Source organism: Sminthopsis crassicaudata, chromosome 2, assembly GCF_048593235.1.
Source record: "Sminthopsis crassicaudata isolate SCR6 chromosome 2, ASM4859323v1, whole genome shotgun sequence".
NCBI lineage: Eukaryota > Metazoa > Chordata > Mammalia > Dasyuromorphia > Dasyuridae > Sminthopsis > Sminthopsis crassicaudata.
In genome coordinates, this window is record NC_133618.1 from 270,580,022 (window position 1) to 270,724,200 (window position 144,179).

General features: G+C 34.3%; 2 protein-coding genes and 1 non-coding gene across 6 annotated transcripts in view; 2 read left to right on the top strand and 1 right to left on the bottom strand.

Annotated features, from left to right (window-relative positions):
* Window positions 1–10,476: 10,476 nt before the first annotated feature.
* On the bottom strand, window positions 10,477–10,558 carry TRNAS-GCU (transfer RNA serine (anticodon GCU)). Its single transcript has one exon. It is a non-coding gene; the product is annotated as a tRNA-Ser (tRNA).
* Window positions 10,559–10,718: 160 nt separating this feature from the next.
* KNL1 (kinetochore scaffold 1) lies at window positions 10,719–104,243 on the top strand. Of its 4 annotated transcripts, none has more exons than XM_074289294.1 (26): window positions 10,719–10,878; window positions 24,155–24,222; window positions 25,450–25,480; window positions 26,274–26,333; window positions 27,217–27,278; window positions 48,410–48,462; window positions 48,671–48,704; window positions 51,071–51,108; window positions 58,914–58,966; window positions 61,453–68,799; window positions 69,907–70,045; window positions 81,767–81,834; window positions 83,194–83,292; window positions 84,257–84,372; window positions 87,433–87,523; window positions 88,503–88,619; window positions 89,202–89,289; window positions 90,956–91,030; window positions 92,092–92,131; window positions 92,757–92,858; window positions 94,531–94,631; window positions 97,744–97,812; window positions 98,219–98,328; window positions 98,517–98,635; window positions 101,507–101,629; window positions 102,527–104,243. In XM_074289294.1, the coding sequence occupies exons 2-26, from the start codon at window positions 24,188–24,190 to the stop codon at window positions 102,639–102,641; spliced, it is 9,285 nt and encodes a 3,094-aa protein (XP_074145395.1). In that variant the 5' UTR covers window positions 10,719–10,878; window positions 24,155–24,187; the 3' UTR covers window positions 102,642–104,243. The 4 variants fall into 4 exon arrangements, 3 of the variants coding, with proteins under 3 accessions (XP_074145395.1, XP_074145394.1, XP_074145396.1); XM_074289293.1 differs by lacking the exon at window positions 10,719–10,878 and adding an exon at window positions 10,953–11,110; XM_074289295.1 differs by lacking the exons at window positions 10,719–10,878; window positions 24,155–24,222; window positions 25,450–25,480; ... (2 more) ...; window positions 48,410–48,462; window positions 51,071–51,108 and having other exon boundaries at window positions 48,679–48,704.
* Window positions 104,244–121,932: 17,689 nt separating this feature from the next.
* Window positions 121,933–144,179, top strand: part of RAD51 (RAD51 recombinase) — a 37,228-nt gene continuing 14,981 nt past the window's right edge. Inside the window, exons 1-5 of the mRNA XM_074289304.1 lie at window positions 121,933–122,206; window positions 130,513–130,617; window positions 133,866–134,003; window positions 137,604–137,721; window positions 139,031–139,122. Of these exons, the coding sequence (XP_074145405.1) occupies window positions 130,531–130,617; window positions 133,866–134,003; window positions 137,604–137,721; window positions 139,031–139,122 (435 nt within the window). The 5' untranslated portion in view covers window positions 121,933–122,206; window positions 130,513–130,530. The remainder of the gene's footprint in view (window positions 122,207–130,512; window positions 130,618–133,865; window positions 134,004–137,603; window positions 137,722–139,030; window positions 139,123–144,179) is intronic.

Below are 144,179 nucleotides of genomic sequence, written 5' to 3' on the forward strand. Positions count from 1 at the left end.
TTGTGATTTTGAAAGCATTGTGCAAGATACAAAAGACAAAATAATCATGTAAATAACAGCATCTGTATAGGTAAAGATAACATATATTATAATTTTTTTTTTGGGGGGGGGAGCAGCAATCCATGTGGAGATTGCACCTATGCTAAGTCTTGAAGGAAGTTAGATTCGCACAAACAGTAGGAGATAATATGATGTTTGAGAACATTAAGTCTAATGTGGGACCTAGTGAGTGAAAAGGAATAATGTGAAACTTGAAAAGTTAGCCTAAAGTCAGATTGTGGGATGGTTCAGTGTGTAAAAGTAAGGAATTTCCATTTCTTCCTAGAATCTGGGAAACCACAAGGAGTAATAGGGTCAGGCATGTGCTTTACAAAGATTGGCAGTTGTGAAGAAATTTAATTTGGAGAGAAAAGATTGGAAACAAGTAGTTCAGTATGGAAAACCAAAGAGTCTCCTGGCCTAATTCTTTCTCCCCTCTCATCTATTCCCATGTAGCCCCCAAAGTGATTTTCCTAAAGTAAAGGTCCAACCATATCATCTCCCCAGTCAATAAACTCCAATGGCTTCCTGATGTCCCCTGGGTCAAATACAAACTGCTTGATATTCAGAACCTTTCTTTACCTAGCTCTCTCTTAATTTTCCCATCTTATACTTTAGAGCCCAACCTATACTCCAGTCTAGCCACCAGCCATTTCACAAACAAAGAAACTTCATCTTTCAATTTGAGGCATTCTCAATGGGAATTCTCTCTCTGTTCTATTGATCTCCTTGGCTTCCTTTTAAATCCCAACTAAAACCTACCTTATACTGAAAGACTTGCAACTCTTACTTCTAGTACTCTATTAATTATCTTCTATTTATCCTGTATATAGATTGCTTTGTCCATACATATATATTTTAGGTTGTTTACCAAATTATAAATTCTTTGAAGGACAGAACTGCTTTTTGCTTCTTTTTGTATCCTCAGCACTTTAGCACCTTGCCTTTCACACAGTAAGCACTTTACAAAATATTGATAAATAGCAATTGAATGATCCAAGGCAATTCCAATAAACTTTGGATGGAAAATGCCATTCAAATTCAAAGAGAAAATTTGGAGACTGAATGCAGATCAAAGCATAATGTATTCACTTATTTAAAAAAAAAAATGTTTTTTTTTTTAAATATTGATTGATTGAGGCCTTTGTAGTAATACAAGTGAGGTGCCAAGGGCCTAAAACAGATGGAACTTGGGTGACTAGAGAAAACAGGTACAAGTAACCTTGAAGAACAGGATGGACACATCTTGAAAGCTGGTTGTAAGGGGTGCACTGGGATAAGTGACATCGATAAAGAAGGAGAGTGTAGAGTTGAAAATGACTCCAAGTTTCCTGGGTGACAGATAAGTGCACTAAATACTAAACTTCCCATTGATCCCCGATTTTCTGAGGCTCTCTTCAAAATTATATATTTACTTTCCTTAAAATTTTGTATTTATCTGTGTATCCTTCCTGTCCTGCTTTACAATGTAAGCTTGATGTCAGGAAATGTTTTGTTGTTGTTGCTTTTCTTTATAGATATCTAAGAATATATTAAGCAGTTGAAAGGCTCAGTGAATGGAGTGCTGGGGATGAAGTCAGGAAGACCTGAGTTCATATCCAGCCTCAGATACAAGCTGTGTGACCCTGGAAAAGTCATTTAACCTCTATTTACCTTAATCCACTGGAAAAAGAAGTGGCAAACCACTCTACTATCTTTGCCTAGAAAATCTCATGGACAGCATTGGTGTGACCATGGAGTCACAGAGAGTTAGACTTAACGATAACAACAAAGTATGCAATTGCATTTGGTATCCAATTGGATTGTCATCTGTTAAGCACCTATTGGGTGCTAGCACAAAACTTTGTGCTAGGTTGCAAAATAAAAATGAGTTTCTGACACAAAGAAGCTTAATTCAACTGAAAGGATATGTCTGCATGATCTCAGTAATGTATCTGAGATTCAATTTCTTCATCTGTCAAATGAGAGGTTTGGACTTGATATATTCTGAGGCTCCTTTCAACTCTCAATCCTAGGTATACAAATATAGAAATAGAATCATGGAATTTAGAGCTAGGAGGGACCTTGAATATCATTTTATAAAAACCACCTCATTAATTTACAGATATAGAAACTGAGGGCCAGGGTGGTACATGGTTATTTGAGGAGGGGTTCTGACAGCTAATAATTCAGTATAATCTTCCTTGGGAGGTAGCACATAAGCTAAATCCCGAAGGAATCAGGGAAGGACCTTAACAAAGATGCTGAGGGAGGGATTAGACTATTGGGTTCCAAGAACATCAAGAAGGCCTGTCTGGCTCCAGTGGGAAGTAAATGGAGGGACATAAATGTGGAATAAAGCTGGCAAGGTAAACTGGAAGCAATATCATGATGGGCTTTAAATGCCAACCTGAAAAGTTTACATATTTTTCTCTCAGAGGGACTGAAGAGATTTAGTAAGAAATGGACTCATCCCCATTTGTACTTTAGAAACAGATTTGATAGCTGGGTCAAAGATGATTTTTGAGCAGGGCTTCTTAGACTTTTTTCATTCATGAATCCTTTTGAGAAATTTTTATGCAACTCTGAGAATATAGGTCTATAAAACAAATCAAACATTGTAATGATAATAAACCATAAGTTCATAAACACTACATTCAGTTACATTGACCCCATATGGGGTCATGACCCATAATTTTAAAAGTTTTGAATTAGAAAAAGGGAGATGCTGGAAGCCAGCCAACTAGAAAGCTATTCTGATAATCCAAGATTGAGATGATGAGATCCTGGATTAGAGATGGTGGCCATGTGAGTAGAGAGAAAGGGAGAGAGGTGATATATTTTGGAGGTAGAACTGAAAGAACTTGGCAACTGATTGTACATAGGGCATGAGATGGAGTGAAGAATCATGGAATATAGGGCAATCAGTGTAAGTAATAGCACCTGAGCTAAATCTTGAAGAAAGAGGAAGCTAGTTGGCACAGTGAACCCTAGAGTCAGGAGATTTGAATCAAAAGAAAACATCAAATTCTACAAAGTAGAAGCTAGGAAAGTAAGAATGTTTGAGGAGAGGGCGCTTTCAACTAGCAAAATTGGGAATTCCTGTTCTGGGGATACAGATTTCTTTAAACACCAAATAACACGTGCATTTCCATATTCAAAGTAGGACAGAGAAAGGATTTGACATGAAACCAACAATCTTTCAAGGATTGTTTGCTTTTCCTTGTAAATATAAAAAGCCTTGAATGTAGTAAGCAGAACCAGGAAAATATTATACACCACAAAAAGATTGTTGATGATCAACTATAATAGACTCAGTTCTCAGCAATTCAGTGATCTAAGGCAATCCCAATAAACTTTGGATGGAAAACATCATCTGCATCCAGAGAAAGGCCTTTGGAGACGATCATTACATACTATTTTCGCCTTTTTTCCTTCTTTTTTTTTTTTTTTAACTCTCATGCTTTTTTCCTTTTGTCCTGATTTTTCTCTTCCAAGATGACTCATGGAAATATGTAAAAAATAAATGTGCATGTTTAACCTAAAAAATTAAAAAATGGCTTCAACATATCATTCTCTCCTTGTTTCCTTCTGTAATGGCTATCTCCTTTTTACTAACAATTTGGACCTTGAGAGTTCTGTATATAATGAATGCAAAAACAGCCATGGACCAAAGATATACCCCAAAACCTACTATTTTATAAGATGATAAATAAAAGATGTCAGTAGGATTCCAGCCCTTTATCTTAACTATTAAACTCTATATTCTCTATTTTACTTTTGGTTTGTATTATCTACATTTTCTTCCTAATTCAGTTCATTATGCATTTATTAAGCGATTAGTTTGCTCAGCACTATGATAGATTTCAGACAAAAAAAAAAAACAATAAAAGAAACCATTCCTCCCTCAAGAAATTTACACTTCTGTTTCATCCTCCTGTCAGCATTATTTGTAGTCCAATAGGTGCTGAGATCTTATCAGAATAGATGTTAAAGGCAATCTTGATTTTGCCATCTTGAGACAGAGGCACATATACTTAACAAGAGCTAAAAAACACCTTTGAGACTATTGAGTAAAATCCCCCCAACCACATCTCTATTTTGCAATTGAGAAATTGAGACCTACAGAGAAAAAGTGACTCTTAAGATCAAACAGCTGATCAGAAACAATGGTTAGTTTAGTTGCAGTCAAATTTCTTGAATCAAGGCCTACCTTCCCTGGAATCTTTTTCTGTTCTCAAGAAAGTTCTAAGTAAACATGAGTTACCTTTGGTTCTAAAGATCACAAGGAATCCCTTTGACCTTCGTATAAATATTTAGGAGATTTTGGGATGAATTGGATTTAATCTCAGTTGGAGTAGAGAGAACTGATTTTTTTTTTTTCAGTCCTCGTTTCCTTTGATCTCACTGCAACTTTTGATTTGACATAAATGGATGCAAATTAAGCAAATGTAAAGCCTTCCAATTGGCTTCAGAACTACAATATTGGGAAGGCATGCTTCAATGACTCAAAAAAAAAAAAATAATTGGGTTTTATGTGGCCCAGTGCATAGTGGATCAGTAACTAGCTGTGTGACTCTGGGTAAATCACTTAACCTTTATCTCAGTTTCCTCAACCATAAAATGGGAGTCAGAATAATGTTTTTCTCTCTGGGTTGTTATAAGGCTCAAGTGTTATATTTGTAAGGGATATAGTACAATGCCTGGCATGCAGTAGGAATTATGTAAATGCTTGTTTCCTTCCCCACTATATGAGTCAGCAGTATAAAGTAGCAATCAAAAGAGCTAATGTAATCTTGAACTATGTTAGGTAATGTATAGATTATAGGAATAAGGAGGTGAGGGTCCTATTATACTAGTCCGTATTTAGACTACATCTGGAATATTGTATTTGATTCTAGGTGTCATCCTTTAAGAATATTGATATGATGGAAGATTTTCAAAGCAGTCACTATGACAACAAAGAGCCTTAGATTCGTGTCATCTGAGGATCATTGTGGGAGAAAATGTTTAAGACATGTTATAGATCATTTAACAACAAAAATACCAGAGCACCCTAAAGAAACAATTGGATGGGATCATAGATCTAGAGGGAACTTGAGAGTTTATTGATTGTATCCAACAGTTAAAGTAGTACACAGATACTCTAAAGGTATCTCTTAAGAACTTTATAATCAATTGTATGACATGGGAGACACTGGCATCCAACATGGCATGTCATCAGAGAAAGTGCTGTGTTCTATGAGTCAAGCAGATTTGTATTAGCTCAGAAAAAACAGGAGATGCACAAAGTTAGAGAAGTCACCCCCAAAAGTTCATATAGACTATTTGTATCTAAACTGTGGCAGAGCATTCCAAACTCATATTGTTCTGATCAGCCATGGTTGAAAACACTGCAATTCAACTCTAACATAATGATGTCAGTCTGGTCTTCTTCAAGAACGAAGGACACAACCAAGCAATTGTGTCCCAAGTAAGTTAAACTCACGATCTCAAAGGTAATAGTAAGGCTAGAATTTGAATTCAGGCTCTATAAATTCTGTAATCCTGTAAACAAGATGCTTAGATAAGAAAAGACTTGGAGGAATATATTGTGTTCAAAAATTGTTATGTACATTTGTTCTATTTGGATCCAGAGGACAGAATCAGAAAGAAGGGGGAGACATCAAAGAAAGACAAACTTAGGATTTTTGTCAGGAGAAACCTCCAAACAATTGGAACTATCCAGAAGTGGAATGAGATACCTTTAGAGATGAGGGGTTTCTGCCATTGGAGAACTTTGGGCACAGACTATAGAAATACTTGTTAGTTATGGGGTAGTAGGGAATATTTGTCAAGTATAGGTTGGATTAAATGGCATATGAGACATCCAAATATAAATTCTGTGATTCCGTGATTTTCCTTGAGCCTCCTCTGGCTTTTCGAACACTCCTCTCTTGGTTCTCCTTATCTGACCATTCCTCTAACTTCTTGGGGGGGGGGGGGTGTGGATTATCCATTATCATGTCTCCATTAAACTTGGGAATTTCCTCAGGAAGAGAGACTTTTATGTCCACAATCTTCTTCAATAAACTCACCAATTCCCTTGGGTTCAATAATCTCTAAACAAATACTGTATAAATGTATGCAACAAATTCTTGGTAAATATTGGTCCCAGTGATTTGGTTCATGGGTCTAAGGGTTTGTAGGACTTGCTCTTTCTGGGAAAGTACTGGTTTGAGTCTTGACTGTTGCATGACAAGAACTGAACTAAGCCAGAAATCATTTGTGGTCCCATATCCCCTTCTCTCCCAGATTCCATTGCCTTTCATCTAACTTAACCTTCCATTTCTTCAGGATTAGAACAATACTGCTCACTTCCTCGGAGACGAATCAAAAGATTTCTTTTGCATTCCTGTCTATGCTACCCTGTTCTGAAGTGCATTAGCACCTTTCCTTCTCATGTGAGTGATCTATGGAAAAAAAGTAACTAGGGAAGTTACCTACCAGTTGTGGCAGAGTCCTGCTCATGTATGATCCTCTGTTTCTAGTTCCAAAGTCATTTACTCTATTTACTCTATACCGATATCAGAGATTTACTCTGATAAGAACCTAAAGGTCCTTTGGAGAAGTCTAGCCACAGTAGTTCCCCACCCCACACTCTAGTCTTTCTCTAGGACTCCCATTAAGGAGTTTTGTTTTATTTTTAATCCATTTTATAGTCCTTTTCACTAATTAAATCTCACTTGTCTTCTAGTCTTCTGTCCTTATCTCTTTTTCTAGTCTTCCTGATTGATTCTATTCAGTCTTATGATATTTATAAAACTATTTTATTTTCTGTTTGTGGCTATCTTCTACTTAGTCAATTTTGTGAGAGGAAGGAATTTTGACTTGTTCTACTCATGTTCTACATAATTTTGTAGTGGAAAAGTATTGTTGGTTTAAAAAAAAGATGTCTCAATTATTTATTAGCTTTGTAATGTTGAGCAAGACATATTTCTGAGGCTCAGTTGTCTCATTTGTAAAGTAATATTTCAAGTTCAGTGAGCATTCATTAAGTGCCAGTGTGGACAAGGTACTATTGAATTCAAATATGGATATGAATCTGGTTCTACTCTCAAGCTTGAATCTTTAGGGGGAAAGGACAAGTACACACACACACACACACACACACACACACACACACATCTATGATCTAAAAAAAAGAAAGGGAAAAATAAAGAGGGGGAAAAAGAACTAGAACAACAACAAAAAAATGTGCTGAGAAACAAAAGGTAGAAATCACTTCATCTGGAGGGAATCTTGGGAAGATTTATCTAAAGAACTAGTACTTGAAATAGACCTTGAATGAGTGAATGAAAAAGCATTTCAGTGCTTTGTATGTGCTAGACCCTGTGCTAAACAATGGAAATACTACTATTAATAATAATAAATATATTCGTTAACAGAGACAATTTGTCTCTATTATCTGATCTTTAAATTCTACAATTGCATTAATTAGATTGAGGGGGACCTAGAAACTCAATTGATCAGAGATATTCAGATTAACACTTGCTACACATGTTATTCTATTATTTAACTGAAAGATCAAAAGCAGGACTATGAGAGAACTAAGAAATATTCAGTTTGGTTATCTAATCACATTAAATTGTGAGCTCCTGGAGGCCAAAGATTGTTTTTTTTCTTCTTCTTCTTTTTTTGCATCCCAGAAGCTTAGCACAATGCCTTGCACATTGTAGGTACTTAATAAATGACTGACTGGTTGAAATGTAGACTATTTTGCTGTAGATTTGAAACTGGGAAGTTCCTCATCTAAGCCAATCTCTCATTTTATAAATGAAGAAACTGAGTCCAAAGACTATCAAGTGCTAAACATCAAACCTGAAGTCATTTAGATAGCTAGAATTCAAATCTTAGTGCTTTTACCTAAATCCCATTTTCTTTCCTGTGAGAGAGGAAATAGTATGAGATTATGTCAGTCTGTGAAGAAAAAAAAATGTGTATTGCCCATTTCATAGGATTGTTGCGAAGTCCAAAAGAGATAACATGTAATAAGTTAGAAAAATCTAAAAGAGCTAAATAAATGTAAGTTATATCATTTTTAACTGTGCCAGCATGTTCTTGCAAGGGGCATGACTCTGCTCTCGTACATTAGGGTTTTCTCCAGTCCTAATGGAAAGTTGCTTTTCAGCAGAGATGAGGGAGGATCATGTGTTGATTTGCTACTTAGAAGTTTTTGCCCTCTCCCCTTCATTCTATCCATTCAGGATGGTGTCCTTTTTCTTTTCTTTTTCTTTTCTTTTCTTTTTTTTTTTTTTCCTGAGGCTGGGGTTAAGTGACTTGCCCAGGGTCACACAGCTAGGAAGTGTTAAGTGTCTGAGATCAAATTTGAACTCTGGTCCTTCTGAATTCAGGGCTGGTGCTCTATCCACTGCGCCACCTAGCTGCCCCCTAATGTGCCCTTTTTCTTGGAATCAATGGAACCCTGCCCTCTGGAAAGAAAGCCTTTGGATTTCTAATATGCAGATTTCTAGCTCCTGGTTACAACTAGGGATGCTTCTGTTGTTTTCAGGTATTATGTTTAAAAGATTTTATTGAATAAATGTAAAAACAAACTGCTATTTCATCAATCAATATAGGTAACATGGAAGTTTAAATAAATCCCTTAGACAATGACATTTCTTTCTCCCCACCCAACTCCAACGTAAATAGGCAAAAATCACAAGTCAATTGACTATTATTATTTGATCAGGTTACCAAGGACAGGAAGGAAAGTATTTTTATTTTATATTTATTGAATTGGACATGATTGGAAATTTGGAATTTGTATTCATGCAGATTTCATTAATAAGATTGAATGGTATAAGTACAGATAATTGAAGCTGAGATTAAAAATCTTCAAATAAAAACTCTGAAGATATTTCATATAAAATCAAATTGTATTTGTCAAATTTTAGTCCTGGTTGTGACACTGCTTAACCATTTTATCCTAGACATTTAATTTAGTCAAGCATTTATTACTTAACTAGGTTCCAGGCCCTGTGTTAAGTGCTGGGAATACAAAGAAGAGGAAAAAGACTCCCTGTTTCCAAGGAGTCTGCATTCTAATCTGGAGAGAGACAGAGATTTCTACCTTATTATTATTTATGCTTATATATGGAATGTCATGTAAAATTTATCAAGCTGTTCTAATAATCATTCACTGAGGGTAAGAATTGTATCTCATCATTATACACTTCAACAATGATACTGTACGAGGATGTATGCTGATGGAAGTGGATTTCTTCAACATAGAGAAGAGCTAATCCAATTCCAATTGATCAATGATGGACAGAATCAGCTACACCCAGAGAAGGAACACTGGGAAATGAAGGTAACCTGTTAGCATTTTTTTGTTTTTCTCCCCAGATTATTTTTACCTTCCGAATCCAATCTTTCCTTTGCAACAACAACAACAAAATTCGGTTCTGCACATATATATTGTACCTAGGATATACTATAATATATTTATCAAATATTCTTAACTCAAATCACATGATCATAGAATCAATGGTGGAAGTGACTGCTAAGCATCAACTCCAGTGCCATTATACAGGTGAGGAAAGAGTCACACCGCTAGCTAGCAATTAGCAAATGTAGGATTTGAACTCGGACCTTTTCCCTTTGCAAATATTTTCAGTTTTTCCTCTCATGTTTCACCTAACATTGTTTCTACTTGCTTCATCAGGAAGGAAAGAACATCTGTATCAGTGGCTTGCCCACTCACTGCACTCAAAACTGGCAGATTGGAATTGGGAAGAAATCCTAATGACATGGAATATGAAGTTCCATCTTGTAAATTCCCAAGAGGTCTGGAAAATGATCTCGTTGACAGTGATGAAAACATTTTTATTTGTTACATAGTTTATTCCCTGCAAGAAAAAAAGGGGAAAGGGAGTGGAAGGAAAACTATGATTTTCTAATTTCTCGATTTAAACCTGGGTTTTAAGAAATATTCTAGAATTGTCATTATTTACTTATTATGTTCAAAAAAATTATTGAGCACTTACTATGTATATGACATTACTAATAGGAAGAATGTGAGATAAATTGATCGTTAAGGTAGAAAATGCTGTTGGGTAAGTTATCTCTAAGGTAGGATTAATTGTCTTTTGTAACTTTCCGTATTAAAGGTATTGCAAATGTTTTTATTGAGACGAAGCAAAACTGCAACTGATGTGAATGGAAGGCGAAATTTTTTAGCTTTCTATGTTAAAGATATATGCGAATTTTATTGAAATGTGGCAAAACTGGAACAGATGAGGATGAGAAGCGAAATTACCTTCTATATTATCTTTCTGTGTTAAAATATGGTAGATGCCTATTTTACTGAAACCTGGGCAAAACTGCAATAGTCATGGAGGGGAAGCTAAATTGTCTTAGCTTTCTGTGTGGGATTGCAAGTTGTGTCCCTGCCGAGGCTTTAGACAAAAGTGAAATCGACGAGGATGGGATTCGAACCCACGCGTGCAGAGCACAATGGATTAGCAGTCCATCGCCTTAACCACTCGGCCACCTCGTCACAGAAGTCTACGGCTTCCTGGCAGCTATAGGGAATATAACCATCTGTGCCGTGACGCACTGACGCGGAAGTCGCTATTCTGTACGATTGAATACTACGATGCTCCATACTTCGTTATAGCTAGCGCCCCCATTTAAAAAAAAAAAAAAACTGAACAAAGTGGCCGCCGCCATATTGTACGGACTGCTCCGTGAAGGAAAGAATGCCCCCTGGATAATCACAGTAGACGTAGAGAGAAAGGAGAAAGATAGATGAGGGGCGAAGGAAAGGAAGAATAATAAAACAGAGCCTCCTGATCCAAAATTAGACGGAAACTAGAGGTTGAGTTTGAAGCCGGGGGCTGGGGTGGGGTAAGGGAGACGGGTGGGCGGGGCTAAAGTTGCGTCTCTTCCCGGGCGCGCAGGCGTGGCGTTTGCGCCTGCGCGGCTCGAGGCGGTTACATTTGAACGGTCGCGCTAAAGAAGCCGCGGAGCTTATGGTAGCACCGATCCCGGCCGGAACTGAATCCCCGCCGCGAGCGGCCTGACGTTCCTCGCGACCCCTGGCCAACAGGTGGGCCTCGGCGGGTCGGGGGAAGGGTCTCTGAGTCCCCAGGAAGGGTTTCCTGGTCCTGTCTGAATGCCCCTTCCCGAGGAGGAGCGCGGGAGGCCGGCGCCGCCCGGGCCGCCTCCCTTCAGATAGGCCTCGGTCCGGCGCCACCAGAGTCCTTGGGGCCCGGTCACTTTATATTTACACAGTCTCCTTGAGTACCTGGGTGAGAGTGTACTTTCTTACAAGGAGCAGGAAAAAATCCCCAGTGTATCCCCAATGCTGGCAGAGTACCTCTCCTCCTTCCCACCCCACTGGCAGCTAATAAATACGTGCTGATCGATAATAGTGCAATCGAGCGGTGTGGTTCTTGCGCCTGGTCAGAGCCCTTGCGCAGTTGTGTTTCGGATCTGAGAGAAAGTGGAAAGTGAGTGACCCGCAGAGGCAGCCCCACATTGGGGAATGGCTCCCAGTCAGATACAAGGTGATGGTACGAAAGAAAGGGGCATGTTTAGCTTGGATAAGAAAAGCCTGGGGTGGGGGGTGACAGAAGGATTTGAGCTGAAAGAGTCATATGAACTAGCCTCTTTGGTAGGACGGATGGAAGTGGTCTAGAAGCTTGATTTAAGCTTAATCAAAGGAAAAAGACCATGACGGTTAGAAGTGACCAGAAGTGCAATGAGCCGCCTCCAGAAGTAGGATGATTCCCCAACACTGCGGGTATTCTGGTGAATATTTTGTTTTTCTGGCCCTTAGAGAACAAAACAAGAAGTAGCAGGTCAAAGATTTGGACATGGATGTTAGGGAAAACTTCCTAATGATTAGAGCAATCTAAAAATGGAATTGGCCTATCTCTGGACATGTGGAGATTTTTAAATGAACATTGAGCGAGCATTGGCTTCCACTTAATTGGAAGGGATTCTTGTTTGCAATATTGTTTAGTGTATACTGGATGTCAGTCCTTTCCAATACTGAAATCCATAAAGTGGGAACAGGCTACTTGGTAGAAATTGAGAACTAGAACAGTACTAGTCTTAGCCATCAAGTAGTATGGCATGTGTCCCTCTGACCCTGTAGATACTTGGAAAGTTTGGAAGTAGAATAACTTGGGGAAGCATGTAAATTAGCAATAAAGGAGGAAGAAATTGTGGTAATGTTGGTGGTAGTAGTAGTGGTATTTCTGGTTTATTGCTCAGCCTTAAAAGGACATTGGTGACCATGAAAAATTCAGATTACTTTATTGATTTTGACACAGTTAAGAGGACAGTAATAGTTGTACCACAATATAGCTTGGAATTTAGTAAGATTTAGTACTGTACTTTCTGATAATCCTATTACAGTAAGATATATTTTGAGGACCATATTTCTGTTAGGTGTGCATTGTCGATGGAAGTCGTACGTTCTAACAGTTGATCCAGTTTAAATTGTGGCATATTGTTGTTTTATCAGTTTATGTTGTTAAATATTGTTGTTGATCACTTTTGTTGGTAAAATTTATAGTGTTCATATTGAATACAGATAACAAATAGATCTTGGAAAACAGGAATATGATTTAAAATTACCTCAGAGGAAATAGATGTGTCTGGGAGAGTCAATAGAAATGGCCTCTACCCGAATTCAAGTTCTGCCTTAGTAAATACTTACTGGCAAATCTTTCAAACTCTTAGGATAACCTCCAAAGATTTTAAGTTGAAGAGTAGACTGGGGTCTGTTATAGTAGAGTTTTCCTTACCAGAAGTTCCCTATACCAATGAAAAACAACTAGCTAGAGATAGCTGCTGTTTTTAAGGGTGTGTATCTATTGTTGTACATGTTAATAGAAAAGAAATTTTTGATGGGCATATCTGAGGAATATTGTTCACTTTCTCCTTTTTAACCTCATTGTTTTAATTATGGTATCCAAAAGACATGACTTAAGCACCCAGGCTAGTGGTACTGTACCAGATGCCATGAAAAGTTAACACTGTTTGACACACTGTTTCTGACAGTAAATAATAAGGGGCGTGTGTGTGTGTGTGTGTGTGTGTGTGTGTGTGTGTGTGAGAGAGAGAGAGAGAGAGAGAGAGAGAGAAAGAGAGAGAGAGAGAAACAGAAAAGATGAAATTATTCAATCATGGTAGTAATGAAGAATCATGAGGCCATATATATCATTAATTTGATATGGGGAATATTAATGCCAGAGGCAGATCAGCAAAAAAAAAATTAAAGATTTAGGTCACAACTAGGTTTTCCATTCAACTGGTATTTGACTGTCTTGGATGGTATATATATTTTTAATAATACCTTTTTATTTTCAAAAAATATGCAAAGATAGTTTTCAACATTCACCCTTGCAAAACTTTGTGTTCCAAATTTTTCTCTCTTCTTCCCACTCACTTTCCTAGACAACTAATAATTGGATGCTATTTTATCACAGAAGTTTATTGTTTTTTATTGATATCCTCTTGTGGCTAGAGTAGGAGTTTTAGGATTTCTTTTTTCAGGTGTGGGGAGAGGGCCTTGTTAGTTTTTATTTTTTGAAAATCATGACTGTTGGGGATGATTGGCAAAGTTGAAAAGAATAAGTCACAACTAGTTGAGATTCATTTAGAAAATATAAATGAAAAATTATTGTATTTAAAAGCTAAATAATGAGAAGTATGGAAGAAAATTAATTCAACATAAAAATAGGTTGAATAATGGAAAATTTTGATCATTATGATTTAGACAGATTTAATTTAAGAAAGGTTGTTAAGTTAATTTGATAATGAGATATTCTGGAGGAGATGTCTTTTGATATAAAAAAAATCAAAATTGTGAATACTTTTAAAAACTAGAATACAACCATATTTTTAGTGAAAATAGGTTGTATTGAGTGGTGTTATGAAAGATATACACACATATGTGCATGTTTATGTGTGTATATATGAGGAGAGATTAGGTTTGTATATTAGAGGGAACGTGCTATGCTAAGAATTTGGCAGCAAGAGTATGATGTATTGCAAAGAACACTACTTATCAGAGGACCTGAGCCCTGTCTCAATGCTTATTATCTGTATAATTTAACCTCCATGGCCCTCAGTTTGACTGGAATGGAGAATGGGTGAAAGTGAGTAATATGAAATAAAACTGGAAAGAATAGGGGAGAGCCAGTTTATGGGAGGCTTGGAGATTTTGTGTTTTATCTCAAAGACAATAGAAAGGCACCAAAGATTTTTGACTTGAGAAATGATAAGGTTAAATTTATGATTTAGAAATATCAATTTCAGGCTCCTGAATCATGTGAGCAGCAAGATAGTAAGCTAGACCATTTTTTCCAATCCCTACAACCTCTTAGGCCTATCCAAAACAGAAGTTATGCACTAAAAACAAAGCAATTCCAGCTGTTTCCATGGTCTCAGACACCCAAAATCCAAAAGAAAGTAAAAAAAAAATCCCCCCAAAATCCAGAAACTGATGTTCACAAAACCCTGAGCTCACTCAGCATCCCTTTTCTTCCTTTCATGCTTTTGGAACCTAGGCTACATTAGTGAATCCAAGAATTTGATACCAGCTTACATAAAAACCCACCTTTGGGTCCCATCTCCCCTCTCTCTTTCCAGTGCTATAGAGACCCTTAGCTCCAAACTGAGTCTACTCAGGTTTTAATAGCCCACTTGACTGCAGTCCTTTAAGAGAAAAGCCTTCCACAGGCTGCAACCCAGAAGCACTGGTACTGGCCTAATGGGTACTGGCAGTTCCAAGGAAAGCAGGGTCTGAACTACTAAGCCATAGAATTGAGAAACAGAGAGAGTGGCATAGGTTACCAAGAGAGGATATCGTGCATATGGAGAAGTATGTGGCACTTCACCAAACCTAAGCGAAGAACCATCTGAGGCTGGTTCTGACTACCCAAAAGGAAAGTGGACAAAGACCTAGGCTGGTGAACCATATGTTCATCATAGAAGGAGAGTGAGACCTTTTGAGAGATAGTGCCCAAGGAAACTAAATTCAGAGAGGAATGAGTCAAGAAGTGTGGCAAGGAAATTAAAGAAAGAGTTGGGGGATGGAAGAGAGACTGAAATTACCAAAAGTTCTAGGAATAATAAAACTCAGAGACCTTGAACTTAAACAGATGGCCTCCAGATCTAGTAAACAAGTTAAGGCATTTATGAACAAATATTCTAAAACAAAGGGAAATGATCCAACATTTGATGGGACAGAAGCCAATGGAATTTGAGGAGACTATGAAACTACAGGAGTTCCTGAGTGATTTAAAAGAGAAATAAACATGTAGAATTTATGTCCTACAAAACCAAAAAAAAAAAAAAGAAAAGAAAAGAAAAACTTGAGTCTATAATGACAAGCCTCACCAAAGAAACAAACAAACAAAAGAAATTGGATTGAGAAAGTAAACATTGAGAAAGTAAACACTCAGAATTGAAGGACAATCCAGAGGAAAAAGAAGCCCCTCCAAAAAAAAATTTAAAGAAAATCTGCTCACTATGAAAGCAGAACATAATGAATTTGAATCTAGCATGTTGCAGAGACAGCCTATAGGTCTCCCAGAAAAACATGACAGGATTAAAAATCTTAACACCATAATGAAGGAAATAATAGAACTAACTAGAACTTCTAAATGTAAACCATTAAATTCCAATGAAAAAAAAACAAAACAAAACACTTTACCTCCAGAGAAAAATCAAAGGCAGCAAACTCTAAGACAATTAGTAGTTAAATTTAACATTAAATTCAGAAACAAGTTCTGCTAGCCATCAGGAGAAAGACCTTCAAATAGAAAGGAAAAGACATTCAAATAACATGACTATTCCATTCTCAACAGAAAAAGGAAGAAAATGGAATGTGTTCTATGGAACAATAGAGTTCTAGATGCAGCCTACGGTGACCTATCCTACAAATTGGAGCTTATACAAACACAGAAACACCCCCCCCCCCAAAAAAAAAAAAAAAAGGATATTTAATAATAAAGAAGACTTGAAACATTTTTAGAAAGAAAACCAAAACTGAAGAGATTATTTGCCTGTCAAACACCCTAAATCACAGAAATTCAGGAGGAATGGGCTTGTGCAGCAAAGACAGTAACAGTACTGAGTGACAATGAGAGATCAGAATTTATTTCTAAGTATCTACAAGAGACAGGTGAAGAACTCTGGTAGAGATGACAATGAAGAGGCAGAGAAAGGTAGTATTATGAGTAGAACTTGGCTACATTCTGCCTACAGGTAAATGCTTATTTTGTGGGACTACAAGATGGGAGGGTACATAAAAGAAAAGGTGCAGAAATAGGGGAATAGAGAGGAATCCGGCTGGCAAGGAGAAGAAAAGGATCTCTGTGGTCTCAGAAAGAGAAGAGCTTACAGGGCAGTGGTAAGGAAAAGGTTGAAAGGGAGAAGAGGTTGGAAGGAAACCTTTGGAGGTGAGAGGGATTCCTCCACGAATGATGAGAAAGGGATGGTGAAGGGAAATGATCTGATAAGTTCTGAGGGATTTTGAGCTTGAAATGCTACTTGTCTGGGGTGGAGTTGGAACTTCTTGGGACAGCTGGCACCTGGAGAAATAGGAGAGTAGGGGTGGACACAGGAAAAATATCTAGGCAAATGTGTGTGTGGGGGGAATGATTTACAAAAAGGTATAGATCTGGCTGCATAATGGCAGTGAAGGAAGACCCTACAAGACCAACATATCAAAAAGTTAAAAGTAAATATAACAAAATTTTAAAGATCAAATGGGATTGATAGGAAAAGATGCCCCAACCTACCCCTTCATGGAGGTAGGAAGTTCATATGTATTATACATTACACATGTTTTCGGATTTTTTCAATGTATTGATCAATTGTGCTGATTTTTTTCTTTTTCCTTTCCAAAATATACTATTTGTCATATGGGATGGTTCTCTGGATGGGAGAAAGGAAGGATACATGGGATACATGGTGATATAAGAAACAAAAAATATCAGCAAAAATTTACTTAAAAAAACAATTCGGCATTTCTGTCAAAGTATATTGGATTGAGCAGGGGCTTTTGAAGCAAAGGGATCGCTTAATTAGAAAGCTATTGGAATACTCTAAGTGAGAGATGATGAGAGAACTTCAATTCAGGTTGATGCCATATGAGTGAAAAGGGGACTAATTTTGAGAGTTGTTACAGGAGAATCAGTAAGACTTGGCAACTGACTATATAGGTGATAGAGAAGAGTAATGAGTTGAAGATAATTGAGAGGTTTCCAATCTGGGTAAGAAGGATGGTTATTCCCTCTACAGAAATAGGGAAGTTTAGAGAAAATGTTGGTTTGGTTTTTTTTGAGAGATAGGTGAGGAAATTGTATAATGAATTATATTTTGGACATGTTAATTTGAGATACCTGCGGGACATCCAGGTGGAGATGGTCTGTAAGGAGATGGTAATACAAGTCTGGAGATTATTTAGAAACAGAAAAAGTATTTCCTTGGGAAATAATCAAGTTTATTGGTTTGAAATAGGATGATAGTCTTCAAAAAAGTGACTGAGGAGAGGAGTTAGGCAGATAAGTAGGAAAGAGAAAGCAGAATGTCATAGAAGCCAAAGGAGGAAAGAGTGCTGGGGAGGTGTTAACAAGGTTGAAAACTGCAAAAAATGTAAAAGAGCATTTATACAACTCATAAAAAAAGCAATTAGAGTTAGCAGATAAAAGATTATTGTTAACTTTGGAGAGTTCGAGTCTAATGATATGCTTGGAAGACAAATTGCAAGGTATTGTGAAATGAGTGGGAGGTGAGGAAATGAAGGAAACTTAAAGAGTTTGACTGTGAAAGGGAGAAGAGTTACAGGATGGAGAGACAGGAATAGGTGAAAATTGTTTTAAGGATGAGGGAGATCCTGAAAATGAGAAGGAATGATCCACTTGTCTACCAGATGACATAAGGTTCAAGAGCTATCAATAGAGATAGCATGGAGATGACCCATTTCTCCATTAGAGATTGGGGGTAAAGGAAGAGAGATTGGGGTTGATAAAGATGTATTTTGAGGTTTGGAGTAGAGAAGAGTTTGCAAGCCATAGTCTCTGTTTATCAATAAAGTGGGAGATAAGATCCCCTGAAGGGATGCTAGAGTCAGTAAGTCAGAGAAGTCCTGAGGACTGAATATTTTTTTAAAAAACCATTGTGAAGAATGTGATGGAAATTAAATCAGGAAGGAAAAAAAGAATTATCATGGAACACTGAGGGCCTGGTTGATATTAAATAAGAAACTAATGGTAAATCCAGTTAATACAGTTGTGTTACTTTTTTCAGGAGTGTTCAGGAAAATGTAAGTAGGAACAAAGGCCAAATGGCAAGGATAACCTAGATTTGGGGATTGGCAAGGCAAGAGTGGCAATAGGACAAAAAGGCGAAGAATTCAAGCATAGCTAATAGTTTACAGTTGAATGGGTTCATTGAGAGTGTGGAGGGAGACAAGAGCTAAAAAATAAAAGTGGGAAACTAGATTGCCTCTGAGGTCCCTTACAGTTCTAAATCCAGGGGATGAGTTGTGGTGAAGACTAAGAATAGATTTAGAAAAGGAGGTAAGGCAAAAGAAGTTGAATGAGAGGTGTTTGTAGTCATAGAAAGGATTTTTAGAGTTCTGGGTCAGGAGGTATAGAGTGAAGATAGAGATCAGAAATTTGGGCATAAATTGACAAAAAAGAGATGCGTTCCAGTTAGGAATGACATGAATAAAGATACAGACAAAAGTAATCAATATATTGCATGGGTTGGCTTGATTAGAATAGGGTTTCTGTTTTGGAAAGTAGAAAAAAAAAAGAAATTAAATATAAGAAAGAATGATGGAGAATTTAGCTTTGATGCAATAGGGAGGCACATTTGGCAGTACAAATAACAGTGAAGACTTTGAAATGGACTGATCAGTGTGCATAGTATACATAAATCAGACTGTACTAGTCAGAGAAATTAGGAGACCTACTAACAAGCTGCTGAAAATTTTAATCTTTTCTACCACTGGCTTTCTAGACAGCTCCAAATGGAAATAAAGAGAAATGGGGCTAACCAAAGGGAAAAAGAAGAAATTTTAAATTGCTTTAATATTATGGGTCTTATGTGATACCATCAATAAAGGAGAATAAAATGAGTTTTAACTATAAGAGATTGCCCCATGTCTAAGTAGTAAGGAAATAGCCTTTCATGTACCAACCAATTAGTCCTTTTATGTGTGATGCTTTGAGCTCCCTGGATTCCCCAAAGCTAATGTTGCTACTAGATAATCTCTGATTTTATACACAATCCTTAGAAATCTCACCTTAGTTAAAAACAATGGAGAAATCTTTTTTTTTTTTTTTTTTTTTTTTTTTTCTTTTTTCAAAGATGTTTTACCATAGCTGTGGGCAGATTCCAAGTTAGGATACAGTGTACTTTCTTACCTCCAAACAAATTGCTTAAAATGTGTTTATCTTCTTTGTTTAATTCTTTATATTCATATCTTTGATAGCTAGTGTAGTACTTGGCACATAGTAGGCTCTTAAGTGCTTTTTTTATTGATAGAGTGATTCCCTTTTCCAGAACTGACAACCAGGAGAACAAATAGTTCCCATCCTTTTTTTCCTTCCTGGATGATAGAATAGATTGTTAAATTTTGATGGGCTTCCTTGATTTTTATGAGTCCCAAATTAGGGGCACCTAACTGAGCAGAGTAAGCAAGCTAAACTGTGAAATTAAAGTATTATAAATAAAAAAATCTTTGAAATTCAGATTCTTTTTTTTTTGCAATATATAAAATCCTCTTAATGGAGGTAACTGGGTTTTCAAAGGCTGAGCCAATAAAGCACAAGCTCTCAGCTGCCTCTAAGTTAGAAAATCTTCAGCAACACATTTCACATGCCTGTTGTCTGAGGAATAGCTTAACAGAACTGAGCAAACCTTATCATCAAAATCACTACAGGATTATGAATTTTTTTGTTCATAGCAACTATTGAAAACTGAAATGGGATTTGGTCTATCTCTGTTAGTGGAGGGGGCAATCCACCTCTGAAATGACAAATTGTAGGAGCAAGTTGTTGTTAGTTGTGGACCATCCACTTAGACACAGAAAAGGACCAAAAGAAAAGACCAAAATTATTAGTACGTGTTGTAATTGAAGCCAGGATTTCTGTGGAACTCCTCTAGAAAATGAATATAAGTGAAGAACATTAGAAAGCCAAGGACTGAACCTTAGATGATGTCCACAGTTAAAAGGTGGAGGAAAGAATGTGGCAAAGAATGGTTAAAAAATTATCCAAAAGGTGATTTTTCTAAACTTTTCACTCCAATCTAGAAGTTTATGGTAGCATGGGATTCTAAATGATTTGTGATTAAAATGGTGGGCTCAATAGAGGATTAGAGGAATGAAGGAATCAGGAATGCTAGGAAGATAATATTGTAAAAAAATTATCATAAAAATAAATGGTACTAAAATTGTAATAACAATAATACTTCAACTAACACAAACCAAACTAACTTTCCTGTTAATAAGGGCAAATCATAAGAAAACAATTTTTACTTTTTAAACTTCTATTTGCTTTTTAAAATTTACTTTTCAAAAATAAATACAATAGCTGAAGTATTCTTAGAATCAATACATTTTGAATCTATAATATTCTACACATCTGTAATGTACAGTGTTAATGGAGTTTTCTCCTTTTAAAAATTAGCTTCCACAAAAATAACTTTTTAGAAATAGCAATCATTGTACAATATATTTCTTCCAATGAGCCCTTAATTAAACCAAAGGAAAAATTTCAGCAAAACTCAGCCAACAAAAGTATCAAATTTCATAATATAAGCAGCATTTTATACCTGTATTCTCCTTCCTCTTTGAAAATGAATTTTAGATCTAAAATCCTAAATCTTTTTTTTTTTAATTTTATTTATAATTTTTTTGACAATATATATGCATGAGTAATTTTTTTTTTTAATAACATTATCCCTTGTATTCATTTTTCCAGATTATCCCCTCCTTCCCTCTACTCCCTCCCCTTGATGACAGGCAATCCCATACATTTTACATGTGTTACAATATAACCCAGATACAATATATGTGTGTAAATACCATTTTCTTGTTGCACATTAAGTATTAGATTCCAAAGGTATAAGTAACCTGGGTAGATAGACAGTAGTGCTAACAATTTACATTCACTTCCCAGTGTTCCTTCTCTGGGTGTAGTTGTTTCTGTCCATCATTGATCAACTGGAAGTGAGTTGGATCTTCTTTATGTTGAAGATATTCACTTCCATCAGAATACATCTTCATACAGCATTGAAGTGTACAGCGATCTTCTGGTTCTATTCATTTCACTCAGCATCAGTTGATGTAAGTCTCTCCAAGCCTCTCTGTATTCCTCCTGCTGGTCATTTCTTACAGAGCAATAATATTCCATAACCTTCATATACCATAATTTACCCAACCATTCTCCAATTGATGGACATCCATTCATCTTTCAGTTTCTAGCTACAACAAAAAGAGCTGCCACAAACATTTTGGCACATACAGGTCCCTTTCCACTCTTTAGTATTTCTTTGGGATATAAGCCCAATAACAGCAATGCTGGGTCAAAGGATATGCACAGTTTGATAACTTTTTGGGCATAGTTCCAAATTGCTCTCCAGAATAGCTGGATTCTTTTACAGCTCCACCAACAATGTATTAGTGTCCCAGTTTTCCCACATCCCCTCCAACATTCATCATTATTTGTTCCTGTCATCTTAGCCAATCTGACAGGTGTGTAGTGGTATCTCAGAGTTGTCTTAATTTGCATTTCTCTGATCAGTAGTGATTTGGAACACTCTTTCTAAAATCCTAAATCTTTTGAAAAAACTGAGATAGCATATATAGCAGGTCTGTGTGTTGTCAATTAAAGTTAATTTGGCTTATGGGGACCTTGGCTTATAGGGAATTTTTGACAGGCTGCTATAAGTCTTGGAACTCAACTTTATCTCTATATTTTTAAGGGTCCTATGAATCCCTGAATGCAGTTGGTGGGGGGGAGAATAATAGAATCTTGTTTATGCTTAGTAATTGCTGTCCATACTTATTTAATGAATGTGGTTAGGATAAAATGCATGTCAGTTGAACTATTAGTGCCATCCATCTGATTGTCAATATTTAATCATAGGAATAAACTTCCGAAATCTAACAGTGGATAATATGCTAGCAGTGAAAAATAATTGTTATATAGATGATATAAATTTTTTTCTCTAACAATTATAGATGTTAATTCAAGTTTTATCTAAAATTGAAAATAAAGACATTCAATTGTCTATAAACAACAAAAGCTAAAAAATGCTTTCATTTGGATTTTTCCCTGAATTATCTAAATAAATTACTCAATGTTTTGCTTTACTGTCAGAAAGATATTTTCTTATGTAGTATGTAATTATGTAGATAATATACATTAAGGAAGTTTTTTTCTCGTGCAACTTAATTGTACAATTTAAAAGAGAACTATATAAATCTAAAAAAGGAAGGAAAGAAAGAAGAGAGGGAAGGAAAAAGGAAGGAAGAGAAGGAGGAGGAAGGAAAGAAGGGAAGGAGGGAGAAAGATGAACAATACCACCTTCTAACCAAGACAAGGGAATTGCAGTCCTCCACTTTTTCCTGGCACTGAAACTGGTCATTGAATGAATTGATTTGCATAATTATGATGGAAATACTTAAAGATACCATATCACCAAGAAATTATGAAATAGTTATCACATAAAATTTTTTATTGTATTGAGTTTTTTTGTGTAAATATTTGTTTTCTGAGAAGTTTCTGGGAAGTAATATTTTCAATTTAATATATTTTTATATGTTACTGTCACAGTTTGAGTTTATATGCTACATTACCAACTAATTGAATCCACTGAAATGGAAATATGAAAATTAGCAGAATTCTATTCTAGTTTAGAGAGTGAGCTCTTTGTAAGGTTGCTTAGATTTGGTTTCTGATGTGTATGACGGTGACACTATATATAGTAATATATTTTTTGCCTGCATATTTTTCTTTTTGTTAACAAAAAGCAAAAACACCAGCTACTTGAAAGTTTTATTCAGTTTTAACCTATTGTTAGTGTAGATTAGAAAAAAGCTCTAGATATTATGTTGTTTTTAAGAAAATAAATGTCAAGATAATATTCTCCATTGAATTGTTATATAACCCACACAACTATATCCTTTATATTATGCCAAATTTTTCATTTAGAGCTAGTAAAGTTCATGTAATTTTAATTGGAACAATAATCAACTTTATTTGAAATATTTAAAAAATTGCCAAAGATATTAACTCATTGAGTAAAAATTTATAAAGGATGTATATTGCCCGGTGCTAATTACTGGGGATACAGACTTGAAGTATAATGTACTTGCCCTTAAAGAACTTACAATATATAATAAGATATCTTCATAGATAAATGTAGTACAGATTAGACTATGGTAAATTCTAAATGGTGTATAAAGTTTGGTAATAGAAAATTTCAGCTTTGGGTGGGGATGGGTAATCAATCTGTAAGGGTTTAATAGAAATAGTAACATTTGAATAGAAGCAAATTCTTGATCCTACCAACTCATCTGTTACCACTTTGAAATCATTCTTGCCTAGTTCTACTCTTATCTTGCCTAGTTCTACTCTTATCTTGCCTTATCTTTTTTTTTTTTTTAATTAAAGCATATGCATGGATAATTTTTCAACATTGAACCTTGCAAAATCTTGTGTTCCAAATTTCCTCCTCTTTCCGCTATCTGCTCTTTTGGATGGCAAGTAATCCAATACATGGATTAAAATCCATGTTAAAATATATACGTTAAATTCAATATATGCATCCATATTTATACAATTATCTTGCTGCATAAGAAAAATCAGATCAGAAAGGGGAAAAAATGAGAAAGAAATATCTTGCTCTATCTTAAAATATAGCATATGTTAAATTATTGATTCGTCAGAAGTTCTGTCAAAAGACACTTTGTTGTCCCTTAACATAGAAATTGTCTTTAGATTTTTCTTTTCTCACATTTCTTCCTTTATATATAACATTGAAATATAGATCATAGTTATGTTCTTAATGTGTTTTTGATATCTTTTCTTCCTTTCTGTTTATTTTTGTGCAGAGATGTTGTTACCTGAAAAGTAACTCTTCAAAGATGGATCGATTTTGCCCAGAGCCTAGTGAGGAAAAGTAAGTTTACTTAGTGCTTTCATCTGAAAATATAAAGATAGCTACTTTCACTATTTTCTCTTCTAGAGTTAAATGATTTTCTAATTAGTATGGACTGTTAGTTTTTAGTTAATCCCAGGGACAAGAAGTAAAAGTCATAAAATAACTTTTTTTTTTTTTTTTTGCTGTAGTGTTTTCTGTAAAGATTCCTTTGATCAAAAACCTAGTAGATTATGTTACATTACATTGCCTTGGAGAGCAGTAGGTATTTTATGAACTTGACCTCATAAATTTTTTTTAAAATTTTTATCTACTTTATTTGTTTATTTTTAACACACATTACTTTATCAATCATGTTGGGAGAGAAAAATCAGCAAAATGGAAACACCATTGGAGAGATTAAAAAAAAAAAAACATAAAAAGAAGGAACATAGCATATGTTAATTTACATTCAGTTTCCTTAGTTTTTTTTCTGGATACAGATAGCATTTTCTGTCCAATGTTTAATTGGTATTGCTTTAGATCACTGAACCAAGTCTTTCATAGTTGACCAACACCCATTCTTGCTGTTATTGTGTACAATGTATTCCTGGTTATGCTTGTTTCACTCAGCATCAGTTCATGTAAATCTTTCCAGGCCTCTGTAAAGTCAACTAGTTCATCATATTTTATAGAACAATAATATTCCATTATTTTCATATATTACAACTTGTCTAGCCATTCCCCAATTGATGGACATCTACTCATTTTCCAATTCTTTTTGCTACCACCAAAAAAAACTGCTACAAACATTTTTGCTCATGTGGATCCTTTTCCCTCTTTTATCTCATAAATTCTTGATATAAATCTTATAGGTAGAATGAAAGATTAGTGAAGTTCTAGTGTGTTGCCAAATGTAGTTAAGTTTTCTTAATTTTAAAGTAGTACTGGCCAATTTAGAAACATGCTATATGATAAATGTGGAACTATGTTTAGAAGAATTGCACATATTTAACCTGTATTGGATTATTTGTATCTTAGGGAAAAGGCAAGGTGGTGAGGGAGAGAGAAAAATATAGAACACAAGGTTTTGCAAGGGTGATTATTGAAAACTAACTTTGCATGTAAAAAATTATTATAATAAAATAAAATTTTTATTTACACAAGGAAAAAAACATGGTACAGATGCAGTGATATCAGTGTTGAAAACAGTCCCTTATTAAAAATATGCATTGAATATTTCCGTCTTTTTCCTCTCTTTCTTTCCAGTAACCAGACTGGCCGAAGGCGGCGTTCTTCAGTAAGTAAAGCCATTTTTAATTCTTTCCCTGGTTTTTCAACATTGTACATAACCTGTAGACTTTTTTAAAAAAATTAATCTTAGTTTTATTGATGGCATTTGTTTTTATACCACTTTTGTTTTTGAATATGTTCCTCTCTTATCTCCAACTCAGTGAATATTTCTTGTAACAAACACTTGAAAAGGAAAAGAAAAAGCACTTCACCAAAACTAAATACTGCATTGGATTCATCTGGTAGTATATGTAAATTTAATTCTCATAGATCATTACTTCTGCAATGCATGACAAAGATTTTGGGTTCTATTTTGAATATTGTAAAAGAATACTGAGTTTATAAATGTTTTTAGAGGAACTTTGGTAGCATAATATTTTGAGCTAGAATGATTTATTAAATTATATAAGCTACTCTTTTCTAAAGCTCAGAAGAATATTGAATGGTTTAAGATAGTAAAATGAACTATGTTTCAGAAATGTAAAGTATATTAACCCACTAATTTCTTAGGCTAAAGCTGCATATTTAATATGCCTTATTTATTTTAAGTAAGTCCTTTCTAATTCTTAAAATTTTTAATTAACTTCAGGTTTCACAACTGTGATAAATCAGATGGATTTGGATAATTATTGGATTTGTCATAGTTTATTTTTGGTTTTGTTTTTTAGCAGCACTGCCTGACTGTTCTTTAGATTGCTTTGGCTTCAAAGATCTCTCTACAATCCTATAATCCTTTAAAATGAATTGATTTCTAGTGGATATACTTGAATAACTTGAATAATTTTAAATATTTCCATTAGATTTTGAAACCCCCACGTAGTCCTCTTCAAGACATAAGAAGTGGAAATGAAATTAGTCAGGTGGGTCTTCAATGTTTATGCTTTTATAAATGACCATGCATCATCTTAATAATTGAAAAATGCCAAGTAACTTTAATAGGTGATATAGAAAGAGAACTTTGTAAGTTATTCTTTGTTGAACTGATATAAGAAAGTCAAAATATAAGTAATTTGAGGTCACTACTTGATCAGTCATGTAGCCTCCCAGATCACAGATTACAAGTCTATGCCATCACACAGGCTGAACCTTAGCCACATTATCAACCTCATTAATGTTGGACTCCATTGTATCTCTTATATAGCATGAGCAGTATAAATTTCTGAATGCAAAAAGGAGAATTTTTTTTGGTTCTCCAATGTAGAAAGGTTGTACCCTTCTATAAAGAAGAATCAGCCAGTAAACACACTCATGGATGTATTTTTGTGTGGGTAGTGATATTCTTATTAGGAAAGAGCCTGGGAAAAGATCTGGGTAGAATTTTTTAAGATCACATTCTTAGCTCTGTCTTGCACTGTTCTTATAGTAAAACACGTATTCATTGAAAAGAGGGTAAATTTCCTATTTTAATGTATCCTTGTGGTCCATATATGTTGACATTCTAATATTTTCCTCTCTACATGGGGATAAGATTCAAGCAAATTTAATGCTTTCACACATGGGATGTTTTGCAGGATAATTTTTTTTTTTTTTTTTTTTTAATTTTTGAACTTCAGTATGTGTCAGAATCCAGATCTTTCTGACTCTTAAAACTGGCTGGTTTTCTTCATATACATGCCAATTCTCTTGCAACATACTCTGTCAAATTAATTTTAAAATAAGACTTAGCTTATATATATATATAAAATGCCCTTGAGTTCTAGTTTATAACAGTAAGTATATAATGCCACTTATTTTTTGTCATAGGATTTCATCACTACAAGAAGTCGGAAAAGCTCTCGTCGGGTCAGCTTTGCAGAAACCATTAGGTAAGTTTAAAAAGGAGATGATTCATAAATTATACTACTAATGTGTTAAGCCCTATGGGATAATAGAAGAGGTAAACAGGATAGTCTCTTGTTGGATTAAATAAGCATTTGAAAGTTCTATTTTTGAAAAGTTTGTTTAAGCTTATGTAAAGATTGAGATGTATAGATATCTTGCAGAAAGGAAAACCTCTAGAGATAAAAATCCAATTTCAACAAATTAGATTGTACATTAAAACTATTATGATGTATCCAAACCTCATTAAAGTGGAAGCCCATTAAAGTAATATAAAACAGATTCAGTGTACATTATTTTCACAAGCAAAGACTTATGGTGAAGGAACTTGGGGCAAAATGGGGATGTTTAACTATTTTCAAAACACTGATACCCTAAAGGATTGGTACTACATTGTCTATCTTTCTGCTATATTTATATTTGAGTAAAAGATTACGTATTGTGTCAATGATTTTGTGAAGATACATAACTTTTGGTAATCTTATTTCTAGCCTGTAGTGTTTAAGTAAGCAATCAGCAGATAATAGGACATATGTGCTAGTGCCACCTGTAGATGCTATTCTAGAATAATCATATTTCTGATATGTAGTATATCTTAGATGATGTCAGGGGACATTGTGTTAAGCATATAATAGCTACTCAAATATTTGTAGATTGGATTGATTTGGTAATTTTTATAATTTTCCTGCCATTTCAACAAAAATTATGTTTCTTTACTTAAAAGGCACTGAATTAAATACTTAGTAGCAAAAGACAAAAATAAAATATTTGCCCTAAAAAAACTTTACCTTCTATCAGAGAGTATAACATATAAACATTTGTTTATATATAAACAGATAAACTTTGAGGTATCTTAGAAAGTATTGTGGATGAAGTACCTACTGAACTGAATGTTGAAAGAAAATAAAGACTTTAAAAGTTGGAGTGAGTACATTTTAGGCAGGAGAAATTGTGTAAAGGCATGGAGGTAGGAGATAGAATATTGAACTCAGAAAATAGTTATTAGACCTACTTATCTTGAAGACAGATTGCGTTAAGGGGAGTAATATGAAAGAAATCTGAAAAAGCAGGTTAAAGTCATATTGAGTAAGAACTTGAAATATAAGCTAGAGAGTTTATATTTTATTCTAATTGAAATAGTCACTAAATGTCTCTGAGCAGAGGAATAGTGTAGTCAAACCAATACCTTAAGAAGATCTTTTTGTCAGCTATAATAAACTGGAGAGAGGAGGAAGTATTAGAAGCAGAGAAAGCAATTAGAAAACTTTTCTAGTAGTCCCATCTGATTGGTGTTAAGAGCTAGTGTTAAAGGCTTTGAACTAGATTAGTGGCATTGTAAATGGAGAAGGCACAGTTATGAAAGATATGGGAATAGAATCAATAGAAATTGGCAACTGATTGGAAATAAAGGAAAAGTCATGATTCTTAGGTAATTAAACCTTTGAGAAAGTAGTGATTTTCTTGACAGAAATAAAAAAGTTTGGATGGATGGATGGAAGGAAGAATAAATATATATGATATCATATATATTCATGAACATTTATTAAACACTTAAACAATGCCAAATACCACTCAGAAACTTCTCCATTAAGCCGTATCATTTCCCAAAACTCCCTCTCTATCGAATACCTTCTGCTATTGCTAACTTCTGTTAGCTAAGACTGTTTGCACTAATAAAAAGGAATTATATGGCCAAAATCTGGAACTTCAGGATGTTTTCTTTTTTTAAGAATACATTTATTTTTTTAATAAGTGTTTTCTTTTTCCAAATGCATGCAAAGATAGTTTTCAGCATTCACCTTTGCAAAACCATGTGTTCTGGATTTTTCTCCCTCAGGATTCTTTCATTTCTTTTGCTATTGCAAGGGTGATAATCTGCTTGTTGGTGGGACTAAGGATTATAGCTATATAAGAATTAAAGGAAGGGCAGAGCCAAGATGAAAGAAGAGGCAGAGACTGGCCTGAGCTCTCCTCTAAATCTCTCCAAACAACTTTAAATAATTCCTCAAACCCCACAACATAGCATTTCCATTCTTTTTGGTATTGTTTGCTTGCATTTTTGTTTTCCTTCTCAGGTTTTTTTACTTTCTTTCTAGATCTGATTTTTCTTGTGCAGCAAGATAACTGTATAATATGTATACATATATTGTATTTAACATATACTTTAATATATTTAACACGTATTAGACTACCTGCCATCTAGGGGAGGGGTTGGAGGGAAGGAGGGGAAAAGTTGGAACAGAAGGTTTTGCAAGGGTCAATGTTGAAAAATTACCCATGCATATGTTTTGTAAATAAAAAGATACAATAAAAGTAAAATAAAATAAAATAATAAATAAACGGATGGATGAATGAATGAACAAATAAATAAATAATTCTCCAAAACAAATTCTAAAATGACTGAATCCACAAAAGCACCAGGCAAAACAATTTTCAGCTCAAGACAACTCAAGAAAGTTGACAAAAAAGGTCTTTTGAACAAGATGAGAGTAGAATATAGGCCGTGCTCCAGCAAACCAGCAGTAGGCCTTGGGGGGGTGACTGAGTCATTGGTGTTTTCTAAATCTCTCAGCCCATAGGCAATGAGGGGGCCACACAGCTAGTCATTTGCAGATCAGAGCACAGACCAGGAGAGTAGTTAACACTTCTTCCTAAATTATACCACCTTGGAAGAATTGAAACCTTATGGAACCCCCTCCCCCGAATCATTTCAGAAAACTTTGCACAAAAAACCTCTTCCCTTCAGAAGCAGAGCCCCAATTTAGCATAAGAGTTAAAAGTCAAGAAATAAGCTATTAAAATGGGCAGAGATCCTGACTATAGAATGTTACTGTAGTGACAGGGAATATTAAAAGATGAATTAGAAGAAGATAAAGTCAAAATTGCGGTATCCAAAGTCTCAGAAAAACATGAATTGGTCCCAGACCATGGAAGAGCTCAGAAAGGATTTTTTTATTTTATTTTATTTTATTATTTTTTTTTATTTAGAATTTTTTTTCCCATAGTATATACGCATGAGCAATTTTTTAAAATAACATTATCCCTTGTATTCATTTTTTCCAAATTATCCCCCCCTCCCTTTACTCCCTCCCCCCGATGACAGGCAATCCCATACATTTTACATGTATTACAATATAACCTAGATACAATATATGTGTGTAAATACCATTTTCTTGTTGCACATTAAGTATTAGATTCCAAAGGTATAAGTAACCTGGGTAGATAGATAGTAGTGCTAACAATTTACATTCACTTCCCAGTGTTCCTTCTCTGGGTGTAGTTGTTTCTGTCCATCATTGATCAACTGGAAGTGAGTTGGATCTTCTTTATGTTGAAGATATTCACTTCCATCAGAATACATCTTCATACAGCATTGAAGTGTACAGCGATCTTCTGGTTCTATTCATTTCACTCAGCATCAGTTGATGTAAGTCTCTCCAAGCCTCTCTGTATTCCTCCTGCTGGTCATTTCTTACAGAGCAATAATATTCCATAACCTTCATATACCATAATTTACCCAACCATTCTCCAATTGATGGACATCCATTCATCTTCCAGTTTCTAGCTACAACAAAAAGAGCTGCCACAAACATTTTGGCACATACAGGTCCTTTTCTGCTCTTTAGTATTTCTTTGGGATATAAGCCCAATAACAGCAATGCTGGGTCAAAGGATATGCACAGTTTGATAACTTTTTGGGCATAGTTCCAAATTGCTCTCCAGAATGGCTGGATTCAGAAAGGATTTTTTAAATGCAGAAAGAGAAGTAGAAGAAAAATGAGAGTTCTACTAGAAAATCATGAAAAAAGATTAACACATTAGTAAAGGAGAACTAAACAAAGAAATTGCAGGAAATCCCTCATTACTCTTCTGAGATTTCTGATAATTACAATTTAAAAAATTGGTGAAAGGTTTTAAAAAGAAATTTGTCTGCAGTGGTTGACCAGCACAAAAATATATATTAGTTCCTTCCCAAAATTGGATTAACTAAAGACAACCAAGTAAAAGTTTCATAGATTTTAAGTGCATTTTGGGAACTGAAATTAAATTTACTTGAAGTAGAAAAATTCTTTTTATGCCTTCTTACAAATTTTAACACCTTATATAATATAACCATTTGAGCTCTACTGTCTAATTTGCTGGTGGCATAGTAAATAACAGGCCTGGAGTCAGGAAGATCTAGGTTCAAATGTGGTCTCAAATACTTGGTAGCAGTATGACCCTGGGTAAGTCATTTAAACTCTGTTTGCCTGAGTTTCTTCAGCTGTAAAATGGGAATAATAGTAGCATCTACCTCACAGGGTTATTCTGAGGCTTAAATAAAATAAAAATTAAAAAAAAAACAAAAAACTTGTGACTTTGATTCTATAGTATGTGCTATATAAATACCTATTCCTTTGCTCAGCCTTCCCAGTATAACTTGCATATTTAATAAAGGGAATCGAACCATTCCTTGTGCTTCCAACCAAAAACAAAAAGAGTGATACCTAGAAAATGCTTTAAAGGTTATCAATTCTGGGCACTCGGTCTTAAAAAAAAAAAAAAAATTAAAGTTCCTTTTCAGAGACCTCATATTTTAATTGAGAGAATAGTAGGTTGGATATTCTTGGGGTCCTTTGGCTAAGTTACTCAGATAACAGAACAATGTTCAGCGGGGTAAAGGGAGGGCAGATGATAAGCCTAGTATTTCCCCATCTCACTAGAAAAAAATTGATGACTCTCATTGCCCCCAGGCTGTATGATCAGGTCCATGAGTCCTAGGAGGCCCTGCCAGAGGAGAGGAGAAAAAAGAAAGGGAAAGTATTTTCCCAGTGGAAGTGAGTTTTTCCCTCCCTAGCTGTGCTGCATGGATTTTTGAATTCCAATTTTTTTTTTTCTCCCTCCTATCCCCTTACGCCAAGATGGCAAGCAATCTGAAATAGGGTTATACATGTGCAATCATGTAAATATATTTCTACATTAGTCATGTTGTGGGGGGGGGAAAGTGACAAAAGGGAAAAGTCACAAAAAAAGAAAAGAAAGTAAAGATGGGAGCAGCTAAGTGGTGCTGCTGTAGATAGAGCACTAGCCCTAGAGTCAGGAAGGTCTGAGTTCAAATCTGTTCTCAGACATTTAACACTAACTGTGATTCTGGACAAGTCACTTAACCCCAGTTGCCTTGCAAAAACAAAACAACAATAAAAAAGATAGTATGCATCCATTTGTATTTGGGTGTGGATAGCATTTTTCATCCCATCTAATGGAATTGTCTTGGAACAACACTAATGCTGAGAAGAGCTAAGTCAATCATTGCTGATCCTCACACATTGTTGCTCTGTGTACAATGTTTTCCTCCTCTTTACTTCACTCAGCATCAGTTCTTGCAAATCTTTCCAGGTATTTCTAAACTCTTCTTGCTTATTATTTCTGAAAGCACAATATAGTATTCCATTATATTAATATATCACAACTTGTTCAGCCATTACCTTGTTTTCCATTCTTTACCATCATAAAAAGAGTTCTTATAATTAATTTTATACATATGGGTCCTTTTTTCTTTTTTATGACTTCTTTGGGATGCAGACCTAGTAGTGTTATTGTTGGATCAACGGATAGGTACAATTTGGTTGCCCTTTGGACATGGTTGGAGTCACCAAAATAGTTAGATCACTTCACAACTGCACAAAAATAGTGTTCTAATTTCCCCAATCTTCTCCAAATGTTTAACATTTTTCTTTTTGGACATATTTGCCAATCTGATAGCTGTGAGGTAGTACCTTAGAGTTGTTTTAATTTGCATTTCTCTAATAGTGATTTAAAGCATTTTTTCATATGACTATGGAGAGCTTTAGTTTCTTCATCTTAAAATTGCTTATTCATAAGCTTTGACCACTTATCAATTGGAGAATAACTTGTATTTTTATAAATTTGACTTAGTTTTCAATATTTTTGAGAAATGATGCCTTTCTCAGAGATACTTGCTGTAAAAATTGTTTCCCAGCTTTCTGCTTTTCTGCTAATCTTGATTTCATTGGTTTTATTGTGCAAAACTTTTTCTAATTTAAGGTAATCAAAATCATCCATTTTGCATTTTATAATATCCTCCATCTGTTGTTTGGCCATCAATGGTAAGAATTCTATTTTAGATACTGAATTTGAGGTACCAAGCTAAATCCAGAAAAAATAAGAGGTTATTAGTGATCTAGAGCTTGAATTTAGGGTTGGGGTTATATAGTTTCAGGAATCATCTGTGAAGAGATGATAATTGAATCTGTGGGAGCTGATGAGATCATCAGTAAGAGAATAGGAGAATTAAGCCTGTGGGAGGAGGGATGACTGCCATTTCTCTGTTTCTTTTACTAATTCATTATAAACTTACATCCCTAAGCATGAGTCCCCTTCTGCCCCACCCAAAGTATATAGGAATGAGAGGCATCCAGGGTACAAGTACAAAGGTTGATGTGGGCAAGGAGAAAGGCATTCCCAAAAGAGTGAAACAAAAGAAGAGATTATAGGGTAAAGCTGTGGGTAGGTTTTGAGGAATGAAGCCAGTGAGATGAACAAGTGAAGGACACAAGGTCTCTTATTTCTTCAGTACACAGATTTGTTGAGAGAGCTGGATGGTAATAATGTCAGGGGCTTGAAAAAAGTTTTTGGAATAGTTGCTATAGGGCTGGGGTTCTCAAACTACAGCCCGAGGGCCAGATGCAGGCAGCTCAGGACTTCCAGGTTATGGCAAATGGGCTGAGGGGCAGAGACAGAATGTGAGTTTTTGTTTTTATTATAGTCCGGCCCTCCAACAGTCTGAGGGACAGTGAACTGGCCCCCTATTTAAAAAGTTTGAGGACCACTGCTATAGGGGATCATCCTAGAGTCATTCAGAGTACAGGACCTAATTGAGATGGGATGATATGAATTTGTAGTGGACTTAGTTAAGTCTGGGAATAGGAAATTAGAAGACTCATAATGAAAGTGACCCACACTTAAAGTTTAGCAGGAGGTGGATGGAAGTAAGCCAGTGAAAAAAGAGATTCAAATACGGAAAGTATAGTTGGATTGACCAAAGGTTAAAAACTGAAGGGAGGGAAATGAGGCTAGAGCAAAGGTGCTGGACTGGGAGAACAAAGAAGAGTAGAATAACTGGAAATTATTGAGTACAAAGAATAATTCATTGATAAGGAGACTAAGAAGAGGATTGACAAAAAATTATGATAGGAGAAATTTCAAAATTAATGTAACAGAGGTGACACAGCTTTGGTCCCCTGAAAGGGACTAAGGATGAAATGAAGATACAGGTCAGGGAAGCTGAGAAAGTTGATGGTCTTTTAGGTAAACCAATATATATGTTGTGACCTCAAGAATGATTACAAGGACTGAGGAAGTCTGTGAGCCAGGTAATGAATTACTTGAAAAAGGAAGGTTGGGGGGCAGCTAGATGGTGCAGTGGACAGAGCAGTAGCTCTGAAGTCAGGAGGAACTAAGTTCAAATATGGTCTCAAACATTTAACACTTCCTAGCTGTGTGACCCTAGCTAGACAAGTCACTTAACCCCAATTGCTTCAGGAAAAAAGAAAAGGGAAGGTTGGGGCAGCTAGATGGTGTAGTCCATAGAGCACTGGCCCTGGCGTCAGTAGGAGCTGAGTTCAAATCTCACCTCAGACACTTAACACTTCCTAGCTGTGTGACTCTGGGTAACCCCAATTGCCTCATTGCAACAGCTATCAAAATGGAATGATATAGATGGGTGAGTGACCCTCAAAGGAAAAGTTGCATGTTATTCATGGCAGAGTGTGTGTGTCTGGAATAATAATGGTTGCCAGGAATAAATTGACCTCACAATCCTGTTTATTGTTAAGAGGTTTGAGAGAGGAGCAGATGAGGGGATGAAGGATACAGAGCTATATTTCCAAGATTGCAAGATGATAGAAAACAGTTGAGAGGAAGAGATTTATAATGAAGAGGAATTTACTTTTTAATGATAGACTAGAAGCACAGAAGGTGTAGTGCAAAGGAAAAGTGGAACACAAGTACTAAAGAAGTATGGGTTTGAGCTGAAGTAGAAATGAAGAAGGCTTCTTATCTATAATGGGCAACTACAGATCACATATGCATGAATATTTTAAATTTACTACCAATGAAAAATAAATTAAAGAAATAATTAGGAGCTATTTTGCCCAGTTGCATGCCAACAAATTTCAATTAGATAGATAATTGAAATGGATGAATATTTACAAAAATATAAATTACCCAGATTGACAGAAGAGGAAATAAACTACTTAAATAGCCCCATTTTAGAAAAATAAATTAAATGCACTGTCAGTAAACTCCCTAAGAAAAAATCCCTAGCGCTACATGGATTTACAAATGAATTCTTCTAAACATTTAAAGAACTATTTGGAAAAATAGGTAAAGAAGAATCCTGCCAAATTTCTTCTATGACACACATGATACTGATACTCAAAGCAGGAAGAGTCAAAACAGAGAAAGAAAATTATAGACTAATCTCCCTAATGAATATTGATGCAAAAATTTAAAATCAAATATTAGCAAAGATATTACAGCAACTTATCAGCAGGATAGTATCAATGGGATTTATACCAAGATTGCAGGGATGGTTCAATATCAGGGAAACTAGTACCATAATTGACCCTATCACTAACAAATCATATGATAATCTCAATAGATACAGAAAAGGCTTCTGACAAAATACAGCACCTGTTCCTATTAAAAACACTAGAGAGCATATGAATAAAGTGAGTTTTCCGTAAAATGATAAAGTAATCAGCAAACATAATGGAGAAAAGCTGAATGCATTTCTAATAATAACATGGGTGAAACAAGAATGCCCATTATTATTACCATTATTATTCAGTATTGTACTAAAAATGTTGGCTTTTGCAATAAGGAAAGAAAAAGATATTAATAAGGAATTAAAATAGGCAATGAGGAGATAAACTATCACTCTTTGCAGATGATATGATGATATCATGAATACTTAGACAATCCTAGAAAGTCATTCAAAATCCTACTTGAAACAATTAACAGCTTTAGCAAAGTTGCAGGATAAAAACCAACAAAAATCATCAGCATTTCAACATATATATATATTTTTTTTTTGGCTGAGGCAATTGGGGTTAAGTGACTTGCCCAGGGTCACACAGCTAGGAAAAGTTAAGCATCCAAGGCCAGAATTGAACTTAGGTTCTTCTGACTTCAGGGCTGGTACTCTATCCACTGCACCACCTAGCTGCCCCTAGCATTTCTACATATTACTAAAGGTAAGAAATAAAAAGAGATAGAGAAATTCCACTTAAAATAACTAGGCAGAATGAAATATTTAGGTGTCTACTTGTGAAGACAAACTATATGAACACAATTAGAAAACACTTCTCATGCAAAGTCTCATCTAAAAAATTGGAAAAATATAATTACTTGTGAATAGGCTGAGCTAATATAATAAAAATAACAATTTAGGGAAGTGTCAATTTTTTTAATAAAGCTTTTTATTTTCGAAACATGCACAGATAATTTTTCAACATTGACCTTTGCATAGCCTTGTGTTTCAGATTTTTGCCTCCTTCTCCCCACCCTCTCCTCTAGATGGCAGGCAATCCAATATGTGTTATACATGTTATAATATATGTTAAATTCAATATGTATAAACATTCGTAAAATTCTCTTGCTGCACAAGAAAAATCAGATCAAAAAGGAAAGAAAATAAGTAAAAAAGCAAAATGCAAGTAAACAACAAAAAAAGTGAGAATGTTATGTTGTGATCCACATGCAATCTCCACAGTCCTCTTTCTGGGTGTAGATGCTCTCTTCATCACAAGATCACTGGAACTGTCTTCAATCATTTCATTTTTGAAGAGAGACACATTCATCAGAATTGATCACTGTAAAATCTTCTTGTTGCCATATACAAAAATCTCCTGGTTCTGGTCATTTCACTTAGCATCAGTTCATGAAAGTCTCTCCAAACCTCTCTAAAATCATCCTGCTGATTTTCTTATAGAAAAATAATCTATATCATTCATATACCATAACTTATTCAGCCATTCTCCATTTGATAGACATCCGCTCAGTTTCCAGTTTCTTGCCACTACAAAGAGAGTTGCCACAAACATTTTTTGCACTTGTGGATTCCTTTCCTTCCTTTAAAATCTCTTTGGGAAAAGATCTAAAAGAAGGAAAAGTACCTATATGTAGCAAGAGTAATGGATCAGTGGAATAGGTCAGATACACACAGCACAATAATCAATGACTATAGTAATCTAGTATTTGAGAAATCTCAAAACTCTTAACTTCTGGGATAAGAACTCACTATTTTACAAAAATTGCTGGGAAAACTAGAAAATAATGTCAGAAACTTGGCATGAAAGTACGTCTTACATCTCATAGCAAAATAAGATCAAAATGGGTACATGATTTGAGCATAAAAGATACCATAAGGAAATTAGGAAAGCAAGGATAGTTTACCAATCAGATTTTTAGAGAAGAAAGGAATTTATGACCAAAGAACTAGAAAACATTATGAAATGCAAAACGGACAACTTTGATCACATTAATTTTTTTTTTTTTTTTTTTTTTTTCCCCACAAAACGAAATCAATACAAGATTAAAAGGGAAGTACAAAGCTGGGGAAATTTTTTTACAGTCATTGTTTCTGATAAAGGCCTCATTTCTAAAATAAATAAAGAACTGTGTCAAATTTGTAAGAATACAAATCATTCCCCAGTTGATAATTGATCAAAGGATATTAACAGATGACGAAATTTAAGCCATCTATAGTCATGAAAAATGCTCTAAATCACTATTGATTAGAGATATGCAAATTAAAACAACTCTGAAGTATCACTTCACATCTCTCAGATTGGATAAGATGACAGAAAAAGATAATGATAAATGTTGGAGGGGATGTGGGAAAACTGGAATACTAATGCATTGTTGATGCTGAGTAAAACAATGAGATGACTAACTATGAAAGATTTGGGTCTTCTCAGTGGTTCAGTGATTCAAGGCAATCCCAATAGACTTTGGATAGAAAATATTATCTGCGCCCAGAAACTCTCTGTAAATCAACATGTGAAATTCATCTTTTTTTCTTAATTTTTTTTCTCTTCTGGTATTTTTCTTTTGTTCTTATTTTTCTCTCCCAGCATGAGTCATAAATAAATGTACATGTATAATCAGAAAAAAGAAAAGCAATAAAAAAGGGAGAAAAAGAAAATTTGAATTGAGCAAATGGAAACTAATTACCTTATGAGAAATCAAGAAACAATAAAACAGAAAGCCAAAAGAATGAAAAAGATAGAAAACAATGTTAACTATCTCATTGGAAAAACAACTAATCTGGGAGATTTGGGAGAGATCATTTAAAAATTATTGATCTGCCTGAAAATCATGATCAAAAACATATCTAGACATTATGTTTCAAGAAATTATCAAGGAAAACTGTCCTGATATTCTAGAACAAAGGGTAAAATAGAAACTGAGAGAATCCACTGATCATCTCCTGAAAGAGATCCCAAGATGAAAACTCCCAGGAATATCATAGCTAAATGCTGGAACTTTTAGGTAAAGAAGAAAATAATGCAAACATCTTAAACACAAAAGCAGTTTCTAATTAAAGGGTCATAAGGCTTGGAATATGATATTCTAGTGAGCAGTGAAGGTAGGATTTACAATCAAGAATCACCTATTTAGCAAAATTGAGTATAATCCTTCAGGGAAAAAGATGGATATTCAATAAAATAGAGATCTTTGATGAAAAGACCAGAACTGAATAGAAAATTTGATTTTTAAAAACAGGATTTAGGAGAAGCATAAGATAAGGAGATAATCAGGAAAAAGATGTCATAAGATTTATCTGTTTACATTCATACATAGGAGGATGACACTTGTGACTCATTGGAATTTTCTCATGGCAAATGGAGTATAGACAGAGGGCACAGGTGTGAGTTGAATATAAAGGGATGATATATATTAAAAAAAAAAAAAAAGGTGAGAGCAATATACTGGGAGGATCAGAAAGGAAAAGGTGGAATGGCATAAATTATCTGCCATAAAAGAGGCAAGAAAAAGCTTTTCTAGTGGAGGGGGGGGTGACTGAATCTTACTCTCATCAGAATTGACTCAAAAAAGAAATAACATATACACTCAATAGGTTTATAGAAATCTATCTTACTCCAATGAAAGTAGTGGGGAAAGGAGGATACAAGAAGGAGGGGGAGAGGGTGTTAGAAGAACGGGCATATTGGGAAAGAGGATGGCCAGTAGCAAAATACTTTTGAGGCAAATCAGGGTAAAGAGAAAGAGATAATAGAATAAATGGGAGAATATAATTAGCAGTAATAATTGGGAAGTGAATTTTGAAGCAAGTTTCTCTGATAAAAGCTTCATTCTCAATTGTATAGGGAACTGAGTTATATTTATAAGAAAAATAAGATTTACTTAAATAATAAAAATTATTTATGAAAAATAATTTATTCAATTGATAAACAATCAAAAGATATGGTCTATGCCCAAAAGGTTATAAAATCATTCATATTTTGTTACCTAACAATACTACTACTAGGCATGAATCCCAAAAGAGATTATTAAAAAAAAAAAAAAAAAAAAGGAAAAGGACTTCTTCTCAGGGCAAAAAATTAAAAATCGAGGAGATAATCAATTTGAGAATGTCTGAATAAATTATGGTATGTGATTATAATGGAATATTATTGTTGTATGGGAAATGATTCTCAGAAAAACCTGGAAAATCCTTTGCAAACACAAGCGAAGCGAAATATACAAAATAATAGAAATATTGTGGGATTATCAGCTATGAATGACTTTGCCATTCTCAGCAATACAATGATCCAAGACTACTTTGAAGGAATTATGATGAAAAATGCTATCCATACCCAGAGGAAGAACTGATTGTGTCTGAATATAGATAGAAGCATATTCTTTTCTTTTCTTTTTTTTTTTTTTTTTTTTGAGGGGTGAGCTCATTCCTTCACAACATGATTTTTATGGAAATGTTTTGCATAACTTCATTTCTTAGGCAGAGTTGGGAGGAAGGGAGAGAATCCGAAACTCATTAAGTTTTAAAAACAAATTTAAAAAATTGTCTTACACGTAACTGGGAAAAATAAAATATTAAATAAGGTCAATGGGGAAAAAAAGTTTTCCTTATTGAACCAGCTCTGCATTCCTGGTATAAATCCTACTTAGTCACAGTGTATAACTTTGAGATTTATTTATGTAATCTTCTAGCTAGTATTTTATTTAGGATTTTTACATCCATATCCATTAGTGAAACTGTCTATAATTTTCTTTGGTTTTGCTCTTTGCTATTTAGATATCAGCATCATATTTCATACAAGGTGTATGGTAGGATTCCTTTGTGTTTCTCCAAATTATTTAATATTGGAATTAGTTGATTTTTAAGTGTTTGGTAGAATTTACTTATAAATTCATCTGGTCCTGATGCTTTTTTCTTAGAAAGTTCATTTATGGCCTATTCAATTTCTCTTTTTAAAATAGGTTTTTTTTAGTTATTCTATTTCCTCTTCCATTAATCTAGGCATTTTATATTTTTATAAATATTGTTCCCTTTCACTTAAGTTATTAAATTTATTGGTATGTAATTGTGCAAAATAACTTTATTTTTTTTTAGTAAATTTATTTTATATATACATATCATTTGGGAGGGGAAAATCAAAGCAAAAATGAGAAACAAGTGATTTACATTCAGTTTCCTTAGTTCTTTTTCTGGATGCAGATGACATTTTCTGTCCATAGTCTATTGGGATTGCTTTGGATCACTGAACCACTGAGAAAAACCAAGTACTTTGATAGTTAATCATCGCACATTCTTGCTTTTATTGTGTACAATGTATTCCTGGTTCTGCTTGTTTCACTCAGCATCAGTTCATGTTAATATTTCCAGGTCTTTCTAAAATCAGCTTGTTCCATTATTTTTTTATAGAACAATAATATTCCATTATCTTCATATGCCATAACTTATTCAGCCATTTTCCAATTGATGGGCATCTACTCATTTTCCATTTCTTTGCTATCACAAAATAGCTGCTACAAACATTTTTGCACATGTGGATCCTTTTCCCTCCTCTAAGATTTCCTTGGGATATGGACTCAGTAATGGCACTGCTGGGATAAAAGATATACACAGTTTGATAGCCCTTTGGACATAGTTCCAAATTGTTCTTCAGAATGGTTGGATTATTTTCACAAATTCAGCAACAATGCATTAGTGCCCCAGTTTTCTCACATCCCCTTCAACATTTATCATTATCTTTTCCTGTCAGCTTAACTAGTCTGAGAAGTATGAGGTAGTATCTCAGAGTTGCTTTAATGACTGCATTAATTTCATCTTTTTTAGGAGTGTAGTTATCCTTTTAATACTATTGATTTGGTTTTCTTTTAAAAAATCATATTAATCAATGCTTTTATCTATTATATTAGGGTTCTCCCCCACAAAACTAGCTCCTAGTTTTATGTATTATTATTTCAGTGGCTTTCTTACATTCAATTTTATTAATCTCATCTTTAATTTTAAGGATTGCCAACTTGATATTTAATTTCAGAATTTTTAATTTGCTCTTTTTTCTAGATTTTTGTGTTACATACTGAGTTCATTGGTTTTCTTTAGAAATATGAATTTCCCTTTGATTAATTTTTTTTGCATTCTATACATTTTGTTATGTTGTCTCATTATCATTCTCTTTAACAAAATTGTTTGTTTTTATGACTTGTTCTTTAATTCACTCCATTCTTTAAAATTAGGTTGCTTTTAACCTGGTTAATTTTTAATGTCTTTACATGATTCTTTATTAAATATAATTTTATTGCATTATGATCTGAAAATAATTCAGTTAATATTTCTGCATTTCACTATAAAGTGTTAATGCACTAATATATGGTCAATTTTTGTAATACTGCTGAAAAAAAGATATATTTCTTTCTGTTTCTATTCAGTTCTCTTCAAATGGTTATCATATCCAGTTTTAAAGATTCTATTCATCTCTTTGACTTTTCTTTTTTTTAATAGGAAAGTCACCCATAGTTATGGCTTAGCTATCTATTTCTACCTACAATTCATCTATCTTTTCCTTCATAAATTTGGATGCTATAGCATTTGGTGCTTTAGTTTTGGTTTCATGTTTTATATTGATATTAATTTGTTATTACTTCATTATCCATGGAACCTTTTAATATGATGTAGTTTCTGTGCTTATTTCTCTTAATTAAATCTATTTTAGATTTAATTTTGTCTGAGATCATGATTTGCTACCCCTGCTTTTTAAAACATCTGTTGAAGCATAAATAAGTTCTGTTCTAGCTCTTTATTTTTATTCTATGTGTATCCCATTTTTAAAGGTGTTTCTTGTAAACAGTGTATTGTCAGATTGTGGTTTTTAATCTATTCTGCTATCCATTTCTCTTTTATGGATGATTTCATCCCATTCACATTTCAAGTCATAATTTCTAGTTATGTACTTTACTCTATCTTATTTTTCCTCACCATTCATCTTCCTGTTTATTGTTTTTCTCCTCAGAAATCTAATTTACTTTTGAGCATTGCCTCCCTAATTGTCACATTTTTTAAGATTAGTTTTCTTATCCTTTCCCTTTGACCTTCTATTCCTTAATTTGCCCACTTCTAAGAGTTTCTCTCTTATGCCCTCTTATTTCTTAATCCACATGCCCTTTTAAGAAATCCCGTCCACCCCCATCATCCTGTCTCACTATTTCATTCCTGTCTCACTATTTCATTCCTGTCTCTCCTATTTCACTATGGGTTAAAAAATCTTTTATACACTTCTAGTTGTAAATGTTATTCCCTCTTTAGCACAGTTCTTTTTAAAGTTTCTAATAATATTTTACTTTTCCAAATATAGGTAGAGTTTTCAACATTCATTTTTGTAAAACTTTGAATTCCAAACTTTTCTCCCTTACTCTATTACCTCCCCTCTTCCCAAGAAATAATCTGATATAGATTAAATACGTACAGTTCTTTTAAACATTTTTCCATATTTATCATGTTGTATAAGAGATATCAAGTCAAAGGGGAAAAAACCATGAGAAAGAAAAAACAAACAGCAACAACAAAAAGGTGAAAATACTATGCTTTGATCCACTTTCTGTCTCCACAGTTCTCTTTCTGGATTTAGATGGCATTTTCCATTCTAAGTATATTGGAGTTGCTTTGAATCACCACATTATTGAAAAGAGCCAAGTTTATTACAGTTGATCTAATAATTATAATAATCATAATCTTGTTACCGTGTATAATGTTTTCTTGGTTCTACTCACTTCACTCAGCATTAGTTCCTGTAAGTCTTTCCAAGCTTTTCTGAAATCAGCTTGCTCATCATTTTTTATAGAACAATAATATTCTATCACATTCATATATCATAACTTATTCAGCCATTCTCCATCTGATGGCAATACTCCCAATTTCCAATTCCCTAACGCCACAAAAAGGACTGCTACAAACATTTTTGTATTCATGGATCCTTTTCCCTCTTTATGATTTTAAAGATACTCAGTCTTGATGAAAATAAGATTCTAGCATTACCCACACTTCACCCTTTCCTGTCCTCCAAAGTAATAGTAGTTCTTTTTCACTCATTGATTTTTTTCTTGCCTAATTCTAATTTCTTTTTTTTTTTTTAAGAATAATGTTTTTAATAGATGTTATTTTAGTGAATAATGATAATTTCCAAACCACATAAAATGAAAAGCTTTCCAAATTCATAAGCCTAGTGAAAAAAAAAAAGAAAAGTAAAGCAGGCAGGAATAGGACCAGATTCAAGGAATCTTGTCTGCTGTTAGAGTTGAACCACAGAGGGGTTTTTTGGGGTCTACAGAATATAAACATATACAAATGCTCTTATTAATATAGAAATAGATCTAACGTTGATAGATCTCGATCTTTTATATATATATATTTTTTTTATTTTATTTAGAATTTTTTTCCACAGTATATATGCATGAGTAATTTTTTTTTAATAATATTATCCCTTGTATTCATTTTTCCAAATTATCCCTCCCCCCGATGACAGGCAATCCTATACATTTTACATATGTTACAATATAACCCAGATACAATATATGTGTGTAAATACCATTTTCTTGTTGCACATTAAGTATTAGATTCCAAAGGTATAAGTAACCTGGGTAGATAGATAGTAGTGCTAACAATTTACATTCATTTCCCAGTGTTCCTTCTCTGGGTGTAGTTGTTTCTGTCCATCATTGATCAACTGGAAGTGAGTTGGATCTTCTTTATGTTGAAGATATTCACTTCCATCAGAATACATCTTCATACAACATTGAAGTGTACAGCGATCTTCTGGTTCTATTCATTTCACTCAGCATCAGTTGATGTAAGTCTCTCCAAGCCTCTCTGTATTCCTCCTGCTGGTCATTTCTTACAGAGCAATAATATTCCATAACCTTCATATACCATAATTTACCCAACCATTCTCTAACTGATGGACATCCATTCATCTTCCAGTTTCTAGCTACAACAAAAAGAGCTGCCACAAACATTTTGGCACATACAGGTCCCTTTCCACTCTTTAGTATTTCTTTGGGATATAAGCCCAATAACAGCAATGCTGGGTCAAAGGATATGCACAGTTTGATAACTTTTTGGGCATAGTTCCAAATTGCTCTCCAGAATAGCTGGATTCTTTTACAGCTCCACCAGCAATGTATCAGTGTCCCAGTTTTCCCACATCTCCTCCAACATTCATCATTATTTGTTCCTGTCATCTTAGCCAATCTGACAGGTATATAGTGGTATCTCAGAATTGTCTTAATTTGCATTTCTCTGATCAGTAGTGATTTGGAACACTCTTTCATATGAGTGGATATAGTTTCAATTTCATCATCTGAGAATTGTCTGTTCATATCCTTTGACCATTTATCAATTTGAGAATGGTTTGATTTCTTATAAATTAGGGTCAGTTCTCTATATATTTTGGAAATGAGACCTTTGTCAGAACCTTTAACTTTAAAAATATTTTCCCAATTTATTACTTCCCTTCTAATCTTGTTTGCATTAGTATTGTTTGTACAGAAACTTTTTAGTTTGATGTAATCAAAATCTTCTATTTTGTGATCAATAATGATCTCTAGTTCTCCTCTGGTCATAAATTCCTTCCTCCTCCACAGGTCTGAGAGGTAGACTATTTTCTGTTTCTCTATTTATTATCTCATTCTTTATGCCTAAATCATGGACCCATTTTGATCTTATCTTGGTATATGGTGTTAAGTGTGGATCCATATCTAATTTCTGCCATACTAATTTCCAGTTTTCCCAACAGTTTTTTCCAAATAATAAATTTTTATCCCTAATGTTGGTATCTTTGGGTTTGTCAAAGATTAGATTGCTATAGATGTACCCTTTTTTGTCCTTTGTATCTAATTTGTTCCACTGATCGACTGGTCTATTTCTTAGCCAATACCAAATGGTTTTGGTGACTGCTGCTATATAATATAGCTTTAGATCAGGTACACTTAGACCACCTTCCTCTGACTTTTTTTTCATTAGTTCCCTTGCAATTCTCGACCTTTTATTCTTCCATATGAATTTTGTTGTTATTTTTTCTAGGTCATTAAAATAGTTTCTTGGGAGTCTGATTGGTATAGCACTAAATAAATAGATTAGTTTGGGGAGTATTGTCATCTTTATTATATTCGCTCGGCCTATCCAAGAGTACTGAATGTCTTTCCAGTTATTTAAATCTGACTTTATTTTTGTGGCAAGTGTTTTGTAATTTTTCTCATATAATTCCTGACTATTCTTTGGTAGATGGATTTCCAAATACTTTATACTCTCAACATTTGTTTGGAATGGAATTTCTCTTTGTATCTCTTGCGCCTAATTCTAATTTCTAAGAAGTTGTTTTCTTTCTTTTTTTTTTTTTCTGAAAAAAGTCCTCTGACCCCACCATACTGTTTGCATGCACACATGCACATGTGTATGTGTACATACACATGTTTGTATTTTTTTAACTGAATGTTTTCATTAAAAGAGTATCCTCTCTTTAATGAGAAGTACATCACATCATATCATTGAATTGGCAGTTTGAATTCAATTAATTGGTAATTCATCAGAAGACCACATTAGCAAATTTAAATGGTGTATTTGAAATGTAGTTTTGTGGCAAATAAAGTTCTTTTAACTATTTCATCTTATGGACAATATACAGTGGGATAAAAATTTAAAAAGTATTTTTCTTGGTGTAGTCAAAACCTAACATAAGATTAAAGCACTTTTCATGCTAACAAAGGCGATGTAGCTGTCCGAGACCTAAAACTGTATTATAAAGTAATGTTCATCAAAACCATTTGCTACTGGCTAATAGAGTAGTCGATCAGTAGAATAGATTATGATCACAGGACAAAATAGTCCATAACTATAGCAACCTAGTGTTTGACAAACCTAGAAACCCCAGCTTTTGGGATAAGAACTCACTATTTGACAAAAAATGCTGGGAAAATTGGAAATTAATATGGAAGAAATTAGAGCTCCACCCACACCTAACACCAGGAACCAAGATAAGATCTAACTGGATTCATGATTTAGACATAAAGGGTAATACTATAGGGGCAGCTAGGTGGCGCAGTGGATAGAGCAGTAGACCTGAAGTCCGGAGGAGCTGAGTTGAAATATGACCTCAGGCACTTAATACTCCCTAGCTGTATAACCCTGTACAAGTCACTCAACCCCAATTGCCTCAGCAAAGAAAAAAAGAGTGATAAGCAAATTAGAAGAATACCTGATAGTCAATCTCTTAGATCTGTGGAGAAGGAAGGAATTTGTGTCCAAAGAAGAACTGGAACTTATAATTGAACATCAGATAGATAATTTTGGTTATATTAAGTTAAAAAGATTTTATACAAACAAAACTAATGCAGACAAGATCAGAAGGGAAGCAATAAATTGGGAAAACATTTTTACACTTAAGGGTTCTGATAAAGGCCTCATTTCTAAAATATATAGAGAATTGTCTCAAATTTATAAGAATTCAAGCCATTCTCCAATAAATGATCAAAAGATATGAACAGTTTTCAGATGAAGAAGTTAAAACCATTTCTAATCATATGAGAAGGTGCTTTAAATCACATTGGTCAAAGAAATGCAAATTAAGACAACTCTGAGATACCACTACACACCTCTCAGATTGACTAAAAAGACAGGAAAAGATTATGATGAATGTTGGAGAATCTGTGGGAAAACATTTTTACATTGTTGGTGGAACCATGAACGGATCTAACCATTCTAGAGAGCAGTTTGGAATTATGCTCAAAAAGTAATCAAACTGTGCATACCTTTTGACCCAGCAATGTTTCTACTGTGCTTATATCGCAAAGAGATCTTAAAGAAGGGAAAGGGACCCACATGTACAAAAATGTTTGTGGCAGCCCTTTTTGTAGTGGCAAGAAACTGGAAACAGAGTGAATGCCCATCAGTTGGAGAATTGGCTGAATAAATTGTGGTACATGAAAATTATGGAATATTATTGTTCTGTAAGAAACGATCAGCAGGATGATTTCAGAGAGGCCTGGAGAGACTTATATTAATTGATGCTAAATGAAATGGGCAGAACCAGGAGATCATTATCCATGGCAATAAGATTATGCAGTGATCAATTCTGATGGATGCTCTCTTTCCAACAACCAAGATGATTGATGCCAGTTCCAGTGATCTTGTGATGAAGAGAGCCATCTATACCCAGAGAGAGAACTGTGGGAACTGAATGTGGATCACAATATAATATCCTTACTCTTTTTGTTGTTTGCTTGCATTTTGTTTTCTTATTCATTTACTTTCTTTTTTTGATCTGATTTTTCTTGGGTAACAAAAAAAAATTGTATAAATATGCTTGTACATATTGGATTTAGCATATATTTGAACATGTTTAGCATATGTTGGATTGCTTGACATCTAGAGGAGGTGTTGGGGGGAAGGAGGAAAAAATCTGAAACACAAGGCTATGCAAGGGTCAATGTTGTCAAATTATCCGTGCATATATTTTGAAAATAAAAAGATTGAATCTTTTTTTTTTTCATTTGAAATCTATAGATTCTCATTAACCTTTATTGACTCTCACAGAATATTCCAGACAGAAATTCCTTCAGAAGTTAAAGAAGAGTCAAAAAATACAGGTGACTATGTTGTTATTTATAATTCATTAAATCTAAATTAGGCCAATCTTTCCTGAATTAATCTTAGAAATGATCTAAAGTTAATAAAGCTTTATAAATAAACTTAGCCTCTGCCAAAATACTTTTTTCTTCTTATGAATATTTTTATGCAGTTTTTCTTATTGCTTTATTAATTCATCCCTTAACATATTGTGTTTTCTGACTTAAGGAATAACTGTGGGAGAAAAAGTTCTGTTTAAACAGTAAGTAGAAAAATATTTCTTTGCTTCTAAGAGTTTCTAGTACATGGTATACAAATAAAAGTATATAATTTCCTGGTTTCTACTAAACTAAATTCTGATTTGGTTTCTTTTACTTATACATTCATTTATTTATTTGCAAGACAATTGGTTAAGTGACTTATCCAGGGTCATATGACTAGTAAGTGTCAAGTGTCTGAGGCCAAATTTGAATTCAGATCTTCCTGATTCCAAAGTTAGTGTTTTCTCCACTGCAATATCTACATACTTTTTAAAATTGTTCATCTTTGAAATCAGTAAACATTTAAGACTTTAAAATTTCAGTAAAATTTCCTCCAAAAGAAAAGCACAAGTTAGCTTTTTAAAATTTCTGTACCTTCTTAATGTACTCAGCATTCATCTTTTAATATTTTGTTAATATATTTTGATTTTGTAGTGGATTCACTTCTGAGTGAATTCACTCCATACTCTTACCAGATGATAACCTCCTGTATGACAAGAAAGAGGAATTAAATACTTAAGCAAAACTTGCTAATAAAGAATATGAATCATTCTCCATTTGTGGTCCCTCAAGATTAATCTGAAAAAAAAAGAAAAAAAGAAACTAATTTCCTTTTCAGGATTCAGCAAATAGATCTATGTAGTATCTATATACCTTGATTCATATGCAGTTTAAATATAGAAAAACAAAAAGTTTAAAATATTTTACTCTGAATACATGTAGGAAAAATGCATAGCATTTATTTGATTGGAAAAAGGATGAATTCTAAATTTTCTCTGGTAGATATTCTACTTTAAATTAAAAAATTTTGCCTGGTAGCTATCAAAAGTGAGTTCTGGCTTCTCTGACTGCTTTCCCTTACCCTCAACTGCATCTTAATCTGCTTCACAGTCATGTTGAGCTCTGGGTCTCGTGGTGCTTTAGTGCTATTTCCTTTCATCTCTTGCCTTTATGGCCTACTGAGGCCTCATTAGGTGCTGGGGATCTCATTGACTGAATCTGGATATAGAAGAGAATATGGCCAGTAGGACAGAGGATAATACTGATGACCCACTTTTGGATAGAAATACTTCTACTGAAAGTCCTAAGGGTAAGGGAATAGAAGCCACTGTAATCATGAAGTTGACATGGTAATGAATCACCATCTATAAGAAACTAGCTTCATAAAAAAATTCTTACCAAAAAGTACAAAAAAAATCATTTGAAGTCAAAGGGAAACTTGAAGAATAGAAAGCAAAAAGAATGAAAATATTTTGATGGGAGCTGCAAAACAAATTAAACTTACTCTTGTTCATATCAAAACCTATTAGTACTTATGGACAAAACCATGAATCCAGCTGACCTATGGATTTATTAGACTTCTATGAGAATGAGGTAATTCAGTTTTGATTTTCTTTATGGATGATGTAGAATGGCGAATTATTAGCAAATTTAGCTGGCTATGTTGGTTCACCTTTTTGGATAACTGGCTTCTTTTTTTCATCACTTATGCAACACTAAGATTTAGACTGACTTTGAGTTCATAACATTTTGATTTTTTTTTTTTTTAATTTTGAAATGGAAGACTGTTTTAAAAAAATTTTTTTTTAAAAAAATATTTGTCCAAAGTAAAATACATTTAAATATGTTTGAGAAAATTCCTATTGGTTTGATAGTCTTAAAACCAAATTATAGTAAATATATAAAGTATATAAATAAGTACAAATAGTGTATTTCAAAGATCATTGTTGAGATGATCCTGGACCTAAGTTACTTTTTCATATGATTGTCTTCATCTATATTTTGATACAACTGACTACTTGTGAAACTGTTCATTATAGTTAAATCTGAGTTCAGTATTAGGAGATACACCTATAGACATGCCAGTAATATGAAGTGAATCTTTCTATATTTCACTTCAGTATTTATAAGCTAAAATAGAGCAAAGTCTGGAAAAAATTTACAAAATTGAGTAAAAGGAAACCATGTACTTTTTTTTTTTTTTATGTATTCTCCAGTGGTTTTGAAATTTGAAATAAAGTCAATATCTTTTAGGCCCCTTTCATTTCCTCTCCATGATCAATGAGTGTAAGTAGAAATTCAGTGGTTCATGGCAACAATTTTTTCATAATTAAATATGTATCCTGTAATTGCCAATAATATATAACAGTTCCAAGGGAAACATAGCTTATGTGTGTGAATATAATTTGTGTGTATACACATCTATATATGCATATCTGTATCTGTTATATCCATCCATATATGCCTACTATAGAGTCCAGGAAAGTTCCTTTACTGACTATTCTTTGCTCTTAACATTTAACACAAGTTGTGATTTTGCATAAAGAATTTTATGAAGTGTAATGATAAAATTGCCTTTAATTTTTAGAGCTAAAGAACCAGAAGGTAATAAACATGAAATCATTGGTGAGTATGAAAAATTAGGTTTCCTTATAATATAACTTCTGGATAGATGTAAAATCATCTTGGGGTATTGGAATGAGGCATTATGTTTAGAATCCTTTTAGTATGATGTGTAAATAAAGATATTAATGAATAGGCTAAATACACAATATACAGAAGTAAATACACCTCTAATAACTTTGTGTTCAGTAAATCCAACAACCCCAACAATTGATGTAAAGGATGGGACAAAAGCCACCAGAAAAACAGGAAAATAGGCAGAAAGTAGGTTTAGGTGAAAACCTTATATGTGATACCCATATAAATTCTAAATGAGATTGTAGACTCCACCACTAGTATGCTGTATTACTCTCCTAAGCTAGGACTGAAGTGTATCAGTTGTTGGTGTATCCTGTGGCTCACACCCTCTCATTAATTTTCCCCAGTCTTCTCTGGGCTGTGCTCCCATTTCATCCAAGTGGGACTGACATTTCCTGAAGTACTTGGAAGTACCTTGAGCTGGAAAATTGTTTTATCCATTCCTTTGTAGGTTCTATTTTTTTCCAAAATCTATTCAGAGGCTTGGTTTCATGTTATTTCAGATAGAAACAGCGGAGAGCTCAATTTACTGGTTTTACTCCATCATCTTGGCTCTACTCATCCCTTTGATTTTTAGGAGATGCCATAAATATTTTGGTACATATAGGTCCTTTTCCTTTTTCTTTGATCTCTTTGGAATATTGGCCTGCTAAAGATATTTCTGGGTCAAAGTGTATGTGTATTTTATAGACCTTTGTGCATAGTTATAAACTGTTCTTCAGAATGGATGGATCAATTCATAATTCCATCAGTAACACACTTAAGGTTCCATTTTTTTTTAACATAATTTGTCATTTTCCTTTTATGCCATATCAGCCAATCTGATAGATATGAATGAGGTTCAAAGTAGTTTTAATCAACAGTGATTTAGAACATTTTTTCCTTTTTTTTTCTTTTTTCATTTATTTGATTTCATTTTTTCCAATTATACATAAAGACACTTAGATTTGAATATTAAATTTTTCTCTCTCCCTTCTCCAAGAGAGCAAGCAATCTGATGTAAATTATACTTGTGTAATCATGTTAAACATGTTTCCATATTACTCATATTATGAAAGAAGAAATAGGACAAAGGAAAAAAACACACAAAAAAAACAAAAAAAAGTGAAAATAGTGTAGTTTGATCTACATTCAGACTCCATCAGTTCTTTCTTTAGATGTGAATAGCATTTTCCATTGTGTCTTTTGCAATTGTCTTGGATCATTGTATTGCTGAGAAAGAGCTAAGTCAATCATAACTGATCATTGTTACTGTTATTGTGTATAATATTCTGGTTCTGTTCACTTCATTCAGCATCAATTCATCTGAATTTCCATGTTTTTCTGAAATCTGCTCATCATTTCTTTTTTTGTTTAGATGTTTTTATTATATATGCATACATACATATATACACACACATATGTTTTAGTTTTCAACATATGATTTTTTTTCCCTCCCTCCCTTCTTCTTCCCTAAAATAGCAAGCAATCTGATATAGGTTATATACATGTACAGTCATATTAAAGATATCTCCACATTAGTCATTTTGTAAAAAATTAATCAGAGCAAAAGGGAAAAACCGTGAAAAAGAAAAAGAAAAAAAAATGCTTTTATCTGTATTCAGACTCCATAGTTCTTTGGATGTGGATATACATCTTTTTTTATTGAATCTTGGAGGTAGGAGAGAAGGTTATCAGGGATTCAGGATTGACAATGTGAGCAGCAGAAGGCCCTAGATACATGAGATTTAAGAAAGACAGTGCCTTGTTGGATTGGTTAGCTAGGTGGTCAGTCAGTTGCTAGTTCTGTAGTATCTCTGGCAACAGTATTTCTCAAATCTGTGTCTTTCTTCCCATAATACAGAATGGTCTCCATTACCACTCACTTGGACTATTGTAATAGCTTTCTGACTACATTGTTTTCCTTCTTTCAGTCCAGGGCTCTGCAAAATATACAATCATAAAGCTTACTATTTGCCTAGTATTTAGCTAAGCCCTGCGGTTACAATTAATAAATAGAAAGACAAGCTCTGTCATCAAGGAGCTTATGATCTAATGGAGGAGACAATAAAGAGAAGACGCCAAGAAGGTGGTGGGGAGATAGATACAAAGGAGTAAATGAAGGAAGATCTTTTCCTTAGATTTGCAATTAGCAGAGAAGTTTATGCAAAGTGGAGAGAGCCAAATCCAACCTCTCCTTTTTTTGTATAGCCTGAAAGCTAAGAGTGATTTTTATATTTTAAAATGCAATAAAACCTTATTAAAAATGTAATACTTACTTTAGGGAATATACAAAGAGATGGCAAGCTGGATTTGATTGGCAAGCGGTAGTTTGTCTACCCTTGCAGTTTAGGCCATCCTGCCATTCTTTACGTTGCAGCCTCAATAATCTTTTCTATGCTTCTAGGTAAAAGGGAATAAATATTTGCATGTAGTGTATTCCAAGCATCATATTAAATGCTTTTACAAATACTTGACTCATATTTGGTTCTCACAACAACCATGCAAGGGAGGTGCTGTTATCACCATTTTTCAGTAGAGGAAACTGAGGCAAAAAGAGCTTAAGTTAACTTTCTCTAGGACACACATCTGGTGTATAAGACCATTTTTGAACTCTGGTCTTCCTGAGTTCTATCCATTGCCTCTGGGATCTGAACATCTGTTTGGGGATGGGTTCCACACCCCCTCAAAGGACCATTCAGATCATAAAGGCTCAAAAAAGAAGAATTACAAAAACTTAGTGACTATTCTTTCCCCAACTAAAAGCAACTCACCTTTTGGTTGTTGCCACTTTTTGAGGCTCTCTGTTTCTGAGATCTTTTACTTAATAACTAAACCTGTTATTTCTTACTTCTTCCCCAAGTAGTAAGGGGTGGTAGCGGCAGAAAAAAAAAAAGTGATTAACTCAAATGGCTATCATCCTGGCCCCAGATTTATATTACATTTTATGCTCCAGCTAAACTTTTCTACTTTGTGTTGAAAATGTTGTCCTAGGGGCAGCTTGATGGCACAATAGATAGAGCACTGGCCCTGAAGTCAGAAGGACCTGAGTTCAAATGTGGTTTCAGACCCTTAACACTTCTTGGCTGTGTGATTCTGGGCAAGTCACTTAACTCCGGTTGCCTCAGCCAAAAAAAAAAAAAGAAAGAAAGAATGAAAATGCTATCCTTCTCACTCTTTACCAGCAATGCCTAACCATTCATTGTTTTCATATCTTAATTTCCAAAATATATTCCTTCATCCTTTCATACCCACTGAACCATTTCTTGTGAAAAAAAAAAATAAAACTGTTCAGAAAAATACTAACCAGTATTATTAGTTCAATTGGACAGTATGCACAATTTCATACCCATGGTTTTCTATCTTGCCAGTTAAAGAAGATTTATTCTTTCATCTCTTCTTTTAAAACAAGGTTGATAACTATAATTACAGCATTCTTTTTTTCTTTCCATTTACATTGTTATAGCCATTGTGTGAATTGATTTTCTTATTCAGTTTATTTCATTCTGCATCAGTTCATACACATTTGTCTATGCTTTTCTGTAGCCTTCATATTCATTATTTCTTTATTAATTCAATTCATTTCAATTCAATTCAATTCAATTCAACCCTGTACCACAATTTGTTTTGCTATAATCCAATTAATGGGTCTTTACTTTGTTCGCAAATGTTTTGCTATCACAGAAGTGTTACTATGAATATTTTGACATTTATGAAACTTATCAGTTTTCTTACTTTCTAAAAAGCAAAACCCTAGAAGTGGAATTTCTGGGTTTAAGAGGATAGATACTTTGATTCCTAATTCTGTATTACTTTCCAGAATAGCTCACCAACTAGTTATTTATTTTAACTAGTTAATTTATTTTTGGATGAGGTATTTGAGGTTAAGTGACTTGCCTAGGATCACACAGCTAGTACGTATTAAGTGTCTGAGTTGACATTTGAACTCGGTCCTCTTGACTTCAGAGCTGCTCAATCACCAACTATTTATAATGTGCCCATCTTCTCTCAGCCTTTAAAACATTGGTTATTCAGATCTTTTATTATCTTTGCTAGTTTGTTGTTCTCAAAGTGAAACCTCATAGTCCAAACTGTTTAAAAAATTCCCAATTAAAATGCATTGTTTTTCAGGCATCCATTTCTCATTCCCTGCCAGTCACTGTGACCTTCCTCCTGTGATTTTACACAGCACTTTGTTTTGTAGCTTTCTAGTGCAAAATCATATTATGTTATTAAACTAGTCCATGTCTCATCTTTTTTCTAGCCTTTAGATTCCCCTGAGGAGTCTAAATTTTATCTGAACTTTGTATCACTTTGGGCATCTTGAAGAGTGTTTTGCCCCCACTGGATGCTCAATTAATGTTTGAATAAATTAGCTAATGAAAGGAGTGCAGAAATGTGCAGTTGGTTGGCCTTTCTTATTCTCCTGCTTTTTTTGCTTTGTTTCTGCTTTCTCCCATCCATTGCTTTTTCTAAATATAGTTTTCCATTCATTTCTACTCATTGGCCAGCCTCTAATGGAGGATAAAAGGAAGGAAAAGTTCAGCTAGTGAGTTAAAAAGTAGCAAACATTGGGCAGTAATAAATATACAGATAAAAAGAAACATGCATTAGAATTTCTTACTTATAATGAGGAAAGACACATAAGAATGCAGTCATAGGAATAAAACATGACTCTACCACCTTTCTGTCATATGCATCTAGTTCCAGAGAAGTAGGGAAAGAGAGAAAAGGAGAAGCAGCTCAAGGTGCTTTTTTTCCCCAATCAGCATTTATTTTCTTTTCCTCACCATTTCTCCTTTCCCCAATTGAGAAAGAAAAAAAAAAATCAAACCAAAACTTTATAACAAATATGCACACATTGGTTATGTCCAAAAATGTTTGTCTCATTCTTGATATTGAATCCATTATGTCTCAGTCAGATGGTAGATCATTGGTTCACTAGAATTATAATTGATCATTGTGCCAATTAAAGTTCTTAAATTTCTCAGTTATTTTGTTTTTATAAGGTTATTTTAAAATTATGTTTCTCTTTGACTTCAATGTACATGTATTCCTTACAAATCTTTCTAGGTTTTTCTGAAACCATTTGTATATTCATTTCTTACAACACAATATTTCATTATATTCACATACTATAGTTTGTTTAGCCATTCCCCAATTGACAAGACCCTATATCTTCCAATTCTTTGAGATATCAGCTTTTGAAATATCTTGAATTGGGGCAGTGAGGTGGTGCAGTGGATAGAGCACCAGCCCTGAAGTCAGGAGGACCTGAGTCAAATCTGGTCTCAGATACTTAACACTTCCTAGCTATGTGACCCTGGGCAAGTCACTTAACCCCAATTGCCTCTGCAAAAAAAAAAAGAAAGAAAGAAAGAAAAGAAAAAAAATATTTGAATCTTGTTGCCATGAAGGAGTATATATGGTAGTCCAAAAAGATTAGAAAAGATAGAGTATCCAGGTAGAAGCTGCTGTAAGGTCAAAGAATAGAGACTGAGAAGAAACTAACAGATTTAGCAGTTAAAAGGCAAAGCAGAGATGAAGCAGAATCAGGAAAACATTGTATGTAGTAACAGCAATATTATATAATGAACAGAATTTGGCTATTATCAACAATACAGTGATCCAAGACAATTCTGAAGGATCTTCATTTTTAAAATGCTCTCCATCTCCAGAGAACGAACTGATGAAATCTGAATGCAAATTAAATTATATTTTTTCTTTATTTTTTGCCTCCATTTTCTTTTTACAACATAACTAATATGGAAATGTGTTTTGCATGGCTGCACATGCATAAGTTATATTAAATTGCTTGCCTTCTCAGGCAAAGGAGAGGACAAGGAGAATATTTAGAAGTCAAAATTTTTAAAAAATGAATTTTAGAAAGTTATTTTTACATGGGAAAAATGTTAGGCAATAGAGAAATGAGGGGAGGTGAGAAAGGTGATGGCTTTTTTTTTTTTTTTTAATTTCTCAGTGAAAAGTAGAGTAGATGTAAGACAATAGCTGGAGGAAATGGCACGATTAAATGAAGGTTTTTTTCAAGGTTGGTGTCAAGGAAAGAATCATAGATAAGGAGACACTGAAGATGAGAGAGAAGAGGCATGATTGATGAAATAAGCTGAGGAAAGAGAGTAGGGGCTATGTGACCAAAGGCATAGGCAGAAGAATCATCCTTGGCAAGAGGGCTTCTTCCTCAGAGACTAGAGCAAAAGAGAAACAAATGAATGTCTGTATAGAGGAGTTCAAGGTGTGGAGCAAATGAAAAGAGGGAGCTCAGAATAGAGGTCTCTTTTCTTTGTAAAGAAGGAAAAAAAATCTAAATGGAGACAATATATAGGAGATGATAAAGGAAAGGTAGAGGCTTTTTCTAGGAGTTTGGTGGTGAAATGCTAGAGGAGTAGAAAATTTTGAAATCAACTATGAACAATACATTTTGTTATACAAATTGGACCTTCTTCTTAAAACAAGGTCTTTGTGAAAACTGTTCATTTCTATGGATACAATATCTTAGTATACAAATTAATATGTTAGCAACCAATAGAAAAAAATTTTATTATGAATAGCAAGAAACAGCATCAAAGACTTTATTTGTCTTAATTAGGACCATCCCATTAGGATATCTAAGCCTGACTGGAGAAGGCTCACTTAGAAGGAAACTGAGATTTCCTATAGACCAAAATATGCAGAGGATCTAACTGCCTACTATAGGATATTGAGGGAATGACACAAGCAAGGTTTGTTTTTTGGTTTTTGTTTTTCTTCTGCAAAGTTAAGAGGCAAAAGATTAAGAAGACAGAAGAAAATTCAGAATATCCCTGCAAGAAACTGGGATTATATTATACGAATTTGTAGTAGATGTGGTTGATTGACATTCTCCATTGGAATTCAGTAGTGAAGGGGTAGAATCAGAGGAAACAGATAATAGGGGTGATCCAGGATTGTGTTTTGGGAAGATATGAATGATAGTGGTAGGCTATGAAGCCAAGAAAATTTAGGGTGGAGGACAATGTTTCTTTGAATTGGTCAATTAAAGAGTCAGGATTATAAAGAAAAGTAGGTCAGAACAGTGTTAATGTAAGGAAGAAAAGAGCCTGGAGGTTGTGGTAAGTATAAAGTATAGGTTTTGAAGTATTAAGGGGGAGGTTAAGACAGGAAATTATAAAGGAGGGAAATTTCATACTACAAAATAATAGAGATGGCACAATTGTAGGAGGCAGGAGAGATTAGAGGGAAATAAAGTCACAACCAATAGAAACGAGATTATAAACTTAAAGTTCTGGCTAGGTTTTACTTCATTCTGCTTCCTGACCCCACTTGCCCAACTCATTCCTACTCTATCATAATAGAAAATTGGAAAGAGAAACAGGCAGAAATGTTAAGTGGAAAGAGCCTGGATTTGGTGTCACAGGACCTGGTTGAGTCCCATCCTGGATATTTATTAGCAGTGTAATTTTAGGCAGGTAGTTTCTTATCCCTGAAATTCAGTTTTTCTGTTTGTAAAATGAGGCATAAATAAGGTGCCATCCCTTATGTGAAGCCTTCCCAGATCTCTCATTTGTTAATGCTTTTCTCTCTCTTTATCTTGTACTTATCTGTGTACATATTATATCTGCTCCAGTAATATGTAAACACTTTAAAGTCATCAACTATCTTTGTATCTGTAGCGCATAGTAAGTATATTTTTGAACTGAATTTTTTGAACTTGGGAGCCATTGACAAGTATTCCTTTTTATTTTTCTCTGTAGGAATGGAAACACTGCTTCGTGCTCCTATTCAGGTCCAGGTGCAGCAGTCAGAGGTATAAGAATATGAAGATATTATATTTACTAAATATAATTCTACAAAATTAGATTGCACTGAATTATTGGCTCATGTTTAAGAGTGATTACTATTTTTTTGCTAAGAGTTAATTTTGACCATATCCTTTTCAACTATAAATATATATATTCCCGAGAGGGGCTTTCTTAATTAGTCTTCTCTCCATATAGACATACTTGATTTTTATAGTTCCTATTATTTGTCCCCAAGTCCTTGTTTTATTTTGAAAAAAGTTAAGCAAAAATTGTTCCTACTCTGAGATCAAACAGGGAGGCATAGTATAGTTAAAAGAATCCCAGCCTGTGTCCTAGTTCTGCCATTAACTAGTTGTATGAATTTGGGCAAATAACCCTCTGCTCCTCAGCTGCATTAATAAGGGGGTTGGCCTAATTGATTTCTAAGACTTTCCAGCACCAAGATTCTTTAATTTCTGTGAAAATATAAATCTAGAATTTACATAACATATAGAAGTTGTAAGATTTAATGCTATAGACAGGATGAGTTCTTTCATTTTCTCAGTTTTTCTCTCCTCCCCTGCCCCTGATCATATTGCCTATTGGTGCTTTCAATGTAGAAATTTGATTTTTATGTTGAATAAAGAAAGTTAAGCAAAAATGTTTCCTAACTACTAGAGCAGTGGTATTCAATTCTAATGACATGTTGGATTACAAAATAAAAAATTAATATTTTATCTTTTATTTATTTTTCTAAACATTTTCCAAAATATTTTAATTTGGTTCTGATCTAATGGGCAGTTTGATGCCTCTTCTCTAGAGAATAGGAACTCTATGCTATATATGTGAATTTGATGCTATAGTAAAATGATGTATAGTAAAATGATATAACATGTTTATATGTTGTCCTTTCCTCTTCTATTTCTGCCTGGCTATATCCTACCTATCTATAAAATATCTCTGTGCTTGTATAATAGAATACTTTATATAAGTTGTTTATTAGTAATTTTTATATTTCATATAATTTTGAAACAGTATGTTCCTATATATAAGTTGCATATTAGTACTACAAGTTGTATATTAGAAATTTTCATACTTCATTTAATTTTGAAACCATATTGTTCCTATAATTCCCCCCCCCCTTTTTCTTTTTTTCTTTTTTCTGAGGCTGGGGTTAAGTGACTTGCCCAGGGTCACACAGCTAGGAAGTGTTAAGTGTCTGAGATCAGATTTGAACTTGGGTCCTCCTGAATTCAGGACTGGTGCTCTATCCACTGTGCCACCTAGCTGCCCCCAATTTTTCCCTTTCTTTTGAAAATCATTTTATAAAACTAAGTAGATGAACTATACTTAATAATTTTCCCTGAAAGTTTTATATTTTCCATTGACTATTTAACTAAAGATAATATACAATGGAATGTATGAAGTGAACAGTTGTTTATGTCCTCTTACAACCCTATAATCTGCTTTGGTTTGGCCCCAGCCTCAGGAATTTTTTTTCTAAATGAGGGATAAAATGACCTAACTGCTCACATTGGATCTTTTTCCTGCATTTACAATTCTAGAGCTTAGCAAGGCAAAAAGCATTTATTAGGCATTTATGTGCCAGGCTCTATATTAAGTGCTAAGGATACAAAGCAAGAAAAAAATAAAGACGGTCCAGTGAGTTGAAGACAACATACAAAAGGAAGATGAATATAAGAGGGCTGAAAAGAAAAAGGTACATGTAGTATCAAAAGTCAAAAGCAGAACCAGAAGAGAAGTAAAGATTGGCCAGCTGGGTCCCCTCATCCAAATGGAGACCTTAGGGGGAACTCATCAATGGAAGGAAAGGAAAAAGGAAAGGAGGAGATCTCAGGTATAGAAGAATTTTATAGGATAAGTCTGTAGATTAGGCATTATATTCAAATCCAGATAGTCAGAAGCATAGCTAGGAGAATCTATTTGGGTCTCTCCCGAAAATGGAGTCTAAATTGGATTACATATATAGATGGGTTCAGTATCAACTGATGATTACTTAACTGTATTCAATATCATATCAAATGTATTCCTAATGACACTTGAAAACATTTTGACATTTGTGTTAATACATTCAATGACATAATAAGAGACAAATATAAGAACTTATGACACTTTGGATTTCATAGAATCCTTTAGTACAATAAGATACCATGTGACCAACAATTGCCATCTAATTCTAATCATAATTGAAGATGCTGTTTGTTCATAGTATATGCCATATGTTATAAATAATCATTTTATTTGTAACAATTCACTTCACAATTTCATTAGAGTGTATGTTCCTTAAGAGCAAGGACTTTGTATTTGTATTACTAGCCTTAACACAATACTTGACATATGGTAAGAACTTAATGAAAAAAAATTTTTTTTCTTTCTCTGTCCTTTTAGGCTTATACATTAAAATATCACCTTGGTACCATGGGTAGGAAAGTTGTTAAGCCTTTGGTACATACAAGCAAAACTAATTAGTAATTTTGTACTTTTATTATAGGGCTTGGAAATGGAACCTACTTATGAAAAAAAGTATGGAAATGATCAAACAGTCATCTTCTCAGATGAAAATCAAATGGACTTGACAGCTAGTCATACTGTGATGATTACAAAGGACCTCTTAAGTTGCCCTGAAATAGGAAAGTCTTCCAAAATAGACACCAGATCCTTTCTGGCCAACTTAAAGTCCCACCCTGAAGATGTAATCAAGAACAAAGAATTTAATTTGTCCACTGATTCTGAAAGGATAGCTGACAAATGTTCTTTTCAGTCTAAGACAAATGCCTCTTCAGAAGATAAAATTAATTTCAATGACTTCATTAAAAGATTGAAATTAGAAAAATCTATGAGTTCCTATACTGAAGGACCTGATAAAGAAAATGTCTTTATAGCCCACATCCCTTCTGAAGAACCAAACAATGATGCCTTTTCTCTGCCAAAGTATGTATTTCCTACTGCAGAAAAAAGTAGCCACCATGTTACTAAACTTTTTAGAGAACAAGATGATGGAAAGTATATCACCCAGTGTCATACAGACAATACTCAGTCCTTGGATCCTATTCAAGGTGATAAGACAATTTTCTTTTCTAGTAATGATGATGCCATGGAAATGACCAAGAGTGTGACACCTAAAAGAGATGATAAAAATGTATCTATCAATAATTTAACTCAAATATATTCAAATCCAGAGAATGCTATCTCTGGTCCTATGGATAAAACTGTTTGTTCAGAAGATGTTGATATGGACATTACTAAGAGTAACACAATTGCCATACATGATCAAATTATAGAATTATGTCCAACTAATGTACAAGTCCTTTCTTTACCAAATCTTGAAAATAAGCTACTATTTCAGGATCAGGAGACTGTTTCAGAGGATATAAAGCAGAATACAAACTGCAGTTCAGTTTATGTAACTAGGAAACAATTACAGCAGGATCTGGCAAATCCTTTAAATGTTTCATTGTCTACTAATAAGACTGTTGTCTTCTCAGGTGAAGATATGGATTTGACCAAGTGTTGTACAGTCAAGATTGATAACAGTAACTTAGTAACTCAGTTACCTCTGACCTCAACTGATGTTCTGGCTCCTGTGAAAACCAAAAAACCTTTTTCTCCCAGTAATGAACCTTCATCTGGTTTAGAAACATGGGGAAAAATGGATATAACTAAAAGTCATGCTGTACCTATTAATCTTCACAATGATGAAGTAATTGTACAACAAAAACTGGGACCTAAAATTACCCAAATAGAGTCCTGTATCAAAGATGAAAAAATGTTGGAATGTTCAACCTATCCTAATAAAGATATTCTTCATTCAAGTATTTATACAATGGACATGACAAAAAGCCATACCCTAGCTGTCTGTGGTGAAAGTCTTGATAGAAAAATAACATTGGGAAACACTGGAAATGCACATTTTCACAAGCAATCTTGGTTATCCAAGGTAAAACCAATAGCTTTTTCATCAGATGACAACATGAAAAGGCATACTATTGACATTAATGCCTGTACACTTGGACAGAATTCTAGACTCTCTGAACCATTGGGAAAAGATGCCAATACTTCTCTTGCCTTTTGTCGTGACAAGACTCTTATGTTTTCAGAACAACAACAAAATATGGACTTAACCATGAGTCACACTGCTGTTATTGGGATATCCTATCCTTTAGTACAGGAGTCTGGAGACATGGTTCTACAAAATATCAATCCGCAACATTCTGAGTTGCAAAATAATACCAATTCACTTTCTAATTTATCAGTCACAGATTTTGTTAGAAATAATTCTGTGGTCATACAAATGGAAGAGCCCTCTAAAATAGATACCAGATCCTTTCTGGCCAACTTAAAGTCCCACCCTGAAGATGTAACCAAGAACAAAGAATTTAATTTGTCCACTGATTCTGAAAGGATACCTGATAAATGTTCTTTTCAGTCCAAGGCAAGTACTTCGTCAGAAGATAAAGTAAATTTCAATGACTTCATAAAAAGATTGAAATTAGAAAAATCTATTAGTTCCTATACTGCAGGACTTGATAAAGAAAATATCCCTTCTAAAGAACCAAATAATGATGTCTTTCCTATTGCAGAAGAAAATAGCCACCATGTCACTAGACTCTTTGGAGAACAAGAAGATGGAAAGGATATCACCCAGTGTCATACAGACAGTATTCAGTCCATAGACCCTATAGCCAGAGAGACTCTTTTGAGGCCAGCTGAAGGATGTGACAAGGACTTTATGGACTTTACAGTTAATCACACTGCCCAAATTTTCCTTTCTACAAATAATATATGTGGGATAGAGGATCAAACTCAGAGTGAAATTGTAGATGTCACAAAAGGAGGTAATACTACTAAAAATCTAAGAACAAAGGAAATCTGTAGAAACCAACAGAATGTTCCGTGTCAAGACCCTTCAGAAAATCTTCAGGATGACATTACCAGAAGCCAGACTGGGATGGCAGATACTCACCCAGCATCACAGGCTTCCAACCAAGGCTCTGTGACATTGGCGTTAGTCCCAGAAGCTACATGTTCTGGCCTAGTATTTCAAGGTGATAAGACAATTTTGTTTTCTAGTAATGATGATGCCATGGAGATGACCAAGAGTCTTACACCCAGAGATGATAAAAATGCCTGTATCAGTAATTTAACTCAAATGTATTCAAGTCCAGGGAATGCTATCTTTGATCCTGTGGATAAAACTGTTTGTTCAGAAGAGGTTGATATGGACATTACTAAAAGTAACACAGTTGCCATACATGATCAGATCATGGAATTGTGTTCAACTAAAGTACATGTCCCTTCTCTACCAAATCTTGAAAATAACCTATTTCAGGATCAGAAGGCTGTTTCAGAGGATATAAAGCAGAATACAAATTGCAGTTCAGTTTATGTAACTAGGAAACAATTACAGCAGGATCTGGCAAATCCTTTAAATGTTTCATTGTCTACTAACAAGACTGTTGTCTTCTCAGGTGAAAATATGGATTTGACCAAGTGTTGTACAGTCAAGATTGATAACAGCAATTTAGTAACTCAGTTACCTCTGACCTCAGCTGATGTTCTGGCTCCTGTGAAAACCAAAAAACCTCTTTCTCCCAGCAGTAGACATACTTCTCAAACTGTTCTTCAACAGATTCCATTTCCACTGAAAGAGGCATTTAATTCCTACTTGCAAGACAAAGGTGATCTACAGTGTGAAAAACCATTTGGTAACTGCCAAAATTCATTATCCCAACCTGAGAATCACACAGTGGCTAATACAGATATGAGCCCAGAGTATGCTCATCAATCACTACTAGCCATGAAATTAGTTTCGACGAATTCACTCTTGCCTTATCCTTCAGAAAAGACTATTATTTTTGCCCCTGAGCAAGATAATATGGACTTGACTGAAAACCATGAAGTAATTATTCAAACTGGGAACACAAAGATACCTGCAGATGAACAGCAGAAGCAGAAATGCAATGAGGCTTTTATGAGACATGAGAAATTACCAAACTTAACTATCTCATCTTTGAATAAAAAAAGGATGACTGAAATTATGGGGAATAGTTTGGAGATCAATAGAATCCATACAGTTGCAGAAGACAGAGCAGATATAGAAGCAGAAGGAAAAAGCGAGGTCACAGATAAAACAATAGTGTTTGCAGATAATCAGGATGAACTAGAAATTACTAAGTCCCACACTGTTGTCATTGATTACCAAACTGTGGAGAAGATTAAAGATAGATCTCATTTTAAGAACTCTAGAAGGAAAAGTCTAGGCCAACCTATGATGATGTTTGCTTCTAATGATCAGACAGTTTTCTTTTCAGAGGAGGGTGAGAATGATTTGGATCTCACTAAGAGCCACACAACAGTCATAAATAGCCAGATACTGCCACAAGGAGATGACCATAAGAGTATTCCTGTAGACCAGACTATATTGTTTTCATCCAATAATGATATGGAATTAACTAAATCAACCTCTTATATGATTGATAAAACGGTAGAAAGATCCAGATTGGAGAATGCACAACTACTAGACAAATCTAGGGAAAGTAAAAGCATGAATGACCTCCACAGTAACAAAACTATTGTATTTCCAGCAGGTGATGAGAATAACATGGAAATTGCTAGTGCTCTTAAAAAAGAAAGAAACTACAAAAATGTTTTAGAAGGTGAACAGGATAGTTGTCTGGATCCTTTAGCTACAGCTTCCAAAACTGTCTTGTATAGAGGTGAGCAAGATGACATGGAAATCACTGATAGCATTAAAAGTCACATTTTTGCAGCAGACCATAAAGCTGATTTACAAGATGTGGAAACCAACAGGAAAATGGATAAAACCGTGATGTTTGCAGATAATCAGGATGAGCTAGAAATTACCAAGTCCCATACTGTTGTCATTGATTGCCAAACTATGAAGACACAGGATAGATCTCATCTTAAGAGCTCTGGAAGGAAAAGCTTAGGTGGATCAAAGATAATATTTGTTCCTAATAAACAGACTGCTTTCTCTTCAGAGGAAGGTGAGAATGATTTAGATCTCAATAAAAGCCATACAACAGTAACAAACAGCCAGATAGTGCCACAAGAAGATGAACATAATAGTGTTCCTAACAACAAAACTATAATATTTACATCCAGCAATGACATGGAATTGACTCAACTGACCACTTGTATTACTGACAAAACAATAAAGGATCCTGAGTTAGATACTGTACAATGGTTAGAAAAACGTAAGGAGGAAAAAATGATAAATAAACTCAATAGTGACAAAACTATTATATTTTCAGTGAGTGATGAGAATGAGATGGAAATTACCAACACTTATACAATGGAAATAAACCACAAAGATGTTCTAGAAAGTGAACAAGACAGTTGTTTGGCACCTTTAGCTACAACTTCCAAAACTGTTCTGTATAGAGGTGAACAAGATAACATGGAACTCACTGACATCACTAAAAATGACATTTTTGCAATGGTCTGTGAAATTAATTTAAAAGATGTAAGAACCAGTGAGATAGTGGATAAAACAGTAGTATTTTCAGATATTCAAGATGAGCTAGAAATTACCAAATCCCACACTGTTGTCATTGATTACCAAACCATGGAGGAGACACAAGATAGAACTCATCTTAAGAACTCTAGAAGGAAAAGTCTAGGCCAGCCTATGATGATGATTGCTCCTAATGATCAGACAGTTTTCTTTTCAGAGGATAATGGGAATGATTTGGATCTCACTAAGAGCCACACAACAGTCATAAATAGTCAGATAGTGCCACAAAAAGATGACCATAGGAGTATTCCTATAAACCAGACTATATTGTTTTCATCAAATAATGATATGGAATTAACTAAATCAACCACTTGTATGATTGATAAAATTGTAGAAAGATCCAGATTGGAGAATGCACAACTACTAGACAAATCTAGTAAAAGCATGAATGATCTCCACAGTAACAAAACTATTGTATTTCTAGCAGGTGATAAGAATAATATGGAAATTGCCAGTGCTCTTAAAAAAGAAAGAAACCACAAAAATGTCTTAGAAGGTGAACAGGATAGTTGTCTGGATCCTTTAGCTATAGCTTCCAAAACTGTCTTGTATAGAGGTGAACAAGATGACATGGAGATCACTGATATCACTAAAAGCCACATTTTTGCAACAGAACATGAAGCTGATTTACAAGATATAGAAACAAACAGAAAACTGGATAAAACAGTGATGTTTGAAGATAATCAGGATGAGCTAGAAATTACCAAATCTCATACTGTTGTCATTAATTACCAAAATACGGAGAAGACACAAAATATGTTTCCAAATAAGACAAAAACTGATAATTTTAAAAAGACTAGCCTAGTTGGAGCACAGGTAACATTTGTTCCTAATAATGAGACTGTTTGCCTTTCAGATGAAAATAGTAATGATAGAAAGTTTACTAAAAAACAAACAGATATAATAGAAAACAGAAGTTTTCTTCAGGATGAACAGCAGCAGTCTGCATTATCTTTTTTTCCTGCAGATAAAACTATTAGGTTTACAGGTGATCAGGATGTAATGGAAATAGATAGATCTCAAAGCACTGTTATTAATGGAAAAACTTTGGATAAAATTGTTGATCGGGATCATGTATTAGAAACAGCCAAAAAAGAAGTATGTCCTTTTGATAGTACAGTTTTATTAGAAAAAATAAGTAAACCTAAATCTGACACAATTCCATTTAAGTGTCCAAACCGTCAAGCAGAAGCTTTCACTGATGATGGCGAGCAAAGACAAAGAAGTGAGTCCTCTAGGGATATTTTACCTCAGTTACTAACCCATTCAATTTCCCTACCAGAAAAGGAGCAATATATTGTCAATAAAGATAAACTAATACAACCAGAGGCAGAAAATGGAAATTTGGAAGTTGCTACAGGAAACTTGTGTGTACATAACTATGAAAACAAATCCAAAATGTTGCATCATGATAGAGAACTTACTACAGTCTCAGAAAAAGAACTAAAACAAAATGTACAAATATCTGAATGGGAAACAACTATGAAAATCCATATTAACTCAGACTCAGCTATAGAAGTACATCAGCCCCATGCTATTCCTTCTAAATTGTCAAATCCTGTGTTTTCATCTAAAGCTGTTAGTATTGCTAATACTGAAACAAATTTGAATAATACAGTCAGGAGATCTGAAATTTTTTCACAATCTCAAAATAGTCATATAACTACCCTTGCAGAACAATTACCCAAATTGGGAAAACAAGCAGAAAACAGTATGGATAAATCTCAAACCACTGAACCACAAAACACAAAAATAGAAACTGATAATGCAAAGAACATTAAAGAGGAGGGAAAAACATGTTCTTATAATGGAGATGCATCTGATTCTCCACCCTTAAAGGCTGTTGTAAAGGATAAGATTAAGGCAAAAAGATACTCTTTGGGAATCTTCTTACCCAAACTGCCAAACAAAAAAAATTTCAGTATCACTGGTATGGATGCCTTGGAGCCTAATTCAATAGATGAAACTGACTTAAACATTTTAACAACTCAGCCAGTTGATAAGAAAAATTCAAATTTGATGTCTATGTTAACAGAGCCTCATTTGAGTCCCTCTCAATATATAAATGAGGAACACCCTCCTCTAGATCCAGAAGAGAGTAACTCCTCTGAATCTATTTGCTTTGAAACCAAGGAAGAGGCTTTGATTGAGACTTGCCAACAACCACCTGAAACTACAGTGAAGGAAATCTTCAATAGTCAGAAAAGACTTCTAGTCCAAGGGGAAGATGACAGTGTTCCCAGTGAGAAGAAAGTTCGTATGGATGAGACTGATCTTAGTAATTCAGGCCAAATTCTCCAGGTGAGTTGACCTCTGTATAGCTAAGTAAAAAGTATGCTTAACTGCTTTTTAATCTTTGATGTGTTAGAGGAATACTTTTGTGCCAAAGTGCCCAAGTTGAACAGAACAAAATAGATACGCTGTGACAAGAAAAGGGTACTACAAAAGAAAGAAAGGAGTAATGGCTTAAAAATAAGCTACAAGAAATTGTTGCATTCTACATTTTAGGTTAGTTTCAAATGATTTAATCAGAATATATTTTCCTTCAAACTACAGATTTTTAGGTAGAAAGCTTCAGAAGTTCATAAAAGATTATAGGTATTTTTATAACAGTTTTGAGGTTTATTAATAAAACAGTAAATTAAAAGTTACCAGAAGCAGAGTTTTATAGAGAACTAGTCTCAGAATCAGAAAGGCCTAGGTTCAAATTGTCTCTGATTCATATATTGTCTGTGTGATCCTAGAAAAGGCACTTAATTTCTTAGTACTCCAAGACAATTCTTAAAAACTCAGTTGCAGAACACTTTCCAATCTACATCAGGAGGAAGATTTTCCTTACAGGGAATTATGTACCAATGAAAAATAAGAGTGACAGGAGAAAACAAAAAGCTAGAAGTTAAGACTTCACAAAAAAAAGACAGGATTCTAAAAAAGGATCAGTTGAAGTTTATATGACTTATATGAAGCAGTTCATGTATGCTGCTTGGCCACCATCTAGGTATTTTCCTTTGGGCAAATGACAGCATTCCTGTGCTTCAAGTTTCCTCACCTATAAAATGAAATGTTTGAATGTTGCTATATGATCACTAAGGTGATGTCTGATGCCAAACTTAAATAACTAGATGTCATGTAGCACTTTTGCAGCTTTCATTCATTTGGTATTTTCGATATTAGAATTATTTGTGTATGTGTCTTATCCCCACCCTACTCCCTTTCAGATCAAAAGATCCATGAGGGCAAAGTTTATGTATTCTGCAACCTTGGTGTCTTCCGCTAGTACCTGGCCTAGTTTTTAAACATAATAGGTTTTTCATAAATATTGAATTAGTTTTAAAACCATTAAGATTGTTTTTAAGAGAAAGTATACCTCATGCTTCCTGATAATTTTTTCTCAATTAACAATTTCAGGCATTTGATACCCATATAGAAGAGCAGGTGGATAAAAATCCTTCTAGTACATTGATGAAAAGTCTCAACAGGACTCCATCTAGTTGTTCCAGCTCCTCAGATTCCATCAGGGCTGATGGGACATCCATGAGTTACAGCAGTAAGAGCTCTATGACATATTTTTTTGTTGTTGTTGTTATGTTTTGAGTTCTAAATTGTCTCCCTTGATAATAATAAAATTGAAAGAAAACTATTGAGTTAATAAAACTAAGTTGGTTTTATGAAAAAACTAACAAAATAAACCTTTAGTTAATTTAATTAGAAAAAGGAAAGAAGAAAATCAAATTGCCAGATCAAAAATGAAAAGGGTGAACTTAACCACAAACAGAAGAGAAAATTAAAAGCAATAATTAGGAGCTATTTTGACTAATTGTATGTCAATGAGTCTGATAATCTAAGTGAAATACATGAATACTTACAAAAATATAAATTGCCCAGATTAACAAAGAGGAAATAAATTACTTAAATACTTCCATTTTAGAAAAAGAAATTGAACAAGCTCTTAATGAACTCCCTAAAAAAAAAAATCTTCAGGGCCAGATGAATTTACAGGTTAATTCTACCAAACATTTAAAGATTAATTCCAATATGCAAAATATTTGGAAAAAATAGGAAAGAAGGAATTCTACCAAATTCCTTTTATGGCACAGATATGGTGCTGATGCTTAAATCAAATAGGATCAAAACAGAGAAAGAAAATTATAGACCAATTTTCCTAATGAATATTGATGCAAAAATCTTTTTTAAATTTACTTATTTATAGTTTTTTATTTACAAGATATATGCATGAGTAATTTTTCAGCATTGACAATTGCAAAACCTTTTGTTCCATTTTTTCCCTTCCCTCCTCCCACCCCCTCCCCCAGATGGCAGGTTGACCAATACATGTTAAATATGTTAAAGTACAAGTCAAATACAATTTATATTTACATGTCCATACAGTTATCTGATGGAAAAATCTTAAATAAAAAATTGGCAAAATCTCTCTTTCTCTTTCCCAACTCCTCATTAGAGAAGACGGTTCTTTCTCTAGAGAGAAATAGCACTTTCCTTCATAAGTTCTTCATAGTCTATTTGGATAATATTACTCAGAATAACTTAGTCATTCACAATTACTCTCCAAACAATATTGCTGTTACTGTATACAACACTCTCTTGGTTCTGCTCATTCCCCATCGTATTATTTCATGCTCCTGTGTTTTTTAAAAACAGCTTACTCATCATTTACAGCAAAGTAGTATTCCATCACAATCATGTACCACGTTTTCAGCCATTCTTTGATTGTTGGGCATCCCTTCACTTTCCAGTTCTTTGAACCACAAAGAGAACTGCTATATCCAGGGAACATTCACAATTTCGTTCTAGTTTCTCTGCCTCTTTGAAAACTAGCCTGCTCTTCTGATGATTCTCAGTTCACATAATGTTGTAAAGATATTAAGACGAGGTGGCAAGAAAATTAAAAAAAAAAACTATTCAAGAAAAATCTTAATGTCACTGATAATCATGCTGGTGTTACTGATCTAAAGCTGGACAACCTGGAGAATTAAGGCTTCCAGAAGCATTATTAACAATAAGGTTGTAAAGCCTCATCAGATAGCCATTTTGCTTTCTTGCTATTTTTTGGTTTGATTTTTGTTGTTGTCTCCTGTATAATATTGTGAATTTTGTCCATTGTTCTTTGGGCATTTTGTATATCATATCTTAAACTTGAAACTGTTCATCACTTTCATTTCATAAAGGATGTTATTTAGATCATATATAGTCTGAGGGTTTTCTCTGCTTTCTATTACTTACGTTTAAATTTTGCAATAAGAAGATCTGACTCCTACTCAGTTCCAGATTGTGTTTGAACTGACTGCATAGAGCTTTTTACTATGCCTGAAAATATACATAATTAATCTGATTTAAATAGTAACCATCTGCTGATGTCCATGTATAGTTATCTTTTATTGAATGATTGCTATGATTAGTGAGTTATCTTGTCAAAATTCTTATTAGTCTCTGCTCTACTTCAAGTTCAGACTTGTTATCAATATTATTTTGTGATTTTCTGCTTTAGCATATTAATCTTCTATAATGAATATAACATTTTTAGGAGTGTTATTTCTGGAAGATGTTATAGAACTTCATAGAACTGATCAACTTTGGCCTCTTCTGTTTGAGCATAGACTTGAATGACCATGATGTTGGAACAGTTTGCCTTGGATTCAAATGGATATTGTCATTTTTGAGATTATATTCTAAACTGCTTTTTCTACCTTTTTATTGAAAGGCTATTCCATTTCTTCTAAGGGATTCTCACAGTAGTATTTGGTGATCACCCGAATTAGAATCACTCATTCCTGTCAATTTTTAATCTTTCCATTTCCTGTTTGACCACATCCAGCTTACCCTGGTTCATACATCTTCTGTTCCACGTTCTTGTGCAGTATTATAGCATCAGACTGCCCTTTCTTCACTAGACACCACTGCAGTTGAACTTCCTTTCAGCTTTGGCCCAATTGCTTCTTTCTGAAGCTTCTTGTAGTTGTCTTCCTCTCTTCCCCAGCAAGTTGGTGGCCCAGTGGACAGAATACTGAGCCTGGAGGCCTCAGATACTTATTAGCTGTGTAACCCTGGGCAAGTCACTTCACCCTGTTTGCTTCAGTTTCCTCATCTATAAAATGAACTACATACGATAACAGCAAACTACTCCAGTATCTTTGCCAAGAAAACCTCAAATGGGATCAGAAACAATTGAACATAAACTGACAATGTATTAGTGTCCCAGTTTTTAACAACCCCTCCAGCATTTGCCATTTCTTCCTATCATTTTAGCCAATCTCATTCGTGTCAGATGGTACCTCAGAGTTGTTTTAATTTACATTTTTCTAATCTAAAATGATTAAGAACATTTTTCATGACTATATGTAGCTTTGATTTCTTCTTCCAAAAACTGCCTGTTTATATTCTTTGACCATTTGTCAATTGGAGAAAGAGTCATATTCTTATAAATTTGACTTTCTTACCCCATTTTTAGAGACGAGGCATTTATACAAAAAAATTGAGTATAATTTTTTTTCCCCCAATTTTCTGCCTACCTTCTAATTTTGGCTTGTTTGGTTTTATTTGTACAAATAGTTCTTAAATTTAGTGCAATCAAAACTATCCATCTTTGGTCTCTTATCTCTTATTTATTCACAAATTCTTCTCTTATCCATAAATCTGTTAGGTAATATATTCTATGCTTCTCTAATCCTTTATGTTATTTCCCTTTATGTCTAAGTCATGTATCTATTTTGACTTTATCTTGGTAGATGGTTTAAGATAATATGTTGTTTGTGATTGTGAAGTGATCCAACCATTCTGGAGAGAAATTTGGAATTATGCCTAAAGGGTTTTCAAACCCTTTGATCCAGCAGTCCTTTAACTGGGCTTTACCCCTAAGAGATCTTAAAGGAGGAAAAGAACCCACATGTGCAAAAAATGTTTGTGGCAGCCCTTTTTGTAATGTCTAGAAACTGGAATCTGAATGGATGCCCATCAATTAGAGAATGGCTGAATAAGTTACGGTATATGAATATTATGGAATATTATTGTTCTATAAGGAACAATCAGCAGGATGATTTTAGAGAGGCCTGGACTGGTGCTGAGTGAAATGAGCAGAACCAAGTGAAGATTATACGTAGCAACAAGAAGATTATATGATGATCGATTCTGATGGACATGCCTCTCTTCAACAATGAGATGATTTAGGCCAAATCCAATGAACTTATGATGGAGAGAGCCATCTGCACCCAGAGAAGGGTGTGTGGGGACTGAATGTTCTGGATCACAATATTAAATTTTTACTTTTTTGTTGTCGTATGCTTGCTTTTTCCCCCTTTTTTTTCTGATTTTTCTTGTGTAGCATGATAAATGTGGAAATATGTATAGAAGAAATTGCACATGTTTAACATATTGGTTTGCTTGCTGTCTAATGGGAGAAAGGGAGGGAGAAAAAGTTGGAACACAGGATTTTGCAAGGGTGAATGTTGAAAACTATTTTTGCATATATTTTGAAAATTAAAAGCTATTACTAAAAAAAAGAGAGAATAGGCTGCTTTTCAAGTTTTCTTGTATTTTTTTTAAACCAAATAATGAGTTATTTTCCTAAAAGTTTAGATCTTTGCATTTATGAAACTCAAAATTACTGTAATCATTTACAACTGTATCCAATTGTTTAAATCTGACTTTTTTTTAAAAAAGTGTTTTGTTCCTGAGTTTGTCATGACAGGTATGCCCCCAAGTACTTTATAATCTTTTTTATTTTATTTTAAATGAACTATCTCTTACTGTCTTTTCTTGAAGGGCTTCATTGGTAAAATATAGAAAGATTGATGATTTATGCAGATTTATTTTATATCTTGCTACTCTGCTAAAATTGTTTTAATTAGTTTTTAGCAGAATTTTAAGTTGGATTTTCCAACCATACCATTGTATCGTCTGCAAAAAGAGATATTATTTCTTCATTGCCCATTCTGATTCCTTCTATTTCTTTTTTCTTAATGCTATTGTTATTAGTTCTTTTTTGTTTTGTTTTGTTTTTTCCAAGGCAGTTGGGGTTAAGTGACTTGTCCACAGTCACAACCTAGTAAATGTCAAGGCTGTGAAGTCACATTTGAACTCAGGTCCTCCTGACTTCAGGGCCAGTACTGTATTCACTGCACTACCTACCTTCCCCAGTTCTTTCCCCCCCCAATTATATGTTAAAACCATTTTGATGAAATTAAATTCTATCCTTCTCATCTTCCCTGCTCTCTCCCTTTCCTGGTAAACAGAATTATACATGTGCGATCATGTAAAACATTTCCATCTTAATTATTTTGTAAAGAAGACTCAAATAAAAGAAGAAAGAAAGTGAAAAATAGCATGCTTTAGTCTGTATTCAGATGGTCTCAGTTCTTTCTCTGGAAGAAAGATAGTATGTTTTGTCATTAGTTCTTTGTGATTTTCTTGAATCATTGTATTACTGAGAATAGCTAAGTCATTCATAATTCTTTCTCAGACAACATTGCTGTTACTGTGTACAACATTTTCCTGGCTATGTTCGTTTCATTTTGTATCACTTCATGTAAGTCTTTCCAGGTTTTTCTGAAATCATACTGCTTATCCTTTCTTGGAGCACAATAATATTCTATTACGCTCATATACCACAGCTTAGCCATTCCCTGATGGGTATCCCTGAGATTTCTAATTCTTTGCCACCACAAAAAGACCTGCTATAAATATTTTTTACATGTAGGTCTTCTCCTCTCTTCCCCCCTCCTCTTTTTTTTTTTTTTTTTTTTTTGATGTTTTGGAAAAAAGACCTAACAGTAGTATTCTTGGATCAAAGGGTATGCAGTTTGATAGAGGTTAGATCAGTTCACAACTCCACCAATAGCTCATGAGTATTCTAGTTTTCTCATATGTCCAACATCCATTGTTTTTCCTTTTTTGTCATTTTAGCCAGTCTGATTGGTACAAAGTGTTTTAATTTATATTTCTCTAATCAATAGTGATTTAAAGCATTATTCAGATAGCTATAAATTATTGCTAATACAATATTGAAATAAGAGTGGTTATCCTTCCTCCACTCCTGATCTTACGGGAAAAACCTCTAGCTTATCTCCATCCCAGATAATGCTTACTGATGGTTTTAGGTAGATGTTTCTTATCATCTAGGAAAGGAAAAAAAGAAAAGGAAAAAATCCTGTTATATCTATGCTTTCAAGTATTTTTAATAGGAATGAGTATTTGTATTTTGACAGAAGCCTTTTTTGCATCTGTTGACATAATCATAGAATTTTTGTTGATTTTTTTAATTGATATAATCAATTATATTAATATTTTCTTTATATTTAACCAACCCTACATTCCTGGTGTAAATCACACTTGATCAAAATGTATAACCTTTGGAATATTTTGCAGTAGTCTCCTAGCTGTTATTTTATTTAGGACTTTTACACCCACATTCATTAATGAAATTGGTCTATAATTTTCTTTCCCTATTATTGTCCTTTGTAGTTTAGATATCAGCACTATATTTATTTCATAAAAGAAAGTAGGACTCCTTTATATATTATAATTTATTTGGTATTAGAATTAATTGATTTTTAAATGTTTGTTAGAATGGCACTATGTTTAAAAGGATTGCACTTTTTTTTTTTTTTTTTTTTTGCAATGTTTTCTGTTTATTTAAAAAAAAAAATAGTAAAAAGAAAAAAGGAAAACAAAACCGAACAGAACATTTGTCATATGCCTAGTAGAACATCAGGGAGGATTGAAAATATATAACAATAAATTTCCAGTTCAAAAAAAGGATATATAATATTAGAAGAAATTATATTCATGACTGTCCATCTTTTCTTTGTTTCCTTGTAGGTTGTTCTTTTGTTCTCTGCTGTGTATTTTTTAATTTATTCTTTTTTTTTTTTTCATCTTTCATCCTCTCTACCTCCCCCAAGGAGGCTATAATTAAGCACAGATATATTTAATACATACACACATGCATACATGCATACATACACACTCACATGCACATATATACACACATACACACACATAGGACAACAGCCACATATGTATATATACACATTTACTCATTTGTAAACGTGCATCTGAAACAATATTAATTTGCCTAACATACAATGTAGAATTCTCTCTTGATTGAATCTTTAAATTTAACTTTGTCTAAGATCAGTGATTACTTACCATACTTTTTTTTTTTCCTACTGAATTCGATTTCTGATTGTTGTTACAGTGTTTGTGTATGTCTCTTCTTTCCTGTCCTTGCTAAAGAATGGCATATATTGAACCTATAATAGATTGATAGCATTCTAGAGGAGGGAGAAAAATTTGGAACACAAAGCTTTACAAAAATGAATGTTGAAAACTATCTTTGCATGAATTTGAAAAAATAAAATACTATTAAGAAAAAAATTTTTAAAAAAGTTTTATGGAATTCATTTGTATATCTATCTGATCCTGATGCTTATTTCTTAGGAAGCTTTTTTATGGCCTTCAATTTTTCTTTCTAAATTTAGATATTTAGATATTCCATTTCTTCTTCTATTAATTGAGGCAGTTTGTTTTATTTGTTACCATTAGTTGTTCCATTAGTTACCATTGGTATGGTATTGGGCAAAATAACTCTTAATAGTTGCATTAATTTCATTTTCCTTATGGGTATAGTTATCCTTTTCATTTTGATACTATTTATTTCATTTTCTTTCTCTTTTTAAAATATTTTTAAATGCTTTGTTTTATTGAGTATTTCCCCAAAAAAACCACTTAACTCTTAGTTTTATTCATTAATTCAATAGTTTTCTTACATTTGATTTTATTGATCTCGTCATTTTCAGAATTTCAAATTTGATGTTTTAATTGGGGATTTTTTTTAATTGCATACCCAATTCTTTGTTCTGCTATTTCTCTATTTTGTCTATGTGAGCATTTAGAAATATGAATTTTCTTCAGATTATTACTTTTGCTGCATTCTACACATTTTGGTACGTTATCTCATTATCATTTTCTTTAACAAAATTATTTGTTGTTTCTGTAACTTGTTCTTTAACCCACTCCATTCTTTAAAATTAGATTAGTGTCCAGTTAATTTCTAATATGTGTTTTCATGGTCCCTTATTAAATATGATTTTATTGCATTATGATCTGAAAAGGATGCATTTAATATTTCTGCTTTTCTGCATTTGACTATAAAGTTTTTATGCCCTAATATATGCTCAGTTTTTGTTAAGAGTACCAGATACTACTAAGAAAAAGGCATGTTCCTTTCTGTTGCGATTCAGTTCTCTCCAGATGTCTATCATCTAATTTATCTAAGATTCTATTCATTTCCTTCTTTCTTATTTATTTTTTGGGGGGTTGAAGTTCCCCCATTATTTTGGTTTTGCCATTTATACCTTTAATTCATTTCTTTTCCTTTATAAATTTTTCTTTACAGATTTATAAATGCTATACTATTTGATGCATTTATGTTTTAATATTGCTATTACTTCATTATCTGTAGTACCTTTTAACAATGTAGTTTCCCTTCTAATTTCTTTTAATACATCAGTTGAAGCATAATAAATTCTGCTCCAGTCCTTAATTTTTACTCTATATGTATCTCTCATTTTAAAATATATTTCTTGTAAACAACTTATTGTCGGATTGTACTTTTTAATTCATTCTTTTACCCATTTCTGTTTTGTGGGTGAGTTTATCCCATTTCACATTTAAAGTTATAATTACTAGTTGTGTATTTCCCTTTTATTTCCACATACACAGTTTATCCTTTCTCCCCCCACCCCCCTTTCTCTCTCACTCTCTCTTTCTCTCTGCTTTCTCTCTTACACACACACACACACACACACACACACACACACACACACACACACACACCCCTTCTCAGAAGGTTAGTTTACTTTTGCCTACTTTTAAAAGAATCTCCCTTATCCTACCTGATGCCCTCCCATTTCTCCTAATTCCATGAGTTAAGAAGACCCAGCTAGATATATCTTTCCTTCTTGTACCAACTTCCAACAAGAATAAGGTTCCTAGGCTGCCCATCTTTTACCCTATTCTCCCCTCTATAGTGAATCTATTCATGTCTCTTGTTTATGAGATAATTTGCTTCATTTTACCTCTTTCCTACACAATTTTAGAGGATCATTCTGTCATAATCTACTTATACCCATACTGTCTACCTATGTATATTCTTTCTAAGTATCCTAATAATTATAACAATTTTTTAGTAGTATTGTTATTTTTCATTATTTTTTTATTATAGCTTTTTATATACAAAACATATATATGTACGGGTAATTTTTTAACATTGACCCTTGCAAAAATTTCTGTTTCACCCTTTCCCCTCCTTTCCTCCATCCCCTCCTCTAGGTAGCAGGTAATCCCATACATGTTAAATATGTTAAATATATTTATTTACTTATTTATACAGTTATCTTGTCGCACAAGAAAGATCGGATTTAGAAAGAAGGTAAAAATAGCCTGAGAAGAAAAAACAAAATGCAAGCAAACAGTAATAGAAAGAGTGGAAATGCTATTTTGTGGTCCATAACTCATTTCCCAGTGTTCTTTCTCTGGGTTTAGCTGGTTCTATTCATTACAGATCAATTGGAACTGATCTGGATCCTCTCATTGTTGAAGAGAGCCATGTCCACGATCATCATGTAGTATTGTTGTTGAAATGTATAATGATCTCCTGGTTCTGCTCATTTCGCTTAGCATCAGTTCATGTATATCTCTCCAAGCCTCTCTGTATTCATCCTACTCTTCATTTCTTATAGAACAATAATATTCATATACCACAATTTATTCAGCCATTCTCCAGTTGGTGGGGCATCCCTTCAATTTCCAGTTTCTAGACACTACAAAAAGCCACAAACATTTTTGCATATACAGGTCCCTTTCCCTTCTTTAATATCTCTGGTATATATAAGCCCAGTAGTAAAATTGCTGGATCAAATGGTATGCACAGTTTGATAACTTTTTGAGTATAGTTACAAATCGCTCTCCAGTATGGTTGGATCCATTCAAAACTCCACCAACAATGCATCAGTATCCCAGTTTTCCTACATCCCCTCCAACATTGGTCCTTATCTTTTCCTGTCATCTTAGCTAATCTGACAGCTATGTAGTGGTGTCTCAGAGTTGTCTTAATTTGCATTTCTCTGATCAATAATGATTTGGAACACCTTTTCATATGACTAGAAATAGTTTCAGTTTCTTCATTAGAAAATTGTCTGTTCATATCCTTTGACCATTTATCAATTGGAGAATGGCTTGATTTCTTAAAAATTAGAATCAGTTCTCTATATATTTTGGAGATGATGCCTTTAAATGGTAACATTTTTAAGAATTATAAATGCTGTTTTCTTATATAAGGCAGTAAACAGTTAAACCTTATTAAATCCTTCCATGATTTATTTTCCATATTTACCTTCTTATATTTCTTCTGATTGTTGGATTTGAAAGTCAAATTTTCTGGTCTGGTCTTTTCCTTACAAATGTCTGAAAGTCCTTTAATTCACAAAATAGCCATTTTTCTCTTGAGAGATTACATTCAGTTTCGCTGGATACGTTATTCTTTATTCTTGAGAATATCATATTCCCTACCCTTCAGTTTTTTAATATAGAAGATGCTAAATATTTTATTATCCTGACTTAAATTGCTTCTTTCTAGTTACCTTTATGTTATGACTTTGTTAGTCCAGTTATTATTATCCCTTCTCAATTTGTTTTCCAGATTGGTTGTTTTTCAAATTAGATATTTCATATTCTTTTACCTTGTCATTCTTTGGATTTTGTTTTATTATTTCTTGGTGTTTTATGAAGTTATAGCTTCTCCTTGCTCAATTCTAATTTTTAAGAAGTTATTTTCTTCAATAAATTTTTGAACCTCTTTTCCTAGTTCATAATTTTCTTATATTATTCTTTATTCCTTTTCCAAGTTTTTTGTCTACTTCCCTGGTTTTTAAAGTTCTTTTAAAAACTCTTCCAAGTATTTTTAGTGGGCTTATGACCATTTTACATTTTTCTTTGAAGCTTTATAATAGATATTTTTACTGGGGTGTTGGATATAATGTCTCAAGCTTCAGGTTTTTTGAGTTGTTTTCAGAGCTCTATTTGGACGTCTCACTTATTAGTTTTTTCAGTGCTCTATGAATCAAAAGTAGATATGGTTACTGCTTTTCCAGCTTATGCCTTGGTTTTTGATTTACCTCAAAGTACTTCTCTCCTAAGCCACCCCTCTCACTACTACCACAAAAACCCTCACTCTCCTAGAAACACATCTCAGTTCTCCTACTGCTACAAATATTAATTTACCTTTTCCTTGGAACTACCTACTACGAGGGGTTCCATTCTACTGAAAATAACCAGCCTCTTTGCCCTGAAACTGCAAGTGGTACTGCCCCTCTGCAGTGACATTCACTGGCATGTACTCACTCCTCCTCCAGGGTAACCACAGCCTATGACAATGTCCAGTCAACTGAATGTGCCTTATATCCAACAGAGGGCTCTTGCAGTCTTCCTCATTCCACCTCCAATCCCAGGGCAAAAGTTCTCATCAATACAGGTGCCCTGCAGATTTGCTATTGTTGATATAATGGTATCTGTTGTTTGTTTGTTTGTTTGTTTGTTTTCTGAGGCTGGGGTTAAGTGACTTGCCCAGGGTCACACAGCTAGGAAGTGTTAAGTGTCTGAGACCAGATTTGAACTCGGGTACTCCTGAATTCAAGGCTGGTGCTCTATTCACTACACCACCAAGCTGCCCCAATGGTATGTTTGTATCTGTTTTAACCTTTATCACATTACCACCCCAAAGGTCAGATATATCCTAATGTCCTAAGTTTTCTTAGACTAGATGGCTGCCTTATCTTAATTTATTTTTTCTGTTCCTCTGAAATTCTACTTTAAGTGTTTTAAGTTATTTGGAGGGAAATGTCAGATAATTTCCTATCTTATTCTGCCAGCTTTACTGTAGATACATCTATAGCATCAAACTTAAAACTATTGTGACCAATAATGAGAATTTCTCAAGAGTATTAAGTACATGAATATTGTTTAGACCTCATTTAGTGTTCTAAAATTAATATTTTATGAATGTAGAATTTAAAATTTTATGTTTTTCAGCTCTTAAGTCATTTTAGCAAAAACTAAGTGAGTGGCAAAGACTTACTAAAAATGGACCCTTTCTTATTTGACTCTTGCAGAAAGGTCTTTACACAGAGAGATTAAAGTTTGCTAGTGAAATTATTTCTGACTTATTTATCTCTTAACTTCTCTTTTTTATTCCTAGTGCAGCTGAGCAGTCAGATGGAATCACAATTTCTTATGGACCCCATTTGTGAAGAGAGCTTGAAGGAGGTATGTTAAAACATTTGAAAAACTTGAAAATCTTTTAGCTAATCCAATGATTTTCCATGTTTTTCTTTTTATGTCAGATGGCACTGCTTAATGCACTGAGTATGGCAGTAACTATAAGGATATTTAGCTCTTTTCATTTCTTTACTATTTTTAAAATAAAATTTAAAATTTTTGAACATTTATAAATTAACTTTTTTTTCAGATACATCATTTCCTTGCCCAGAAAGTCATCCATTATACCAGAGAATAGTTAAAGGAAAAGAAATATTTTAGCAGAGCCAAATATCATACCACTTGAGCCTGACTATACTAAATATTCTCAGATTCAGTCTTCAACTGTGCAGAGTACAAATGGAATTATATTTTCTGTAAACTTTTCTGAGGCCAAACTTTTTTTTTTTTATGATTACAGTGTTCATTTTGTAGTTGTGTTATTGTTATTTCCATTTATATCGTAGTCATGTATATTATTCTTATTTTACACTGAACTTTTAAATCTTTCCATGCTCTTCATATTGATTTCTCATAGAGAAATAGAAATCAATTATTTTCATATAGAAGAATTTATTCAGTCATGCTACAGTTGATGAACATCATTTTGTTTCCATCTTTTAACTACTGCAAAAAAAAAAAAAAGTTCTTATAAATATTTTTGATACATAATCTTTGGGGTACATATTTAGCAGTGGGATCTTTAGCAAAAGGGTATGGATGTTTTAGTTGCTTTTTAATATAATTCCAAACTGCTTTCCAGAATGTTAAGGATAATCTAAAGCTTTTTTTTTTTTTTTTTTTTTTTGCTGTCTAAGGGTAGCATCATATTATAGTAGAAAGAGTCATATAAAGTAAAGGTCATAGGATCTAGATTCTAGTTCTGGCTTACAACTGTGCAGCTTCAGGAAGGTCACATAAAACCCTCTCAAACTTCAGTTTCCTTTTCCCTAAGGTAGTGTGTTTCTGCTCTGAATTTTTTTTTTTCCCCTGAGGTGATTGGGGTTAAGTGACTTGCTCACAATTGGGAAGTGTTAAGTGTCTGAGATCAAATTTGAACTCAGGTCCTCCTGACTTCAGTGCTGGTGCTCTATCCACTGCCCCACCTAGCTGCCTCTTGCTCTGAAATTCTTTTAATAATATATGCATGTTTACTATATGTAAACCTGAGAAAATGGGAGTGATCATATTTTCTCAATAATTCACATATAATCTTTGATAAAACTTTGTTAAACTTGGATAAAATGCTTTCATCTCTAGGAGAAAACAAATAAATATGAGGTGATAATAGTCAAAGAGAACATATTTTTTAAAAAGTATATTATCATTTGAAATATGTTATCTTTGATTTTTTCTTTTTTCCCTCAGAAACTCCATGATGGTAGGATCACAGTAAGAGAGTTCTTTACACTTCTGCATGTCCACATCCTAATTCAGAAACCTCGACAGAGTAATCTTCCAGCCAATGTAAGTTGAAATTTCTTTATTGTATATTCTTTACTTTTGTTTAAATTTTGTTCTACTCAGTTATCTAGTTTTACCAGTGTAGACATTGAAGTTGTTGTTTGGTTGTTTTAAGTTTATTCTAGTGCAAAAACTCCCTTTCACTCCCACTAGTTTTGAAATTAGAATACCAGGATTCAAAAACTAGGCTTTTTTTGTTTTGTTTGTTTTGTTTTGTTTTGTTTTAACTGTGTGACCTTAGATAAATCATGTAGTCGTTTTAGACCTCAATTTATTTTTCCAATTACAATAAAGAGTTTTCAACATTTCACTTTTGTAAGATTTTGAATTTCAAATTTTTTTCTCCTTCCCTCCCTTTCCAAGACAGCAAGTAGTCTCATATATGTTAAACATAATTATTTTAAACATATTCCATATTAGTCATATTGTGAAAGAACCATCAGAACAAAAGAGAAAGACCATGAGGAAAAACAAAGGTAAAAATAGTATGCTCCAATCTACATTAAGTGTCCATTGTTCTTTCTCAGGATTCAAATGGCATTTTCTTTTCCAAGACTATTAGAATTGTCTTGAATTCACTGTATTGCTGAGGAGTAAGTCTGTCATAGTTGATCATGATATAATCTTGCTGTTATTGTGTATAATGTTCTCCTGGTTCTTCTCACTTCACTCAGGATGTAAGTCTTTCCAGATTTTTCTGAAATCAGCCTGCTCGTCATTTTTTATAGAACAATAATATTCCATTGCATTCATATACCATAACTTATTCAGCCACTCCCCAACTGATAAGCATTGGATGGTTTTTTTTATTGTTAATGAAGTGAATCAGGGTATTATTGTTTCCATAGACTATAATTCATCACAATAAGAAATCAGGAAATTTATTCCTTAAGATGAATTTCTCCATAATTTTGCATTTCTGAAGTAGTATGGAACTTAACCTTTTTGTTTTGTTTTCTTCTTTCAGTTCGCTACAAATGTGCCATCTACACCAAAAGATGTAATGTTAAGCCAGTATATTTACCGGCCCAAAGTACAGATTTATAAAGAAGATTGCCAGGCTCTCCATCAAAAGATTGAAGAGTGAGAACACATCATTTGCTTTCTTGGGTGTAGGAAAAGAAATGCTACTTTTTTTTTTAACCACCACCTGCAATTAGTGACTTTTGAGTAGGTCCTCCACTTTTAAATTTGTATAAGAAAACATTGACATTACTTTATATACTTCTCGTTAAAACTGAATTTGGGAGAACATCTGAAGTTATTCTATTTAGCCAGCCACCAAATAATTATTAAATGCCTACTTTGTTTGGGGAAACAAAGAAAGGCAAAACCAAAATGTTTCTTATAGAGTTATGTACAAATTATTTACAGGATAAATTGGAGGTAATCTCAGAAGGAAAGACACTCATCGCACTCATCAGCTTTTTATTAATGATTTATCCTTGTACAGAGAGCCCTGTGGTAGCCATTATGGAAATTAAATTTACTTTATCAAGAGTTTATTAAATATTTACTCTATATAAGGCACTTTGCTAAGTGTGAGAGACATAAAGACAAAAGTAACACAGTCCTTCTGTAACTAGAATTCTGGGAGGGGAATATGATTATATAGGATGCAAGATGTTCTTAATCCATATGTGGGACCTTTTAGACCTTGTATACATGCAGAAATAAACATTTCAGAATACTCGTTCTTTCACTAAAGATTTTATATGCACAAATGTTATAGGAAAATCTAGAAGTTGGTTATATCTAAAACAGAACCAGGAGATCATTATACACAGCAACAAGATTATATATCTGGAGAATGGATGAGGGAGAAATAATATAATAGTAAGACTACATGAAAATTATGATTAAAGAAAAGAAAAGAATCTTTATACAGTATTATAAGAAACTATTAAGGAAAATTGCCCTAGAGTTCTAGAATAACAAGGCAAAGTAGAAGTGGAAAAAAATCCATTGATCATAACCTGAAAGAGAGCCCAGGAGGAAAACTTATAGGAATATCTTAACCAAGTTTCAAAGCTTCTGAGGTTAAGGAGAAAATTTTGGAAAAGGAAAAAAAAAAAAACCCAATTTAAATATCATGAAGCTACAATAAGGATTATACAAGACCTAGCAGCTACTATGCTGAAGGCCCAGAAGTCTTAGAATGCTACATTCTGTAGAACAAAAGAACTGAGGCTATGACCAAGGGTAACTTAGCTTGCCAAATTAAGTATGATTCTGAATGAGAAAAAATGGAAATTTAATGAAGTCAAAGACTTTCAGGTTTTTGTGACAAAAGCTAAAGGAAAATCTGACATATATAAAATCCAGGAGAAATGTAAGGTAAATATTAAAGATCAAATTATAAGAGACTTAAATAAGGTCAAATTTTTTACTTTGTATATGTGAAAACATTAGCAATACTCTTAAGGTTGTCATTATTGTTTTGGTAGTTTGAAAGAAAGGCGTGGGCTGAGCTAATTAGGTGATTCTAAAAAAATAAAACTGTAGAGAGAGATAAAAAAGAGTAATTATCTCATACAAATAAGGCAAAAATGGAAAAACTGATACAGAAGAAGCTAGGATTGGGGAGAGAAGGTAACCCTGGAATTTTACTCTCATTGGGAATGGCTTAAAGAGGGAATAACATACATATCTAGAAGGATATAAAAGTCTTTTTAATTCAGAAAGAAATAAAAGAAGGAAATGAGTTGGGGAGAATGGAGGGACACTTAAAAATCTGGGTAGGTTAAGGAATAGGAGAGTAAAGTAGTATGTTGACATAACTCCAAAGAGTGAGAAGAGATAGAGTAAATAGGGTGAAAAGGAAAACGGGAAGGAGGAAAATATATCCGTAATTTGGTTTAAATTATGAATGGAACTAATTTACCCATAAAACAGAAATGAATAGCATTCTTATGTGGCTTTCAGAAATGTTATAAAATTAAAGATATACACAGATAAAAGGGCAGGCGCAGAATTTACTATGTAAAAAGCAGGGATGTTAATCACTATGTCGGACAGTTAAAGATTAAATAGATTTAATCAAAAGTTAAAGAATAGAAGCTATACTGTGTCGAATACTATAAAATATTGTTTGAATTAATATATTATTCAGTACCTAATGAGTAAAAAATGCTTAAGTATATGCCTACCAAAACAGACACAGGAACTACATTAATATAAAACACTTTTTATACAATAAACTCAGATCTAAATAATTGAAGTAATATTTTTTGTTCATGAGTAGGTAAAGTTAATGTTATTTTTAAAATTACATTTTTACCTATCTAATCTGATATTCAATACCATCCCAGTTACTGAGTTAGGAAAAAAAACAAACTTTATTTGGAACAAAACATCAGGAACTTCAAAGAAACCAGGTGGGAAAATGTAAAGGAACTAGATTCAGTAGTATCACACCTTAAACTTTATTATAAGTCTAGAGCATTGTTGTAGTGTAAAAAGGATAACTTTGGTTATTTTAAATTAAAATTTTCTTGTGAAAAATAAAGCTTAGCCAGGAACAGAAGGAATGCAGAAAATTGGAAAAATATTTAAATAATCTCTCAAATAGGTTGTGACTGGGTTGAAATATTGCTGGAGTGTTAGAAATGATAGTTGATTTAGAAAAACATGGAAAAATTTGAACTTATGAGAAGTTCAGAGAAACATGACAAGAGGAAATAAACATAGTATGATCTGTATGAGTATGTGTATATTTATGTAAATGTATATCTGTGTATGTGAACATATATCCATATTAATTGTAATCTTTTTTAGGGTGTAGAGTAAGAGAGGAAAATAAGATAAAAAGTTCATAGCAGAGAACAAAGGAAAATCAATAAACAAAAAAAACCTGGGCAGCTCTGAAAATAATGTATAATATTATATAGGTTTTCTTAAAAAGGAAACTTAATTGTTTTATAATGAATACTCTCTTATGGTCTGCTGTGTATATAGCATTTTTTTTTTCTTTTCTCATTTTGTATTAAAGTTTAAAATAAAAATTTGCCTAAAAAAATGCAAAGTAATAAATTATTTATTTTGCTTCCTAGCATATTTAGATATTCTTGTTTCTAAAGAATACATGACCAGCTTATTCTGTTACCTTATTCTCATGAATTTTTTTTTTTCCCATTGGTTTAGATTAAAGCTCCGTGCTTTGAAACAGGATAAACTACTGGTGGATGTGAATAGGAGCCTGTGGGAAGTAATGAAGGACTGCTCTGATGAAGAGGTACTTTTATTCTAATGCTGAAAGTTTCTGATTTGATTCCCAATATTTGTATGAAATACATAACTCATAGATATGTAACTGTGATAAATTTTTTTCTTTGAATATGCTTTTAATAGAAACTTAATTTTAAAGTCTTTAACATTTTTCAAATGTGATATGAAGTTTACTTGTAATCAAGTTTTCCTCTTTTATATCTCATAGTATACTTAGTTAAGGAAAAACTTAGGGCATGAATAATTAGCAAATCATTTCAAACTCTACTGTTAATGGTGGGGATGAACCCTGAAACTTTGTCCCCTTTAATCCATAAATGAAGGGATATTTGGAGTCTCAAGCTTTCCTCTGAGAAAGCATACTTTCTCAGACAAGTTAAATGGCTTCTTTCAATTGGAGATCTTAGTCACCCTCCATTGATCTTTTGGGGTGTGGCTCGGATCCCCTTCAGGAAATTCCGGGACTCTAGGAAAAAGCCTTCAAAATGATTTTATTCAATTGGAGATCTTGGTCTGATAGTCAGCTCAAACTGCTCCCCACTCCCCAGGCCAAGGGTTACTCATAAAACAGGGGTCTGTTAACCCCTGCTAAGAGAGCTTCTTCTTAGTAAACAATAAACTTTCCTTTTCTGCCATTTGGGTTTGCAAATTCTTTCACATTGGACCTGTGTGCCAACCAGAGGGGATTCCCTACCTCAATTCTCAAACCTCTCCATTATCACTAGACCACTAGTTATAGGATAACTTATTAGAGAGTTTTATGTTCAATAGTTTGATGTGGATCTCAACCTGAGAGTGAAACTCCCAAGTCCTGAGTTCTGTACTCAAACACATAAATGGAATTGCATTTACAAAAGAGAAAGGGCCATAAGAATTAAGCTTGAATCACTAAAGGAAATTTTGTGTTATTACCCACTTACCATATAGCAGCTGAGTTTACCCCCCCTAAATAAGGTTTTCATACAAAACTTTATTCTCTCCTACAGCTGAAAACATTTGGAGTACATCTGAACAAAATGAAATCACGTTTTGCCAAGAAGACTAAAGTTTTTGCTCACCAAGGGAAAGTGGTTTTGTATAGCAAATTGGTAAAATCAGCAAAGGTAATTTTGGAAGAAAAGGAGCAATCAAAATTACTTTTTTTATGGTAGTGGTCATGAAATTGGAAAAGATGTTTGGAGAAATATAGAGAAGATTATGCTGGTAGGGAGTAGATTCTAAACTATCTGGCCCATGAATAAACAGAATTGGTTTGCAAATCTGGCACATTTTGAAAATATACCCACTCCTGGTGGGTATTCAAAGGGAGCATGATCCAGGTATCCCAATATGAGAGCCATTCTTTGGAACTGGTTCTTCAAAAGACAAGATTCTGGTAAATATGTATCAGGATGCCATTTGATCAAAAGCATCTATTGTGGGCATTGTGTACTGTGTAGCAGGCATTGTGATGAACACTGAGGATACAGATACAAAGAGTAAAACAATCTCTATTTACAAGCAGCTTATATTCAAATAGATCATTTTTATTAATTTAAGTCTATTATTCTTTCCAAGTTCAGGACAAGAAATATTCTCTTTTCATCCTAAGATGTGCTTTCCTATCCATCATATCACATGAGCTGTAATAAAGTTTTTTACTTTAACTTGGACATTTAATCTATTTGCGTTTATTTTGTGCCTAGATTGAATGGGAGAAACTTCAGACAAGGATGGATGAGATGGATTCTATACTCAAAGAAGCAGATACCTGTCTTGCTGCTCTGGACCAGGGTAAAATTTTTGGACCCACTTTTCCAAAGTTGGGAATTCAGGCAACTCATATCTTTTCTCCTCAGAAATTTTCAATATTCATAATACTGAGTTGGAAATTTAAGCCCTTCTATTCTGATGATTCATAACCTAGCCAGCAAGAAAATATACATTCCTTTTTGTTTTTAGAAAATGAACTTGACTCAGCCAAATGATTAAGCCTTTTTAAACACCGAGTAAATTATTAAATAACAAATACCCCATGACCTACTGAAAAGACAATGAGCATATAAAGCCACAATTTCACAGCTCTCAGCTACCAGTTATTCACATATATTTTTTAAAGTAGTTTCTTTGTACAAGATACTTACTATTGAGGACACAGACATGTAAAAATAGAGGCTTTCAATAAAAAAATTATCTACTCATTTCTAAGCCTTAACAGAGATTAAATCAAATAGAAAACTCCCCCATATAGCCTTCTGTGGCATTCTTTTTCAGAGTGTGACTTGGTATTCATAGCACTTAGAACCTCCCTCCATTTATCCCTTCCTCTCTTCTCCAGATTTTTGAAGTCCTTTTCTCTTCTATAGAGGATTTAGGAACAAAAAATAATGGATAGGATAAGGAATACTTTGATACAAAAACTTGTGATGTTATTGATAGAACTCCCTTAATAGTGCAGAACACACCTTATCTTTACAGAAGAAATAATAGAAAAAATGAAAACATTGCTGCCTTCAAAGAGTAATCATCAAATCTTACTATGAAAACTATTATCCTTTCCAACCCCCCCAAGAAAGGAAAGAAAATTGCCCTAAAACAGACTGCATTTGCTCAAGTATTCAATATGTCATAGGGAGCCTCTCCAGGACTAAAGAGATATTCTCCAGCACTTATTTTATAGGTGAAGAAATAAGTCCAAAAATATAAAGTGACTTGACCATGGTTAAATAACTATTAAGTAGCTATCAAGGTAGTTTTATCCCTGGATCTTCTTATTTCACATCTTGTGCTCTTCCCATAAAATTGAGCTAACAGTCAGGAAATCTCTATTAGTAATCATATCTAACCAGCTTAATCACTTTGAAAAGTATAATGTTTGGGAAAGAAAGATAAGAAAAATATAATGAAACATTGGTATTCCCTATCTCCCCCTTCTGTGTCCCTTCTTCCTATCATCCCTTCCCATGCCCCTCACCCCCAAACTGCAGAGTATTATTTTCTGATTGGCCAGACAGGCCACTCTTTACTGATGAAATCATAGGACGGTTTTGCCAGGAATAGAGAAAGTTACCCTCCTCCAATGAAGTCAATTACAGAGAAGTGTCATTTTAACATTTCACTGCTTATTGGTATTGTCTGGAACAACATTATACCAGTTATACCTGTACCCCCCCCCCAAAAAAAAAAAAAATGCTAGCTAGGTCTCAGATATCTCAAAATGGTCCTTGGAAAAATCTTATTTTATTGTTAATAGCTTATGTAACATTTGACTGTTTCTTCATTAGGATTCTTCATTAGTATCATCATCCAGTGTTTTGATTCTAGAAGAAAGATTGTTCTTATGTACTTTGTGTGTAAAAGAGATACCATTCTTCTACTAGTTCTCTTTTAAGTCATACCTGTAGATACACTGAAAATGCTTATTGACAGAGGTACTCTTAACACATGTTTTTTCCTTTAGAAATTAGGGATTTGGACAAGAATAAAGAAGATATCCAGACAGAGTGGGATTCTGAAATGTTAGCTACAGAGAAAGGTAACTATACCAGTTAATGGGAAAATATTTTATCTGAGAAAAGTTTTTTTAGTGCTCAGTTTTATGTAACAGTAATCACTTTATGATTAAAATGACTCATTTTATGTAGTATATTACAGCATAAATGGGACTTTGATCACAATATTTACTTGAAATAAATGCAAATTTTCATTTTAACAGGTAGTGAAATTTTCAATGAAATAATTGTTTTGTTTTTTTATTATAGGAAAAAAATCTCTAAGCAATTATGTTTCCTAAGAGATAATGTAGAAATGTGTTCATTATGTACTTAAAGGGCTGTAGAACCATACATACTCTGACCTAGCAATATCACGGATAGGGCATATCTCAAAAAAGTTGTTTTTTTGTTTTTTAAAAAAAGGAAAAAGGAAAAGGATCTATGATGTATAAATATTTATAGCAAGTCTTTTTTAGTGGCAAAAAAAATGGAAATTGAGGGGATGCCCATCAGTTGGGGAATGGCTGAATAAATTGAGGTATGTGATTACAATGGATTACTGTTGTGTTGTAAGAAATGATGAGCAGGATGCTCTCAGAAAAACTTGGAAAGATTTCCACAAGCTTTTGGAAAGTGAAATATACTGTACAGCAATACTATAAGATGATCAACTGTGAATGATTTTGCCATTCTCATCAATAAGCAATGATCCAAGACAACTCTGAAGGACTTATGATGAAAAATGCTATCCATCCCCAGAAAAAGAATTGATTGTATCTGAATATAGATTGAAACTTACTTTTTTTTCTTTGAAGTTATTATAGGAGGGAGGGAGAATCTATATTTTATTTTACAATTTGACTTAAGGAAATGTTTTGTGTAACTTCCACATGTTCCTTCTCAATGGCAGGTGTGAGGAAGGAAGAAGGGAGAGAATCTGGAACACAAATTTTTTAAAAAGTTGTTTTACATGTAAAACTGGGGAAGATAAGATATTAAATAATGGGGTGAAAAAATGTGCATTAGGAATATAATTTTTTTCTCTTTTCTCTATCTCTGTTCTTTTTTCCTCTTTTCTCTATCTCTGTTTCTTTTCTCTCAGAATTAGAACAGTTACAAGCTGAAGAAGAGAAACTCAAGAGGTAAGCCTTCAATTTTTATATTTGCTAGCATAGTATCAAAGTTCATGAAACAAATGGCATTTTGCCTCCAAAAGCTGGTTTAGTTCCAGATCAGTTTGGGGGTGTAGATTAACTTCTTCAATCAGGGCTTTTGTTTTATTTTGAAATCATTCCAGAGAATCACTTGTTTCAGTTGATGATTGTTTTGAAATTGGACTTGCATAGAGTTTTGTTCTAAATCTGTTCTGAAATGGACCCAAACATTTCTATCAAAACCGTTTTTGAGGATTCAAATGTAGCATCAAATACATTTACCAGTCTTTAACTGGTGAGGATAAGAATCAGGAAGATTAAATATTTCTCTTCTTATCCTATAGCCTCCAGTTTCTTAAACTGTGACTTGCGATCCAATATAGGGGTCAGAAAATCATGATTTATTATTAGTAATATTTTATTTTCATAGCTATTTTATATACCTATAGATATGTGGAGTCATATAAAAAATTTTCAGGCTAAAAGGAGTTGTGTAGAAAAAGTTTTATGAATCCTTGGCTATATCCCATATCTATTCATGGATTCTGGAGTTTTTACTAAAGGGTCATCCTTCCCTGCATATCTTTATTTTATTTTATTTTTTTCCCAACAGGAATATATCAGAATTGGAGATACAGAGCCAGCAGGCACTTGCCCAAATAAACAGTCTGCAAAGAGAAACAGAGAAAACTAAGGAATGCCTGGAAAAATTCAAGTAAGGAAAAACATCTCCTCTATTCAATTAAATTCAACAAACACTTATTGTATTTCTCTTGCCTCACCCTTTCCTCTATGCTTCCCTTTCCATTTTCTGGAATGAAAAACTATGATCAAATCAACTCTACCCTTGTGTTCAGATTAGGCATATCAGGCTATTCTCTCTGACCCCATTCACCTTCTCTATAAACTTTGCAGATTAAGATGTTCCTTCCCTGGCCATTACTTCCCTGTGAACTCCTTAAAGGCAGGAAATTTCTTTGCTTTTACAATGGTATTCTCAGTGTTAGGCAGATAGTAAGCACTTTATCAAGTGATTTTCATTCATTCATTTATGACATTGTGGTAGGTACTAAGGATACAGAGATAAAAATGGTATAGTCCCTTCCTTAAAGGAATTTGCAGTGTACAATGGAGAGATATATAAATACCTGTTTAAATCCAAGATAATTTGAAAGAAAGGAAGCACTTAACAATAGGTAGATAGAGGCAACTGAGCTGAACTTTATGGAAAAATAAAGATTCTGAAGATCAGCAGAAGGAATGTTCTTAGTAGAGAGAGAGACAAACAGGAGCCTTCACTGCTGAGTTTGGAGAACCTTGGTCTGATTTGCCTGCAGTGTTGAATGTATTAAAGAGCCATGGAAAACAAGCCTGGAAAAGTGGTTTGGATTCAGACTGTGAACTTTACATTCCAGCATGAAGAAATTTGTATTTAATTCTAGAAATGATAGGGAGCTTTAGAAAAACATGGAAAGACTTGCATGAAATAACAAAAGACAAAATGAGCAGAACCAAGAGAATCTTATATTCAATAACAGCAATGTCATTCAGTGAATAAATGTGAATGATTAAGTTATTTTGAGTATTATGTTATAAAGGATCTATGAAGGAAGATGCTATCCATCTCCAGAGAAAGAGCCTATAAATAGCAATGTATGTGTGTATATATACATACATATGATGTAGATACATATATACACACCCACACACGCATATTTGTGTCTAATGGTGGGCCTTTTCTAGTGTGGCGAGTGGGAAGGAGAAAAATATCAAAGTACAGAACAGAGAGAAAGAAAATTCAAGGAAGCATAGAAAAGCAGGATAGCTTTGAAAACACAAAAGTGGAGATTCATGATTTCATATTGAATCCTCTTTGTATTGTGTTATTTGTGTGGAAATGTGGAGGGATTTTTTTTGTTGTTTTGGGTTTTTTTGGTCTTTTATCTTTAAAATGAATTTTTTTTTTTTTTAAATTTCAAAGAATAGGGAACTACTGAAAGCTTTTGCTCTTCTTTCCACAGCGTAAGCTGTAGCCTCACACTACTTAAATATTTGGTGTCATATTCCCAGAAGAAAGAGTACCTACCCACCTGATATAATTTTTATTAGATTAGATATGATTTTGTGTAAATAGCCAATGTCAGAATCACAGTCATAGGCTTAAGGCACACCTCTGACTCTGGGACCCTGGGCAAATCACTTTTTTTCTCTTAGCACCCAGGGTAGCCTCTTTCCAGGCTATATAAGTCATAGAGTGCATGCTGAACTGCATTGCTAGAGGAAATTTCCTCCTTGGGAGTTCCCTTTACCAATGAAATTTCAAGTTCATTCAAAGATCCTGGTAGTTTGACTATTTTAGTTTTTGTTTGTTTGTTTGTTTTTTCTAGCTTCTCAGAGTGGGAGATTATTGAATGGAGTGATAGCCAGGCTATATTCACTTTTCTTTATGACTCAATAGAGCTCACCATCACCTTTGGAGAGCCTGTGGGTAAGTAGTAAAAGCAATCTGATTTTATTTTATAACCATTTACATGTGAGGAGGAATACATCATAAAACTACATGATTAAATCCATTCAGGATTTAAATCTTAATTTTAAATATGCAAAGGAATAAAAAGCAATATGGTAGCAACATGTGCTGATGCTGCAGGCTCACATAAAAGAAAACATTTGTTGATTGAAAATGTCATCATTCTAGAGTTTTCACAGGTGTTTACCTCTTGCTTATAGAGTACAAACTAATGCATAGATGTACAAAGAAATTGTTTAATTCTATCATCTTTTTTTAAAGCTATTTTTATTGCTATGAACTTAATAAATGTCAACAAATTTGAACATTTTCTTTAGTTCATGTGACATGATTCCATACAGGTTTTTTAAAGTATATACTGTACCAATTTTAGAACGGTATTTCCAACACTGCCCTTCTTATCTATCTATATTCTCTCCTGGACTTCTTTTCTCTGCTATCTTTTTTTTGGGGGGGGAGTTGATGTTTTCTTGATATTCTTTGTTTTATGTTGTTATTATTCTCACAAACTCTTAACCCTTCCTCTGATCTTCAAGAAATAAAAGCACTCCATTTCCCCATAACAAATAATACAGTCCAAATCTATACATTATGTCTGAAAATGTGCGTTTCCTTCTGCATCTTTAGCCCTTCCCCTTTTAGTTGAGATATAATACATGAATCATCACTAGTTTTCTGGAGTCATATTTGATTGTTGCATTAAATCAGGTTTTTCCTTCAAAATTTTGCAAGCCATTGTTAAAATTGTTCTGGATCCATCATTTCACCATTTCAATTAATACAAGACCTCTGAAGTTTTTTCTAGAGCCAATTCTTTAGACCTGACAGTTCACATTATGCCATTAAATTAATATACCATAATTTGTTCAATCACTTTGATGGATACCACTTTGTTTCCATTTTTTAGCTAAGTCAAAAGGCGCCATTATGAATTTTTTCTGCATTTGGTTCCTTTTTTTCATCTTCTTGTTGTATGTTCAATAATTATATACCGAATCCAAGCAAATGCATAATTTAGTGACCTTTTCTGTATTTCACATTGCTTTCCAAAAATGATTAAATCAATTTACAGCTCCACAATGAGGGCAGGCAATTTAGAGAGGAGAAAAATTCTAATTCTATCATCTAATATAATATTTTCAGAAAAAAATTTCAGAAACATAGACTTATCTAAATTCTACTGCTAAACAGTTTTAAATCTCACCCTAGGAAAACAAAGTTGATGTTAAATAATAATTTTCTCATCTTGTGAATTGGTCCTAACATTGCTTCACTGATCACACACCAAGATATTATTCAGATGTCACATGTTCTATGGAAGGATTAATAATATTTTAATGAAATTCTCTATCTCAGTTCATTTATCTTATTAGATGAAAAAAGAAAGGCTCAGAGAAGCTAAGAGACTTGCCCAAGACATCACCACTTGTATTTGTGCTTTGTTTTATTGTACTGTACTGAGATTTCATGAAAACATTGCTTCATCTTGCATGTATTTTTAGACTTTTTATATAGTTGATGTGAATAGAATGATGGATGTAGAGACAGAAAGACTTAACATTAGAATCTTTCTCTGACACTCACATTCTGTGAGACCATGATCACTTTACCTTTCTGAGCCTCATGTCAATGTCAACAATTAAAAAGACCTAGTATAACATTTTGGCTCTTTATCATGTCTTCAGAAGGATTATCTGCTGATAATGTAGATGATGAAAAATTTGCACACTTTTTGAAGCATAGAATGCTCTTGTCAACATCCTATTGGAAATTTCTTATATAAAACATTTCCAGTCTTTACTTTTCACCAGCAAACTTGGTGCATGTTAGAATAAGTAGGTTAAAGTAAGATAATTTTCTAGAGGGCACAAAAATACTTGTAAGAAAACTTGGGCCTTTTCTGAATAATTTTGCAAAAAGGCAGCTATGTTACATTCTCTGGAGGTAATGAATATCTTTTACTATACCTGGCACTTTTTATTAATTTTGTTATTAATAACAAAGAAGTGAAAAAGGAATAAATGCCATGGATAAGGATAGCCATATGGTATATGAATGAAATAGAATAATATTGTACCATGAGAATTGATGTTTGTAAAGAATTCAGAGAAGCTTGGAAGATTTGTATGAATTGATGCAAAGTGAAGAAAGCAGAACCAGGAATGTAATATACACAATGTCTTAACACAATGTAAACAAAATAATAAATTGAAATGGCATACTATTTATTTGATTAAAATACCAAACTTGGTTCCAAAGAAGAGTTGAAAAATTACACTCACCTTCCTTCATCACACAGGCAAAAAACTATGGATATAGAATATTGTATATACTGTCAGGTACTGTCAGTCATGTTCAACATAGTGATGTTTTATTTCCTAAATTGCTTTTTTTTTTTTCCTCATTCACTTTTCAATAAGCTACCTAGTTTATAGGAAAAGAGATAGCTGCAGAAATGAATGTGATATAAAAATAAAATGTGTTCCCCAAAAAGGCATTGATTAAAAAATAAGAATAAGATGGTATATGGATTTTTATCAGTAAAGTAAGTGCCATGAACACTTACATGGTCAGCACCAGTTTGCCTCTTGTTCTTAAATCATTTATAGATAAGTCTTTATTATGTCTTAGTAATTGAATATTAATAATAATGCCACTGAACAGTAAGAAAAGGCTAAATTATTTTCAGAATATTCTAAGTATTATATTATTCATTAATTCATGTATATAATTCATTATTGAATTATTATTCAATTTTTTAAAATCTTCTCCATAAACATACTCAAAACTAAAAATCTGGAGAAAAAATTAAAATTGAAATCAAATTGTTTAATCTAGTAGTTAAATTTGGTAGGGACTGAACCTGTGATGTTTCACTGTTATAGAGAACCTCCTGGTCCATACAAGTTTTAAAAGTTTGGGTAATTAATAGGTTAACTCTACTAGCTAATCAAACTTATTATCTATGTAAAGCTCCTCACTTTATATAGCTCAGATTGTGCTGAATAAGTGATTCAAAGCTAGTTAATAAGGGAATTAGGAAATGACTTTTTCTCCTGACTTTTCCTAGATGGTCTTCCTTTCCTGAACAAGGCTTGCAGAAAGATTATTGGTGTAAACTTTGAAACTCTGCTGCATGGTATGACTTTGAACATTTGTTTCTAAAATTAGGAACTTTCAACTATACATTATTCCTTGAGGTTTGTGCTTTATGGGCTGTTGCAAAGTTAATACAATTTGAAATTTCTGTGCTTGAATCATTGTATAGAGATCATCAATGTGGCTTTTAAAATTTTAAATAAAATAAAACTTTCTTATATTTGGTTCCAAGGAATAGTTTTGATATTTTTATAGTTACATCCTACATAAGTATTTCCTACATTATCCAAATAAACAGTTATAAAGTTGTTTGTTTTTTTTTAATGACTAAAAGTCAGAATGAAGGGATATTCATTTGTACAGAGCTTTGTGAGATTGTTATCTAGCCACCTATAAGGAGTAAACTCATATAAAACTTGAAAAGTCACTCTACTTTATTTTTGCAGAAAATAAAGCTCCCCCATCATCACTGTTAGTGCATAGACTCATTTTTCAGTTCATTGAGGATCAAGAATCATGGAGGAATAAATGTATAACCCAGCATCATGTGCCTAAGGTAAAATCTAATTGCAGAATCTCAGGAAAAATAAGCAGTCTTATCTGCCCCTGAAGGCTGGCCTAAAACTGGACAGAACTAGAGTTTCTGAAATAGTAGTCCATCTTTTTTGGGAGTTTTGAACTCTATAGAAAAAAGGTATTAAAGGCAAAAATTATTTTCAGTCTCATTTATCTTTGTTTCTCCAGATGCTACAAGAGATTTCATTGGTAGTAAACCGTTGCAGACTCCTAGGAGAAGAGATTGAATTTCTAAATAGTTGGGGACCAAACTATAACCTTATGAACATAGATGTGAATAATACTGAGTAAGTAGTTATTAGTGATTTTAATGTTGATTGTGCATCCAAAATATAGTTCTACACTTAGCTTTCAAGGCAGTGCCGTTGGGTATATTATTGTGAGTAATATCTGCATATAAGCATAAAATGACTGAATGTTTTAAGAAGTCTCCTGATTCTACCTGCTTTTTCGCCATCTTGGGGCATCCAGGGAACCTCAGTCAATCAATCATCAAACATTTATTGGTGCCTACTATATACTAATCACTAAATCAGGCCATAAAGGTACAAAGGCAAGAGAAAAACAGTTTCTGCTCTCAAGGAGCTTATATATCACGGGAGTTAATATGTAGGTCCATACAAAATATATATAAGGTCAATTATCATTTGAACTGTCTTGAAGGAAATTAGAGGTTCTGTTCAGTAAATATTCAATGCCTTCAAAAAGTTCTTTTTGAATATAGTGAGTTTAGGATATTTGTGAGACATCCCATTTTAAATGGTCATTAAGCTATGAACAGATAAAAAAAGCAGCAAACATTTATTATATGCTTACTGTGTGCTTGGCATTGTCGTTAAGTGCTAGGAATACAAAGAAGGCAAAAACAGTGTCCTCCCTTAAGAAGCTCGAGTTCTAATGAGGGAAACAACTCGTAAGCAACTCTATATGTTGCTTATATACTGGAGTTGATCATAGAGGGAAGACTTGTAAGGGACCATTAAAGTTCTCTTACCCAAAAATGGGATTTGAGCTGAGATTTGAAGAAAGCCAGGAGATGGAGATAGTGATGACATTCTAGGCAGAGGGGATGGTCTGTGGACATTCAAAGAATTGGGAAATGAAGTGTCATGTGGGAGGAACAACAAGGAGGCCGCTGCCACTAGGAGTGTAGGATATACAGTCTTTCTCTGCACAACATAGTATACTTAGCTCTGAGGTTGTATGTGTACTGCAGTCACAGTGAACAAAAATAAAGTAACAAAATATTCTTACCTTCGTTTTATGTTTATGTGTCATTTGTAGTTAACTTGATAATGACTCAATAATTTCTTGAAAGCAAGTTTTTCTAAGAATACCATCTCCTTCCAAAGTAAATGAAGTCATCCCTTTGGAATAGCTTTGGAATATGTTTTGTTGTTGTTTAAAGAATAGTCACAATAGTAACCCTGTTGCAGATGTTCTGCCTTCTGTTCTTTCAAATCCCTTCAGAGAAGAAAACATTGTGCATCTACCAGTTCATTTTACTGATGAAATGGAGAGAAGTATAGCAAGTGCTTCACTATATATCTCAACAGGCAATTTTTGGCACCTTTAGGAGTGAGGCACTACTAATTGTATCCATTACTCTTTCTTTCTTTTTCCTCCTCTCCTTTTCTACTTTGCCATGCAATGTTTCTTCTCACTTTCCTTTTCTCTCACATGGTTTTTTTAGGCCTGTCAGTTGCCTCTGGTAAGTATTGCTTAGTCCTTCTATGGCACTGTAGGTAAGGAGGGTGCTGATTAGGGCTTAGAGAGTAGTAATAATAGATGGAGCACTGAACTCAAGTCATAGTTCCAGATACACAAGACACCATTTGACAGTGAAATGACCAGGGAGCCAACATTAATTTAATTCACTTTAGGCAGCACTTAATAAGTATCTATTTTTTGTAAGATACTGGGAATACAGACACAAGAACAAGAAACTCTCTGCCTTAGTTCCTCTGGGAGGATAAAACATATGCACAGATAAGTAAATATAAATATATACAGAATTGTACAAAGTCATTTCAAAAGAGAGAAAATATTTAACTGCAGGAGGGATCAGAACAGACCTGATATAGGAGTTCTCATTGGAGATGTGCTGGAATTTTAAGAGGGAATGTATTTCAGGCAAGAAGGACTTTTTTATGTAAAAGCATATAGATGGGAATTGTCAATTTGTGTATATGAGCCAGTTTAACTGGAATTGAATATGCATGAATGATAAGTAAGATAAAATTATAATGGAAAGGTAGGTAGGAACCATATTGTGGAGGTCTTTAAATGGCAGACTGAGGATTTTATATTTTATCCTAGAGGCAATAGAGAAAGATTTCTGGGTGGGAGAATGACCAGATCTGTGTGGACTGAAGAGGGAAATCATTTCTGGGTCTTAGTTTTCACATTTAATAAATAACTGTAAATATTACAGTTACTTATTTACAGTTATTTATTATTTATTTATTTATTTATTTATTTATTATTACAGTTATTTATATTAGTTATTATACCAGACAGGATTACCAGAATAAGGTATCCTTATACAATATCACATGAATGTAAAAAGTAAATCAGGGGGAAAATGTGATATAAAAATCTAAGGCACTTATATAAAAATGATATTTACAAATTAATGATTGATTTTGTCTTTTGTCAGATTCTAGAATCTCAAGAGTTAGGAGTGAAATCAGAGGTATTCTAGTGTAAATCCTACTGGAGTAGGAATTCTTTTTATAACAACCTCTCCTAGAAAACCTTCAGGGATGAAGAGCTCATCATTTTCTTTATTTTTCAAGATCTCTAACTAATTGCTAGTAACTGTAATTTCCTTTTTAAAGCTAAATTCTGCCTTTTGAATACTTTTCACTATTGTTACTAGTTCTGCCCTTTAAATATAAGCAAAACCTATATAATTCCATTTTCCACATGACAACCTTTAAAGTCTCCACTAAATCCTGTCCTCTTATAATTTCACTTTTCCTTAATCAGCTAAGATTAAGGCCTTCAGTGGAGATAATCTCTGAAAATTCATTATTGTAACCATAGATTACAACTAAAATTTTATAATAATTTTAAAGAGAAATCATTATAAGATCTTTAAGACCAGACCAGAATGCTTAATTTAATGGAATCTTTGTGGATCTTGTCTCTTACAGACTGAAGCTCTTATTCTCTAGCACTGCTGCTTTTGCAAAGTTTGAATTGACACTGACTCTTTCAGCCCATTATCCATCTGTCCCATTATCTTTCACCATTCAGAACATCATTGGGAACATTAGGTGAGTAAAACAAAAAGGGGAAATTTAATAGGGTTCTGCTGCTAAATTCTCAAGATTTTACTTGGAAATCTCCGTAATTGATCCACTGAAGCAGTATGGAAGTTAAGTGAGCTGGGAGCTTATCTTGGCACATTGCCTCATGACAAATGATTTCTTTGCCAAAATGAAATGATTTCATGTTGCACCTTTAATACCTCGATTATCTATACTGGTTACATATGATGCTGGCCCCAGTAACTCATTTTTTTTTTTAGTAAGGAGCTGTTGGACTCTGACGTCAGGGCTCAGAGTTACATATTATATATATATATTTTTGTCTTTAAGATTTTGCTAGGTGAAGGCATATTTTTATATTTCCCAACCACCCCAAATTCTCTCGCATCCCTCTGACTCTTAGACAACCTCATTCTAGCATCCTCCTTGAAACTTAGACTTGTAGAGCCTGAAACTTGCTTTCATTCTAATATCTCCAATGGGGAATCTGCTGTGGATTTGGAAAAAATCTTACACATCTATGGGTTCAGATGCTCATAAAATCTAGAAATATTAATAGCTCTAGAAACTGAACTGTTGGTCCCTGCTGCAGAATCTGAAACATGTATATTTCTTGTATTAGCCCAAACTTACTTGTTTGATTGAGCCACACTTTAAAAGAGCTACTCCAAACTCTGATATGGAGTGAATCTTGTTAATTCTTTAAACTTAACTCTAATGAACTAAGAAATGACCCTAAAATATATATCTACCAAAATGTTCCAATAATTCTTCTGATCATTAGACACTTCACTTTTCCCCAACTAACTACACATTTGTGACTTTTAGTGCTCCATTAAAAAATTAATCATTTGAATTGGGAATGCAAATTTCCAGAAAATTTTCTTCTCTTTTTAATCACAGCCAAGATCAAATTGCTGCTATTTTGTCTAACGTGCCATTGGATAACAACTATCTGAAAACAGCAGTCAAGTGCATTTACCAAGATCTCCTCCAAGGCCCTCAACTTCATCACTAGAACCACCACCAGAACAACTATAAATAACTAAATTTTTCCATCATGTGCTGTTCAGCTTTAATTCTGGCATATTGGAAGCAAACTTGATAGAACTCTTGCTAGTTATATTATTTTTATATTTAAACTACTATATTCTATGATTATGTTCACCTTTTTATCATCCTCTCTTCCATTCACTACCAACACAATAGTATGCTAGCTATGCTAAGTCAATTGGATACCTAGAAGAAAATGTCTTTAAACTGTACTGGAATTCTGGACTCTGATGAGCACTATGGGATATAAGAAAAATTATTTCAGAGAAAATTTTCTTCTGCTATCTCCAGATATCCTGACTTCTACTTGACAGCTTATTTCTAGTATAGAAAAATTGTATTTCCCAACATAAGAGACAGTACTAAAGACCACTAAGCTCATTTCTCTCCATTTCAGGAATATTACTTCCAAAATGGAAACCAGTGAACCCATAGTTTTTGAAATGGTTCAATCTTTTCCAGAAGGATTGCCTTCCTCTAATTGTTATATAGTGTCTGCTGGTAGCAATTGTCTTGACTATTTAAAGTGTATTCTAATGTTCATTTTCACCTAGGATTGTGTAAATACTAATTTGTAGTACTTAAATGATATAGTAATACATAGGTTGGTGCCCTTCTTCTAGCCTAGACTGTCAGCCTTTTTCCATTTTGCTGGAGATTGCTTTATGACAAGATTACCATCTTTTTGTTAAATCACCTTTAGTCTTCATTTAATTACATATCACACCATAACTTCTACTCAATTCTGAGACAAATGGTAATAACAAAAGCCCCAGCTCCACTCCAAAAGTCTAGTCTTTAATTATAAAATGAATTGTATGGCATTGTGAGGTATACAAATTTAGGCCCCAAAACATAAAATTCCTTTTCTATACATACCTTTAGTGAAATACAAATACAAATTTTAAATGACTTTTTTTTTTCATTGTTAAGAAATTAATTAACATTACACTTTGTTTCTACTATCATCCTTTTGAATTGAGTTTTTACTCCTAAGGTCGAGTTAAAATCTCATATATTACACATGTAATCTTCCTCTGATTACTTTCTTGTTATAAAACAAAGATTAATTTAAAAGACCAAATGGTTTTCTCACTGCAGAAATCAGAATTCATCTTTTAAAATGCCATAAATGTTGCTATTTGAATTCACTTTTTCTGTGGGTTCTTTAGAAAACTGCTTTAATATTACTCACAGTATCATCTTGCTATATGTTATCAACCACCTATTCCAGGAGTCTCAAATTCTCCTATTGGAGGAGGGGATTTAATTTCTATAGCCCTAAATAGTAGGGTTCTGTTTTTTGTATGATAGTAATTGCTTATGAACTGCTTCAGAAAGAGAATAAATTGTTATAGTAATAGCCTCAGCTTTCCTAAACTTTTTTTGTTTGTTTCAGCATATTTATAAAAACTTAACAACTTTTCTGCAATTGTATTTGTTGAAAGCTTTGGCTGTTTGTTTTTATATAATTATTTGGTATGTTTTCCTTCAATGATTGGAATAATTTTGTACCATTAAAAAATTCATTGAAAGTATTCTCTAGTAAATAAATGTCTGTACATGATGGAACTTGTGAGAAGTCCTTTGGAGATAAGTTAAAGAAAGCAAAAGGTCATTAGAAACGCCTTGCTAGGGGCTAAGCTAAGATTATAGCAAGCAGAAGTCATGTGGAAACAAAACTTTCAAAAAACGAAGGGAAAAACTTCCTGTAATTCAAGGAACCTATCATTTTTCTGAACTGAAATTAGGATTTGAGAAGGAAACAGTCCTACTATTTTGAACAAAAGCTGTATGCTTCAATTTAGACATATTTTTTTTTTTGCTAGTTTATTGCCAATCCCATAATCTTTAAAATTCACAACTCAGTAGATATTTACTGACCATCTATCTATCAATCAAATATTCAGGACTGTGCTAGAAATCTTCAGTCATACAGTAATACAAACAGAAGATGTCCCTGTTCTCAAAAAGTTTATACAATTGAAAAAGAAAATGTGTGCACATTCAGACATTCAGTGTACATATGAAGCAAATTTAAAAGATTACATAATTAATTAGTAATTTGTGTGGTTAAGGGCATTAAATACAATAGGAATTTAAAGAAGGAAAATATTAATATAGACTGATTATTTACATGGGAGATAGAATTTGATCAGGAAAAAACATTTTGAAAGGAGAGCAATGGATAACAGTTTGAATAAAGGCATGTAGATGAGATCATTCTAAGATCATCATAATGATATTAAAAATTAAATAACAACTAACACAAAATAGGCCTTAAATTATGTGGTTGGTGAGTTTATGAGTTTGCTGAGGTATCCATAGTAACCAGCATTCCCATTTAATTTGAATTAGAGCCAAAAGTGCATTAGTTAGTGACAAGATACCATAAGTGCCTAAGAGGAGATTTTTAGTTGCTAGTTTGATAATGTATATATTGACCCACCCTTCCTCTGTAAATGTCTTTTTTTTTTTTTAATTTAGCTCCTAATTTGATTTTCTTACAAATAAAATTAGACCCTGCAAATGAATCTAGCATTCATTGTACAGAATTTCAAAATTGTAAAAGACCTTATAGAAGTGGAACAGCATTAACAAGAAAAACTTAGAAATACAAATAACAAGCTATTGGAAAAAGGAAGCCTTTTTCAGTAGGAACTGCTGAGAAAACTGGAAAATAGTTTCACTATTTGACTGTCTGCTCTATTGAGCAGCATCATATACCACAATAAGTTCTAAATGGATATTTGACTATGTCATTAAAAAATTAAGAGAATTTTTAATTTAAAAAATCAGGAGGGGGCAGCTAAGTGGCAGAGTGAATAGAACACCAGTCCTTAAATCAGGAGGATCTGAGTTCAAATGTGCCCTCAGACACTTAACAAACACTTCCTAGGTTTGTGACCTCAGGCAAGTCACTTAACACTTAACCTCAATTGTCTCAGCAAAAAAAAAAAAAAATCAAGAGAATTTTATCTAGGAATAAAATCAATAAATTAAGATATAAAAAGGTAAAAACTTTAAAGTGTTTAAAATGTTACAGGCAGATTTTACATGAACAAAACCAACATTTAGAATTACATAACATGAGAAAAAATTTTCCATTTTAAACATCAATGTCTGGTTTCTAAGATAGATGGAAAATTGACACATAGCACCAAGAACCATTTATTGCAAATAAATGGGCAAAAGTTTTCAAAATAAATGAGAAATATCAGTAACCATGTGGGAAAGTACATCAAATCACTTATAATTTGTACATAAAAACAAATTGAAAGTTTTACTACACACCCATCAAACTGGCAAAGTTGATTAAAAAGGAAAAATCTCATTCTAAAAGGAAAGCTAGGTGAAGTAGATAGAACATCTAGCCTAGGATCAGAAAAGTTCATCTTTCTGAGTTCAAATCTGGCCTCAGACTTCAGCTGTGTCAATGTGAACAAGTCACTTAATCTTATTTGCCTCTTATTTCCTCATCTATGAAATGAGCTGAAGAAGAAAATGGCAAACCACACCAGTATCTTTGCCAAGAAAACCCTAAGGGCAGTCACAAAGAGGCAGATATACCCAACAACAACAACAAAAGGACTAACTAAAGCAATTTACACAAAAACTCTTATTAGTGGAGCTGGAATTCAGTCCAACTATTCCCAGAAAACAATTTAGATTTGAAAAAAGTTAACCAATCTGTATCCTTTAACTATCATTCCCAGTGCACCTCAAAGAAGTCAGAAATTTAAAGGACTAATCCATACTTTTTGGTAGCAAAAAATTGAAAAGCAAAGAGTGCTTCATTGATTGGAAAATGGTGGAACTGAAATGTCTGAAATTGATAGAATATTACGATACTATAAGAAAATTCAGAGGGATTCAGAATAAGGAAAAATATGAACTGATAATGAAGTAAGAACCAGGAGAAATAATATGAAATAATTACAATTTTTTTCTTTTTTAGAATAGACAAAAAAAATCAAGTCAAAATAAATGCAATGACCAAGTTTGAACTCAGAGATCATATCACTATGTTTACAATATGTGATGAATACAGACACGGTTGCTATATTGGTCAATTATCCTTGACTTTTGTCCTTGTTACATGCAACAGTAAGTGATTTGGAGAAAATTATTATGATAGGAAAAATTAGTTCAGAATGAAACAAAATTTTAGGAGTAGCTAATGTGGATGTTTTGCTTAACTAATTTGTTACAGGAAAAGATATTGGGAAGAAAGATGAGGCTGGTAAAATCAGGGCAGTGTTGTAACTACTAAGTTAAACTGAAACTATATTTACAAAAAGATCAGCTGTGCATAATAGTGATTCCTTTTGTCATAGGCAACCCTTTTTTATATAAGAATTTGTTGCTATTTGTTGAAACTTATCAAGTTAATTATATAAAAAAAAAAATTTAAGTGAAAGCCAGTAAAAATGTAAAAGAAAAGGTGACAGAAGTAATGTGGTACAATCCATACTTTAACAGGAATCACCATTAGTGTCACAAACAAGTGGACATTTAGTCTCTAAATGCTGAACTGGAATAAAATAAAAGCTAGGAGACAATCACTATGCTTTGCCTTCCTTTTAAATTTTTTATTCTGAACTAAAATACCAAAATAAATTATTTTTCATGCATATCAGGATACAGATGATTCTCTATGAAACTGTGGACCTCCAAAGGATATGAGCAGACAATTTTCAGATGAAGAAATTAAAGCAGTTTCTAGTCATATGAAAAAAATACTCTAAATCACTATTGATTAGAGAAATGAAAATTTAGACAACTCTGAGATATCACTATACACCACTCAGGGGCTAAGATGACAGGAAAAGATAATGACCAATGTTGGAGAGGATGTGGGAAAACTGGGACACTGGTGCATTGTTGGTGGAGTTGTGAACGAATCCAGCCATTCTGGAGAGCAATTTGAAACTATGCTCAAAAAGTTATCAAACTATGCATACCCTTTGATCCAGTAGTGTTACTACTGGGTTTATGTCCTAAAGATATCTTAAAGCAGGGAAAGAGACCTACATGTGCAAAAATGTTTGTGGCAGCCCTTTTTCTAGTGGCAAGAAACTAGAAAATGAGTGCATGCCCATCAGTTGGAGAATGGCTGAATAAGTTATTGTATATGAATGTTATGGATTGTTATTGTTCTGTAAGAAACAATCATCAGGAAGATTTCAGAAAGGCCTGGAGAGCCTTACATGAACTGATGCTAAGTGAAATGAGCAGAACCAGGAGATCATTGTAGATGGCAACAACAAACAGTGATGGATTTGGCTCTTTTCAACAATAAAGTGATTCAGGCCAATTCCAAAAGACCCTTCTGCATTCTGAGAGAGGACTGTGGGGACTGAAGATTGATCACAACATAGTATTTTCACTATTTTTATTTGCTTGTTTTTTTTCTTTTCCCTTTTTTGATCTGATTTTTCTTGTGCCACATGTGGTAGATGTGGAAGTATGTTTGGAAGAATTGCACATATTTAACCTGTATTACATTGCTTGCTATATAAGGGAAGAGGGAAGGGAGAAAGATTTGGAATATGGGGTTTTGCAGGGGTGGATATTGAGGGCTGTCTTTGCATGTCTAATGAAAATTTTTTAAAAAGTTGAATTTCCATATTTCATACTGCTTGCTTTTTAAGTATACATAATTAATTATACACATACATACATACCTTTAAAACTGTCTTTCTCATACTTTCCAAATTTCCATTTATTCCCTGCTCATTTTTTAAACTGTTTTCAATGGCCCTTTTGAATATGTGTCATTATGTATTCTTCACTCCCCACTCCCCAAATTTTGTAAAGAACAAGCATAGTAAAACAAAAGGAAACTATACATTTTGGCTATGTCAAAAAAGTGTATATCTCTGCACCTTGTATCCACACCCGTTTATGAGAAGTAGCAAGTTCTACCCTTTATTCCTTTTACCTTCCCTTCTCTTTCCCCTCTTCAAGTCCTTAGAATAGAAATCAATTCACTCACAAATCCCACCCTTCAAAAAAAAAAAAAAAAAGGAAATAATGTGATTTAACTCTGAGTAACTTTGGAATACATTAAATTTCTGAAGAGAAGTCTTTTGAATGTTGGGATCATATTATATAGCTCCTTCCAATTGTTCATAAATTTACCATTTCAGATTTTTCTTGACTCTTATTTATTTCAAAGTCTCTGCCCAACTCTAGTCTTTTATCAGAAACATTTCAAAGTCTATTATTCCATTAAAGAGGCTTCCCTCCCCCCCCCACCATAAAATATTCATATTGTAGGGTGATTCTTGGTTATAAATCTTATTTTTTACCTTTTGAAATACTGTATGCCAGATATCTTCTTGTAGTCTGTGATTTTGATCATAAACCCTTGGCTTTTGAACTTTTTTTTTTTTTTTTTTTTTTAATAGAATTTTATCTTTGACATTAGAACTCCAGGTTTTGGCTAAGATATTCCTGAGACTTTTCCTTTTTGGAGTACCTGTTAGGATATGATTAGTAGTTCTAAGAAGAGATCTGGACAATTTTAATTTATGATTTCTTGAAATGTAGTATCCATGAATTTTTTTTAAACATTCCAGTGTTTCTTAAATTATCACTCAATGGATATCTTCAACATAAAGAAGATCCAACTCACTTCCAGCTGATCAATAATGGACAGAAACAACTACACCCAGAGAAAGAACACTGGGAATTGGATGTAAAATATTAGCACTACTGTCTTTCTACCCAGGTTACTTATACCTTCAGAATCCAATACTTAACATGCAACAAGAAAATTGGATTTATACGCTTATATCTAGTTATACTGTAACACATGTAAAATGTATGAGATTGCCTATCATCTAGGGGAGGGAATAGAGGGAGGGAGGGAGGGGAAAATCTGGAAAAATTAATATAAGGGATAATGTTATAAAAAAATTACTCATGCATATATACTGTCAAAAAAAATTATAAATTTAATTTAAAAAATTTGCCCGGGGGGCAGGGGACCCCAGTGGATGCATATTATTAAAAAAAATAACTCAAACTTTTTTCTAGGTCATGTTTTTTTTAATAATCAAATATCTTGACTTTTTTGATTTTGTGAAGATTTCTTACTGTCTAATTAGGTAATCATTGGTTTCTTTTTTGCTCTATCCTAGTTTTCATGGATTCTACTTCTTGAGTAAGGTTTTATATGGGTTTTTTTGAAGGATCAGCTATAAAGTATTTTTTTAATAACTTTTATGTATTGCTTTTTATACATAATACCATTGTAAATTTAATACACTACAATATAGTATAAGCAATTTTCTGTGCACTGGGAAACCAAAATATTCATGTAACTATTGTGATATTTGCTTTATAGCAGTGGCCTATAACTGCAACTGCTGTACTTTTTTAATTTTTGTTTTTTTAGGTTATACATGTGTAATCACTTTTTACATATTTCCACATGAGTCATGTTGGGAGAGAAAAATCAGGACAAAAAAAGAAAAAACATGGTAAAGGAAAAAAAAAGACAAGGAAAAAAATGGTTTAAATAGTATGCTTTCATTTGCATTCAATCTCCAGAGTTCTCTCTTTGGCTGTAGATAGCATTTTCCATCCAAAGTTTATTGGAATTGCCTTTGAAAACTGAATTGTTGAGAAGAATGAAGTCTATCATAGTTGTCATATAATTTTGCTGTTGTACACAATGTTTTCTTGTTCTGCTCGATTCACTCAGCATCAGTTTGTCTAAGTTTTTCCAAGCTTTTCTGAAATCAGCCTACTCATCATTTCTTATAGAACAATAATATTTCATTATTTTCATATTGGAGCCATCCCCTAACTGATAAGCATCCACCCACTTTCCATTTCTTTGCTACCACAATAAGCTGCTACAAACATTTTTGCACTTGTGGGTCCTTTTCTCTTTTATAAGCTCTTCAGGATATAGATTAGGTATGGTTTTAAAACTTTTTAAACTAAGATTTACTCTCCTAGCTACTTATTCTCTCAATTCTTTCCTCAGTTTTTATTTCATATTTCTTGCTTAATTTCCTTGTGGAAAACCAGTTTTTATTTTGAGTCTCTTGTAATTGAGCACCAGTGGCACAATGGATAATGCTGGGCATAAGACCTTGCAAACTATACATATCTCTGTCCTGTCTTTAATGGTAAGTCAACAAACATTGATTAAGTATCTTACTATGTGTCTATGTTAAGAAGTTAGGGATGAAAATGGTATTTACACACATGTATTGTACCTAGACTATATTGTAACACATGTAAAATGTATGGGATTGCCTGTCATGGGGGGGGGGAGGGAATAGAGGGAGGGGGGGATAATTTGGAAAAATGAATACAAGGGATAATATTATAAAAAAAAAATATATATATAAATAAAAAAATTTAAAAAAAAAAAAAAAAAGAAAATCCTTCCCATTTAAAAAAAAAAAAAAGTTAGGGATATAAATACAAGCAAAAAAAAAAAAAAAAAGAAGTCCCTGCCTTTAGGAGCTTACATTCTAATTCTTTAGGAGCTAAAGACAGCACTTAAAAGAGAACTTAAAGGCTTAGGGATATGGTAGTCAAAGTCTAGAGAAACAAAAGCAAGAGTAATGAAGATGGGGTGACCTGGGAAGGAATTCTGAGAGGAACTTGTTACAGGAAGAAGACACCCTCCAGGATAAGAAGACTGCAGGGTTAGAAGGAACTTCCAAGGGAAGAAGGCAACTGAAATATGACAGCAATGTCTGGACGATCAGGAATTGAGGCAAGAGAGAAACCCTCCTGGGCTGCTCCTGGCTTTGCTGGCTGAGCCCCTTTATTATTGTTCTCTCCCTTCGGACTGATCCCTTATGCACTTCTGAAGTAGTTACTTTAATTTTTTCATTTGATTTTTTGATCTGTCTTCCATATGGTGCAAACTTCAAGGTTTTGCTGGGATATGTGAGAGCTGAGCCGTTGATCTGCCATTCAAGAAGCCATTTTTTTTTTGCTTTTCTGTGTTTTGATCTCTATCTTCTCAGCTCTGGCAGAATATTTATACCACAAGGAAAGAGACTTGCCCTACCTGAAAGAGGATCTTAAAGGGTCCTGATTTTTTAATAAATCCACCACACTGTCTCCCTGCCAGATAACCTTTGAGATGAAAGAAAGGATGAGTCTCTGTCATATGGTGCTTAGCCTTTGGCGTCTTGGAAGGGTTTAAAAGCATTTAAACCCAACCTCAGCCAGAACACTCTAGCTGTTGTCAATTTCAGCTGTCCCTCACCATAAACAGCTCCTCTTATAACAATTTCTCTGCCTTGATTTCTTTCTTTTCCTACATTTGTAACAAGCCTTTGTACATTCACTTGAGTCAGGAAAAAGTTAAATATTAGAGGGTAACTTGTACACAAAAATAAGGAAACATATAAGTTTCTAATCTGGTTTCTAACCTCACCAATCAAATGAAAACTGCTCTATCCAAAATTACTAATGACTCCTTAATTGTTGAATCTGATAATTTCTCCGTTCAAATTCTCAACCTATATGCTGCATTCATCATTACTGACCATTTTCTCCTATTGGATATTCTGTTCTTTTTGGGTTTTCACAACACTTCAGAATTTTCTGGCCTGTCATGTGATTGCTCTGTCTTTGGTCTCCTTTACTGGTTCATCACATGTATCATGCCTCCAATTATTTTGTGAGCTCCTCAAGGGCAGGAACTGGTTTTGGTCGGTTGTTTGGTTGGCTTCTGTGTTTATTTTTGTTTGGATCTCCGGCATTTAGAGGAATGCCTGGCACATCGTAGGTCTCACTACTGGCTAACCACATGTTCCCCAATCAAACTCTTCCTCTAGATTCCCCCTTTTGGAAACCTCATCAATTTTCATTTAATATTGTGCAAATGACTCACAGATATATATATATCTAATCACTTTCCTGAGCTACTTTATCCATTGCATACTGGACATTTTAAATTGGATTCATTGATATCCCAAGCTCAGCATGTTCATTACAGCATAGGAGACTGAACCATCTGAAGATGAGTTCAATTTAGTCAGTGATAAAAAAGTTACTATGGCACAGTCAAGGTAACCCTGAGTATGGATTCAGAAAGAGCTGAATTCAAATTCATCTTCAGATTCTGTGTGACCCTGAGTAAGACGATTAATCTCACTTTGCCTTAGTCTCCTCAACTGTAAAATGGAAATAATAACAGCATCTTTCTTGCAGGGTTGTTGTGAGGATCAAATGAGATAATCGTAAAAAAAAAAAAAAAAATGCTTAGCATAGTGTCTAAAGCATAATAGATGATATATAATTGCTTGTTCTCTCCTATCTACTTTGGTGCTAAAAATTGTGGGGATACAAAGATGAAAAAAATAAAGTTCCTACCTTTAAAGTTATAATCTAGCTAGGAAGACAAAACCAGTGTACAACTAGAAAAGAAGTGCATAACAGAAGTGACAAGTAAAAGGACCAAGGATGGAGAGGTTATTTCCAGAAAGCCTTCTGGAAGACAGTTAAGATATCACAATAAATGAAAAGTGAAGGAAAGGAGATGCATTCCAGTTGCTAAAGATTATTGATTAAAGGCAAAGGAATTGTCACTGGAGAGCAATCCAATTTCACTGAAGTAGGTACACTTCCAGTCAAAATGGTAGAGCAGTCCAATTCACACACATGTACTCCAGAAAAGATAACACAAAAAACCACCAGACCAAATTACAAGAAGAAACTAAGAGAGAAATAAAATAAGCTCCCTCATACAATAGTGAATAGTAGCAAAAGTGAATACCCAGAAAACTACAGGTACCGAGGAGAGGGCCCAATCCCAAGAGTCAGATAAGGTAAGCACAACATTCAGAACCCTTCCAATTTAGCCATGGAGCACTCTAGCCAGAAAGCTTCAGGATAGTGAAGGATATTCCCTATACTGGCAGGAAGGTAGTTAACTACCTAAAGAATTCTGGGTTTTCACTGTTAAGGGACTGACTACTCTCCTATGGACAGTAATCAGTCTCTGAAAGTTTGCAACAAACTGGCAAGTACTTCCCCTGATGGCCTTGCAGGTTCCTGTACACAGAGGATATATGGTATGGAAACCTGTAACTTGGTAGTACTTTATACAGTTATCCCTTTCACATCAAGACTTACTCCATTCATGGTTTTGATAGATTTTTTTCAGATGGAGGGTGATACCATCCTTCTATTCCTACAATGTGGAAGAGATAATTGTATATAACAGTCATGAGTAAGAGGAGGACTAACAGCAAAACAATTGGATTGGGACCAAACAAGGTCCTACTATTCCATCCAAGTGTGCAATAAAGTTGGAGCCTGGTCCTTACCCCTAAAAAAATTATAATTCAAGACATAAAACTGAAAATATGAATAAAAAGATTCCAGTGATAAAGAATTTTATGGATCTAGGGATGACTAGGACACAAGCACAGTGAAACAGTAGCTCCACAACTCTAACCATAGTTTCAGAAAAAATGTAGCTTGACCACAAGGTCTATTCGAATTCTGGGAAGAGAACAAACAAAAGAAAACAAAAGGATATCATTTCAAACTGGCTTTCTTTTGCGTTCCTAATGAAATCTGTTCTAAATCTACTTTTCAATCCTCCAGTCTTTCATATTGCTTCCTCCTTTTTCTCAGCAGGGAACCTCACTTCATATTTTACTATAAAAAAGCAAAGTTATTGGTCATGAGTTCCCTCTTCTTTCAAAACCTCTGGATATATCCTATTCTCTTTTTCCTCATCTTAATTTCTAATGAACCAGCCCTCCTGATCAAGGCTAACCTTTTTACTTATTTTTAAATAGTTTTGTATTTATTCCTTTTATTTTTATATTACCCTACCTTGCTCCCACCCAGAAAACATCCTTTGTGATTAAAAAAAAATTAACAAAAGGAAAAGAAAAATATTTATAAAATCAATCAAAAAATTTAAATAAATCTGAAATTATAAACTGTTACACATAAACTCTGACCTCTGCAAAAGAGGAGCGGAATTAATCATCTACTCATTTCTACTTTTGAGGACTGTATAATTTTACAACATTCAGTTTTTACTGTTCTATTTACATTGTTGTGGATTTTTTTCTGTTACTCCTTTGCATCAGTTCACATAATTATTTTTAAAATTTTTCATTTTACCAAGTACATGTGAAGATAGTTTTCAACAACATTCACTTCTGCAAAAGTTTGTGATCCAACTTTTTCTTCTTCCTTTTCCCCAGCCTCCTCCCATAGACATCAAGCAACGCAATATAGATTAAACATTTGCAATTCTTCTAAACATATTTCCAGATTCATCAATTTCATATAATTTTTCTATGCTTCTCTACATTCATCCTGATTGCTATTTCTTATGCAATTTGTTTGCATCAACTTGGTTTCCAGTTCTTGCTAAAGTACTACTCTAATATTTTAGTGTTCATATGAACTTTGGTTGTTTTTTTTTTTTTTTTTTTTTTTTTTTTTTTTTTTTTTTGCCAAAGTCCTCTTTGGGGAATATTCATAACAGTGAGCTCTCTCTAGTTCAAAGAATAGGGACATTTCAGTCTCTTTATTTGCACAACTCCAAATTGTTCTTCAGAAAACAGCATTAATTCATAACTCCACTCATCACTAATTACTTTCTGACACTGATCATTTCCTCCTTCTGTTATTTTTACTAATTTACTTAGCTGGGAGATGAAATGGTCAGATTCATTTTGATTTGCATTACTATTATTAGGGGTTTGAATCATTCTTTCACATAATTGCTAATATTTGGATGCATGGTTATAATATGGTTAATTCTTTTGAGAACTGTTCATATCTTTTATCATTTCTTTATTAAAAATATCATTTTGCGTTATGTATTTGCTAGTTGTCTACTTTGTGATATAAAGCTCTTATCACAGATAATAGTAATAATAGACTTACATAGTACTTCAGGTTTGCAAAGAGCTCTATAAATATTATTTCATTTTATCCTCCTTACAACCCTGTGAGGTGTGAGTGTAGTACTATTATCCATTTCACAGATAAGGAAACTGAAGCACAGAAGTGACTTTCCCATAGCTACACAGATAGTGAGATCTTCATAATTCCACTATATTGCTCTATCCACTATATTGCAAGACCTGATAGTTTTTTTTCCTAATTGACCACCTCCTTTCTTATCTTACAGTTGTTAATGTTTTCAGTTTCACATAATTAGAATAATTTGTTATAATTGTCTCTGTGTCTTGTTTTCACCTCTCATTTATACCCTCTCATCTTCTCCAGCAGATGGGTCCCTCAATTATCCCCTATCTCCATTTTTTAATCTCTTTATTGATGCCTTTCCTTCTGTCTACACATGTGCCCAACTCTCCCCACAGGCTTAAAAACAACCACCACCTTACATTCTCTCAAACCATTATGATTACCCTTTCATTCCCTCAAATTATTGTCCTAAGTATCTCCTCCATTTCACAGCCCAAATCCTAGCAAAACCCATCTGAACACATTGGTTTCCCCTTCCTCCCTTCTTACTACTTCAAATCCTTGTAATTTGATATCTGACCTGATCATTAAATGGATATTGTTCTTTTCAAGTGTCATTTACTCAACAAGTATTTTACTAAGAAAAATAGGTTATGTGCCAGGCACTGTACTGGGAACTGTTGACACAAAGACAAAAATCAAAAAAAATTTTTGGGATTCAAGAACCTTGTATTTTTCCAGGAGTAAAGAACATGTACATAAAAAATAAACTATATACCAAAAAATTACCAGCATGAGGTTAGGATTAGAAAATGTGAGGATCTATAGCATAGGCTTTCTGGAGGTGGCAATTGATTTTTGGAAATTTTTATTTCTTTTTTTCTGAACTTCACAAACACCCCTAAAAAAGCAAACTTTCATATACAAAAATAGAACAGGAAAAGGGGATTATATGTGAAACTTCAAATCTCTATTATATGCAGATTTTTAAAAAGTATATACTAAATTTAACATGTTACTTTCAGAGCTGTCCTGCTTATCTAGATTTCCTTTTGAACTTTTATTTTCTATGCTTTAAAAAATTATTTTTTATTTTGAAGTCAACAAACTGGGCATGCTTTATAAAACATGAAACTGGGGGGCGAAGCAGAGGCATGAAACTGTGTTCCCTTTAATCTGTAAAATTATCACTCTAAAATTTTGTCCCCTTTTGATCTGTAAAAGAAGGGAGATTCCTGGTCTCCCAGGATCCATAGAGTCAATGAGAGTGTATATTTCCCAGACTGGGCCTTTTTAAGGCCCTCATTGATAGTTGGATCCCCATTAAAATTCAATTAAAATTCTGGGGAAAAGCCTTCAAAGTGATTTTCATTCAATTGGAAATCTGGTCCTGATATTGATAAGTATCTAGGCCTGGGCAGGCATTGTCTTTCTTTTCAACTTGAAAGCTAGCCTCATATTTTTACAGAATGTCCAAAGTAGAACTATTCCTTGTCAAGGAACCTCTCTCTCCTTGGCTTGCTGTGAAGACATTCTCTTCTCAGTGTTAAACCTTTTGTTATTTCTCTGCTAGGATTTCTCTACCAGGATCTTGCAACTCAGAGATCAGTCTTCCTAGCAAGACTGACTTCTCAGTGCCAACAGAATAAAACTTCCCTTTTGCCATTCAAACTTTTCGGGTTTGTGAATTCTTTTACAAAGGACCTACACTGACCAGAAGGAGATTCCCACACCTCAACTCTGCATTGCCATGAACCTCATCAAACCATATATATCTACACATGTATAGCTAAATCGAACAGTAGTATTTTATTTTTCCAAATACATACAAAGAGTTTTCAACATTCACCTTTACAAAATTTTGTGTTCCAAACTGTTCTCCTCCCCCAACCCATCCCCAAGATACCAAGAATTCCAATACAGGTTTAACAAAACATGTGACTTTCAAAACTGCCTTAGCTTTGCTTCCTCTTATAAATTTAAAAATTGTATAATAATTCAATTTTATTTTTTAAAATAACCTTATTACTATTTTCCCTCCCTTTTCCCTCATAAGGTAAAAAGAAAAAAAAAACCCTTGTAATAAATATATATAGTCAAGAAAAACAAGCCTCCATTTTAGCCTCATAAAAAAATGCATTTCTCATTCTGCAACTTGAGTCCATCACCTTCTTCTCAGGAAGAATGTAATATGGTTTCTCTTTAGTCCTCTGGAATTATGGTTGAGAATTGCTGATCAAAATTCTTAAGTCTTTCAAAGTTGCTTGTCTTTTCAACACTAATGTTACTATATAAATTGTTCTCCTGGTTCCACTTTCTTTACTTTGAATTAATTCACAGAAATCTCAGGTTTTTTGTTATTTCTTTTAGTCAGATAATATTCTATTACATTCACATACCAAAATTTATCAAATATGCTCCAATTGATGGGTATCCCCTTAGTTTTCTATTGTTTGATATAGCAAAATGAGCTGCTATAACTATTTTTTGAACATTTAGGCTTTTTTTCTTTCTCTTTGATATATTAGGGGTATAGGTTTAGTAGTTTATCCCTGAATTAAAGGGTATGCACAATTTAGTGACTAATTGGTCACAGTTCCAAATTAATTTTTTTTTGGAATATCTGGATCAATCCACATAGCTAGGAAATAGCAATTCATATAAGCTTTCAAGGAAGTTTGGGATTCTAAGAAGTGGAGGTAAAAGAAGTAGAGCATTCCAGGCATGGAAGACAAAGGAATGTAAGGAGAGGATGAAATGTCCCATTCAGGGAAGAGCAAACTAGTTGGTACTGCATATATATCTCCGGAGATTAGGAAAATGTTAGGTATATAATAGTATATATAATATAGTATATATAATAATATATATATAATACATAATAATATATATATAATAGGTATGCACTTAATTATTTTTCATTCATGCATTCATTCAGCTTAGTGTGTGAAATGGAGTCATAGGCAATGGAGATTGGAAAGGAGTCAGATTATGAAAGGCTTAAAAGCCAAACAGGCAGGTTTGTATTTTATCTTAAAGAGGAAACCACTGGAGCTTTTAGAACTAGAAAATGACAGGATCAGACCTCTAATTTGAAGGCTATCTCTTTGGCATCTATATGAAAACTGGTTTGGGAAGAACAGAGAGCTGAGGCAGGAAGACCATTTAAAAGGTTTTTTGGTTTTTTTTTATCACAGTCAACAAGAGAGCTAAGAGTCAAAGGCATTGCTGGCCTTATGAGTAGAAATATTATATATTACATAATCAGAATGGACAAAACTTGGCAATTCATTGAGTTGGAGGAGTCAATGAGAGGGAAAGGTTAACACTAAATAAATATAAATATATGTTTGATAGGAAAAAGAGTGTTACCTTCAAGAGATGTAATGAGTTCTACTGTGGACATTGTTGAGTTTGGGATTCCTAACAGAGAGTCAGTTGGAGATGTAGTTGGCCCTGTGGGACTGTAGTTAAGAGAAAAAAGACTTGGACTCTATAGATTTGAGAGCTGTCTGTCTAGAGATGGCATCTGAACTTATAGGAGCTGATGACAACAGCAAGAGAGGAAATATAAAAAGAGAAAAAGGACAGATTCACACACACACAGGCAGGCAGCTAGTTATGGAGAATATCCAGCAAAGAGACTGAAGAAATACCTTTCTGATAAGAGAACTAGGAGAGAACAGAACCATAAAACTCGGAACAATGGGGATCAGTAACAGTGGAAAATAATTTAGTGTCATTAAGGATAAATCCAGCAAATTGGGCAACTAATAGATCACTAAGAACCTTAAAGAGTGAAGTTTCAATTGAATGCAACTTCAAAGCCAGCATGCAAGAATTTTAAAGGTGAGGTAAGAAACTGGAAACAGTGCACGTAGGCATCTTATTTTAAGATGAACTCTAGAGAGAAGATAAAGGATCAAGTGATGGTTTCCTAACAGTGGGGGAAAAGTGGGGACATGTTTACAAATAGTAGATAATAAGCTCATGAAAAACAAATTGAAAATTAAAGATAGGGAATAAGAAATGGGCAAATTTCCGCAGAAGATAGGACAGAATGAGATCCAAGATTAATATATTAAAAGAAGAAACCATCAAAAGCAAGGGCCTTTTCTCAGTTCTAATCTTTATGACCTCTCTGCATATGACACTGTTGATTAACTTCATCTTCTCTGGGTTTTCAAGATATCTCTCTCTCCTGATTCTTCACCTATCTGGCCATTCTTCTCAATCTCTTTCTGAATCATCAATCAACAAGCATTCATGAAGATGTATCAGGAAGTGGAGAAAAAAATACAAGTAAAACACTTCTCATTCTTTAGGAGTTAATGAACTAATTGGGAGACTCATACCTATACATATTTTGCATGTACAGAAAATATGAAATAATTTGGAGGAGGGAAGCAGAATAAAGAAAGGTCTTAAGTAGGAGATGATCTTGAACTCTGAGCCTGGAAGGATTCAGGGTTCTAAGAGGTAGAGTATTCCAGGCACTGGAGACAACCAATCCAAAATCAAGAAGATAGAAGCCATAATGGTACAAGATCATAAGGCTAGTTGGACTGGACAAAAGAGTAATGTGTAATAAAGATGGAAAGGTGGGTTGAGGACAGATAGTGAAGGTATTTAAATGCCAAATAGAGGATTTTGGATATATGAATAAAGTTTGATGACTTGTTATCTGTGAAACATTGGGAATACAAACAGAAAAGCAAAAGTAAGTGCCTGCTCTCAGGGAGGTCACTTTCTAATAGCAGAGACAATACTTGTGGAAAGTTATAGATGCAAATCAGACTGAAAGCTCCCCATTCTACTTCATTCGGTTGATCTTAGAAATAATAAGGCACTGTAGTTTATGGAATAGGAAAGTAGAGTAGGGAATTAAAGAAGACCAGGAGCTAGATGGGAAATGATGAGACAACAGCCCTGGGCTAAGCCCAGATGGAGGATCTGGGAGAGTTTTTTGACATAGGCCTTCCACCAATTCTAATCAATGGGAGAGAATGATCTTGGGATCGGGGTGCTGATCTTGACTGAGTGTGGTATGAAATACTGAGAACTGAGGAGGTATGTTTCAGAGCAGATGCTATCTTTCAGAAAAATGAGTTAATGGAGACAATGATGAAGTCGGGAAATCAGCCAGGTAGGAAATGATTTAGGAAAATCACTTGAACTGTGTGTATAAAGGGAAGTCAAGGTTAAAGATGCCTAGAAAAAAGGTAAGATAGAACCACATTGTGAAAAGTTTTTAAAGCCTTTTAAAAATCCAATTTATATTTTGCCTTAAAAGAGGCAACCATTAGAGATTTTTGAACTAGGGAATCAGAAGAACAGATTCATCCTTTATTGAAATCATTTTGCTATTTCTAGGAAGGATGGTTTAGAAAGAGCAGAGACTTGAAGCAAACCAAATAGGCCACTGTGATAGTCCGGGTGTGAGGGGACAAGAGCCAGAAGTAGGGTGATGGTTGTGTGAGTGCCGGAAGGGGACAGAGACAGATAATGAGAAGTTAAGGTGAAGACCTGACAACTGACCATTGGATATGCTGCGGGTGAGTGAGAATGGAGGGTCCAAAATACCTGCTTGACGATTTTCTCCATTGGTGATGTCATCATCTCCCTTGGGTTCAACTATTATCTTTTTGAAGATGGTTCTCAAATCTACCAAGTGTTCAAAAAATGTAATATCGTTTTAAGTACGGAAGCTTATAGGCACTGAAAAAAATTAAAAAGACCACCACCATAGTTCAGATGCACTAAGATTTTTGGGACACCCACTAGCTAGCCGATCCCTTGTCCCTTCGATCTTGAGCACCCGGCCGGCCATGCTGAGAGGACAACCCAGAAGCATCTCAAATTGTATATAGACCAGCTGCCTTTCACCAAAGCCGGGCCCTTTTCTGACATCCTCCCACTCCATCTAGGCTTACAACCTTAGTACAACCTTAGTACTTGTGCTCCTTCATTGTCTCGTCTCCCCTCCCCTCCCCCCCAATCTGCAAGCACTAGCTAAACCTAGTTGTCATCCCTGTAGGAAACACCGACAAAACTCGCTAGGCCCAGCCGGGGAAGGGGGGGGGGGGGCGGGAGAGGGGGGAAGGGAGGGACACTAAAACCTTAGATCAGTCCGTGGCAATGCATGCTGGGAGTTGTAGTTCCAGGCAGACACAGTGCACGCTGGGAGTTAACAATCCTAGCTCACACCCACTACTTTGATACTGGGAGTTGTAGTCATTCACGCTGGAAAGGGAACGCGGAAGTGGGTAGCATCCCCTTTATACGTCCCCCGCCCTGACTTTTGCTTTGGGTCTCTACTGCAGTGGTGGAGGCAAGTGACGGTTGTGGCTTAACTTCTCTAGTTTAAAAATCGCTATGAACTCCCGAAAGGTCAGTGGCTGAAGTACAACATGGCATAGGGCGGAGCCGCGCGGCGCGTGCGTGACCCCGGCGTAACCTCGGAGCTCTGAGTTTAGCGGGATTTCCAAACGCGAAAGTCGCTGGCGAAGTGAGCGGCCGAAGGCCCGCTGTGGAGGCGGGATAGGACGGGACCGAAATCGGAGTTCGCGGACTGTGGTCGAAGTAAGTAAGGCGCCCCTCGGATGAGCGGTCAGTTCTGGCTGTTGCCTCTCCCGACTGTCCCGCCGAGCGCCCTTTGGTGCTCGAGGCGGGGCCCTGGCCGTGATACTGAACCGCGAGGCCGGGTGCCCGCGGCTTCCCAGCCGGAAAGCTGGCAGGGACTCGAGAGGCCTCTAATCCAGCCCCGTTCCTCGAGAGACTGAGTCTCAGAACCGTAACCACCAGTGGGTCAGGGATTTCAGCCGCAGTGCCCCGAAGGTAGCGACGTTTCCTGCGGTTTGGAGGCTGGTCATTAGCATCCCGCCCCTCGGGTTGTCTCGTGACTCTCCGGCCCGTGGCGCTTCACCCAAACTGCCCCGTTTGTTGTTGGGCTTCCTCCCCCCATTAACAAAACCCCCCTTTCTTTGCCACTCCTTTCCTCTCCACGGTGATGGGTAACGGAGCAGAGCAACTACCTTGTGTAAAGTACGGGCCCCGGATCCCTGACCCTCTGTGGTCCTGGCTCCTCTGGGAATCCCTAAGTCTTTCAAAGTGCTTTGTTATTGTTCTGGTGTTACTGTGCACATTGTGGCCCGTTTGCTGGCCCATTTCTTTGTAAAGTCTACAACTTTCAGGTTTGCCACTTCTGCCAAATGTGTTTTTGTGAGATTTCCCATTATCTCCCTGTTTAGATCGATAATTTATTCAACTAGTTAGGCACCTGTTGTGTGCAGAACGGAGCTGCTGTAAGAGTTGGAAAGTTTAGAGGAGACTCCAGCGCCCGTGCATTTAACAGTCTAATAAGTGTATACTAGATAATCGGCTGTGGGTCTGTGATCTCATTAAGACAGATACTCCTTCTAGGGCTCCTATCGTTCTGTAGATCATCCAACCATGCTTTCTATTCTGTGGCATTCTCCGCTACGTCTTTTTATAAATTGTTGGGATGATTCGCAGGAAGTAGTGGGAGACTTCTGGATCCTTAGGTAGTCTGGCCTTTGCTCTTTAGTGCACCTACTGAACACTATATACTGTATTACCAGATAGTGAATTAGAGGCATGATTGGAATGAGTAGTTTAGAGTCACTCACTGCATCTCAGCGAGGACAGGTTCTGTTGGGGAAGAAGCCAAATTGCAAGACGTTAAGGAGCATATTGAAGCAATGAGCAGAAATGACTTTTTAAATGAATTTTTTATTGATATCTTTTATATCACAATAGTACCCCCAACAACTATCCCCACAGAGCATTCATATAATCAATAGTATTTTAGAAGTCAAAAAGGGGAAAAGAAAGGGTGTCAATCAACATAACTGAGCAATACAACAAAAAAGTCAGAAAATATGCACAGTGTACAATACTTGTAGACATCCCACTTTTGTGTAAAGAAATGGGTTAGAGCTGTCTTATATTCTTTCAAGTCGTGCTTGTTCTTTGTAATTTTGCACTTTGTGTGGATATATAGATACATTTGTAGTTTTTTCTGTATACATTGTTGTAGTCATTGTGTTTGCTTCTTGACTGCTTCATTTTGTATCAGTGTATGTACATCTTTCCATGCTTCTCTATACTCTTCTCTTCACATTCTTCGGGTCTTATAGCACATTCCATTACCTTAATGTACCAATGATTGTCATTTCCCCAATCTATGGGTAACTACTTTGTTTCCAACTCTTTGCTATCACAAACAGGATTACTATTTTGTTGCATATGAAGCTTTCTTCTTATCAGTGACCTTCCTGGCATGAGGTCAGCTTTGTAACAGAATCTCTAGGTTAAAAGGCATGAATATTTTATTGACTTTGCATAATACCAAATTATTTCCAGAATGGTTTTGCCAATGCACAGCTTTACCAACAATGCACTAATAAGCCTTTCTTCCCATCATCCCTCTAATGCTGAAGAAATATCTTTTGTCATCTTTGCCAGTTTTATAAAGTATGAGGTGAAACCTCAGAGTTGTTTTGATTTACATTTCTCTTATTAGTGATTTGGAGCATTCTTTCCATGTGATTGTTACAAGTCTGTGTTCTGTTTGTGTCCTTTGATCACTTATCTTTTGGAATCATATATTTATTTGTCATAGATCTATTTCTCCATCTATTTATCTATATCTGTTAATTGTTTATTGACCTCTTCCCTTATTCCTGTTGCATTCGTTTTGTTTGTAGACAAGCTTTTTAGTTTTGAGTAATCACTTATTTATTTTATCTTTGGTAATTTAATCACTTGTTTGATACCAATGAGAAGTATTTGATCTGCTTCTCTTCTAATTTTTTTTAGTAATATGATACTTGATATTAAAATCTAGAAATTACAGGAATTTGTGAGTAAAGAAAGAAATGATAATAGCTTCTAGGGAAGAAAAGGTTCTTGTTTTGTTGTTTTTAATTTAAGGATTGGAAAAGCATATTTGTAGGCTTCTAAGAACTATATGACAGATAAGGTACTTAACATTTAAGTAAATGCTAGTTGATGGTGTTTGAAAATTATTGAATAATTAAAAGGAAAATATCTCAGAGGAGTGAGGAGGTGATTTAGTCAGGGACAAAAGTAAAAGGGATGGTTTTAGCAAGAAGGTACACATCTTCCTTGGAGATCAGAGCAAAGGAGGAAAAGAGTAATAATGTAGAGAGATTTCCAAGTGTGGAAATAGGGAAGAAAAGGAAATTTAGGTTGAATGTCCTCTATTCTTGGTAAAGAGGTGAGATACTCTCCTGGGATGCTGAGAGAAAGGGGAAAGAAGTAGTGAACTAATGGTGGGAATAATCTGGAGTTGGTTTTTGTTAAGTTTCACAGCGATGGGCAGATAAGACAAAAAGTGCAAGGGATTCAAGAGGATAGTACATTGATGAACTTGTTGATCATAATATGAGAGTGGAATTATGAGTGAGAGAGGAGTGGAGTTCACTATGAGGATTTGTAGCTAGGAGGAGAGTGATGCTAGATGGGAAGAAAAGAGATTAGATTTGAAGAATCCTGAGTTAGAGGTCATGATGATAGTTATTGTGATCTGCAGTTATTTGAGACAAAGTAAAATAATTAAATTGCCAAATGCAATAAACCTTAAAGCTTTTTACATATTTAAAAACATGCAGCATATCCTTTTGCTTCTATCATTTATTTTATATGATTTGGAATTAATACATAAGATTTTGGCATTCTCTCTCACGAAAATATACTTTTATCATATTAGACCTGACTATTTTTTTATTTCTGACTCTGCCAGCCAATTAATTAGGATATACAAACAGAGGGAGTCTTAGGATTAAAGTTCACATTATTTAAGTATCTACTATGTGTAAGATACTACCACCCTTTCTAGGTTTTGGGAATACTAAAGCAATCCCTGTTGTTAAGAAGCTTGTGGTCTGATGATGGGTAGGAAGATAGAATACACAGATCAACAAATAAAAGATGTGTACTAAGTAAGACAAAGTAATTTCAAGAGGGAAAGTTGAGAAGGTGACATGCGGGAGAAACAGAGAAAGACCTCTCATAAGAGGTAAGCCTTAAAGGAAACAAGTAATCCTAAAAAAGTAGAAAGCGGTTATGGCAGATATGAAGTACCTTTATAAGAGGAAAGTTATGGACAGCTAAGTCTTAGTTGAGGAGAACAAAGAGTGAGCCGGAGGAGGAGATCGGGGAATAACAGGAAATGAATCAAAAGATACATGAGAACCAGATTGTAGGGCACTTGAAATGCTCTATTAAGCTTTTATCTCAAAAGTAATAAGGATCTACTAAAGATTTTTAAGGAAGCTGTTAACTAGGAAGTAACTGGTCAGATCATAAGATTTTATTTTGGAGCTGAGAAGAATCTCAGAGGTTGAGTTCAATACAGACCTCATTTTCTAGATAAGGAAACTAAAGCTTAGAGGGGTTACTTGCACAAGCCCATACAAGCAATAAGTTAGGAGAATCAAGGGAGGTCTCCTGTCTCCAAATACAATCTAGCTCCTATCACAGTGCCTGAGACAGAGAAGGGACTTAATAAGTGCTATTTGATTGATTTAGCTGGGATAGTGAAAACACAGTCACTTCTTTTCTTGAGTTAAACTGAATAGAAGCAGATGAGTAACTAAGTAGGATTCCATAATGTGATTGTATAGAAAGTCATAAAACAAAAGTAAAGATGAGAAAGTAAGTTCAAGGGATGGGGGCAGCCTGAGCAAATAGTCATATAAGATGTGTCAAGTTCTGGGGAAGAGCCTAGAATCCAGTGTGGATAGAATGTAGAGTGAGGGGAAAAGAGTAATGCATCTGGAAGGGTAGCTTTTAGCCAAATTGTAGGGATTAAAAGGTCAGTTTTAGGAAGGTATATTTTATCCTCTAGTCAATCTAGTAGAATTAAATTTTGTAGGAAGCCTCTAAAAATTTGGGGGGTCTGTTCCTAAGGAAGATTATTTTGAAAGAAGCATGTAGGATTGGAGAGGGGAGAGAGGGAGCATGATATAAGAGAGTATTCAGGTGAGAGTTCATTCATTTAATAAATTTGTATTAAGTATAAGGCACTGTGCCTAGCGTTGGGATACAGAGATGGAAAAAAAAATAGTCCTTGCCTTCAAGATGCTTTCATCTTTCTGGGGTAAGAGTGGTGGTGGTGGTGGGCACAGTATAGGAGAATGCAACACTTAGCACAGATCAGTATATATTAAATCAATTGAGGAAAGCACCAGTGAAAGAGTTGTTGTGGCAAAGGCCTGAACTAGAGTGTGGTAATATTCCTAAAAAAGGAGAAGAACATAAGATATTATGGAATAGAATCTGTAAAACTTGCAAATTATTTGGATATGAAGGGTAAAGAACAGGAATAGTAAAAAATGACAGCAAAATTGAGTCCTCACGTAACTGGGAGGATGGTGGTGCCATTAGCATAAATAGGGAAGAAAGACAGGTTTGGGAGGAAGCTTATTGGGCTTATTGAGCTTGATAAGAAGATTTAGAAATGAAGGTGGCCTGAAAATAGTTGGGAGATGTGGGGCTGAAATTCCATGGAAAGAACAAGACTTAATAATAATATTGAATGATTGAATCGATGAAAGCTAATAAAATCACCACTGGAGAAAGTATAGAAGTAGTAAAAGGACTGAGGATACAGCTTTGGGGAACATATATGTTTAAAAGGCAAGAGACTGCTGGACAGTCAATTAACTAACATTTATTAAATACCTGCTGTGTAATTACTAATTATAGGATCATATATTTAAAACCTTAGAGACCATTGAATCCAAATGAGAGATGACAGGGACCTGAACAAGGGTTTTGACTGTTTGGGTAAAAAGAAGAGTATAGGGGGTAGCTAATTGGTGTAGTAGATAGAACACCAGCCCTGAAATTAGGGGGACCTAAGTTCAAATCTGGCCTCAGATACTTAACACTTCCTGACAGTGACCCTGGGCAAGTCACTTAATCCCAATTGCCTCAGCAAAAAAAGAAGGATATAGATTTGAGACCTCTAGGGAGAATGAAGAATTGAGGATGATACTGAGGTTTTAAACCTAGGTGACTGGGAAGGTGCCGGTGTCCTTGATAGTAATATAGAAATTCAGAATTGGTGTGGGTTTGGGGGAGGAAAAAAAGATTGAGTTCTGTTTTAGACATATTAGGTTTGAGGTAGCCATGGGACTTCCAGTTCAAAATGCCCAGTTGGCACTTGGTGATATGGAACTGGAGCTCAGGAGGGATTTTTGTAACTCAGTGAACAGAGTGGCTGGGAGTCAGGAAGACCTGAGTTCAAACCAGGCTTCAGACACCCACTACCTATGTGACCCTAGGCAAGTCACTTAACTGTTTGCTTTAATTCATTGGAGAAAGAAAGAAAGCCATTCCAGTATCTTTGCTTCAAAAAACAACAACAACAACAACAACAACAACATCAAAACCATGGACAGTATTAGTGAGAGATGATTCCTTGGGGGGTCACTACAGAGTCCAAATTGGACACTGAACTACAACAAAATATATGGAGTTGACTTCACAGAGATGTTAATTGAGCCTGTGGAAGCTGTTGAGGTCACTAAGTGAGAAAATCTAGAGAGAAAAGGGCTTAGAACAGAATCTTGGGAGGCATCAGCAATCAGTGACTATGATCTGAGTGATGATCCAGTAAAGGAGACTTAAAGAAGAGCCTTTCAGACTGGCAGAAAGAGAACCAAAAGAGCGATGTCATGAAAACCCACAGAATAAAAAGAATATCCAGCAGAAGCAGATAGTCAGCAATGTCAAATACTTTAGAAAAGTCAAGAAGCCTGAAGATTGATAAAAGATTTATTCATTTTTTAAATCATGAATTTGATAATATTCTTTTTTTTTCTTTTATTTATTTAGAATTTTTTTCCACAGTATATATGCATGAGTAATTTTTTAAAATAATATTATCCCTTGTATTCATTTTTCCAAATTATTCCTCCCCCTTCCTCCACTCCCTCCCTCCCGATGACAGGCAATCCCATACATTTTACATGTGTTACAATATAACCTAGATACAATATATGTGTATAAATACCATTTTCTTGTTGCACATTAAGTATTAGATTCCGAAGATATAAGTAACCTGGATAGATAGACAGTAGTGCTAACAATTTACATTCACTTCCCAGTGTTCCTTCTCTGGGTGTAGTTGTTTCTGTCCATCATTGATCAACTGGAAGTGAGTTGGATCTTTTTTATGTTGAAGATATCCACTTCCATCAGAATACATCTTCATACAGCATTGAAGTGTACAGCGATCTTCTGGTTCTATTCATTTCACTCAGCAGAACTTGATAATATTCAATAAATATCATTATATATTACATCGAACTGAAAAAGAGAGCTGCGTATAAAACAAATCTCGCTCATATACAACTTGGTTTTTAAAATATATAATACATTTAACAGTAATTCTGTTACTGTTCTACTTGTTTGCATTTCTAAACTGTCTAATGTTATGTTTTGTTGGTGTTTCATTAATCTTTTCTTTCTTTTTCTCTTTTGGCATCACCATTATATCATCTTCTTTCCCAGCCCCCTAATAAATAACTAAGTAAATAATAAATACCCTCTCATAACAAATAAGTAGTCAGACAAAATGGGATCCACATATGGGCTGGGCTGTGTCAAAAAATTTATGTCTCATTCTGTATTTCTTCTTCATTATTTTCTCAAGAAGTAGGAGATAGGATTAAGATCCATGATCTGTCTTCTGGAATTTTGGTTGAACATTGCATTGATCAGAGCTCTTATGTCTTTTCTTTCAAAATTGTCTTTCTTTACAATGTTTTAATTATAGTATGAACCATCTTCCAGGTTCTAAAAAGGGCAACTTATTTAGCGTTGGTGACTTTGGAGAGAACAATTTCAGTTGAGTGAGGTTGGAAGCTAGGTTGTAATAGATAGAGAAGAGAAAGTAGAGGCAATAAGCATGGACTCCTTTCTTTTTTTTTTTTTTTTATCTATTTTATAATTATAATATTTTTGACAGTACATACGCATAGGTAATTTTTTTACAACAAGGATAACCCTTGTACTCCCTTCTGTTCCGAATTTTTCCCCTCCTTTCCTCCACCCCCTCCCCTAGATGGCAGGCATTCCCATACATATTAAATATGTTATAGTATATCCTAGGTACAATATATATGTGCAGAACCACATTTTTTTTTTGTTGTTTTTGCAAAGGAAGAATTGGATTCGGAAGGTAAAAACAATCTGGGGAGAAAAAGAAAAAATGCTAACAGTTTACACTCATTTCCCAGTGTTCCTTCTCTGGGTATAGCTGATTCTGTCCATCATTGATCAATTGGAATTGAATTAGCTCTTCTCTATGTTGAAGATATCCATTTCCATCAGAATACATCCTCATACAGTATCATTGTTGAAGTATATAATGATCTCCTAGTTCTGCTTGTTTCACTCAGCATCAGTTGATGTAAGTCTCTCCAAGCCTCTCTGTATTCATCCTGTTGGGCATGGACTCCTTTCTTAAGGAGTTTGTCTGAGAAAAGGAGAAAAATATGCTGGTGTCTTGTGTGAATGGTGGGACCTAGTAAGAATTTTTTTTTTTTTTTTTTTTAATGAAAGTTGTTTCTTTCCTGTAAACTAAGGAGGTAGATAGCATCTAGTAGGACATGGACTTTAATGGTGTTGGATATCACAAGAAGGAATGGCTTCTCTTTGTAAAAGATGGAAAGACTGCTTTTTGAAGGAGCTGAGCTGAAGAGGGGAGAGGTAGAGAGTGATGTCAGTCTGTAGAAAACTCTTGAGCAAATCTTTGTATGTTTGTAGGTATCAAGGTAATGCAAGTGAAGCCCCTTTGCTATCTGTAATCTTCTGATACTTATGTTTCTCAGCACCAAACACTCAGGACAATGGCTGTGCAGATGCAATTTGAAGCTAGTGCAGACACCTCAGTGGAAGAAGAGAACATTGGCCCACAGCCTATTTCACGACTGGAGGTATGTACTCAAGATGTAAGTCTGGAATTGTTTTTGGTGGATTATGTCATATTTATCTAATAAGAAAATCACAGCTCTTATCTGTTCAACTGGTTATCAACCTCTGGTCAGACTCAGATTAGAATTGTTGAGGATCTATAGAAGGGACTTGAATGATCTTCTGGCCAGGACATATCCTTTTTAAGCCAGGAAGAATAGAGCCATTGGACTGGCAATGACCTTCCTTCTTAAACTATTTATCCCTTTTTGGAGCAGCAGTATCAGCTGCAGAATCCTGGGAGCCAGAGTGGGAGGGAGGTCCTCACTACTGTTGCTAGGTGACCAAACTGCTAAAGATCATATATCCTAGGAATGAGGGAGTAGATGGTGCAAAGGCACACAGAGGGGTGTGTGTGTGTGTATGTATGTGTGTGTGTAAATGTCAGACAGGAATTTATATTTGATCCTAGAGGCAAGAAAAAAGAGCCATTGGCATTTATTGCTCAGGCATAACTGCCACACATCATGGCCTATCTGAATATGGAATTGGGGTTTCTTATTTTGCATAATTTGAAATTCTTCCTTATCTCTCATGCAAGTTTTATAAACTAGAAATTACCTATTTCATTTCCTTTTTAAGCTTTAGTATAAAAAAAAAAAACTTTGTTTAGGGTCAAAACAAAAAAGTTAACTGGCATAAACCTATAGTGTTGTTTTTACAAATTATTCTTTCTTGATGATGCAAATCAATTTCTGATGCCTAAGAAATGAATTCGCTATCAGTTGTCCATTATCTGCTATTCTAAAACAACATATTGGGATTGTTCTTATAAAAGTGTAGAAATTTATAATTCATATTCTGGTGCTTGATATTCTTTGCTATAAAATATAACATCATTCCAGTAGCTTTATGTAATAGGTAGATGAGGTATGATCCCGGAATTATAGTATCAAACTACAAAGGATTTCAGAGACCATCTATCTAGTAATTCTGTACTATCTAGTAATTCTCTCTGCAGCACTCCCAGTAAATTGTTATCTAGTCTTCACTTGAAGCCTCTGGTAAGGGACAACCTATAACTTTCTGAAGCATCTCTAGAAGAGCTATCTTTTTGTAATGTCCTTTGATCCTAATTCTGTCTTCTAAGACCAAATAGATTAAGTCTAATGCTTCTTCTATCTAATAGCCTCTTAGTTAATGGAAGCCACCTGTCATGTTTCATAGGCACCATCCTCCTCCGTCACACACCCCCAATAATGTTTCCTCTTTTCTAAGCTGACCATTCCAAGTTCCTTTACCTGGTCCTTATATCAGTATGCTATCCAGCCCCTTCACCATCCTAGTCACTGCCATCTATATCAATGGTCTTCAAACTTTTTTGATCCCTGTTAGTAAAAAAAAAAATAAAAAAATTCTCTATATATATTTATGTATTTTAAAATATAAATAAATATCTACATATGGAGAGGGGTGTGCTCAGGGTTTTTGGTTTGGTTGGTTGGTTTTGGCAGTGGTCCTCAAACTTTTTAAATAGGGGACCAGTTCACTGTCCCTCACACTGTTGGAGGGCTGGACTATAGTAAAAACAAAAACTCACACTCTGTCTCTGCCCTTCAGCCCATTTGCCATAACTCGGCAGGCCGCATAAACGTCCTTAACAGGCCACATCTGGCCAGAGGGCCGTAGTTTGAGAACCCCTGGGTTTTGGCTTTGGTTTTTTTATGTACTGATAGTGTAACAATGGGTAAAGAAGGCCATTTCTTCACCAATGAAAGCTTTGGTCTAGACCCTGTACCTATTGTATTTATAATGGAGTACCTTATGAAACTCAGGTAAAAATAGATGAGATAAAGGTAAAATAACATCTGATCATAGAGTTGATTAATAGAGCAGAGAAGTGAAGTGGTTATGTGTGCTTTAGGAAAATCACACCTTGACAGCTTAATAGAGGAAGAAGAAGAGAAATCAATTAGGGGCTCCACAATAGTCCAGGTGAGAGGTAGGAGTGACTATGAGGAGCAAGAAGCGGTCAGATGAGATGTTGGGTCACAGAAATGACAAGATTTATAGCTGAGGTGGGCTTGAGTCAAAGATGACCCCCTATGTGTAAATCTAGGTAAATCTATGTGTAAATTAAACAAAAGTTTAATGAAATTTACTATGAATATCACAGTCTATCAACATCTGTTCAACTCACTTAGCCACCCAAAATCAAGAAGAAGGCTGGGCTCTTGTTTTGTCCTTGCTTCTGGGGAAGCATGCCTTATTGAGGCCAGCAGACTATGCAGATGCAATTGAGCAGTTAGATTATAACTGCTCTGAGGAATTTATAATTCAGTTCTGAAGAGGATGTCCTTCTTAAGGCATGTCCAGAGCTCAATCTAATATTTCAAATGTGGCTCAACTGGAGCAGAATACAGTTAGAGGCTCACATCCTATGTCCTGTACAAATACCAGTGAATGGATCCTGTGAGCCACATATTGACTTAGGAAGCTACAAAGTAACATTAGCTGTGTGGTATTGCATTTTTACTTATTTTTTTAAACATTTCCCAGTTACTTTTTAATCTTGTTCTAGGAGAGGGTTGCCACTTCTGCTATATAATAAGCCCCTTTTGATGAAGGCTAGAATTACATTCACATTCTGGCTCTGCTGTACTTCTCTCATTGAACTCACTTAGCCCTCTAAATCTCCTCAGAGATTTTATGCAAACTGTTATTTAGCTACCTGTTCCCTATCTTGTGAAGTTGATCTTTTTTAACTCTAATGTAGAATTTTACATCTCTGTCAAATTTCATCTTATTTGATTTGGTCTTTCTGGATACCTTTAAATACTGATGCCTTAACTCCAGTTGTCAGATCAGGAAACTTAAGCATAGAGATTTGAGTAATTGGATGAGGTCACTCAGACTCAGCTTTAGATTTCCAGCTCAGGAGTATTGTTATTGTGTTGTGTTGTGTTTTTCCTCAGATTCCACAGCTTCTTTTGCAAACAAACAAATATGTAGTTAGTCATTAAGTATGAAGATTGTAAATAACATTCTGAGTTTTACTGTGACCATATTGTTTATTTTCAACTGTGATCATTAACTAGGATGTGCTTGTGGGACTAGTTTTCATTCTTTAATTGCTAATACTCAGTCTCAGCTTTCTATCTTATGCTTTCTAAACCAGTAATAAGAACTAAGTATTCAGTTTGTTCTGGAGAAATGCCTATTCTGAAGGGTTAATGATAAAGCCATTTTAAATGGTTCTCTTCCCTTGCAGCAATGTGGCATAAATGCTAATGACTTGAAGAAATTGGAAGACGCTGGATACCACACAGTTGAGGCTGTTGCCTATGCACCAAAGAAGGAACTAATAAATATTAAAGGCATTAGTGAAGCCAAAGCTGATAAGATCCTGGTAAGCACTACTCAATTGAACTAGGGAGGCATTAATGGGCTTTTCATTTGTAATTCACTGTTGAATTTGAGGGCTGAGTCAGTTGTTAAAGCTATCAATGGAGTAGATTGGTTAATTCTAACTTGTTATTAGTCCATGCTGGATAAGCTGTGCCCTCGGTCAACTTCCCCATTAGGAATTCTGATGACCTTCTTACTGCTTTCACATATCTGTTGATTTGGGTTCAGAAAAAGCTCTCTCCTCCCTTTGGGGCTCATTGTAATTTGCTTTCTAAATATAATACTCTAAGGATTAGAGGCTGAGTTGTATAAAGCTCTCTAAGTCTCCATGAGGGAAGAATACTACAAAATAATTATAATTCTTGCCTCTAATCTTCCCAGTGGCAAAGAAAACATCAAATATATCTTATCTTTCCGTGTATTGTGGCCTCACAGTTTAGAAAGCCATTTATTGATTTAATATCTGAATCTTGTATTCATTAAGCTCTGTATGGGTATAATTCATCAATCTGATCTTAGAGCCTGCTCACCTTCTTGATAGTGAAAGGGGAATGTGATTTAAATGTGTCTGGTTTCATTCACCTTAATAAACTATGACAAATGACAGTCTTCCCTGACTACATGTGAGATGGTGACTTAATAATCCTTAACATTTATATAATATAGTATATTTTTAAAAAATTATTTTCATATCCATTATCTCTTAATCCTTACGATAAATCATAGTAGGACTTTTTTTTTTTTTTTTTTTTTTTAATGGTGGAACTTTAATTCATCATGATGGAGTGGTCTACCCAAAGTCACAGTCATGGCAAACACAAGATTTGAACTTACCTCTTATCTCTGTCCAGTACTTTAACTATTTTCTGTTGATTGACATCAATGGTTCCCTGTCACCATTTTTACCTCTCTGATCTGTTTCTAGTGTTTTAAAATTTCAGTTTTTAATAATATACTTTTGTATTGAGTAAAATAACATAGAAGCACATGGTAAAGGAAAGCAGGCTAAAACGAATGCAAATGTGAACAAGAAAATTGAACATGAAAGAAGCAATGGAATTTTTAAACTGTAGCAAATATGTAATTAAGAGAGAAAATGGTGTGCATGATCCTGTTGTGAGAGTAAAGGCTAATGGTAACTAATCTCAGTGTTCCACTGATATGTTTGCGATGTCAAGAGAAATTGAAGAAGGCTCTCAGAATGTGGATGTGTCTTCTCCCTATCTGATGGGATATTGATAAAAATCACCCTGTTGGGCAAGAATGGTGGGTCAAAATGAACACATCAAAGAAAATTCTAAAATCTATAAAATCACAGCTCTATTTGAGTAATAATGACCCCACATAATTATATTTTATTTAAATATATTCCTTCAGTATTTTACGTCTAAATTGTATTAAACACATCTAGGTTCTAGTCCTTTATTACAAAATCTTAATTTTTCATTGTCTACAATTATAACATCAGAGACATATCTCTGTCCCCTTACAAAAATTTGAGACATAATTTAAAAATCAAATCTTTGATACTAATACTCACTTTAAAATCCATTCTCCCTGTCAGCATGATATCTCTGCATTTGATTTCCCCACATAATTTCATCACATAATCCTTGAAAGTATTTAGCTTAAAGTAATTGCAGAGTCCATTCCCCTCATTTCACATGAGGAAACTGAGATCAAGCGAGGGGAAGCAATATGCCCAAATTCTTAAAGTTAATAAATGACAGTGTAGGGATTGAACTCCAGGTTCATGGCAGTTAGTAGAACAATGGAGAGAGTATCAGGCCTGGAGTAAGGAAGACTCATCATCATAAGTTCAAATCTGGCCTCAGACACTTAGTAACTGTGTGACTCTGGACAAGTCATTTAATCCTTTTTGCCTCAGTTTCCTTATCTGTCAAATGAACTGGAGAAGGAAATGGCAAACCACTCCAATATCTCTACCAAGAAAACCCCAAATGGGGTTATGAAGAGTAAGAAACTGAAATGACTGAACAGCAACAGCAGTTAAGACTCATTGTTCTCTAGCTATAGCTACCTCTGATACCAAATCTAGCAAAAATCTTTCCACTTGTAGCAGGTAGACTGCTTAAAATACTATAATGAGGTCAAGGAATATAAAGACTAAAAAAAGGTCACTAAGTTTGTCAGTAAGAAAGTCACTGGTGTCCTTCAAAAGAACAGTCTGCTACTTCATGGGAATTTCTGTTTCTTTGGCCTTCACTATTGAAGCATTGTTTCAACTCTTTACTTCAGTTATTTAATAAAACTTGCTAGCTGACAGTATGGGCAGTGTAAGCAATTTCTAATTTGAATTCTAAGTATAAAGATGTTACTATCCCTTGAAATGTGGAGTTAGTACTGCTATCAAATGAATGTTTGTTAAAATAATGCTAATTGAAAATAAAAAGGTTCTAAGTGCTTAGTGCCTCATTAAAAGAATATTTGTAGTATTGACTGGGCCAGCAGGGGTCTATGAAATGTGTTGCTCCTTCTCTCTGGGCACCAGCTTCTGTCAGTGAGCAAATTTCAGCAGGGGAGTTTCAGATATGCAAATCACATCACTGTTATGCTTTATTAAATGCATAAATCCAAATCTCTACTAAATAAATATGTGCAGAATTATTGTAGTGTCAATATAGATTGACCTACATATACTTATATTTTTGTTTGCATTGATGTCAGCCATTTTATACTGTGAATGATGAAATAAGTCAAGGACCATGCTTGTCTTTTTTTCCTTTTGGATTATGATAATGGTTTGTCCCTATACAATTAAGACATTTTCCTTCATAGGATCTTTCACAAGTAGAGCTGTCATTGTAGTGTCAATATGAAGAATGCATAAATATTAAAAACATCTGAAGTTTTTTGCTATTGCTTCCAAAATATAAAAATTTGAATTCAGAGTAGTTAAGAGGGAAGTATTAAAGACCTCATGGAATAGCTGCCAGATTCTTTCATGGAAATTTATCTCCAAAGTCTGAGTAATAATTTTCAGTTCGAAGTTAAATTAAATTTTCCTTAAATAATAGTTTGCTAGTGCAGTGGCTTTATACTGATTGACCCAGTAGAGTCAAATTTCATGTAGTATATCAGTATGATTCCCCCTTTCCATTTATATCTATCATAGCCAAGATTTTGCAGGCGGTCTTACTAAAACTCCTACAACTTGAATCTTAACACTTGTACTCTTTCTGCTTTGCAGAAGATAGGAAAACTCAAACAAATAAAGAAATTGGAGATATACTTTTCTCCCAGGTGGATGTCTTCATTCTGATCTTCAAATTGGGGACAGTAGCTTGTCATTTGAAAGCTATAAGGAACACAGTTGTTGAAATTATAGAGAAGCAGTGACTGAAATTCTCTATCTGAGAGATTTTATTTTATCTTAAAATTAATCTCCTGTGGTCCTAGAGATTAATTTATGTTTTAATCATGATTAATAGTTCTTTCTTGAAATTCTGGTATTTGGGTTGTTTTTGGTAAAGATTCAGGAATGATGTCCTGTACTTATCTTCCCTACCCATAGTATTCCTGTTTGTCTCATGTACAGCTTTAGAATGACTTAACTTCCCATCTCCTCCATTTTTGCCAGGCTGAGGCGGCTAAATTGGTCCCAATGGGTTTCACCACTGCAACTGAATTTCATCAGCAGCGGTCAGAAATGATACAGATCACCACTGGCTCCAAAGAGCTCGACAAACTGCTCCAAGGTGGTAATCTCTTGGCCCCATATTGGGTTTTTTTTTTTCTTCTTTTTTTTTTAAATAATAATTTTCAAATACATGCAAAGATAATTTTCAATATCTACCCTAGCAAAACCTTGTGTTCCATATTTTTCTCCTTTGCTCCCCACCTCTCCTTCCCCTATACAGTAAGTAATCCAATGTAGATTAAACATATGTAATTTTTCTAAACATATTTCCACATTTATCATGCTTTGGCCCCATTTTGTACACTTGTGGGAGAGAAGAATGGAAAGTAGGGCAAAAGAAGAGATTGGAAAGTACACTTTGGCTTATTGTTTGTTTTCTTGAGGATTGTGAAGAGGACTTTGGTGAAAGAATAAAGATGCTGGAAAGAAGAACCTAATAGTCTACATGAAAAAGAAGAACCTGATAGTCTACATGAAACACAAAATACTATCTGTGATTACAGGGATTATTTGAATATCAGTCTTATCAATCAATGATCATTTATTGAATACTTGCTCTATGTCAAGCACTCTACTAGGCACTGGAGATACAAAGACAAGATGAAAACAAATAACTGAAGAAGTCCAGTGTTTAGCTTAATAGTTTAAGAAATTCAGAACCAATAGGAGGGGTAGGAAGGGGGTTTTTGTTGATTGAAAAAAAAAAGTTTGATTTTTTAAAAAGGTTTGAGTTACCTTCTTGCTTTTAGTTCTATAATTTTAGTTCCAAGGCTGAAATATTGTGGCTGGTTAAAATTCTACCAAGTTTTTCTGCCCTTATCGTGTGCTTTAGGTTAGGGTACTGGATATAGAACAGACTGTAGATGCAAATCCTGGCTCTGTTACTTACTGATTACTTGAACAGGTCATTTCTCCAATTTCCTCACTTTTAAGATGAGAGGCATTCATTACATCATTTCTAAAGTACCTTTCAGTATTCAGTCCTATGACAGAGTCACTCGGGCACATGATACGATTCATGAGTTCCTTGGAAAGCTATAGTTATCCTGAATCTGCTCACTCTTGAAAAAACATTGTTTTTCAAGTTTCTACCTGCTCGGGTCTGACTTTTGCCATTTCCTTATATATTTCACCACTATTTTGTTTTTTCATTCTTTATTTACATAATCTTTGAGGACTGGCTTCAACTGGATTTGTTACATATCACTGCCTCCATTGACTATAGTAGTATCCTGGATAGATGGGTGCATGCATGCATGCATATAGAATTTTCATTATCTCAGTTCTGTACCTCTCCTGTAGATAGATCCATAAGTAAATTGCTAATTTAACTTGTAATGTGGTATCTTTTTTAATTGCTCCTTTAGGAGGGATTGAGACTGGGTCTATCACAGAGATATTTGGGGAATTTCGAACTGGGAAGACACAAATTTGTCACACACTGGCTGTGACCTGCCAGGTGAGTAAGTGAATCCTGATAAATCTGGGTTCTAGTCCTAAGTCTTACTTTATAATATCTCTGGGTCTGTTTTCCTACTTGCAAAATGATGGAGTTGGACTTAGAATGATATCTAAGATTCCTTACAGTTCTAAAATCCTGTGATCCTATAACCTTAAATTACTAGAAAAGGAGAGTAATGTAATATTCATTATTAGTTGCCATCATACTTGGAGATATAAATTAATTACAAACTAATGAGTGAAATCAATCCAAAGCAAGTAAAAGGAATTAAGTTTGTTAGTATAAAAGTTTACTTTGATCTAAGGGAACCAGAATAGGCTTTGACACCATGTTCTATAGGAGCCTTATGGAAAACTGGGACAAAAACAGATTCAGCAGACATGGGATAGAAACTCCTGAGACAGGGAGAAAGAGATGGAATGAGCTTGAGATTGATGAGTACAAGAAATGTCTACTAGGCAAGCAGCAGGGAATGAGAACAAACATTTCTGAAAAACCACATACTAAGAAGTCAACCTCTACTAAGATCAACATATCTGCCAAGATAAATTGCTTTAAAAATCTGCCTGCCCTTCCTCACTAAACCTATTTTTTTACTTGAGAAATAAAAGCTTTTTAGGAAAGATGACATCATCTTTAACTTCTGTTTCTTTGGTCTCACTCCCTTCACTGACAACATTCTTGTGTATTGATCACATGCAAGCATGGTGCAGGGCAGTGTGGATGAGGAGTTGCCAACCTGTGGAATTTGGGTTGTTCCAAAGTACTTCTTAAAAGGAAGATGATTTAGGCAGTAATGTTCATTTCATTTCATTTCAACCATCATGCTTTAATTGGTAATTTGCCAGGCATTGAGGCTACAAAAAGCAAAAACAAAACATTTATGGAGCTTACACTGTATTGGGAGGAGAGAGCATATCAGTCATCAGCAAGTATTTATTAAGTGCTTGTCATGTGCCAGGCATTGGTAGGCATTGGGGATACAAATACAGAGAATGAAACAATCCTAGAGGAGACCAGTACATGGGAAAATATATATAGCACAAATATGAAGCTAATGAATACGAAGAACACAAAGAGAAGTTAAATACAGAGCATTTTGGAAGGGAGAGATTAGTAAGGGGGAAGATTCAAAGAGATGTTTTAGCTGGGAAAGGAGAGGGTACCCAAAGCCATACCCTGCTCAATCCAAGTCTTGGAGTAGAAGATGGAGAATTTGTGAAACAGTAAGCAGCCAGGTTGGCTAAAATGGAGCCTGCATAAAGAGGAATAATATGATAAATTTGGAGAGGTAGGTGGGAGCCAGATTATGAAGGGCTTTGCGGGGAGGGGATTTTTTTTAATACTTAGAGTTCCTTCCCAATTAGAGGCCTTCTTTATTACAACAATAAAAACATGAAACCAGTCAGTGAGTCATTAAGCATTTCTTAAGTGCTTGCTATATGTCAGGCACTGTGCTAAGTGATGGAGATACAAAGAATGGCAAAAATCACCTCTGCCTTCAAGGAGCAACAAACAAACAGTGTACTAGATATACACAGTGAAAATAGAAGGTAATCTTAGAAGGAATATAAATGGGAGGTAGAATTTGAGCTGAGTCATGCAGGATGCCAGAGAAACTAGGAGAGGGGAGAATATACCAGACATTAGGGAAAGCCAGTGGAAAGGCCTAGAGTCAAAGCTGCAAGGTTTTTGTCACTGGAGGAGAGTAAAGTATGAGAAAACCAGAAAGAGCCAGGTTGTGAAGGATTTTAAATGTCAAACAAAGGACTTAATCATTGAACTTGGAGCTAATATAGAACCACTGGAGTTTGAGTGGGAGAGTGACAGGGTCTGAGCTATGTTTTAGGTAGAGCAGCTAAGTGGAGGGTAGACTGGAACAGGGAGACACCTGATGGGCAACAAACAAGACGATCATGGCAGCAGTCCAGCTGAAAGGTGGTGAAGGCCTACACCAAAGGATGTTCCCTGTGGGAGTGGAAAGAAGGGAATATCTAAGACAAATGTTGTGATAATAAAGAGCTAGCTTATAGAGGCCTTGGTGGGGGGCTTTAAATTGCAGGCCTTGAAGAGTTTCTGTCATATCTTAAATTAGATAATGGGACTCATTTGATCCTTATGACAACCTTGTGAAGTAGGTACAATGATTAATCCTAAGAAACAGCACAAAACTTCTGTGGTTTCAGTACTCTCAAATTGGGTTTCTGTCAATAAACATCCTAAACAAAAAGGAAAAAAAAAAACTCCCAACCTACAAGTCTTCATTTTGGGAGGTGGGGTAGAAATTTTTGCTAACTAAAAAAATTTACCTTGATTGGGAAAAAAAAAAATTGAGGTGTGTGGACTCATTTTTTCCTCAGTGAGAGGTGAGGTACTCTGAAGGAAGAACTACTCATAATTATGATATTGTAGTTAGCAGTTTTTCTTGTTCCAGTGTTACTTTGTATTATAGTTAGAATTGGAATAAGCTAGGGAATAAAGTTCCCTGAGTATTTTTTGTTTTCATGAAATCCATTTTTAATACACACATCTGTGTGTACCTAAAGTACAAAACCACCAAGAAGTGTAAGTGGTATAACTGTAATTTAATAGGGTTGATTTCTACAAACCACACAAGAAAATAAGTCCTCATCTCTTGACTTAGCTCTTTTCAGTTCACTTAAAGGTCATTTTGAAACTGGAAATTTTCCTCCTTAGTTGCCCCAATATTTTATTTGTTACATAGCAAACGTAGTCATTTTCTCTGGAACGACAACAAAATGAGGATTTTAGTGACAATTATCTTCAAACTCAAAAATTTATTTCAGAGTTAATTTCCACTGCTCATCTAATGAGGAAGGCGCAGGCCATTTTCATTTCCCCTCATATGTGATTCTGAGCAGGAAAAGGTATAGGGAAAGGTGGAAAGGAGAAGTGTAGAAAACCTTCAGAGTAATTTAGAGGGACTTGAGGAAAAGGAACAAAAGCAATAGAGATTCCTGTCATTGCCCAGGTGCCATTTGGAAATTGGCAGCTGGGGGGAAATTAAGCTGTTTAAAATGACACCCTTACTACTAGGGTACCATTTATAGGTCTTCTGGCATTATATGTGACCTTTTAAATAGTAATGTTTTCCCCATGTTGTTTTGACAGGGATTCATGAAGAATAAATATTTAGAGTACAGTACACCCTGTCCATGGTTGCCATGGCAACCAAGCGTGTCGTGCTGACGTTCTAAAGTTGTATAAACAGAATCCCAGGCTGGGAATGTTTACCGAATGGTCAGCTCATGTCTGCCAACAATAAAATGAAGCAAAATTCTCATGTAAACATATCCTGTCTATAAAAATAACAGAATACTCACAGACAACTGAGTACCTAACTTGAAACCTTTGATTTTATCCAAAGAAAATTAATTCCAAAACCTTAGATAAATAATAATGATTGGTCACATTTTTGGAGTAGAATACAAATTCTTATTGCCATTTTACAAATAGGGGAAATGAAGCTCAGGTAGAGGAAATGGCCTCACCATAGCCATGCAGCTGATTAGTCTCAGAACCAAGGAAACAGCACAGTGCCCTGGAGAGTGAGGATCTAGATTCAGATCTGACTCCACCATTTGCTCTGTAAGTTTGGACAAATCACTCTTCCCTGCCCCCCTCTCCCTCTCAATATCTTTAAATCTAAGGCCCTATCACTCCCAAGACCGCATTGTTCCTTTCTTTTCTTTTGTCAGTCTGCCAATAATAAAAGGCATGGATACCTGTCTCCTGATTTGGGGGCATATTTGAGCATTTTAAAATACTTTATCGGTACTTTAGTTTCCTCAGCAGCCTAGTGACTGGAGAACCCTAGGGGGTAATAGATCCCTCTCTTATTATGGAATTAGGTAAAAGTGGTAATCTCCAATTGAGTTAGTAAAATGGACAGACTTTCTTATTATTTGTATCAGTTGAGCTACCTTAGACTTCTCAGAGATAACTCATGTTTGAGAGTATAAAGAGGTACAGTAATGTACTCTTTTTAACCCCCAGGGTAGTCCCTCTGTGGCACCTTTTCTCTCTTTTTGTTCGCTTTTTCTCCCTTTTTCCCCTTTCTTCTTGCTCTAACTATACAATTAAGAGTTCTGTTACTATTTCTTAGGCATTTCTAAATCCTAATGGGGACCCTTGTAACCAAACTTTGCTCAGTGGAGTGGAAATGTACATTGTTCTAGGGTTGTTGACATGTGCCAGACACATTCTTATACTGATATGCATAAAATTAGTTAATTGCATGATTCAAGGGTCTTTAAATCTGGAAAATCAGTTTTGGAAAAATGGTAACTATGGCCCAGCCCACTCCTGTTATGTGACCCCAAACCCAGCCCAGCTCTAAACCAAACTGAAGAATTTTAACTTGACCTCTTCTGCATTAACAGTATCTATACAAGATTTTGATTTCAGTAAGTGAAAAAAAAATTGATTTTGTTTATACATATTCTACTTCCATTGACACAAAGTGTAGCTGCTAAAGGCCTTAGGAGACAGTTTCATGACTAGTTGTAGCCCCAAAAAATTCATCACCTGGTGGCTGTATATTGACAAGTCTATCAGAACTTAGCCAATGCCTTTGTCATTCAGATGACAAAGGTATCAGGGCCCATTTAAGAAATGCTCCACTATCACAGACTTTAAGAATTCAAGCATAAACAACAAGATTGTGTGATGATCAGTTGTGATGAACATGGCTCTTTTCAACAATGTTCAGGCCAATTCCAAAATAGACTTGTGATGAAGAGAGCCTTCTGCACTCAGAAAGAGGACTGTGGGGACTGGATGTGATTCTAACTTAACACTTTCACCTTTTTTGTTGTATGCTTGCTTGTTTTTTTCTTTCTCATTTTTTCCCCTTTTGATCTTATTTTTCTTGTGCAGCATGATAAATGTGGAAATACTTTTAGAAGAATTGTACATGTTTAACCTTTAAAAAAAGAAAAAAGAATTCAAGCATAGCTTCACTATGAGGTATTGCATATGGTTCTTGACAGTTGATAACAAGACATTAATAAGCCATAGTGACTGGCCTCAGG

Bases quoted from the DNA above. Each gene is read 5' to 3' on its own strand.
- KNL1 (XM_074289294.1), top strand. From the start codon at position 24,188: ATGGATCGATTTTGCCCAGAGCCTAGTGAGGAAAA. The intron at 51,109-58,913 runs GTGAGTATGAAA...TTTTCTCTGTAG, and splicing joins TAATAAACATGAAATCATTG to GAATGGAAACACTGCTTCGT. The intron at 87,524-88,502 runs GTACTTTTATTC...TCTCTCCTACAG, and splicing joins AGGACTGCTCTGATGAAGAG to CTGAAAACATTTGGAGTACA.